The following is a 144,179-nucleotide window of genomic DNA, read 5'->3' on the forward strand; positions in this document are numbered from 1 at the left end:
TCTGTGTGAGGAACAATGACACACTGAAGATCTGTGTGGGGAACAATGACACACTGAAAATCTGTGTGAGGAACAATGACACGCTGAAGATCTGTGTGAGGAACAATGACACACTGAAGATCTGTGTGAGAACAATGACACACTGAAGATCTGTGTGAGAACAATGACACACTGAAGATCTGTGTGAGGAACAATGACACGCTGAAGATCTGTGTGAGAACAATGACACACTGAAGATCTGTGTGAGGAACATTGACACACTGAAGATCTGTGTGAAAACAATGACACACTGAAGATCTGTGTGAGGAACAATGACACGCTAAATATCTGTGTGGGGATCAATGACACACTGAAGATCTGTGTTAGGAACAATGACAGGCTGAAGATCTGTGTGAGGAACAATGACACGTTAAAGATCTGTGTGAGGAACAATGATACACTGAAGATCTGTGTGGGGAACAATAACACACTGAAAATCTGAGTGAGGAACAATGACACGCTGAAGATCTGTGTGAGGAACAATGACACACTGAAGATCTGTGTGAGGAACAATGACACACTGAAGATCTGTGTGAGGAACAATGACATGCTGAAGATCTGTGTGAGGAGCAATGATACGCTGAAGATCTGTGTGAGAACAATGACACACTGAAGATCTGTGTGAGGAACAATGACACGCTGAAGATCTGTGTGAGGAACAATGACACACTGAAGATCTGTGTGAGGAACAATGACACGATGAAGATCTGTGTGAAGAGCAATGACACGCTGAAGATCTGTGTGAGAACAATGACACACTGAAATTCTGTGTGAGGAACAATGACACGCTGAAGATCTGTGTGAGGAACAATGACACGCTGAAGATCTGTGTGAGGAACAATGACACGCTGAAGATCTGTGTGAGGAACAATGACACGCTAAATATCTGTGTGAGGAACAATGACACACTGAAGATCTGTGTGGGGAACAATGACACACTGAAAATCTGTGTGAGGAATAATGACACGCTGAAGATCTGTGTGAGGAACAATGACACGCTGAAGATCTGTGTGAGGAACAATGACACGCTGAAGATCTGTGTGAGGAACAATGACACACTGAAGATCTGTGTGAGGAACAATGACACGATGAAGATCTGTGTGAAGAGCAATGACACGCTGAAGATCTGTGTGAGAACAATGACACACTGAAATTCTGTGTGAGGAACAATGACACGCTGAAGATCTGTGTGAAGAACAATGACACGCTGAAGATCTGTGTGAGGAACAATGACACGCTGAAGATCTGTGTGAGGGACAATGACACGTTACAGATCTGTGTGAGGGACAATGACACACTGAAGATCTGTGTGGGGAACAATGACACACTGAAAATCTGTGTGAGGAACAATGACACGCTGAAGATCTGTGTGAGGAACAATGACACACTGAAGATCTGTGTGAGGAACAATGACACACTGAAGATCTGTGTGAGGAATAATGACACGATGAAGATCTGTGTGAGGAGCAATGACACGCTGAAGATCTGTGTGAGAACAATGACACACTGAAATTCTGTGTGAGGAACAATGACACGCTGAAGATCTGTGTGAGGAACAATGACACGCTGAAGATCTGTGTGAGGAACAATGACACGCTGAAGATCTGTGTGAGGAACAATGACACGTTGAAGATCTGTGTGATGAACAATGACACGCTGAAGATCTCTGTGAGGAACAATGACACACTGAAGATCTGTGTGAGAACAACGACACACTGAAGATCTGTGTGAGGAACAATGACAAGCTGAAGGTCTGTGTTAGAACAATGGCACAGTGAAGATCTGTGTGAGAACAATGACACACTGAAGATCTGTGTGAGGAACAATGACACGCTAAAGATCTGTGTGAGGAACAATGACACACTGAAGATCTGTGTGGGGAACAATGACACACTGAAAATCTGTGTGAGGAACAATGACACGCTAAAGATCTGTGTGAGGAACAATGACACGCTGAAGATCTGTGTTAGGAACAATGACAGGCTGAAGATCTGTGTGAGGACCAATGACACGTTAAAGATCTGTGTGAGGAACAATGATACACTGAAGATCTGTGTGGGGAACAATGACACACTGGAAATCTGTGTGAGGAACAATGACACGCTGAAGATCTGTGTGAGGAACAATGACACACTGAAGATCTGTGTGAGGAACAATGACACACTGAAGATCTGTGTGAGGAACAATGACACGCTGAAGATCTGTGTGAGGAGCAATGACACGCTGAAGATCTGTGTGAGGAACAATGACATGCTGAAGATCTGTGTGAGGAACAATGACACACTGAAGATCTGTGTGATGAACAATGACACGCTGAAGATCTGTGTGAGGAACAATGACACTGAAGATCTGTGTGAGGAATAATGACACGCTGAAGATCTGTGTGAGGAACAATGACACGCTGAAGATCTGTGTGAGGAACAATGACACGCTAAAGATCTGTGTGAGGAACAATGACACGCTGAAGATCTGTGTGAGGAACAATGACACGCTAAAGATCTGTGTGAGGAACAATGACACGCTGAAGATCTGTGTGATGAACAATGACACGCTGAAGATCTGTGTGAGGAACAATGACACTGAAGATCTGTGTGAGGAATAATGACACGCTGAAGATCTGTGTGAGGAACAATGACACGCTGAAGATCTGTGTGAGGAACAATGACACGCTAAAGATCTGTGTGAGGAACAATGACACGCTGAAGATCTGTGTGAGAAAAATGACACACTGAAGATCTGTGTGAGGAACAATTACACACTGAAGATCTCTGTGAGGAACAATGACACGCTAAAGATCTGTGTGAGGAACAATGACACACTGAAGATCTGTGTGAAAACAATGACACACTGAAGATCTGTGTGAGGAACAATGACAAACTGAAGATCTGTGTGAAAACAATGACACACTGAAGATCTGTGTGAGGAACAATGACACACTAAAGATCTGTGTGAGGAACAATGACACACTGAAGATCTGTGTGGGGAACAATGACACGCTGAAGATCTGTTTGAGGAACAATGACACGCTGAAGATCTGTGTGAGGAACAATGACACGCTGAAGTTCTGTGTGAGAAAAATGACACGCTGAATATCTGTGTGAGGAACAATGACACGCTGAAGATCTGTGTGAGAACAATGACACACTGAAATTCTGTGTGAGGAACAATGACACGCTGAAGATCTGTGTGAGGAACAATGACACGCTGAAGATCTGTGTGAGGAACAATGACACGCTGAAGATCTGTGTGAGGAACAATGACACGCTGAAGATCTGTGTGATGAACAATGACACGCTGAAGATCTGTGTGAGGAACAATGACACTGAAGATCTGTGTGAGGAATAATGACACGCTGAAGATCTGTGTGAGGAACAATGACAAACTGAAGATCTGTGTGAAAACAATTACACACTGAAGATCTGTGTGAGGAACAATGACACGCTAAAGATCTGTGTGAGGAACAATGACACACTGAAGATCTGTGTGGGGAACAATGACACGCTGAAGATCTGTTTGAGGAACAATGACACGCTGAAGATCTGTGTGAGGAACAATGACACGCTGAAGTTCTGTGTGAGGAACAATGACACACTGAAGATCTGTGTGAGGAACAATGACACGATGAAGATCTGTGTGAAGAGCAATGACACGCTGAAGATCTGTGTGAGAAAAATGACACACTGAAGATCTGTGTGAGGAACAATTACACACTGAAGATCTCTGTGAGGAACAATGACACGCTAAAGATCTGTGTGAGGAACAATGACACACTGAAGATCTGTGTGAAAACAATGACACACTGAAGATCTGTGTGAGGAACAATGACAAACTGAAGATCTGTGTGAAAACAATGACACACTGAAGATCTGTGTGAGGAACAATGACACGCTAAAGATCTGTGTGAGGAACAATGACACACTGAAGATCTGTGTGGGGAACAATGACACGCTGAAGATCTGTTTGAGGAACAATGACACGCTGAAGATCTGTGTGAGGAACAATGACACGCTGAAGTTCTGTGTGAGAAAAATGACACGCTGAATATCTGTGTGAGGAACAATGACACGCTGAAGATCTGTGTGAGGAACAATGACACACTGAAGATCTGTGTGGGGAACAATGACACACTGAAAATCTGTGTGAGGAACAATGACACGATGAAGATCTGTGTGAAGAGCAATGACACGCTGAAGATCTGTGTGAGAACAATGACACACTGAAATTCTGTGTGAGGAACAATGACACGCTGAAGATCTGTGTGAGGAACAATGACACGCTGAAGATCTGTGTGATGAACAATGACACGCTGAAGATCTGTGTGAGGAACAATGACACTGAAGATCTGTGTGAGGAATAATGACACGCTGAAGATCTGTGTGAGGAACAATGACAAACTGAAGATCTGTGTGAAAACAATTACACACTGAAGATCAGTGTGAGGAACAATGACACGCTAAAGATCTGTGTGAGGAACAATGACACACTGAAGATCTGTGTGGGGAACAATGACACGCTGAAGATCTGTTTGAGGAACAATGACACGCTGAAGATCTGTGTGAGGAACAATGACACGCTGAAGTTCTGTGTGAGAAAAATGACACACTGAAGATCTGTGTGAGGAACAATTACACACTGAAGATCTCTGTGAGGAACAATGACACGCTAAAGATCTGTGTGAGGAACAATGACACACTGAAGTTCTGTGTGAAAACAATGACACACTGAAGATCTGTGTGAGGAACAATGACAAACTGAAGATCTGTGTGAAAACAATGACACACTGAAGATCTGTGTGAGGAACAATGACACGCTAAAGATCTGTGTGAGGAACAATGACACACTGAAGATCTGTGTGGGGAACAATGACACGCTGAAGATCTGTTTGAGGAACAATGACACGCTGAAGATCTGTGTGAGGAACAATGACACGCTGAAGTTCTGTGTGAGAAAAATGACACGCTGAATATCTGTGTGAGGAACAATGACACGCTGAAGATCTGTGTGAGGAACAATGACACACTGAAGATCTGTGTGGGGAACAATGACACACTGAAAATCTGTGTGAGGAACAATGACACGATGAAGATCTGTGTGAAGAGCAATGACACGCTGAAGATCTGTGTGAGAACAATGACACACTGAAATTCTGTGTGAGGAACAATGACACGCTGAAGATCTGTGTGAGGAACAATGACACGCTGAAGATCTGTGTGATGAACAATGACACGCTGAAGATCTGTGTGAGGAACAATGACACTGAAGATCTGTGTGAGGAATAATGACACGCTGAAGATCTGTGTGAGGAACAATGACAAACTGAAGATCTGTGTGAAAACAATTACACACTGAAGATCTGTGTGAGGAACAATGACACGCTAAAGATCTGTGTGAGGAACAATGACACACTGAAGATCTGTGTGGGGAACAATGACACGCTGAAGATCTGTTTGAGGAACAATGACACGCTGAAGATCTGTGTGAGGAACAATGACACGCTGAAGTTCTGTGTGAGGAACAATGACACACTGAAGATCTGTGTGAGGAACAATGACACGATGAAGATCTGTGTGAAGAGCAATGACACGCTGAAGATCTGTGTGAGAACAATGACACACTGAAATTCTGTGTGAGGAACAATGACACGCTGAAGATCTGTGTGAAGAACAATGACACGCTGAAGATCTGTGTGAGGAACAATGACACGCTGAAGATCTGTGTGAGGAACAATGACACGCTAAATATCTGTGTGAGGAACAATGACACGCTGAAGATCTGTGTGAGGAACAATGACACGCTGAAGATCTGTGTTAGGAACAATGACACACTGAAGATCTGTGTTAGGAACAATGACAGGCTGAAGATCTGTGTGAGGAACAATGACACGTTACAGATTTGTGTGAGGGACAATGACACACTGAAGATCTGTGTGGGGAACAATGACACACTGAAGATCTGTGTGGGGAACAATGACACGCTGAAGATCTGTTTGAGGAACAATGACACGCTGAAGATCTGTGTGAGGAACAATGACACGCTAAAGATCTGTGTGAGGAACAATGACACGCTGAAGATTTGTGTGAGAAAAATGACACACTGAAGATCTGTGTGAGGAACAATTACACACTGAAGATCTCTGTGAGGAACAATGACACGCTAAAGATCTGTGTGAGGAACAATGACACACTGAAGATCTGTGTGAAAACAATGACACACTGAAGATCTGTGTGAGGAACAATGACAAACTGAAGATCTGTGTGAAAACAATTACACACTGAAGATCTGTGTGAGGAACAATGACACGCTAAAGATCTGTGTGAGGAACAATGACACACTGAAGATCTGTGTGGGGAACAATGACACGCTGAAGATCTGTTTGAGGAACAATGACACGCTGAAGATCTGTGTGAGGAACAATGACACGCTGAAGTTCTGTGTGAGAAAAATGACACGCTGAATATCTGTGTGAGGAACAATGACACGCTGAAGATCTGTGTGAGGAACAATGACACACTGAAGATCTGTGTGGGGAACAATGACACACTGAAAATCTGTGTGAGGAACAATGACACGATGAAGATCTGTGTGAAGAGCAATGACACGCTGAAGATCTGTGTGAGAACAATGACACACTGAAATTCTGTGTGAGGAACAATGACACGCTGAAGATCTGTGTGAGGAACAATGACACGCTGAAGATCTGTGTGAGGAACAATGACACGCTGAAGATCTGTGTGAGGAACAATGACACGCTGAAGATCTGTGTGAGGAACAATGACACTGAAGATCTGTGTGAGGAATAATGACACGCTGAAGATCTGTGTGAGGAACAATGACACGCTGAAGATCTGTGTGAGGAACAATGACACGCTAAAGATCTGTGTGAGGAACAATGACACGCTGAAGATCTGTGTGAGAAAAATGACACACTGAAGATCTGTGTGAGGAACAATGACACACTGAAGATCTGTGTGAGAAAAATGACACACTGAAAATCTGTGTGAGGAACAATGACACGATGAAGATCTGTGTGAAGAGCAATGACACGCTGAAGATCTGTGTGAGAACAATGACACACTGAAATTCTGTGTGAGGAACAATGACACGCTGAAGATCTGTGTGAGGAACAATGACACGCTGAAGATCTGTGTGAGGAACAATGACACGCTGAAGATCTGTGTGAGGAACAATGACACGCTGAAGATCTGTGTGATGAACAATGACACGCTGAAGATCTGTGTGAGGAACAATGACACTGAAGATCTGTGTGAGGAATAATGACACGCTGAAGATCTGTGTGAGGAACAATGACACGCTGAAGATCTGTTTGAGGAACAATGACACGCTAAAGATCTGTGTGAGGAACAATGACACGTTAAAGATCTGTGTGAGGAACAATGATACACTGAAGATCTGTGTGGGGAACAATGACACACTGAAAATCTGAGTGAGGAACAATGACACGCTGAAGATCTGTGTGAGGAACAATGACACACTGAAGATCTGTGTGAGGAACAATGACACACTGAAGATCTGTGTGAGGAACAATGACACGCTGAAGATCTGTGTGAGGAGCAATGATACGCTGAAGATCTGTGTGAGAACAATGACACACTGAAGATCTGTGTGAGGAACAATGACACGCTGAAGATCTGTGTGAGAACAATGACACACTGAAATTCTGTGTGAGGAACAATGACACGCTGAAGATCTGTGTGAGGAACAATGACATGCTGAAGATCTGTGTGAGGAACAATGACACGCTGAAGATCTGTGTGAGGAACAATGACACGCTAAATATCTGTGTGAGGAACAATGACACACTGAAGATCTGTGTGGGGAACAATGACACACTGAAAATCTGTGTGAGGAACAATGACATGCTGAAGATCTGTGTGAGGAACAATGACACGCTGAAGATCTGTGTGAGGAACAATGACACGCTAAATATCTGTGTGAGGAACAATGACACACTGAAGATCTGTGTGGGGAACAATGACACACTGAAAATCTGTGTGAGGAATAATGACACGCTGAAGATCTGTGTGAGGAACAATGACACGCTGAAGATCTGTGTGAGGAACAATGACACGCTGAAGATCTGTGTGAGGAACAATGACACACTGAAGATCTGTGTGAGGAACAATGACACGATGAAGATCTGTGTGAAGAGCAATGACACGCTGAAGATCTGTGTGAGAACAATGACACACTGAAATTCTGTGTGAGGAACAATGACACGCTGAAGATCTGTGTGAAGAACAATGACACGCTGAAGATCTGTGTGAGGAACAATGACACGCTGAAGATCTGTGTGAGGAACAATGACACGCTAAATATCTGTGTGAGGAACAATGACACACTGAAGATCTGTGTGGGGAACAATGACACACTGAAAATCTGTGTGTGGAATAATGACACGCTGAAGATCTGTGTGAGGAACAATGAAACACTGAAGATCTGTGTTAGGAACAATGACACGCTGAAGATCTGTGTTAGGAACAATGACAGGCTGAAGATCTGTGTGAGGAACAATGACACGTTACAGATCTGTGTGAGGGACAATGACACACTGAAGATCTGTGTGGGGAACAATGACACACTGAAAATCTGTGTGAGGAACAATGACACGCTGAAGATCTGTGTGAGGAACAATGACACACTGAAGATCTGTGTGAGGAACAATGACACACTGAAGATCTGTGTGAGGAATAATGACACGATGAAGATCTGTGTGAGGAGCAATGACACGCTGAAGATCTGTGTGAGAACAATGACACACTGAAATTCTGTGTGAGGAACAATGACACGCTGAAGATCTGTGTGAGGAACAATGACACGCTGAAGATCTGTGTGAGGAACAATGACACGCTGAAGATCTGTGTGAGGAACAATGACACGTTGAAGATCTGTGTGATGAACAATGACACGCTGAAGATCTCTGTGAGGAACAATGACACACTGAAGATCTGTGTGAGAACAACGACACACTGAAGATCTGTGTGAGGAACAATGACAAGCTGAAGGTCTGTGTGAGAACAATGGCACAGTGAAGATCTGTGTGAGGAACAATGACACACTGAAGATCTGTGTGAGGAACAATGACACGCTAAAGATCTGTGTGAGGAACAATGACACACTGAAGATCTGTGTGGGGAACAATGACACACTGAAAATCTGTGTGAGGAACAATGACACGCTAAAGATCTGTGTGAGGAACAATGACACGCTGAAGATCTGTGTTAGGAACAATGACAGGCTGAAGATCTGTGTGAGGACCAATGACACGTTAAAGATCTGTGTGAGGAACAATGATACACTGAAGATCTGTGTGGGGAACAATGACACACTGAAAATCTGTGTGAGGAACAATGACACGCTGAAGATCTGTGTGAGGAACAATGACACACTGAAGATCTGTGTGAGGAACAATGACACACTGAAGATCTGTGTGAGGAACAATGACACGCTGAAGATCTGTGTGAGGAGCAATGACACGCTGAAGATCTGTGTGAGAACAATGACACACTGAAGATCTGTGTGAGGAACAATGACATGCTGAAGATCTGTGTGAGGAACAATGACACACTGAAGATCTGTGTGATGAACAATGACACGCTGAAGATCTGTGTGAGGAACAATGACACTGAAGATCTGTGTGAGGAATAATGACACGCTGAAGATCTGTGTGAGGAACAATGACACGCTGAAGATCTGTGTGAGGAACAATGACACGCTAAAGATCTGTGTGAGGAACAATGACACGCTGAAGATCTGTGTGAGGAACAATGACATGCTGAAGATCTGTGTGAGGAACAATGACACACTGAAGATCTGTGTGATGAACAATGACACGCTGAAGATCTGTGTGAGGAACAATGACACTGAAGATCTGTGTGAGGAATAATGACACGCTGAAGATCTGTGTGAGGAACAATGACACGCTGAAGATCTGTGTGAGGAACAATGACACGCTAAAGATCTGTGTGAGGAACAATGACACGCTGAAGATCTGTGTGAGAAAAATGACACACTGAAGATCTGTGTGAGGAACAATTACACACTGAAGATCTCTGTGAGGAACAATGACACACTGAAGATCTGTGTGAAAACAATGACACACTGAAGATCTGTGTGAGGAACAATGACAAACTGAAGATCTGTGTGAAAACAATGACACACTGAAGATCTGTGTGAGGAACAATGACACGCTAAAGATCTGTGTGAGGAACAATGACACACTGAAGATCTGTGTGGGGAACAATGACACGCTGAAGATCTGTTTGAGGAACAATGACACGCTGAAGATCTGTGTGAGGAACAATGACACGCTGAAGTTCTGTGTGAGAAAAATGACACGCTGAATATCTGTGTGAGGAACAATGACACGCTGAAGATCTGTGTGAGGAACAATGACACGCTAAAGATCTGTGTGAGGAACAATGACACACTGAAGATCTGTGTGGGGAACAATGACACGCTGAAGATCTGTTTGAGGAACAATGACACGCTGAAGATCTGTGTGAGGCACAATGACACGCTGAAGTTCTGTGTGAGGAACAATGACACACTGAAGATCTGTGTGAGGAACAATGACACGATGAAGATCTGTGTGAAGAGCAATGACACGCTGAAGATCTGTGTGAGAACAATGACACACTGAAATTCTGTGTGAGGAACAATGACACGCTGAAGATCTGTGTGAAGAACAATGACACGCTGAAGATCTGTGTGAGGAACAATGACACGCTGAAGATCTGTGTGAGGAACAATGACACGCTAAATATCTGTGTGAGGAACAATGACACGCTGAAGATCTGTGTGAGGAACAATGACACGCTGAAGATCTGTGTTAGGAACAATGACACACTGAAGATCTGTGTTAGGAACAATGACACGCTGAAGATCTGTGTTAGGAACAATGACAGGCTGAAGATCTGTGTGAGGAACAATGACACGTTACAGATCTGTGTGAGGGACAATGACACACTGAAGATCTGTGTGGGGAACAATGACACACTGAAGATCTGTGTGGGGAACAATGACACGCTGAAGATCTGTTTGAGGAACAATGACACGCTGAAGATCTGTGTGAGGAACAATGACACGCTAAAGATCTGTGTGAGGAACAATGACACGCTGAAGATTTGTGTGAGAAAAATGACACACTGAAGATCTGTGTGAGGAACAATTACACACTGAAGATCTCTGTGAGGAACAATGACACGCTAAAGATCTGTGTGAGGAACAATGACACACTGAAGATCTGTGTGAAAACAATGACACACTGAAGATCTGTGTGAGGAACAATCACAAACTGAAGATCTGTGTGAAAACAATGACACACTGAAGATCTGTGTGATGAACAATGACACGCTGAAGATCTGTGTGAGGAACAATGACACTGAAGATCTGTGTGAGGAATAATGACACGCTGAAGATCTGTGTGAGGAACAATGACACGCTGAAGATCTGTGTGAGGAACAATGACACGCTAAAGATCTGTGTGAGGAACAATGACACGCTGAAGATCTGTGTGAGGAACAATGACACACTGAAGATCTGTGTGATGAACAATGACACGCTGAAGATCTGTGTGAGGAACAATGACACTGAAGATCTGTGTGAGGAATAATGACACGCTGAAGATCTGTGTGAGGAACAATGACACGCTGAAGATCTGTGTGAGGAACAATGACACGCTAAAGATCTGTGTGAGGAACAATGACACGCTGAAGATCTGTGTGAGAAAAATGACACACTGAAGATCTGTGTGAGGAACAATTACACACTGAAGATCTCTGTGAGGAACAATGACACACTGAAGATCTGTGTGAAAACAATGACACACTGAAGATCTGTGTGAGGAACAATGACAAACTGAAGATCTGTGTGAAAACAATGACACACTGAAGATCTGTGTGAGGAACAATGACACGCTAAAGATCTGTGTGAGGAACAATGACACACTGAAGATCTGTGTGGGGAACAATGACACGCTGAAGATCTGTTTGAGGAACAATGACACGCTGAAGATCTGTGTGAGGAACAATGACACGCTGAAGTTCTGTGTGAGAAAAATGACACGCTGAATATCTGTGTGAGGAACAATGACACGCTGAAGATCTGTGTGAGGAACAATGACACGCTAAAGATCTGTGTGAGGAACAATGACACACTGAAGATCTGTCTGGGGAACAATGACACGCTGAAGATCTGTTTGAGGAACAATGACACGCTGAAGATCTGTGTGAGGCACAATGACACGCTGAAGTTCTGTGTGAGGAACAATGACACACTGAAGATCTGTGTGAGGAACAATGACACGATGAAGATCTGTGTGAAGAGCAATGACACGCTGAAGATCTGTGTGAGAACAATGACACACTGAAATTCTGTGTGAGGAACAATGACACGCTGAAGATCTGTGTGAAGAACAATGACACGCTGAAGATCTGTGTGAGGAACAATGACACGCTGAAGATCTGTGTGAGGAACAATGACACGCTAAATATCTGTATGAGGAACAATGACACGCTGAAGATCTGTGTGAGGAACAATGACACGCTGAAGATCTGTGTTAGGAACAATGACACACTGAAGATCTGTGTTAGGAACAATGACACGCTGAAGATCTGTGTTAGGAACAATGACAGGCTGAAGATCTGTGTGAGGAACAATGACACGTTACAGATCTGTGTGAGGGACAATGACACACTGAAGATCTGTGTGGGGAACAATGACACACTGAAGATCTGTGTGGGGAACAATGACACGCTGAAGATCTGTTTGAGGAACAATGACACGCTGAAGATCTGTGTGAGGAACAATGACACGCTAAAGATCTGTGTGAGGAACAATGACACGCTGAAGATTTGTGTGAGAAAAATGACACACTGAAGATCTGTGTGAGGAACAATTACACACTGAAGATCTCTGTGAGGAACAATGACACGCTAAAGATCTGTGTGAGGAACAATGACACACTGAAGATCTGTGTGAAAACAATGACACACTGAAGATCTGTGTGAGGAACAATCACAAACTGAAGATCTGTGTGAAAACAATGACACACTGAAGTTCTGTGTGAGAAAAATGACACGCTGAATATCTGTGTGAGGAACAATGACACGCTGAAGATCTGTGTGAGGAACAATGACACACTGAAGATCTGTGTGGGGAACAATGACACACTGAAAATCTGTGTGAGGAACAATGACACGATGAAGATCTGTGTGAGGAACAATGACACACTGAAGATCTGTGTGGGGAACAATGACACACTGAAAATCTGTGTGAGGAACAATGACACGCTGAAGATCTGTGTGAGGAACAATGACACGCTGAAGATCTGTGTGAGGAACAATGACACGCTGAAGATCTGTGTGATGAACAATGACACGCTGAAGATCTGTGTGAGGAACAATGACACTGAAGATCTGTGTGAGGAATAATGACACGCTGAAGATCTGTGTGAGGAACAATGACACACTGAAGATCTGTGTGAGGAACAATGACACGCTAAAGATCTGTGTGAGGAACAATGACACACTGAAGATCTGTGTGGGGAACAATGACACGCTGAAGATCTGTTTGAGGAACAGTGACACGCTGAAGATCTGTGTGAGGAATAATGACACGCTGAAGTTCTGTGTGAGGAACAATGACACACTGAAGATCTGTGTGAGGAACAATGACACGATGAAGATCTGTGTGAAGAGCAATGACACGCTGAAGATCTGTGTGAGAACAATGACACACTGAAATTCTGTGTGAGGAACAATGACACGCTGAAGATCTGTGTGAAGAACAATGACACGCTGAAGATCTGTGTGAGGAACAATGACACGCTGAAGATCTGTGTGAGGAACAATGACACGCTAAATATCTGTGTGAGGAACAATGACACGCTGAAGATCTGTGTGAGGAACAATGACACGCTGAAGATCTGTGTTAGGAACAATGACACACTGAAGATCTGTGTTAGGAACAATGACACGCTGAAGATCTGTGTTAGGAACAATGACAGGCTGAAGATCTGTGTGAGGAACAATGACACGTTACAGATCTGTGTGAGGGACAATGACACACTGAAGATCTGTGTGGGGAATAATGAAACACTGAAGATCTGTGTGGGGAACAATGACACGCTGAAGATCTGTTTGAGGAACAATGACACGCTGAAGATCTGTGTGAGGAACAATGACACGCTGAAGATTTGTGTGAGAAAAATGACACACTGAAGATCTGTGTGAGGAACAATTACACACTGAAGATCTCTGTGAGGAACAATGACACGCTAAAGATCTGTGTGAGGAACAATGACACACTGAAGATCTGTGTGAAAACAATGACACACTGAAGATCTGTGTGAGGAACAATCACAAACTGAAGATCTGTGTGAAAACAATGACACACTGAAGATCTGTGTGAGGAACAATGACACGCTAAAGATCTGTGTGAGGAACAATGACACGCTGAAGATCTGTGTGGGGAACAATGACACGCTGAAGATCTGTTTGAGGAACAATGACACGCTGAAGATCTGTGTGAGGAACAATGACACGCTGAAGTTCTGTGTGAGAAAAATGACACGCTGAATATCTGTGTGAGGAACAATGACACGCTGAAGATCTGTGTGAGGAACAATGACACACTGAAGATCTGTGTGGGGAACAATGACACACTGAAAATCTGTGTGAGGAACAATGACACGATGAAGATCTGTGTGAAGAGCAATGACACGCTGAAGATCTGTGTGAGAACAATGACACACTGAAATTCTGTGTGAGGAACAATGACACGCTGAAGATCTGTGTGAGGAACAATGACACGCTGAAGATCTGTGTGAGGAACAATGACACGCTGAAGATCTGTGTGAGGAACAATGACACGCTGAAGATCTGTGTGATGAACAATGACACGCTGAAGATCTGTGTGAGGAACAATGACACTGAAGATCTGTTTTAGGAATAATGACACGCTGAAGATCTGTGTGAGGAACAATGACACACTGAAGATCTGTGTGAGGAACAATGACACGCTAAAGATCTGTGTGAGGAACAATGACACGCTGAAGATCTGTGTGAGAAAAATGACACGCTGAAGATCTGTGTGAGGAACAATGACACGCTGAAGATCTGTGTGAGAAAAATGACACACTGAAAATCTGTGTGAGGAACAATGACACGATGAAGATCTGTGTGAAGAGCAATGACATGCTGAAGATCTGTGTGAGAACAATGACACACTGAAATTCTGTGTGAGGAACAATGACACGCTGAAGATCTGTGTGAGGAACAATGACACGCTGAAGATCTGTGTGAGGAACAATGACACGCTGAAGATCTGTGTGAGGAACAATGACACGCTGAAGATCTGTGTGATGAAAAATGACACGCTGAAGATCTGTGTGAGGAACAATGACACTGAAGATCTGTGTGAGGAATAATGACACGCTGAAGATCTGTGTGAGGAACAATGACACGCTGAAGATCTGTTTGAGGAACAATGACACACTGAAATTCTGTGTGAGGAACAATGACACGCTGAAGATCTGTGTGAGGAACAATGACACGCTGAAGATCTGTGTGAGGAACAATGACACGCTGAAGATCTGTGTGAGGAACAATGACACGCTGAAGATCTGTGTGATGAACAATGACACGCTGAAGATCTGTGTGAGGAACAATGACACTGAAGATCTGTGTGAGGAATAATGACACGCTGAAGATCTGTGTGAGGAACAATGACACACTGAAGATCTGTGTGAGGAACAATGACACGCTAAAGATCTGTGTGAGGAACAATGACACGCTGAAGATCTGTGTGAGAAAAATGACACACTGAAGATCTGTGTGAGGAACAATGACACGCTGAAGATCTGTGTGAGAAAAATGACACACTGAAAATCTGTGTGAGGAACAATGACACGATGAAGATCTGTGTGAAGAGCAATGACACGCTGAAGATCTGTGTGAGAACAATGACACACTGAAATTCTGTGTGAGGAACAATGACACGCTGAAGATCTGTGTGAGGAACAATGACACGCTGAAGATCTGTGTGAGGAACAATGACACGCTGAAGATCTGTGTGAGGAACAATGACACGCTAAAGATCTGTGTGATGAACAATGACACGCTGAAGATCTGTGTGAGGAACAATGACACTGAAGATCTGTGTGAGGAATAATGACACGCTGAAGATCTGTGTGAGGAACAATGACACGCTGAAGATCTGTTTGAGGAACAATGACACGCTAAAGATCTGTGTGAGGAACAATGACACGCTGAAGATCTGTGTGAGAAAAATGACACACTGAAGATCTGTGTGAGGAACAATGACACACTGAAGATCTGTGTGAAAACAATGACACACTGAAGATCTGTGTGAGGAACAATGACACGCTAAAGATCTGTGTGAGGAACAATGACACACTGAAGATCTGTGTGGGGAACAATGACACGCTGAAGATCTGTTTGAGGAACAATGACACGCTGAAGTTCTGTGTGAGAAAAATGACACGCTGAAGATCTGTGTGAGAACAATGACACACTGAAATTCTGTGTGAGGAACAATGACACGATGAAGATCTGTGTGAAGAGCAATGAGACGCTGAAGATCTGTGTGAGAACAATGACACACTGAATATCTGTGTGAGGAACAATGACACGCTGAAGATCTGTGTGAGGAACAATGACACACTGAAGATCTGTGTGGGGAACAATGACACACTGAAAATCTGTGTGAGGAACAATGACACGATGAAGATCTGTGTGAAGAGCAATGACACGCTGAAGATCTGTGTGAGAACAATGACACACTTAAATTCTGTGTGAGGAACAATGACACGCTGAAGATCTGTGTGAGGAACAATGACACGCTGAAGATCTGTGTGAGGAACAATGACACGCTGAAGATCTGTGTGAGGAACAATGACACGCTGAAGATCTGTGTGATGAACAATGACACGCTGAAGATCTGTGTGAGGAACAATGACACTGAAGATCTCTGTGAGGAATAATGACACGCTGAAGATCTGTGTGAGGAACAATGACACGCTGAAGATCTGTGTGAGGAACAATGACACGCTAAAGATCTGTGTGAGGAACAATGACACGCTGAAGATCTGTGTGAGAAAAATGACAAACTGAAGATCTGTGTGAGGAACAATGACACACTGAAGATCTGTGTGAGAAAAATGACACACTGAAAATCTGTGTGAGGAACAATGACACGATGAAGATCTGTGTGAGGAACAATGACACGCTGAAGATCTGTGTGAGGAACAATGACACGCTGAAGATCTGTGTGAGGAACAATGACACGCTGAAGATCTGTGTGATGAACAATGACACGCTGAAGATCTGTGTGAGGAACAATGACACTGAAGATCTGTGTGAGGAATAATGACACGCTGAAGATCTGTGTGAGGAACAATGACACGCTGAAGATCCGTGTGAGGAACAATGACACGCTAAAGATCTGTGTGAGGAACAATGACACGCTGAAGATCTGTGTGAGAAAAATGACACACTGAAGATCTGTGTGAGGAACAATGACACACTGAAAATCTGTGTGAGGAATAATGACACGCTGAAGATCTGTGTGAGGAACAATGACACGCTGAAGATCTGTGTTAGGAACAATGACACACTGAAGATCTGTGTTAGGAACAATGACACGCTGAAGATCTGTGTTAGGAACAATGACAGGCTGAAGATCTGTGTGAGGAACAATGACACGTTACAGATCTGTGTGAGGGACAATGACACACTGAAGATCTGTGTGGGGAACAATGACACACTGAAAATCTGTGTGAGGAACAATGACACGCTGAAGATCTGTGTGAGGAACAATGACACACTGAAGATCTGTGTGAGGAACAATGACACACTGAAGATCTGTGTGAGGAATAATGACACGATGAAGATCTGTGTGAGGAGCAATGACACGCTGAAGATCTGTGTGAGAACAATGACACACTGAAATTCTGTGTGAGGAACAATGACACGCTGAAGATCTGTGTGAGGAAGAATGACACGCTGAAGATCTGTGTGAGGAACAATGACACGCTGAAGATCTGTGTGAGGAACAATGACACGTTGAAGATCTGTGTGATGAACAATGACACGCTGAAGATCTCTTTGAGGAACAATGACACACTGAAGATCTGTGTGAGAACAACGACACACTGAAGATCTGTGTGAGGAACAATGACAAGCTGAAGGTCTGTGTGAGAACAATGGCACAGTGAAGATCTGTGTGAGAACAATGACACACTGAAGATCTGTGTGAGGAACAATGACACGCTAAAGATCTGTGTGAGGAACAATGACAGGCTGAAGATCTGTGTGAGGACCAATGACACGTTAAAGATCTGTGTGAGGAACAATGATACTCTGAAGATCTGTGTGGGGAACAATGACACACTGAAAATCTGTGTGAGGAACAATGACACGCTGAAGATCTGTGTGAGGAACAATGACACACTGAAGATCTGTGTGAGGAACAATGACACACTGAAGATCTGTGTGAGGAACAATGACACGCTGAAGATCTGTGTGAGGAGCAATGACACGCTGAAGATCTGTGTGAGAACAATGACACACTGAAGATCTGTGTGAGGAACAATGACATGCTGAAGATCTGTGTGAGGAACAATGACAACTGAAGATCTGTGTGATGAACAATGACACGCTGAAGATCTGTGTGAGGAACAATGACACTGAAGATCTGTGTGAGGAATAATGACACGCTGAAGATCTGTGTGAGGAACAATGACACGCTAAAGATCTGTGTGAGGAACAATGACACGCTGAAGATCTGTGTGAGGAACAATGACATGCTGAAGATCTGTGTGAGGATCAATGACACACTGAAGATCTCTGTGATGAACAATGACACGCTGAAGATCTGTGTGAGGAACAATGACACTGAAGATCTGTGTGAGGAATAATGACACGCTGAAGATCTGTGTGAGGAACAATGACACGCTGAAGATCTGTGTGAGGAACAATGACACGCTAAAGATCTGTGTGAGGAACAATGACACGTTGAAGATCTGTGTGAGAAAAATGACACACTGAAGATCTCTGTGAGGAACAATGACACGCTAAAGATCTGTGTGAGGAACAATGACACACTGAAGATCTGTGTGAAAACAATGACACACTGAAGATCTGTGTGAGGAACAATGACAAACTGAAGATCTGAGTGAAAACAATGACACACTGAAGATCTGTGTGAGGAACAATGACACGCTAAAGATCTGTGTGAGGAACAATGACACACTGAAGATCTGTGTGGGGAACAATGACACGCTGAAGATCTGTTTGAGGAACAATGACACGCTGAAGATCTGTGTGAGGAACAATGACACGCTGAAGTTCTGTGTGAGAAAAATGACACGCTGAATATCTGTGTGAGGAACAATGACACGCTGAAGATCTGTGTGAGGAACAATGACACACTGAAGATCTGTGTGGGGAACAATGACACACTGAAAATCTGTGTGAGGAACAATGACACGATGAAGATCTGTGTGAAGAGCAATGACACGCTGAAGATCTGTGTGAGAACAATGACACACTGAAATTCTGTGTGAGGAACAATGACACGCTGAAGATCTGTGTGAGGAACAATGATACTCTGAAGATCTGTGTGGGGAACAATGACACACTGAAGATCTGTGTGAGGAACAATGACACGCTGAAGATCTGTGTGAGGAGCAATGACACGCTGAAGATCTGTGTGAGAACAATGACACACTGAAGATCTGTGTGAGGAACAATGACATGCTGAAGATCTGTGTGAGGAACAATGACAACTGAAGATCTGTGTGATGAACAATGACACGCTGAAGATCTGTGTGAGGAACAATGACACTGAAGATCTGTGTGAGGAATAATGACACGCTGAAGATCTGTGTGAGGAACAATGACACGCTGAAGATCTGTGTGAGGAACAATGACACGCTAAAGATCTGTGTGAGGAACAATGACACGCTGAAGATCTGTGTGAGGAACAATGACATGCTGAAGATCTGTGTGAGGAACAATGACACACTGAAGATCTGTGTGATGAACAATGACACGCTGAAGATCTGTGTGAGGAACAATGACACTGAAGATCTGTGTGAGGAATAATGACACGCTGAAGATCTGTGTGAGGAACAATGACACGCTGAAGATCTGTGTGAGGAACAATGACACGCTAAAGATCTGTGTGAGGAACAATGACACGTTGAAGATCTGTGTGAGAAAAATGACACACTGAAGATCTGTGTGAGGAACAATGACACGCTGAAGATCTGTGTGAGGAACAATGACACGCTAAAGATCTGTGTGAGAAACAATGACACGCTAAAGATCTGTGTGAGGAACAATGACACACTGAAGATCTGTGTGAAAACAATGACACACTGAAGATCTGTGTGAGGAACAATGACAAACTGAAGATCTGTGTGAAAACAATGACACACTAAAGATCTGTGTGAGGAACAATGACACGTTGAAGATCTGTGTGAGAAAAATGACACACTGAAGATCTGTGTGAGGAACAATGACACACTGAAGATCTGTGTGGGGAACAATGACACGCTGAAGATCTGTTTGAGGAACAATGACACGCTGAAGATCTGTGTGAGGAACAATGACACGCTGAAGTTCTGTGTGAGAAAAATGACACGCTGAATATCTGTGTGAGGAACAATGACACGCTGAAGATCTGTGTGAGGAACAATGACACACTGAAGATCTGTGTGGGGAACAATGACACACTGAAAATCTGTGTGAGGAACAATGACACGATGAAGATCTGTGTGAAGAGCAATGACACGCTGAAGATCTGTGTGAGAACAATGACACACTGAAATTCTGTGTGAGGAACAATGACACGCTGAAGATCTGTGTGAGGAACAATGACACGCTGAAGATCTGTGTGAAGAACAATGACACGCTGAAGATCTGTGTGAGGAACAATGACACGCTGAAGATCTGTGTGATGAACAATGACACGCTGAAGATCTGTGTGAGGAACAATGACACTGAAGATCTGTGTGAGGAATAATGACACGCTGAAGATCTGTGTGAGGAACAATGACAAACTGAAGATCTGTGTGAAAACAATTACACACTGAAGATCTGTGTGAGGAACAATGACACGCTAAAGATCTGTGTGAGGAACAATGACACACTGAAGATCTGTGTGGGGAACAATGACACGCTGAAGATCTGTTTGAGGAACAATGACACGCTGAAGATCTGTGTGAGGAACAATGACACGCTGAAGTTCTGTGTTAGGAACAATGACACACTGAAGATCTGTGTGAGGAACAATGACACGATGAAGATCTGTGTGAAGAGCAATGACACGCTGAAGATCTGTGTGAGAACAATGACACACTGAAATTCTGTGTGAGGAACAATGACACGCTGAAGATCTGTGTGAAGAACAATGACACGCTGAAGATCTGTGTGAGGAACAATGACACGCTGAAGATCTGTGTGAGGAACAATGACAAGCTAAATATCTGTGTGAGGAACAATGACACGCTGAAGATCTGTGTGAGGAACAATGACACGCTGAAGATCTGTGTTAGGAACAATGACACACTGAAGATCTGTGTTAGGAACAATGACACGCTGAAGATCTGTGTTAGGAACAATGACAGGCTGAAGATCTGTGTGAGGAACAATGACACGTTACAGATCTGTGTGAGGGACAATGACACACTGAAGATCTGTGTGGGGAACAATGACACACTGAAGATCTGTGTGGGGAACAATGACACGCTGAAGATCTGTTTGAGGAACAATGACACGCTGAAGATCTGTGTGAGGAACAATGACACGCTAAAGATCTGTGTGAGGAACAATGACACGCTGAAGATTTGTGTGAGAAAAATGACACACTGAAGATCTGTGTGAGGAACAATTACACACTGAAGATCTCTGTGAGGAACAATGACACGCTAAAGATCTGTGTGAGGAACAATGACACACTGAAGATCTGTGTGAAAACAATGACACACTGAAGATCTGTGTGAGGAACAATCACAAACTGAAGATCTGTGTGAAAACAATTACACACTGAAGATCTGTGTGAGGAACAATGACACGCTAAAGATCTGTGTGAGGAACAATGACACACTGAAGATCTGTGTGGGGAACAATGACACGCTGAAGATCTGTTTGAGGAACAATGACACGCTGAAGATCTGTGTGAGGAACAATGACACGCTGAAGTTCTGTGTGAGAAAAATGACACGCTGAATATCTGTGTGAGGAACAATGACACGCTGAAGATCTGTGTGAGGAACAATGACACACTGAAGATCTGTGTGGGGAACAATGACACACTGAAAATCTGTGTGAGGAACAATGACACGATGAAGATCTGTGTGAAGAGCAATGACACGCTGAAGATCTGTGTGAGAACAATGACACACTGAAATTCTGTGTGAGGAACAATGACACGCTGAAGATCTGTGTGAGGAACAATGACACGCTGAAGATCTGTGTGAGGAACAATGACACGCTGAAGATCTGTGTGAGGAACAATGACACGCTGAAGATCTGTGTGATGAACAATGACACGCTGAAGATCTGTGTGAGGAACAATGACACTGAAGATCTGTGTGAGGAATAATGACACGCTGAAGATCTGTGTGAGGAACAATGACACGCTGAAGATCTGTGTGAGGAACAATGACACGCTAAAGATCTGTGTGAGGAACAATGACACGCTGAAGATCTGTGTGAGAAAAATGACACACTGAAGATCTGTGTGAGGAACAATGACACACTGAAGATCTGTGTGAGAAAAATGACACACTGAAAATCTGTGTGAGGAACAATGACACGATGAAGATCTGTGTGAAGAGCAATGACACGCTGAAGATCTGTGTGAGAACAATGACACACTGAAATTCTGTGTGAGGAACAATGACACGCTGAAGATCTGTGTGAGGAACAATGACACGCTGAAGATCTGTGTGAGGAACAATGACACGCTGAAGATCTGTGTGAGGAACAATGACACGCTGAAGATCTGTGTGATGAACAATGACACGCTGAATATCTGTGTGAGGAACAATGACACTGAAGATCTGTGTGAGGAATAATGACACGCTGAAGATCTGTGTGAGGAACAATGACACGCTGAAGATCTGTTTGAGGAACAATGACACGCTAAAGATCTGTGTGAGGAACAATGACACGCTGAAGATCTGTGTGAGAAAAATGACACACTGAAGATCTGTGTGAGGAACAATGACACACTGAAGATCTGTGTGAAAACAATGACACACTGAAGATCTGTGTGAGGAACAATGACACGCTGAAGATCTGTGTGAGGAACAATGACACACTGAAGATCTGTGTGGGGAACAATGACACACTGAAAATCTGTGTGAGGAACAATGACACGATGAAGATCTGTGTGAAGAGCAATGACACGCTGAAGATCTGTGTGAGAACAATGACACACTGAAATTCTGTGTGAGGAACAATGACACGCTGAAGATCTGTGTGAGGAACAATGACACGCTGAAGATCTGTGTGAGGAACAATGACACGCTGAAGATCTGTGTGAGGAACAATGACACGCTGAAGATCTGTGTGATGAACAATGACACGCTGAAGATCTGTGTGAGGAACAATGACACTGAAGATCTGTGTGAGGAATAATGACACGCTGAAGATCTGTGTGAGGAACAATGACACGCTGAAGATCTGTGTGAGGAACAATGACACGCTAAAGATCTGTGTGAGGAACAATGACACGCTGAAGATCTGTGTGAGAAAAATGACACACTGAAGATCTGTGTGAGGAACAATGACACACTGAAGATCTGTGTGAGAAAAATGACACACTGAAAATCTGTGTGAGGAACAATGACACGATGAAGATCTGTGTGAAGAGCAATGACACGCTGAAGATCTGTGTGAGAACAATGACACACTGAAATTCTGTGTGAGGAACAATGACACGCTGAAGATCTGTGTGAGGAACAATGACACGCTGAAGATCTGTGTGAGGAACAATGACACGCTGAAGATCTGTGTGAGGAACAATGACACGCTGAAGATCTGTGTGATGAACAATGACACGCTGAATATCTGTGTGAGGAACAATGACACTGAAGATCTGTGTGAGGAATAATGACACGCTGAAGATCTGTGTGAGGAACAATGACACGCTGAAGATCTGTTTGAGGAACAATGACACGCTAAAGATCTGTGTGAGGAACAATGACACGCTGAAGATCTGTGTGAGAAAAATGACACACTGAAGATCTGTGTGAGGAACAATGACACACTGAAGATCTGTGTGAAAACAATGACACACTGAAGATCTGTGTGAGGAACAATGACACGCTAAAGATCTGTGTGAGGAACAATGACACACTGAAGATCTGTGTGAGGAACAATGACACGCTAAAGATCTGTGTGAGGAACAATGACACACTGAAGATCTGTGTGGGGAACAATGACACGCTGAAGATCTGTGTGAGAACAATGACACACTGAAATTCTGTGTGAGGAACAATGACACGATGAAGATCTGTGTGAAGAGCAATGAGACGCTGAAGATCTGTGTGAGAACAATGACACACTGAATATCTTTGTGAGGAACAATGACACGCTGAAGATCTGTGTGAGGAACAATGACACACTGAAGATCTGTGTGGGGAACAATGACACACTGAAAATCTGTGTGAGGAACAATGACACGATGAAGATCTGTGTGAAGAGCAATGACACGCTGAAGATCTGTGTGAGAACAATGACACACTGAAATTCTGTGTGAGGAACAATGACACGCTGAAGATCTGTGTGAGGAACAATGACACGCTGAAGATCTGTGTGAGAACAATGACACACTGAAATTCTGTGTGAGGAACAATGACACGCTGAAGATCTGTGTGAGGAACAATGACACGCTGAAGATCTGTGTGAGGAACAATGACACGCTGAAGATCTGTGTGAGGAACAATGACACGCTGAAGATCTGTGTGATGAACAATGACACGCTGAAGATCTGTGTGAGGAACAATGACACTGAAGATCTGTGTGAGGAATAATGACACGCTGAAGATCTGTGTGAGGAACAATGACACGCTGAAGATCTGTGTGAGGAACAATGACACGCTAAAGATCTGTGTGAGGAACAATGACACGCTGAAGATCTGTGTGAGAAAAATGACACACTGAAGATCTGTGTGAGGAACAATGACACACTGAAGATCTGTGTGAGAAAAATGACACACTGAAAATCTGTGTGAGGAACAATGACACGATGAAGATCTGTGTGAAGAGCAATGACACGCTGAAGATCTGTGTGAGAACAATGACACACTGAAATTCTGTGTGAGGAACAATGACACGCTGAAGATCTGTGTGAGGAACAATGACACGCTGAAGATCTGTGTGAGGAACAATGACACGCTGAAGATCTGTGTGAGGAACAATGACACGCTGAAGATCTGTGTGATGAACAATGACACGCTGAAGATCTGTGTGAGGAACAATGACACTGAAGATCTGTGTGAGGAATAATGACACGCTGAAGATCTGTGTGAGGAACAATGACACGCTGAAGATCTGTGTGAGGAACAATGACACGCTAAAGATCTGTGTGAGGAACAATGACACGCTGAAGATCTGTGTGAGAAAAATGACACTCTGAAGATCTGTGTGAGGAACAATGACACACTGAAGATCTGTGTGAAAACAATGACACACTGAAGATCTGTGTGAGGAACAATGACTCGCTAAAGATCTGTGTGAGGAACAATGACACACTGAAGATCTGTGTGGGGAACAATGACACGCTGAAGATCTGTTTGAGGAACAATTACACTCTGAAGATCTGTGTGAGGAACAATGACACGCTGAAGTTCTGTGTCAGAAAAATGACACGCTGAAGATCTGTGTGAGAACAATGACACACTGAAATTCTGTGTGAGGAACAATGACACGATGAAGATCTGTGTGAGGAACAATGACACGCTGAAGATCTGTGTGAGGAACAATGACACGCTGAAGATCTGTGTGAGGAACAATGACAAGCTGAAGATCTGTGTGAGGAACAATGACACGCTGAAGATCTGTGTGATGAACAATGACACGCTGAAGATCTGTGTGAGGAACAATGACACTGAAGATCTGTGTGAGGAATAATGACACGCTGAAGATCTGTGTGAGGAACAATGACACGCTGAAGATCTGTGTGAGGAACAATGACACGCTTAAGATCTGTGTGAGGAACAATGACACGCTGAAGATCTGTGTGAGAAAAATGACACACTGAAGATCTGTGTGAGGAACAATGACACACTGAAGATCTCTGTGAGGAACAATGACACGCTAAAGATCTGTGTGAGGAACAATGACACACTGAAGATCTGTGTGAAAACAATGACACACTGAAGATCTGTGTGAAAACAATGACACACTGAAGATCTGTGTGACAATGACACACTGAATATCTGTGTGAGGAACAATGACACGCTAAAGATCTGTGTGAGGAACAATGACACACTGAAGATCTGTGTGGGGAACAATGACACGCTGAAGATCTGTTTGAGGAACAATGACACGCTGAAGATCTGTGTGAGGAACAATGACACGCTAAAGATCTGTGTGAGGAACAATGACACGCTGAAGATCTGTGTGAGAAAAATGACACGCTAAAGATCTGTGTGAGGAACAATGACACGCTGAAGATCTGTGTGAGAAAAATGACACACTGAAGATCTGTGTGAGGAACAATTACACACTGAAGATCTCTGTGAGGAACAATGACACGCTAAAGATCTGTGTGAGGAACAATGACACACTGAAGATCTGTGTGAAAACAATGACACACTGAAGATCTGTGTGAGGAACAATGACAAACTGAAGATCTGTGTGAGAAACAATGACACACTGAAGATCTGTGTGAGGAACAATGACAAACTGAAGATCTGTGTGAGGAACAATGACACACTGAAGATCTGTGTGGGGAACAATGACACGCTGAAGATCTGTTTGAGGAACAATGACACGCTGAAGATCTGTGTGAGGAACAATGACACGCTGAAGATTTGTGTGAGAAAAATGACACACTGAAGATCTGTGTGAGGAACAATTACACACTGAAGATCTCTGTGAGGAACAATGACACGCTAAAGATCTGTGTGAGGAACAATGACACACTGAAGATCTGTGTGAGGAACAATGACACACTGAAGATCTGTGTGGGGAACAATGACACACTGAAAATCTGTGTGAGGAACAATGACACGATGAAGATCTGTGTGAAGAGCAATGACACGCTGAAGATCTGTATGAGAACAATGACACACTGAAATTCTGTGTGAGGAACAATGACACGCTGAAGATCTGTGTGAGGAACAATGACACGCTGAAGATCTGTGTGAGGAACAATGACACGCTGAAGATCTGTGTGAGGAACAATGACACACTGAAGATCTGTGTGGGGAACAATGACACACTGAAAATCTGTGTGAGGAACAATGACACGATGAAGATCTGTGTGAAGCGCAATGACACGCTGAAGATCTGTGTGAGGAACAATGACACGCTGAAGATCTGTGTGATGAACAATGACACGCTGAAGATCTGTGTGAGGAACAATGACACTGAAGATCTGTGTGAGGAATAATGACACGCTGAAGATCTGTGTGAGGAACAATGACACGCTGAAGATCTGTGTGAGGAACAATGACACGCTAAAGATCTGTGTGAGGAACAATGACACGCTGAAGATCTGTGTGAGAAAAATGACACACTGAAGATCTGTGTGAGGAACAATGACACACTGAAGATCTCTGTGAGGAACAATGACACGCTAAAGATCTGTGTGAGGAACAATGACACACTGAAGATCTGTGTGAAAACAATGACACACTGAAGATCTGTGTGAGGAACAATGACAAACTGAAGATCTGTGTGAAAACAATGACACACTGAAGATCTGTGTGAGGAACAATGACACGCTAAAGATCTGTGTGAGGAACAATGACACACTGAAGATCTGTGTGGGGAACAATGACACGCTGAAGATCTGTTTGAGGAACAATGACACGCTGAAGATCTGTGTGAGGAACAATGACACGCTAAAGATCTGTGTGAGGAACAATGACACGCTGAAGATCTGTGTGGGGAACAATGACACGCTGAAGATCTGTTTGAGGAACAATGACACGCTGAAGATCTGTGTGGGGAACAATGACACACTGAAGATCTGTGTGAGGAACAATGACACACTGAAGATCTGTGTTAGGAACAATGACAGGCTGAAGATCTGTGTGAGGAACAATGACACGTTAAAGATCTGTGTGAGGGACAATGACACACTGAAGATCTGTGTGGGGAACAATGACACACTGAAAATCTGTGTGAGGAACAATGACACGCTGAAGATCTGTGTGAGGAACAATGACACACTGAAGATCTGTGTGAGGAACAATGACACACTGAAGATCTGTGTGAGGAATAATGACACGATGAAGATCTGTGTGAGGAGCAATGACACACTGAAGATCTGTGTGAGAACAATGACACACTGAAATTCTGTGTGAGGAACAATGACACGCTGAAGATCTGTGTGAGGAACAATGACACGCTGAAGATCTGTGTGAGGAACAATGACACGCTGAAGATCTGTGTAAGGAACAATGACACGCTGAAGATCTGTGTGATGAACAATGACACGCTGAAGATCTCTGTGAGGAACAATGACAAACTGAAGATCTGTGTGAGAACAACGACACACTGAAGATCTGTGTGAGGAACAATGACAAGCTGAAGGTCTGTGTGAGAACAATGGCACACTGAAGATCTGTGTGAGAACAATGACACACTGAAGATCTGTGTGAGGAACAATGACACGCTAAAGATCTGTGTGAGGAACAATGACACACTGAAGATCTGTGTGGGGAACAATGACACACTGAAAATCTGTGTGAGGAACAATGACACGCTAAAGATCTCTGTGAGGAACAATGACACGCTGAAGATCTGTGTTAGGAACAATGACAGGCTGAAGATCTGTGTGAGGAACAATGACACGTTAAAGATCTGTGTGAGGAACAATGATACACTGAAGATCTGTGTGGGGAACAATGACACACTGAAAATCTGTGTGAGGAACAATGACACGCTGAAGATCTGTGTGAGGAACAATGACACACTGAAGATCTGTGTGAGGAACAATGACACACTGAAGATCTGTGTGAGGAGAAATGACACGCTGAAGATCTGTGTGAGAACAATGACACACTGAAGATCTGTGTGAGGAACAATGACACGCTGAAGATCTGTGTGAGGAACAATGACACACTGAAGATCTGTGTGATGAACAATGACACACTGAAGATCTGTGTGAGGAACAATGACACTGAGGATCTGTGTGAGGAATAATGACACGCTGAAGATCTGTGTGAGGAACAATGACACGCTGAAGATCTGTGTGAGGAACAATGACACGCTAAAGATCTGTGTGAGGAACAATGACACGCTGAAGATCTGTGTGAGAAAAATGACACACTGAAGATCTGTGTGAGGAACAATTACACACTGAAGATCTCTGTGAGGAACAATGACACGCTAAAGATCTGTGTGAGGAACAATGACACACTAAAGATCTATGTGAAAACAATGACACACTGAAGATCTGTGTGAGGAACAATGACAAACTGAAGATCTGTGTGGGGAACAATGACACGCTGAAGATCTGTTTGAGGAACAATGACACGCTAAAGATCTGTGTGAGGAACAATGACACGCTGAAGATCTGTGTGAGGAACAATGACACGCTAAAGATCTTTGTGAGGAACAATGACACGCTGAAGATCTGTGTGAGAAAAATGACACGCTAAAGATCTGTGTGAGGAACAATGACACGCTGAAGATCTGTGTGGGGAACAATGACACACTGAAAATCTGTGTGAGGAACAATGACACGCTGAAGATCTGTGTGGGGAACAATGACACACTGAAAATCTGTGTGAGGAACAATGACACGCTGAAGATCTGTGTGAGGAACAATGACACGCTGAAGATCTGTGTGAGGAACAATGACACGCTGAAGATCTGTGTGATGAACAATGACACGCTGAAGATCTGTGTGAGGAACAATGACACTGAAGATCTGTGTGAGGAATAATGACACGCTGAAGATCTGTGTGAGGAACAATGACAAACTGAAGATCTGTGTGAAAACAATTACACACTGAAGATCTGTGTGAGGAACAATGACACGCTAAAGATCTGTGTGAGGAACAATGACACACTGAAGATCTGTGTGGGGAACAATGACACGCTGAAGATCTGTTTGAGGAACAATGACACGCTGAAGATCTGTTTGAGGAACAATGACACGCTGAAGTTCTGTGTGAGGAACAATGACACACTGAAGATCTGTGTGAGGAACAATGACACGATGAAGATCTGTGTGAAGAGCAATGACACGCTGAAGATCTGTGTGAGAACAATGACACACTGAAATTCTGTGTGAGGAACAATGACACGCTGAAGATCTGTGTGAAGAACAATGACACGCTGAAGATCTGTGTGAGGAACAATGACACGCTGAAGATCTGTGTGAGGAACAATGACACGCTAAATATCTGTGTGAGGAACAATGACACGCTGAAGATCTGTGTGAGGAACAATGACACGCTGAAGATCTGTGTTAGGAACAATGACACACTGAAGATCTGTGTTAGGAACAATGACACGCTGAAGATCTGTGTTAGGAACAATGACAGGCTGAAGATCTGTGTGAGGAACAATGACACGTTACAGATCTGTGTGAGGGACAATGACACACTGAAGATCTGTGTGGGGAACAATGACACGCTGAAGATCTGTTTGAGGAACAATGACACGCTGAAGATCTGTGTGAGGAACAATGACACGCTAAAGATCTGTGTGAGGAACAATGACACGCTGAAGATTTGTGTGAGAAAAATGACACACTGAAGATCTGTGTGAGGAACAATTACACACTGAAGATCTCTGTGAGGAACAATGACACGCTAAAGATCTGTGTGAGGAACAATGACACACTGAAGATCTGTGTGAAAACAATGACACACTGAAGATATGTGTGAGGAACAATCACAAACTGAAGATCTGTGTGAAAACAATGACACACTGAAGATCTGTGTGAGGAACAATGACACGCTAAAGATCTGTGTGAGGAACAATGACACACTGAAGATCTGTGTGGGGAACAATGACACGCTGAAGATCTGTTTGAGGAACAATGACACACTGAAGATCTGTGTGAGGAACAATGACACGCTGAAGTTCTGTGTGAGAAAAATGACACGCTGAATATCTGTGTGAGGAACAATGACACGCTGAAGATCTGTGTGAGGAACAATGACACACTGAAGATCTGTGTGGGGAACAATGACACACTGAAAATCTGTGTGAGGAACAATGACACGATGAAGATCTGTGTGAAGAGCAATGACACGCTGAAGATCTGTGTGAGAACAATGACACACTGAAATTCAGTGTGAGGAACAATGACACGCTGAAGATCTGTGTGAGGAACAATGACACGCTGAAGATCTGTGTGAGGAACAATGACAAGCTGAAGATCTGTGTGAGGAACAATGACACGCTGAAGATCTGTGTGATGAACAATGACACGCTGAAGATCTGTGTGAGGAACAATGACACTGAAGATCTGTGTGAGGAATAATGACACGCTGAAGATCTGTGTGAGGAACAATGACACACTGAAGATCTGTGTGAGGAACAATGACACGCTAAAGATCTGTGTGAGGAACAATGACACGCTGAAGATCTGTGTGAAAACAATGACACACTGAAGATCTGTGTGACAATGACACACTGAATATCTGTGTGAGGAACAATGACACGCTAAAGATCTGTGTGAGGAACAATGACACACTGAAGATCTGTGTGGGGAACAATGACACGCTGAAGATCTGTTTGAGGAACAATGACACGCTGAAGATCTGTGTGAGGAACAATGACACGCTAAAGATCTGTGTGAGGAACAATGACACGCTGAAGATCTGTGTGAGAAAAATGACACGCTAAAGATCTGTGTGAGGAACAATGACACGCTGAAGATCTGTGTGAGAAAAATGACACACTGAAGATCTGTGTGAGGAACAATTACACACTGAAGATCTCTGTGAGGAACAATGACACGCTAAAGATCTGTGTGAGGAACAATGACACACTGAAGATCTGTGTGAAAACAATGACACACTGAAGATCTGTGTGAGGAACAATGACAAACTGAAGATCTGTGTGAGAAACAATGACACACTGAAGATCTGTGTGAGGAACAATGACAAACTGAAGATCTGTGTGAGGAACAATGACACACTGAAGATCTGTGTGGGGAACAATGACACGCTGAAGATCTGTTTGAGGAACAATGACACGCTGAAGATCTGTGTGAGGAACAATGACACGCTAAAGATCTGTGTGAGGAACAATGACACGCTGAAGATTTGTGTGAGAAAAATGACACACTGAAGATCTGTGTGAGGAACAATTACACACTGAAGATCTCTGTGAGGAACAATGACACGCTAAAGATCTGTGTGAGGAACAATGACACACTGAAGATCTGTGTGAGGAACAATGACACACTGAAGATCTGTGTGGGGAACAATGACACACTGAAAATCTGTGTGAGGAACAATGACACGATGAAGATCTGTGTGAAGAGCAATGACACGCTGAAGATCTGTGTGAGAACAATGACACACTGAAATTCTGTGTGAGGAACAATGACACGCTGAAGATCTGTGTGAGGAACAATGACACGCTGAAGATCTGTGTGAGGAACAATGACACGCTGAAGATCTGTGTGAGGAACAATGACACACTGAAGATCTGTGTGGGGAACAATGACACGCTGAAGATCTGTGTGAGGAACAATGACACTGAAGATCTGTGTGAGGAATAATGACACGCTGAAGATCTGTGTGAGGAACAATGACACGCTGAAGATCTGTGTGAGGAACAATGACACGCTAAAGATCTGTGTGAGGAACAATGACACGCTGAAGATCTGTGTGAGAAAAATGACACACTGAAGATCTGTGTGAGGAACAATGACACACTGAAGATCTCTGTTAGGAACAATGACACGCTAAAGATCTGTGTGAGGAACAATGACACACTGAAGATCTGTGTGAAAACAATGACACACTGAAGATCTGTGTGAGGAACAATGACAAACTGAAGATCTGTGTGAAAACAATGACACACTGAAGATCTGTGTGAGGAACAATGACACGCTAAAGATCTGTGTGAGGAACAATGACACACTGAAGATCTGTGTGGGGAACAATGACACGCTGAAGATCTGTTTGAGGAACAATGACACGCTGAAGATCTGTGTGAGGAACAATGACACGCTAAAGATCTGTGTGAGGAACAATGACACGCTGAAGATCTGTGTGGGGAACAATGACACGCTGAAGATCTGTTTGAGGAACAATGACACGCTGAAGATCTGTGTGGGGAACAATGACACACTGAAGATCTGTGTGAGGAACAATGACACGCTGAAGATCTGTGTTAGGAACAATGACAGGCTGAAGATCTGTGTGAGGAACAATGACACGTTAAAGATCTGTGTGAGGGACAATGACACACTGAAGATCTGTGTGGGGAACAATGACACACTGAAAATCTGTGTGAGGAACAATGACACGCTGAAGATCTGTGTGAGGAACAATGACACACTGAAGATCTGTGTGAGGAACAATGACACACTGAAGATCTGTGTGAGGAATAATGACACGATGAAGATCTGTGTGAGGAGCAATGACACACTGAAGATCTGTGTGAGAACAATGACACACTGAAATTCTGTGTGAGGAACAATGACACGCTGAAGATCTGTGTGAGGAACAATGACACGCTGAAGATCTGTGTGAGGAACAATGACACGCTGAAGATCTGTGTAAGGAACAATGACACGCTGAAGATCTGTGTGATGAACAATGACACGCTGAAGATCTCTGTGAGGAACAATGACAAACTGAAGATCTGTGTGAGAACAACGACACACTGAAGATCTGTGTGAGGAACAATGACAAGCTGAAGGTCTGTGTGAGAACAATGGCACACTGAAGATCTGTGTGAGAACAATGACACACTGAAGATCTGTGTGAGGAACAATGACACGCTAAAGATCTGTGTGAGGAACAATGACACACTGAAGATCTGTGTGGGGAACAATGACACACTGAAAATCTGTGTGAGGAACAATGACACGCTAAAGATCTGTGTGAGGAACAATGACACGCTGAAGATCTGTGTTAGGAACAATGACAGGCTGAAGATCTGTGTGAGGAACAATGACACGTTAAAGATCTGTGTGAGGAACAATGATACACTGAAGATCTGTGTGGGGAACAATGACACACTGAAAATCTGTATGAGGAACAATGACACGCTGAAGATCTGTGTGAGGAACAATGACACACTGAAGATCTGTGTGAGGAACAATGACACACTGAAGATCTGTGTGAGGAGAAATGACACGCTGAAGATCTGTGTGAGAACAATGACACACTGAAGATCTGTGTGAGGAACAATGACACGCTGAAGATCTGTGTGAGGAACAATGACACACTGAAGATCTGTGTGATGAACAATGACACACTGAAGATCTGTGTGAGGAACAATGACACTGAGGATCTGTGTGAGGAATAATGACACGCTGAAGATCTGTGTGAGGAACAATGACACGCTGAAGATCTGTGTGAGGAACAATGACACGCTAAAGATCTGTGTGAGGAACAATGACACGCTGAAGATCTGTGTGAGAAAAATGACACACTGAAGATCTGTGTGAGGAACAATTACACACTGAAGATCTCTGTGAGGAACAATGACACGCTAAAGATCTGTGTGAGGAACAATGACACACTAAAGATCTATGTGAAAACAATGACACACTGAAGATCTGTGTGAGGAACAATGACAAACTGAAGATCTGTGTGGGGAACAATGACACGCTGAAGATCTGTTTGAGGAACAATGACACGCTAAAGATCTGTGTGAGGAACAATGACACGCTGAAGATCTGTGTGAGGAACAATGACACGCTAAAGATCTTTGTGAGGAACAATGACACGCTGAAGATCTGTGTGAGAAAAATGACACGCTAAAGATCTGTGTGAGGAACAATGACACGCTGAAGATCTGTGTGGGGAACAATGACACACTGAAAATCTGTGTGAGGAACAATGACACGCTGAAGATCTGTGTGGGGAACAATGACACACTGAAAATCTGTGTGAGGAACAATGACACGCTGAAGATCTGTGTGAGGAACAATGACACGCTGAAGATCTGTGTGAGGAACAATGACACGCTGAAGATCTGTGTGATGAACAATGACACGCTGAAGATCTGTGTGAGGAACAATGACACTGAAGATCTGTGTGAGGAATAATGACACGCTGAAGATCTGTGTGAGGAACAATGACAAACTGAAGATCTGTGTGAAAACAATTACACACTGAAGATCTGTGTGAGGAACAATGACACGCTAAAGATCTGTGTGAGGAACAATGACACACTGAAGATCTGTGTGGGGAACAATGACACGCTGAAGATCTGTTTGAGGAACAATGACACGCTGAAGATCTGTGTGAGGAACAATGACACGCTGAAGTTCTGTGTGAGGAACAATGACACACTGAAGATCTGTGTGAGGAACAATGACACGATGAAGATCTGTGTGAAGAGCAATGACACGCTGAAGATCTGTGTGAGAACAATGACACACTGAAATTCTGTGTGAGGAACAATGACACGCTGAAGATCTGTGTGAAGAACAATGACACGCTGAAGATCTGTGTGAGGAACAATGACACGCTGAAGATCTGTGTGAGGAACAATGACACGCTAAATATCTGTGTGAGGAACAATGACACGCTGAAGATCTGTGTGAGGAACAATGACACGCTGAAGATCTGTGTTAGGAACAATGACACACTGAAGATCTGTGTTAGGAACAATGACACGCTGAAGATCTGTGTTAGGAACAATGACAGGCTGAAGATCTGTGTGAGGAACAATGACACGTTACAGATCTGTGTGAGGGACAATGACACACTGAAGATCTGTGTGGGGAACAATGACACGCTGAAGATCTGTTTGAGGAACAATGACACGCTGAAGATCTGTGTGAGGAACAATGACACGCTAAAGATCTGTGTGAGGAACAATGACACGCTGAAGATTTGTGTGAGAAAAATGACACACTGAAGATCTGTGTGAGGAACAATTACACACTGAAGATCTCTGTGAGGAACAATGACACGCTAAAGATCTGTGTGAGGAACAATGACACACTGAAGATCTGTGTGAAAACAATGACACACTGAAGATCTGTGTGAGGAACAATCACAAACTGAAGATCTGTGTGAAAACAATGACACACTGAAGATCTGTGTGAGGAACAATGACACGCTAAAGATCTGTGTGAGGAACAATGACACACTGAAGATCTGTGTGGGGAACAATGACACGCTGAAGATCTGTTTGAGGAACAATGACACACTGAAGATCTGTGTGAGGAACAATGACACGCTGAAGTTCTGTGTGAGAAAAATGACACGCTGAATATCTGTGTGAGGAACAATGACACGCTGAAGATCTGTGTGAGGAACAATGACACACTGAAGATCTGTGTGGGGAACAATGACACACTGAAAATCTGTGTGAGGAACAATGACACGATGAAGATCTGTGTGAAGAGCAATGACACGCTGAAGATCTGTGTGAGAACAATGACACACTGAAATTCAGTGTGAGGAACAATGACACGCTGAAGATCTGTGTGAGGAACAATGACACGCTGAAGATCTGTGTGAGGAACAATGACAAGCTGAAGATCTGTGTGAGGAACAATGACACGCTGAAGATCTGTGTGATGAACAATGACACGCTGAAGATCTGTGTGAGGAACAATGACACTGAAGATCTGTGTGAGGAACAATGACACGCTGAAGATCTGTGTGAGGAACAATGACACACTGAAGATCTGTGTGAGGAACAATGACACGCTAAAGATCTGTGTGAGGAACAATGACACGCTGAAGATCTGTGTGAGAAAAATGACACACTGAAGATCTGTGTGAGGAACAATGACACGCTGAAGATCTGTGTGAGAAAAATGACACGCTGAAGATCTGTGTGAAGAGCAATGACACGCTGAAGATCTGTGTGAGAACAATGACACACTGAAATTCTGTGTGAGGAACAATGACACGCTGAAGATCTGTGTGAGGAACAATGACACGCTGAAGATCTGTGTGAGGAACAATGACACGCTGAAGATCTGTGTGAGGAACAATGACACGCTGAAGATCTGTGTGATGAACAATGACACGCTGAAGATCTGTGTGAGGAACAATGACACTGAAGATCTGTGTGAGGAATAATGACACGCTGAAGATCTGTGTGAGGAACAATGACACGCTGAAGATCTGTTTGAGGAACAATGACACGCTAAAGATCTGTGTGAGGAACAATGACACGCTGAAGATCTGTGTGAGAAAAATGACACACTGAAGATCTGTGTGAGGAACAATGACACACTGAAGATCTGTGTGAAAACAATGACACACTGAAGATCTGTGTGAGGAACAATGACACGCTAAAGATCTGTGTGAGGAACAATGACACACTGAAGATCTGTGTGGGGAACAATGACACGCTGAAGATCTGTTTGAGGAACAATGACACGCTGAAGTTCTGTGTGAGAACAATGGCACACTGAAGATCTGTGTGAGAACAATGACACACTGAAGATCTGTGTGAGGAACAATGACACGCTAAAGATCTGTGTGAGGAACAATGACACACTGAAGATCTGTGTGGGGAACAATGACACACTGAAAATCTGTGTGAGGAACAATGACACGCTAAAGATCTGTGTGAGGAACAATGACACGCTGAAGATCTGTGTTAGGAACAATGACAGGCTGAAGATCTGTGTGAGGAACAATGACACGTTAAAGATCTGTGTGAGGAACAATGATACACTGAAGATCTGTGTGGGGAACAATGACACACTGAAAATCTGTGTGAGGAACAATGACACGCTGAAGATCTGTGTGAGGAACAATGACACACTGAAGATCTGTGTGAGGAACAATGACACACTGAAGATCTGTGTGAGGAGAAATGACACGCTGAAGATCTGTGTGAGAACAATGACACACTGAAGATCTGTGTGAGGAACAATGACACGCTGAAGATCTGTGTGAGGAACAATGACACACTGAAGATCTGTGTGATGAACAATGACACACTGAAGATCTGTGTGAGGAACAATGACACTGAGGATCTGTGTGAGGAATAATGACACGCTGAAGATCTGTGTGAGGAACAATGACACGCTGAAGATCTGTGTGAGGAACAATGACACGCTAAAGATCTGTGTGAGGAACAATGACACGCTGAAGATCTGTGTGAGAAAAATGACACACTGAAGATCTGTGTGAGGAACAATTACACACTGAAGATCTCTGTGAGGAACAATGACACGCTAAAGATCTGTGTGAGGAACAATGACACACTAAAGATCTATGTGAAAACAATGACACACTGAAGATCTGTGTGAGGAACAATGACAAACTGAAGATCTGTGTGGGGAACAATGACACGCTGAAGATCTGTTTGAGGAACAATGACACGCTAAAGATCTGTGTGAGGAACAATGACACGCTGAAGATCTGTGTGAGGAACAATGACACGCTAAAGATCTTTGTGAGGAACAATGACACGCTGAAGATCTGTGTGAGAAAAATGACACGCTAAAGATCTGTGTGAGGAACAATGACACGCTGAAGATCTGTGTGGGGAACAATGACACACTGAAAATCTGTGTGAGGAACAATGACACGCTGAAGATCTGTGTGGGGAACAATGACACACTGAAAATCTGTGTGAGGAACAATGACACGCTGAAGATCTGTGTGAGGAACAATGACACGCTGAAGATCTGTGTGAGGAACAATGACACGCTGAAGATCTGTGTGATGAACAATGACACGCTGAAGATCTGTGTGAGGAACAATGACACTGAAGATCTGTGTGAGGAATAATGACACGCTGAAGATCTGTGTGAGGAACAATGTCAAACTGAAGATCTGTGTGAAAACAATTACACACTGAAGATCTGTGTGAGGAACAATGACACGCTAAAGATCTGTGTGAGGAACAATGACACACTGAAGATCTGTGTGGGGAACAATGACACGCTGAAGATCTGTTTGAGGAACAATGACACGCTGAAGATCTGTGTGAGGAACAATGACACGCTGAAGTTCTGTGTGAGGAACAATGACACACTGAAGATCTGTGTGAGGAACAATGACACGATGAAGATCTGTGTGAAGAGCAATGACACGCTGAAGATCTGTGTGAGAACAATGACACACTGAAATTCTGTGTGAGGAACAATGACACGCTGAAGATCTGTGTGAAGAACAATGACACGCTGAAGATCTGTGTGAGGAACAATGACACGCTGAAGATCTGTGTGAGGAACAATGACACGCTAAATATCTGTGTGAGGAACAATGACACGCTGAAGATCTGTGTGAGGAACAATGACACGCTGAAGATCTGTGTTAGGAACAATGACACACTGAAGATCTGTGTTAGGAACAATGACACGCTGAAGATCTGTGTTAGGAACAATGACAGGCTGAAGATCTGTGTGAGGAACAATGACACGTTACAGATCTGTGTGAGGGACAATGACACACTGAAGATCTGTGTGGGGAACAATGACACGCTGAAGATCTGTTTGAGGAACAATGACACGCTGAAGATCTGTGTGAGGAACAATGACACGCTAAAGATCTGTGTGAGGAACAATGACACGCTGAAGATTTGTGTGAGAAAAATGACACACTGAAGATCTGTGTGAGGAACAATTACACACTGAAGATCTCTGTGAGGAACAATGACACGCTAAAGATCTGTGTGAGGAACAATGACACACTGAAGATCTGTGTGAAAACAATGACACACTGAAGATCTGTGTGAGGAACAATCACAAACTGAAGATCTGTGTGAAAACAATGACACACTGAAGATCTGTGTGAGGAACAATGACACGCTAAAGATCTGTGTGAGGAACAATGACACACTGAAGATCTGTGTGGGGAACAATGACACGCTGAAGATCTGTTTGAGGAACAATGACACACTGAAGATCTGTGTGAGGAACAATGACACGCTGAAGTTCTGTGTGAGAAAAATGACACGCTGAATATCTGTGTGAGGAACAATGACACGCTGAAGATCTGTGTGAGGAACAATGACACACTGAAGATCTGTGTGGGGAACAATGACACACTGAAAATCTGTGTGAGGAACAATGACACGATGAAGATCTGTGTGAAGAGCAATGACACGCTGAAGATCTGTGTGAGAACAATGACACACTGAAATTCAGTGTGAGGAACAATGACACGCTGAAGATCTGTGTGAGGAACAATGACACGCTGAAGATCTGTGTGAGGAACAATGACAAGCTGAAGATCTGTGTGAGGAACAATGACACGCTGAAGATCTGTGTGATGAACAATGACACGCTGAAGATCTGTGTGAGGAACAATGACACTGAAGATCTGTGTGAGGAATAATGACACGCTGAAGATCTGTGTGAGGAACAATGACACACTGAAGATCTGTGTGAGGAACAATGACACGCTAAAGATCTGTGTGAGGAACAATGACACGCTGAAGATCTGTGTGAGAAAAATGACACACTGAAGATCTGTGTGAGGAACAATGACACGCTGAAGATCTGTGTGAGAAAAATGACACGCTGAAGATCTGTGTGAAGAGCAATGACACGCTGAAGATCTGTGTGAGAACAATGACACACTGAAATTCTGTGTGAGGAACAATGACACGCTGAAGATCTGTGTGAGGAACAATGACACGCTGAAGATCTGTGTGAGGAACAATGACACGCTGAAGATCTGTGTGAGGAACAATGACACGCTGAAGATCTGTGTGATGAACAATGACACGCTGAAGATCTGTGTGAGGAACAATGACACTGAAGATCTGTGTGAGGAATAATGACACGCTGAAGATCTGTGTGAGGAACAATGACACGCTGAAGATCTGTTTGAGGAACAATGACACGCTAAAGATCTGTGTGAGGAACAATGACACGCTGAAGATCTGTGTGAGAAAAATGACACACTGAAGATCTGTGTGAGGAACAATGACACACTGAAGATCTGTGTGAAAACAATGACACACTGAAGATCTGTGTGAGGAACAATGACACGCTAAAGATCTGTGTGAGGAACAATGACACACTGAAGATCTGTGTGGGGAACAATGACACGCTGAAGATCTGTTTGAGGAACAATGACACGCTGAAGTTCTGTGTGAGAAAAATGACACGCTGAAGATCTGTGTGAGAACAATGACACAATGAAATTCTGTGTGAGGAACAATGACACGATGAAGATCTGTGTGAAGAGCAATGACACGCTGAAGATCTGTGTGAGAACAATGACACACTGAAATTCTGTGTGAGGAACAATGACACGCTGAAGATCTGTGTGAGGAACAATGACACGCTGAAGATCTGTGTGAGGAACAATGACACGCTGAAGATCTGTGTGAGGAACAATGACACGCTGAAGATCTGTGTGATGAACAATGACACGCTGAAGATCTGTGTGAGGAACAATGACACTGAAGATCTCTGTGAGGAATAATGACACGCTGAAGATCTGTGTGAGGAACAATGACACGCTGAAGATCTGTGTGAGGAACAATGACACGCTAAAGATCTGTGTGAGGAACAATGACACGCTGAAGATCTGTGTGAGAAAAATGACAAACTGAAGATCTGTGTGAGGAACCATGACACACTGAAGATCTGTGTGAGAAAAATGACACACTGAAAATCTGTGTGAGGAACAATGACACGATGAAGATCTGTGTGAAGAGCAATGACACGCTGAAGATCTGTGTGAGAACAATGACACACTGAAATTCTGTGTGAGGAACAATGACACGCTGAAGATCTGTGTGAGGAACAATGACACGCTGAAGATCTGTGTGAGGAACAATGACACGCTGAAGATCTGTGTGAGGAACAATGACACGCTGAAGATCTGTGTGATGAACAATGACACGCTGAAGATCTGTGTGAGGAACAATGACACTGAAGATCTGTGTGAGGAATAATGACACGCTGAAGATCTGTGTGAGGAACAATGACACGCTGAAGATCTGTGTGAGGAACAATGACACGCTAAAGATCTGTGTGAGGAACAATGACACGCTGAAGATCTGTGTGAGAAAAATGACACACTGAAGATCTGTGTGAGGAACAATGACACACTGAAAATCTGTGTGAGGAATAATGACACGCTGAAGATCTGTGTGAGGAACAATGACACGCTGAAGATCTGTGTTAGGAACAATGACACACTGAAGATCTGTGTTAGGAACAATGACTCGCTGAAGATCTGTGTTAGGAACAATGACAGGCTGAAGATCTGTGTGAGGAACAATGACACGTTACAGATCTGTGTGAGGGACAATGACACACTGAAGATCTGTGTGGGGAACAATGACACACTGAAAATCTGTGTGAGCAACAATGACACGCTGAAGATCTGTGTGAGGAACAATGACACGCTGAAGATCTGTGTGAGGAACAATGACACGCTAAAGATCTGTGTGAGGAACAATGACACGCTGAAGATCTGTGTGAGAAAAATGACACACTGAAGATCTGTGTGAGGAACAATGACACACTGAAGATCTGTGTGAGAAAAATGACACACTGAAAATCTGTGTGAGGAACAATGACACGATGAAGATCTGTGTGAAGAGCAATGACACGCTGAAGATCTGTGTGAGAACAATGACACACTGAAATTCTGTGTGAGGAACAATGACACGCTGAAGATCTGTGTGAGGAACAATGACACGCTGAAGATCTGTATGAGGAACAATGACACTGAAGATCTGTGTGAGGAATAATGACACGCTGAAGATCTGTGTGAGGAACAATGACACGCTGAAGATCTGTGTGAGGAACAATGACACACTGAAGATCTGTGTGAGGAACAATGACACTGAAGATCTGTGTGAGGAATAATGACACGCTGAAGATCTGTGTGAGGAACAATGACACGCTGAAGATCTGTGTGAGGAACAATGACACGCTAAAGATCTGTGTGAGGAACAATGACACGCTGAAGATCTGTGTGAGAAAAATGACACACTGAAGATCTGTGTGAGGAACAATGACACACTGAAGATCTGTGTGAAAACAATGACACACTGAAGATCTGTGTGAGGAACAATGACACGCTAAAGATCTGTGTGAGGAACAATGACACACTGAAGATCTGTGTGGGGAACAATGACACGCTGAAGATCTGTTTGAGGAACAATTACACACTGAAGATCTGTGTGAGGAACAATGACACGCTGAAGTTCTGTGTCAGAAAAATGACACGCTGAAGATCTGTGTGAGAACAATGACACACTGAAATTCTGTGTGAGGAACAATGACACGATGAAGATCTGTGTGAGGAACAATGACACGCTGAAGATCTGTGTGAGGAACAATGACAAGCTGAAGATCTGTGTGAGGAACAATGACACGCTGAAGATCTGTGTGATGAACAATGACACGCTGAAGATCTGTGTGAGGAACAATGACACTGAAGATCTGTGTGAGGAATAATGACACGCTGAAGATCTGTGTGAGGAACAATGACACGCTGAAGATCTGTGTGAGGAACAATGACACGCTTAAGATCTGTGTGAGGAACAATGACACGCTGAAGATCTGTGTGAGAAAAATGACACACTGAAGATCTGTGTGAGGAACAATGACACACTGAAGATCTCTGTGAGGAACAATGACACGCTAAAGATCTGTGTGAGGAACAATGACACACTGAAGATCTGTGTGAAAACAATGACACACTGAAGATCTGTGTGACAATGACACACTGAATATCTGTGTGAGGAACAATGACACGCTGAAGATCTGTGTGGGGAACAATGACACGCTGAAGATCTGTTTGAGGAACAATGACACGCTGAAGTTCTGTGTGAGGAACAATTACACACTGAAGATCTCTGTGAGGAACAATGACACGCTAAAGATCTGTGTGAGGAACAATGACACACTGAAGATCTGTGTGAAAACAATGACACACTGAAGATCTGTGTGAGGAACAATGACAAACTGAAGATCTGTGTGAGAAACAATGACACACTGAAGATCTGTGTGAGGAACAATGACAAACTGAAGATCTGTGTGAAAACAATGACACACTGAAGATCTGTGTGAGGAACAATGGCACGCTAAAGATCTGTGTGAGGAACAATGACACACTGAAGATCTGTGTGGGGAACAATGACACGCTGAATATCTGTTTGAGGAACAATGACACGCTGAAGATCTGTGTGAGGAACAATGACACGCTAAAGATCTGTGTGAGGAACAATGACACGCTGAAGATTTGTGTGAGAAAAATGACACACTGAAGATCTGTGTGAGGAACAATTACACACTGAAGATCTCTGTGAGGAACAATGACACGCTAAAGATCTGTGTGAGGAACAATGACACACTGAAGATCTGTGTGAGGAACAATGACACACTGAAGATCTGTGTGGGGAACAATGACACACTGAAAATCTGTGTGAGGAACAATGACACGATGAAGATCTGTGTGAAGAGCAATGACACGCTGAAGATCTGTGTGAGAACAATGACACACTGAAATTCTGTGTGAGGAACAATGACACGCTGAAGATCTGTGTGAGGAACAATGACACGCTGAAGATCTGTGTGAGGAACAATGACACGCTGAAGATCTGTGTGAGGAACTATGACACACTGAAGATCTGTGTGGGGAACAATGACACACTGAAAATCTGTGTGAGGAACAATGACACGATGAAGATCTGTGTGAAGCGCAATGACACGCTGAAGATCTGTGTGAGGAACAATGACACGCTGAAGATCTGTGTGATGAACAATGACACGCTGAAGATCTGTGTGAGGAACAATGACACTGAAGATCTGTGTGAGGAATAATGACACGCTGAAGATCTGTGTGAGGAACAATGACACGCTGAAGATCTGTGTGAGGAACAATGACACGCTAAAGATCTGTGTGAGGAACAATGACACGCTGAAGATCTGTGTGAGAAAAATGACACACTGAAGATCTGTGTGAGGAACAATTACACACTGAAGATCTCTGTGAGGAACAATGACACGCTAAAGATCTGTGTGAGGAACAATGACACAATGAAGATCTGTGTGAGGAACAATGACACACTGAAGATCTGTGTGGGGAACAATGACACACTGAAAATCTGTGTGAGGAACAATGACACGATGAAGATCTGTGTGAAGAGCAATGACACGCTGAAGATCTGTGTGAGAACAATGACACGCTGAAGATCTGTGTGAGGAACAATGACACGCTGAAGATCTGTGTGAGGAACAATGACACGCTGAAGATCTGTGTGAGGAACAATGACACACTGAAGATCTGTGTGGGGAACAATGACACACTGAAAATCTGTGTGAGGAACAATGACACGATGAAGATCTGTGTGAAGCGCAATGACACGCTGAAGATCTGTGTGAGGAACAATGACACGCTGAAGATCTGTGTGATGAACAATGACACGCTGAAGATCTGTGTGAGGAACAATGACACTGAAGATCTGTGTGAGGAATAATGACACGCTGAAGATCTGTGTGAGGAACAATGACACGCTGAAGATCTGTGTGAGGAACAATGACACGCTAAAGATCTGTGTGAGGAACAATGACACGCTGAAGATCTGTGTGAGAAAAATGACACACTGAAGATCTGTGTGAGAAACAATGACACGCTGAAGATCTGTGTGATGAACAATGACACGCTGAAGATCTGTGTGAGGAACAATGACACTGAAGATCTCTGTGAGGAATAATGACACGCTGAAGATCTGTGTGAGGAACAATGACACGCTGAAGATCTGTGTGAGGAACAATGACACGCTAAAGATCTGTGTGAGGAACAATGACACGCTGAAGATCTGTGTGAGAAAAATGACAAACTGAAGATCTGTGTGAGGAACAATGACACACTGAAGATCTGTGTGAGAAAAATGACACACTGAAAATCTGTGTGAGGAACAATGACACGATGAAGATCTGTGTGAAGAGCAATGACACGCTGAAGATCTGTGTGAGAACAATGACACACTGAAATTCTGTGTGAGGAACAATGACACGCTGAAGATCTGTGTGAGGAACAATGACACGCTGAAGATCTGTGTGAGGAACAATGACACGCTGAAGATCTGTGTGAGGAACAATGACACGCTGAAGATCTGTGTGATGAACAATGACACGGTAAAGATCTGTGTGAGGAACAATGACACGCTGAAGATCTGTGTGAGAAAAATGACAAACTGAAGATCTGTGTGAGGAACAATGACACACTGAAGATCTGTGTGAGAAAAATGACACACTGAAAATCTGTGTGAGGAACAATGACACGATGAAGATCTGTGTGAAGAGCAATGACACGCTGAAGATCTGTGTGAGAACAATGACACACTGAAATTCTGTGTGAGGAACAATGACACGCTGAAGATCTGTGTGAGGAACAATGACACGCTGAAGATCTGTGTGAGGAACAATGACACGCTGAAGATCTGTGTGAGGAACAATGACACGCTGAAGATCTGTGTGATGAACAATGACACGCTGAAGATCTGTGTGAGGAACAATGACACTGAAGATCTGTGTGAGGAATAATGACACGCTGAAGATCTGTGTGAGGAACAATGACACGCTGAAGATCTGTGTGAGGAACAATGACACGCTAAAGATCTGTGTGAGGAACAATGACACGCTGAAGATCTGTGTGAGAAAAATGACACACTGAAGATCTGTGTGAGGAACAATGACACACTGAAAATCTGTGTGAGGAATAATGACACGCTGAAGATCTGTGTGAGGAACAATGACACGCTGAAGATCTGTGTTAGGAACAATGACACACTGAAGATCTGTGTTAGGAACAATGACACGCTGAAGATCTGTGTTAGGAACAATGACAGGCTGAAGATCTGTGTGAGGAACAATGACACGTTACAGATCTGTGTGAGGGACAATGACACACTGAAGATCTGTGTGGGGAACAATGACACACTGAAAATCTGTGTGAGGAACAATGACACGCTGAAGATCTGTGTGAGGAACAATGACACGCTGAAGATCTGTGTGAGGAACAATGACACGCTGAAGATCTGTGTGAGGAACAATGACACACTGAAGATCTGTGTGAGGAACAATGACACTGAAGATCTGTGTGAGGAATAATGACACGCTGAAGATCTGTGTGAGGAACAATGACACGCTGAAGATCTGTGTGAGGAACAATGACACGCTTAAGATCTGTGTGAGGAACAATGACACGCTGAAGATCTGTGTGAGAAAAATGACACACTGAAGATCTGTGTGAGGAACAATGACACACTGAAGATCTCTGTGAGGAACAATGACACGCTAAAGATCTGTGTGAGGAACAATGACACACTGAAGATCTGTGTGAAAACAATGACACACTGAAGATCTGTGTGACAATGACACACTGAATATCTGTGTGAGGAACAATGATACGCTGAAGATCTGTGTGGGGAACAATGACACGCTGAAGATCTGTTTGAGGAACAATGACACGCTGAAGTTCTGTGTGAGGAACAATTACACACTGAAGATCTCTGTGAGGAACAATGACACGCTAAAGATCTGTGTGAGGAACAATGACACACTGAAGATCTGTGTGAAAACAATGACACACTGAAGATCTGTGTGAGGAACAATGACAAACTGAAGATCTGTGTGAGAAACAATGACACACTGAAGATCTGTGTGAGGAACAATGACAAACTGAAGATCTGTGTGAAAACAATGACACACTGAAGATCTGTGTGAGGAACAATGGCACGCTAAAGATCTGTGTGAGGAACAATGACACACTGAAGATCTGTGTGGGGAACAATGACACGCTGAATATCTGTTTGAGGAACAATGACACGCTGAAGATCTGTGTGAGGAACAATGACACGCTAAAGATCTGTGTGAGGAACAATGACACGCTGAAGATTTGTGTGAGAAAAATGACACACTGAAGATCTGTGTGAGGAACAATTACACACTGAAGATCTCTGTGAGGAACAATGACACGCTAAAGATCTGTGTGAGGAACAATGACACACTGAAGATCTGTGTGAGGAACAATGACACACTGAAGATCTGTGTGGGGAACAATGACACACTGAAAATCTGTGTGAGGAACAATGACACGATGAAGATCTGTGTGAAGAGCAATGACACGCTGAAGATCTGTGTGAGAACAATGACACACTGAAATTCTGTGTGAGGAACAATGACACGCTGAAGATCTGTGTGAGGAACAATGACACGCTGAAGATCTGTGTGAGGAACAATGACACGCTGAAGATCTGTGTGAGGAACAATGACACACTGAAGATCTGTGTGGGGAACAATGACACACTGAAAATCTGTGTGAGGAACAATGACACGATGAAGATCTGTGTGAAGCGCAATGACACGCTGAAGATCTGTGTGAGGAACAATGACACGCTGAAGATCTGTGTGATGAACAATGACACGCTGAAGATCTGTGTGAGGAACAATGACACTGAAGATCTGTGTGAGGAATAATGACACGCTGAAGATCTGTGTGAGGAACAATGACACGCTGAAGATCTGTGTGAGGAACAATGACACGCTAAAGATCTGTGTGAGGAACAATGACACGCTGAAGATCTGTGTGAGAAAAATGACACACTGAAGATCTGTGTGAGGAACAATTACACACTGAAGATCTCTGTGAGGAACAATGACACGCTAAAGATCTGTGTGAGGAACAATGACACACTGAAGATCTGTGTGAGGAACAATGACACACTGAAGATCTGTGTGGGGAACAATGACACACTGAAAATCTGTGTGAGGAACAATGACACGATGAAGATCTGTGTGAAGAGCAATGACACGCTGAAGATCTGTGTGAGAACAATGACACACTGAAATTCTGTGTGAGAAACAATGACACGCTGAAGATCTGTGTGAGGAACAATGACACGCTGAAGATCTGTGTGAGGAACAATGACACGCTGAAGATCTGTGTGAGGAACAATGACACACTGAAGATCTGTGTGGGGAACAATGACACACTGAAAATCTGTGTGAGGAACAATGACACGATGAAGATCTGTGTGAAGCGCAATGACACGCTGAAGATCTGTGTGAGGAACAATGACACGCTGAAGATCTGTGTGATGAACAATGACACGCTGAAGATCTGTGTGAGGAACAATGACACTGAAGATCTGTGTGAGGAATAATGACACGCTGAAGATCTGTGTGAGGAACAATGACACGCTGAAGATCTGTGTGAGGAACAATGACACGCTAAAGATCTGTGTGAGGAACAATGACACGCTGAAGATCTGTGTGAGAAAAATGACACACTGAAGATCTGTGTGAGAAACAATGACACGCTGAAGATCTGTGTGATGAACAATGACACGCTGAAGATCTGTGTGAGGAACAATGACACTGAAGATCTCTGTGAGGAATAATGACACGCTGAAGATCTGTGTGAGGAACAATGACACGCTGAAGATCTGTGTGAGGAACAATGACACGCTAAAGATCTGTGTGAGGAACAATGACACGCTGAAGATCTGTGTGAGAAAAATGACAAACTGAAGATCTGTGTGAGGAACAATGACACACTGAAGATCTGTGTGAGAAAAATGACACACTGAAAATCTGTGTGAGGAACAATGACACGATGAAGATCTGTGTGAAGAGCAATGACACGCTGAAGATCTGTGTGAGAACAATGACACACTGAAATTCTGTGTGAGGAACAATGACACGCTGAAGATCTGTGTGAGGAACAATGACACGCTGAAGATCTGTGTGAGGAACAATGACACGCTGAAGATCTGTGTGAGGAACAATGACACGCTGAAGATCTGTGTGATGAACAATGACACGGTAAAGATCTGTGTGAGGAACAATGACACGCTGAAGATCTGTGTGAGAAAAATGACAAACTGAAGATCTGTGTGAGGAACAATGACACACTGAAGATCTGTGTGAGAAAAATGACACACTGAAAATCTGTGTGAGGAACAATGACACGATGAAGATCTGTGTGAAGAGCAATGACACGCTGAAGATCTGTGTGAGAACAATGACACACTGAAATTCTGTGTGAGGAACAATGACACGCTGAAGATCTGTGTGAGGAACAATGACACGCTGAAGATCTGTGTGAGGAACAATGACACGCTGAAGATCTGTGTGAGGAACAATGACACGCTGAAGATCTGTGTGATGAACAATGACACGCTGAAGATCTGTGTGAGGAACAATGACACTGAAGATCTGTGTGAGGAATAATGACACGCTGAAGATCTGTGTGAGGAACAATGACACGCTGAAGATCTGTGTGAGGAACAATGACACGCTAAAGATCTGTGTGAGGAACAATGACACGCTGAAGATCTGTGTGAGAAAAATGACACACTGAAGATCTGTGTGAGGAACAATGACACACTGAAAATCTGTGTGAGGAATAATGACACGCTGAAGATCTGTGTGAGGAACAATGACACGCTGAAGATCTGTGTTAGGAACAATGACACACTGAAGATCTGTGTTAGGAACAATGACACGCTGAAGATCTGTGTTAGGAACAATGACAGGCTGAAGATCTGTGTGAGGAACAATGACACGTTACAGATCTGTGTGAGGGACAATGACACACTGAAGATCTGTGTGGGGAACAATGACACACTGAAAATCTGTGTGAGGAACAATGACACGCTGAAGATCTGTGTGAGGAACAATGACACGCTGAAGATCTGTGTGAGGAACAATGACACGCTAAAGATCTGTGTGAGGAACAATGACACGCTGAAGATCTGTGTGAGAAAAATGACACACTGAAGATCTGTGTGAGGAACAATGACACACTGAAGATCTGTGTGAGAAAAATGACACACTGAAATTCTGTGTGAGGAACAATGACACGCTGAAGATCTGTGTGATGAACAATGACACGCTGAAGATCTGTGTGAGGAACAATGACACTGAAGATCTGTGTGAGGAATAATGACACGCTGAAGATCTGTGTGAGGAACAATGACACGCTGAAGATCTGTGTGAGGAACAATGACACGCTAAAGATCTGTGTGAGGAACAATGACACGCTGAAGATCTGTGTGAGAAAAATGACACACTGAAGATCTGTGTGAGGAACAATGACACACTGAAGATCTGTGTGAAAACAATGACACACTGAAGATCTGTGTGAGGAACAATGACACGCTAAAGATCTGTGTGAGGAACAATGACACACTGAAGATCTGTGTGGGGAACAATGACACGCTGAAGATCTGTTTGAGGAACAATTACACACTGAAGATCTGTGTGAGGAACAATGACACGCTGAAGTTCTGTGTCAGAAAAATGACACGCTGAAGATCTGTGTGAGAACAATGACACACTGAAATTCTGTGTGAGGAACAATGACACGATGAAGATCTGTGTGAGGAACAATGACACGCTGAAGATCTGTGTGAGGAACAATGACAAGCTGAAGATCTGTGTGAGGAACAATGACACGCTGAAGATCTGTGTGATGAACAATGACACGCTGAAGATCTGTGTGAGGAACAATGACACGCTGAAGATCTGTGTGATGAACAATGACACGCTAAAGATCTGTGTGAGGAACAATGACACGCTGAAGATCTGTGTGAGAAAAATGACAAACTGAAGATCTGTGTGAGGAACAATGACACGCTGAAGATCTGTGTGAGGAACAATGACACGCTGAAGATCTGTGTGAGGAACAATGACACGCTGAAGATCTGTGTGATGAACAATGACACGCTAAAGATCTGTGTGAGGAACAATGACACGCTGAAGATCTGTGTGAGAAAAATGACAAACTGAAGATCTGTGTGAGGAACAATGACACACTGAAGATCTGTGTGAGAAAAATGACACACTGAAAATCTGTGTGAGGAACAATGACACGATGAAGATCTGTGTGAAGAGCAATGACACGCTGAAGATCTGTGTGAGAACAATGACACACTGAAATTCTGTGTGAGGAACAATGACACGCTGAAGATCTGTGTGAGGAACAATGACACGCTGAAGATCTGTGTGAGGAACAATGACACGCTGAAGATCTGTGTGAGGAACAATGACACGCTGAAGATCTGTGTGATGAACAATGACACGCTGAAGATCTGTGTGAGGAACAATGACACTGAAGATCTGTGTGAGGAATAATGACACGCTGAAGATCTGTGTGAGGAACAATGACACGCTGAAGATCTGTGTGAGGAACAATGACACGCTAAAGATCTGTGTGAGGAACAATGACACGCTGAAGATCTGTGTGAGAAAAATGACACACTGAAGATCTGTGTGAGGAACAATGACACACTGAAAATCTGTGTGAGGAGTAATGACACGCTGAAGATCTGTGTGAGGAACAATGACACGCTGAAGATCTGTGTTAGGAACAATGACACACTGAAGATCTGTGTTAGGAACAATGACACGCTGAAGATCTGTGTTAGGAACAATGACAGGCTGAAGATCTGTGTGAGGAACAATGACACGATGAAGATCTGTGTGAAGAGCAATGACACGCTGAAGATCTGTGTGAGAACAATGACACACTGAAATTCTGTGTGAGGAACAATGACACGCTGAAGATCTGTGTGAGGAACAATGACACGCTGAAGATCTGTGTGAGGAACAATGACACGCTGAAGATCTGTGTGATGAACAATGACACGCTGAAGATCTGTGTGAGGAACAATGACACTGAAGATCTGTGTGAGGAATAATGACACGCTGAAGATCTGTGTGAGGAACAATGACACGCTGAAGATCTGTGTGAGGAACAATGACACGCTAAAGATCTGTGTGAGGAACAATGACACGCTGAAGATCTGTGTGAGAAAAATGACACACTGAAGATCTGTGTGAGGAACAATGACACACTGAAGATCTGTGTGAAAACAATGACACACTGAAGATCTGTGTGAGGAACAATGACACGCTAAAGATCTGTGTGAGGAACAATGACACACTGAAGATCTGTGTGGGGAACAATGACACGCTGAAGATCTGTTTGAGGAACAATTACACACTGAAGATCTGTGTGAGGAACAATGACACGCTGAAGTTCTGTGTCAGAAAAATGACACGCTGAAGATCTGTGTGAGAACAATGACACACTGAAATTCTGTGTGAGGAACAATGACACGATGAAGATCTGTGTGAGGAACAATGACACGCTGAAGATCTGTGTGAGGAACAATGACAAGCTGAAGATCTGTGTGAGGAACAATGACACGCTGAAGATCTGTGTGATGAACAATGACACGCTGAAGATCTGTGTGAGGAACTATGACACTGAAGATCTGTGTGAGGAATAATGACACGCTGAAGATCTGTGTGAGGAACAATGACACGCTGAAGATCTGTGTGAGGAACAATGACACGCTTAAGATCTGTGTGAGGAACAATGACACGCTGAAGATCTGTGTGAGAAAAATGACACACTGAAGATCTGTGTGAGGAACAATGACACACTGAAGATCTCTGTGAGGAACAATGACACGCTAAAGATCTGTGTGAGGAACAATGACACACTGAAGATCTGTGTGAAAACAATGACACACTGAAGATCTGTGTGACAATGACACACTGAATATCTGTGTGAGGAACAATGACACGCTGAAGATCTGTGTGGGGAACAATGACACGCTGAAGATCTGTTTGAGGAACAATGACACGCTGAAGATCTGTGTGAGGAACAATTACACACTGAAGATCTCTGTGAGGAACAATGACACGCTAAAGATCTGTGTGAGGAACAATGACACACTGAAGATCTGTGTGAAAACAATGACACACTGAAGATCTGTGTGAGGAACAATGACAAACTGAAGATCTGTGTTAAAACAATGACACACTGAAGATCTGTGTGAGGAACAATGGCACGCTAAAGATCTGTGTGAGGAACAATGACACACTGAAGATCTGTGTAGGGAACAATGACACGCTGAATATCTGTTTGAGGAACAATGACACGCTGAAGATCTGTGTGAGGAACAATGACACGCTAAAGATCTGTGTGAGGAACAATGACACGCTGAAGATTTGTGTGAGAAAAATGACACACTGAAGATCTGTGTGAGGAACAATTACACACTGAAGATCTCTGTGAGGAACAATGACACGCTAAAGATCTGTGTGAGGAACAATGACACACTGAAGATCTGTGTGAGGAACAATGACACACTGAAGATCTGTGTGGGGAACAATGACACACTGAAAATCTGTGTGAGGAACAATGACACGATGAAGATCTGTGTGAAGAGCAATGACACGCTGAAGATCTGTGTGAGAACAATGACACACTGAAATTCTGTGTGAGGAACAATGACATGCTGAAGATCTGTGTGAGGAACAATGACACGCTGAAGATCTGTGTGAGGAACAATGACACGCTGAAGATCTGTGTGAGGAACAATGACACACTGAAGATCTGTGTGGGGAACAATGACACACTGAAAATCTGTGTGAGGAACAATGACACGATGAAGATCTGTGTGAAGCGCAATGACACGCTGAAGATCTGTGTGAGGAACAATGACACGCTGAAGATCTGTGTGATGAACAATGACACGCTGAAGATCTGTGTGAGGAACAATGAAACTGAAGATCTTTGTGAGGAATAATGACACGCTGAAGATCTGTTTGAGGAACAATGACACGCTGAAGATCTGTGTGAGGAACAATGACACGCTAAAGATCTGTGTGAGGAACAATGACACGCTGAAGATCTGTGTGAGAAAAATGACACACTGAAGATCTGTGTGAGGAACAATGACACACTGAAGATCTCTGTGAGGAACAATGACACGCTAAAGATCTGTGTGAGGAACAATGACACACTGAAGATCTGTGTGAAAACAATGACACACTGAAGATCTGTGTGAGGAACAATGACAAACTGAAGATCTGTGTGAAAACAATGACACACTGAAGATCTGTGTGAGGAACAATGACACGCTAAAGATCTGTGTGAGGAACAATGACACACTGAAGATCTGTGTGGGGAACAATGACACGCTGAAGATCTGTTTGAGGAACAATGACACGCTTAAGATCTGTGTGAGGAACAATGACACGCTAAAGATCTGTGTGAGGAACAATGACACACTGAAGATCTGTGTGGGGAACAATGACACGCTGAAGATCTGTTTGAGGAACAATGACACGCTGAAGATCTGTGTGGGGAACAATGATACACTGAAAATCTGTGTGAGGAATAATGACACGCTGAAGATCTGTGTGAGGAACAATGACACGCTGAAGATCTGTGTTAGGAACAATGACAGGCTGAAGATCTGTGTGAGGAACAATGACACGTTAAAGATCTGTGTGAGGGACAATGACACACTGAAGATCTGTGTGGGGAACAATGACACACTGAAAATCTGTGTGAGGAACAATGACACGCTGAAGATCTGTGTGAGGAACAATGACACACTGAAGATCTGTGTGAGGAACAATGACACACTGAAGATCTGTGTGAGGAATAATGACACGATGAAGATCTGTGTGAGGAGCAATGACACGCTGAAGATCTGTGTGAGAACAATGACACACTGAAATTCTGTGTGAGGAACAATGACACGCTGAAGATCTGTGTGAGGAACAATGACACGCTGAAGATCTGTGTGAGGAACAATGACACGCTGAAGATCTGTGTAAGGAACAATGACACGCTGAAGATCTGTGTGATGAACAATGACACGCTGAAGATCTCTGTGAGGAACAATGACAAACTGAAGATCTGTGTGATAACAACGACACACTGAAGATCTGTGTGAGGAACAATGACAAGCTGAAGGTCTGTGTGAGAACAATGGCACACTGAAGATCTGTGTGAGAACAATGACACACTGAAGATCTGTGTGAGGAACAATGACACGCTAAAGATCTGTGTGAGGAACAATGACACACTGAAGATCTGTGTGGGGAACAATGACACACTGAAAATCTGTGTGAGGAACAATGACACGCTAAAGATCTGTGTGAGGAACAATGACACGCTGAAGATCTGTGTTAGGAACAATGACAGGCTGAAGATCTGTGTGAGGAACAATGACACGTTAAAGATCTGTGTGAGGAACAATGATACACTGAAGATCTGTGTGGGGAACAATGACACACTGAAAATCTGTATGAGGAACAATGACACGCTGAAGATCTGTGTGAGGAACAATGACACATTGAAGATCTGTGTGAGGAACAATGACACACTGAAGATCTGTGTGAGGAACAATGACACGCTGAAGATCTGTGTGAGGAGCAATGACACGCTGAAGATCTGTGTGAGAACAATGACACACTGAAGATCTGTGTGAGGAACAATGACACGCTGAATATCTGTGTGAGGAACAATGACACACTGAAGATCTGTGTGATGAACAATGACACACTGAAGATCTGTGTGAGGAACAATGACACTGAGGATCTGTGTGAGGAATAATGACACGCTGAAGATCTGTGTGAAAACAATGACACACTGAAGATCTGTGTGAGGAACAATGACAAACTGAAGATCTGTGTGAGGAACAATGACACACTGAAAATCTGTGTGAGGAACAATGACAAACTGAAGATCTGTGTGAAAACAATGACACACTGAAGATCTGTGTGAGGAACAATGACACGCTGAAGATCTGTGTGAGGAACAATGACACACTGAAATTCTGTGTGAGGAACAATGACACACTGAAGATCTGTGTGAAAACAATGACACACTGAAGATCTGTGTGAGGAACAATGACAAACTGAAGATCTGTGTGAGGAACAATGACACACTGAAAATCTGTGTGAGGAACAATGACAAACTGAAGATCTGTGTGAAAACAATGACACACTGAAGATCTGTGTGAGGAACAATGACACGCTGAAGATCTGTGTGAGGAACAATGACACACTGAAATTCTGTGTGAGGAACAATGACACGCTGAAGATCTGTGTGAGGAACAATGACACGCTGAAGATCTGTGTGAGGAACAATGACACGCTGAAGATATGTGTGAGGAACAATGACACACTGAAGATCTGTGTGGGGAACAATGACACTTTGAAAATCTGTGTGAGGAACAATGACACGCTGAAGATCTGTGTGAGGAACAATGACACACTGAAGATCTGTGTGGGGAACAATGACACACTGAAAATCTGTGTGAGGAACAATGACACGATGAAGATCTGTGTGAGGAACAATGACACACTGAAGATCTGTGTGGGGAACAATGACACACTGAAAATCTGTGTGAGGAACAATGACACGCTGAAGATCTGTGTGAGGAACAATGACACGCTGAAGATCTGTGTGAGGAACAATGACACGCTGAAGATCTGTGTGATGAACAATGACACGCTGAAGATCTGTGTGAGGAACAATGACACTGAAGATCTGTGTGAGGAATAATGACACGCTGAAGATCTGTGTGAGGAACAATGACAAACTGAAGATCTGTGTGAAAACAATTACACACTGAAGATCTGTGTGAGGAACAATGACACGCTAAAGATCTGTGTGAGGAACAATGACACGCTAAATATCTGTGTTAGGAACAATGACACACTGAAGATCTGTGTTAGGAACAATGACACGCTGAAGATCTGTGTTAGGAACAATGACAGGCTGAAGATATGTGTGAGGAACAATGACACGTTACAGATCTGTGTGAGGGACAATGACACACTGAAGATCTGTGTGGGGAACAATGAAACACTGAAGATCTGTGTGGGGAACAATGACACGCTGAAGATCTGTTTGAGGAACAATGACACGCTGAAGATCTGTGTGAGGAGCAATGACACGCTGAAGATCTGTGTGAGAACAATGACACACTGAAGATCTGTGTGAGGAACAATGACACGCTGAAGATCTGTGTGAGGAACAATGACACACTGAAGATCTGTGTGATGAACAATGACACACTGAAGATCTGTGTGAGGAACAATGACACTGAGGATCTGTGTGAGGAATAATGACACGCTGAAGATCTGTGTGAAAACAATGACACACTGAAGATCTGTGTGAGGAACAATGACAAACTGAAGATCTGTGTGAGGAACAATGACACACTGAAAATCTGTGTGAGGAACAATGACACACTGAAGATCTGTGTGAAAACAATGACACACTGAAGATCTGTGTGAGGAACAATGACAAACTGAAGATCTGTGTGAGGAACAATGACACACTGAAAATCTGTGTGAGGAACAATGACAAACTGAAGATCTGTGTGAAAACAATGACACACTGAAGATCTGTGTGAGGAACAATGACACGCTGAAGATCTGTGTGAGGAACAATGACACACTGAAATTCTGTGTGAGGAACAATGACACGCTGAAGATCTGTGTGAGGAACAATGACACGCTGAAGATCTGTGTGAGGAACAATGACACGCTGAAGATATGTGTGAGGAACAATGACACACTGAAGATCTGTGTGGGGAACAATGACACATTGAAAATCTGTGTGAGGAACAATGACACGCTGAAGATCTGTGTGAGGAACAATGACACACTGAAGATCTGTGTGGGGAACAATGACACACTGAAAATCTGTGTGAGGAACAATGACACGATGAAGATCTGTGTGAGGAACAATGACACACTGAAGATCTGTGTGGGGAACAATGACACACTGAAAATCTGTGTGAGGAACAATGACACGCTGAAGATCTGTGTGAGGAACAATGACACGCTGAAGATCTGTGTGAGGAACAATGACACGCTGAAGATCTGTGTGATGAACAATGACACGCTGAAGATCTGTGTGAGGAACAATGACACTGAAGATCTGTGTGAGGAATAATGACACGCTGAAGATCTGTGTGAGGAACAATGACAAACTGAAGATCTGTGTGAAAACAATTACACACTGAAGATCTGTGTGAGGAACAATGACACGCTAAAGATCTGTGTGAGGAACAATGACACGCTGAAGATCTGTGTGAGGAACAATGACACGCTGAAGATCTGTTTGAGGAACAATGACACGCTGAAGATCTGTGTGAGGAACAATGACACGCTGAAGTTCTGTGTGAGGAACAATGACACACTGAAGATCTGTGTGAGGAACAATGACACGATGAAGATCTGTGTGAAGAACAATGACACGCTGAAGATCTGTGTGAGGAACAATGACACGCTGAAGATCTGTGTGAGGAACAATGACACGCTAAATATCTGTGTGAGGAACAATTACACGCTGAAGATCTGTGTGAGGAACAATGACACGCTGAAGATCTGTGTTAGGAACAATGACACACTGAAGATCTGTGTTAGGAACAATGACACGCTGAAGATCTGTGTGAGGAACAATGACACGTTACAGATCTGTGTGAGGGACAATGACACACTGAAGATCTGTGTGGGGAACAATGAAACACTGAAGATCTGTGTGGGGAACAATGACACGCTGAAGATCTGTTTGAGGAACAATGACACGCTGAAGATCTGTGTGAGGAACAATGACACGCTAAAGATCTGTGTGAGGAACAATGACACGCTGAAGATTTGTGTGAGAAAAATGACACACTGAAGATCTGTGTGAGGAACAATTACACACTGAAGATCTCTGTGAGGAACAATGACACGCTAAAGATCTGTGTGAGGAACAATGACACACTGAAGATCTGTGTGAAAACAATGACACACTGAAGATCTGTGTGAGGAACAATCACAAACTGAAGATCTGTGTGAAAACAATGACACACTGAAGATCTGTGTGAGGAACAATCACAAACTGAAGATCTGTGTGAAAACAATGACACACTGAAGATCTGTGTGAGGAACAATGACACTGAGGATCTGTGTGAGGAATAATGACACGCTGAAGATCTGTGTGAAAACAATGACACACTGAAGATCTGTGTGAGGAACAATGACAAACTGAAGATCTGTGTGAGGAACAATGACACACTGAAAATCTGTGTGAGGAACAATGACAAACTGAAGATCTGTGTGAAAACAATGACACACTGAAGATCTGTGTGAGGAACAATGACACGCTGAAGATCTGTGTGAGGAACAATGACACACTGAAATTCTGTGTGAGGAACAATGACACACTGAAGATCTGTGTGAAAACAATGACACACTGAAGATCTGTGTGAGGAACAATGACAAACTGAAGATCTGTGTGAGGAACAATGACACACTGAAAATCTGTGTGAGGAACAATGACAAACTGAAGATCTGTGTGAAAACAATGACACACTGAAGATCTGTGTGAGGAACAATGACACGCTGAAGATCTGTGTGAGGAACAATGACACACTGAAATTCTGTGTGAGGAACAATGACACGCTGAAGATCTGTGTGAGGAACAATGACACGCTGAAGATCTGTGTGAGGAACAATGACACGCTGAAGATATGTGTGAGGAACAATGACACACTGAAGATCTGTGTGGGGAACAATGACACACTGAAAATCTGTGTGAGGAACAATGACACGCTGAAGATCTGTGTGAGGAACAATGACACACTGAAGATCTGTGTGGGGAACAATGACACACTGAAAATCTGTGTGAGGAACAATGAAACGATGAAGATCTGTGTGAGGAACAATGACACACTGAAGATCTGTGTGGGGAACAATGACACACTGAAAATCTGTGTGAGGAACAATGACACGCTGAAGATCTGTGTGAGGAACAATGACACGCTGAAGATCTGTGTGAGGAACAATGACACGCTGAAGATCTGTGTGATGAACAATGACACGCTGAAGATCTGTGTGAGGAACAATGACACTGAAGATCTGTGTGAGGAATAATGACACGCTGAAGATCTGTGTGAGGAACAATGACAAACTGAAGATCTGTGTGAAAACAATTACACACTGAAGATCTGTGTGAGGAACAATGACACGCTAAAGATCTGTGTGAGGAACAATGACACACTGAAGATCTGTGTGGGGAACAATGACACGCTGAAGATCTGTTTGAGGAACAATGACACGCTGAAGATCTGTGTGAGGAACAATGACACGCTGAAGTTCTGTGTGAGGAACAATGACACACTGAAGATCTGTGTGAGGAACAATGACACGATGAAGATCTGTGTGAAGACCAATGACACGCTGAAGATCTGTGTGAGAACAATGACACACTGAAATTCTGTATGAGGAACAATGACACGCTGAAGATCTGTGTGAAGAACAATGACACGCTGAAGATCTGTGTGAGGAACAATGACACGCTGAAGATCTGTGTGAGGAACAATGACACGCTAAATATCTGTGTGAGGAACAATGACACGCTGAAGATCTGTGTGAGGAACAATGACACGCTTAAGATCTGTGTTAGGAAATATGACACACTGAAGATCTGTGTTAGGAACAATGACACGCTGAAGATCTGTGTTAGGAACAATGACAGGCTGAAGATCTGTGTGAGGAACAATGACACGTTACAGATCTGTGTGAGGGACAATGACACACTGAAGATCTGTGTGGGGAACAATGAAACACTGAAGATCTGTGTGGGGAACAATGACACGCTGAAGATCTGTTTGAGGAACAATGACACGCTGAAGATCTGTGTGAGGAACAATGACACGCTAAAGATCTGTGTGAGGAACAATGACACGCTGAAGATTTGTGTGAGAAAAATGACACACTGAAGATCTGTGTGAGGAACAATCACAAACTGAAGATCTGTGTGAAAACAATGACACACTGAAGATCTGTGTGAGGAACAATTACACACTGAAGATCTCTGTGAGGAACAATGACACGCTAAAGATCTGTGTGAGGAACAATGACACACTGAAGATCTGTGTGAAAACAATGACACACTGAAGATCTGTGTGAGGAACAATCACAAACTGAAGATCTGTGTGAAAACAATGACACACTGAAGATCTGTGTGAGGAACAATGACACGCTAAAGATCTGTGTGAGGAACAATGACACACTGAAGATCTGTGTGGGGAACAATGACACGCTGAAGATCTGTTTGAGGAACAATGACACGCTGAAGATCTGTGTGAGGAACAATGACACGCTGAAGTTCTGTGTGAGAAAAATGACACGCTGAATATCTGTGTGAGGAACAATGACACACTGAAGATCTGTGTGGGGAACAATGACACACTGAAGATCTGTGTGAGGAACAATGACACGCTGAAGATCTGTGTGAGGAACAATGACACACTGAAGATCTGTGTGGGGAACAATGACACACTGAAAATCTGTGTGAGGAACAATGACACGATGAAGATCTGTGTGAAGAGCAATGACACGCTGAAGATCTGTGTGAGAACAATGACACACTGAAATTCTGTGTGAGGAACAATGACACGCTGAAGATCTGTGTGAGGAACAATGACACGCTGAAGATCTGTGTGAGGAACAATGACACGCTGAAGATCTGTGTGAGGAACAATGACACGCTGAAGATCTGTGTGATGAACAATGACACGCTGAAGATCTGTGTGAGGAACAATGACACTGAAGATCTGTGTGAGGAATAATGACACGCTGAAGATCTGTGTGAGGAACAATGACACACTGAAGATCTGTGTGAGGAACAATGACACGCTAAAGATCTGTGTGAGGAACAATGACACCCTGAAGATCTGTGTGAGAAAAATGACACACTGAAGATCTGTGTGAGGAACAATGACACGCTGAAGATCTGTGTGGGGAACAATAACACACTGAAAATCTGTGTGAGGAACAATGACACGATGAAGATCTGTGTGAGGAACAATGACACACTGAAGATCTGTGTGGGGAACAATGACACACTGAAAATCTGTGTGAGGAACAATGACACGCTGAAGATCTGTGTGAGGAACAATGACACGCTGAAGATCTGTGTGAGGAACAATGACACGCTGAAGATCTGTGTGATGAACAATGACACGCTGAAGATCTGTGTGATGAACAATGACACTGAAGATCTGTGTGAGGAATAATGACACGCTGAAGATCTGTGTGAGGAACAATGACAAACTGAAGATCTGTGTGAAAACAATTACACACTGAAGATCTGTGTGAGGAACAATGACACGCTAAAGATCTGTGTGAGGAACAATGACACACTGAAGATCTGTGTGGGGAACAATGACACGCTGAAGATCTGTTTGAGGAACAATGACACGCTGAAGATCTGTGCGAGGAACAATGACACGCTGAAGTTCTGTGTGAGGAACAATGACACACTGAAGATCTGTGTGAGGAACAATGACACGATGAAGATCTGTGTGAAGAGCAATGACACGCTGAAGATCTGTGTGAGAACAATGACACACTGAAATTCTGTATGAGGAACAATGACACGCTGAAGATCTGTGTGAAGAACAATGACACGCTGAAGATCTGTGTGAGGAACAATGACACGCTGAAGATCTGTGTGAGGAACAATGACACGCTAAATATCTGTGTGAGGAACAATGACACGCTGAAGATCTGTGTGAGGAACAATGACACGCTGAAGATCTGTGTTAGGAACAATGACACACTGAAGATCTGTGTTAGGAACAATGACACGCTGAAGATCTGTGTTAGGAACAATGACAGGCTGAAGATCTGTGTGAGGAACAATGACACGTTACAGATCTGTGTGAGGGACAATGACACACTGAAGATCTGTGTGGGGAACAATGAAACACTGAAGATCTGTGTGGGGAACAATGACACGCTGAAGATCTGTTTGAGGAACAATGACACGCTGAAGATCTGTGTGAGGAACAATGACACGCTAAAGATCTGTGTGAGGAACAATGACACGCTGAAGATTTGTGTGAGAAAAATGACACACTGAAGATCTGTGTGAGGAACAATCACAAACTGAAGATCTGTGTGAAAACAATGACACACTGAAGATCTGTGTGAGGAACAATTACACACTGAAGATCTCTGTGAGGAACAATGACACGCTAAAGATCTGTGTGAGGAACAATGACACACTGAAGATCTGTGTGAAAACAATGACACACTGAAGATCTGTGTGAGGAACAATCACAAACTGAAGATCTGTGTGAAAACAATGACACACTGAAGATCTGTGTGAGGAACAATGACACGCTAAAGATCTGTGTGAGGAACAATGACACACTGAAGATCTGTGTGGGGAACAATGACACGCTGAAGATCTGTTTGAGGAACAATGACACGCTGAAGATCTGTGTGAGGAACAATGACACGCTGAAGTTCTGTGTGAGAAAAATGACACGCTGAATATCTGTGTGAGGAACAATGACACACTGAAGATCTGTGTGGGGAACAATGACACACTGAAGATCTGTGTGAGGAACAATGACACGCTGAAGATCTGTGTGAGGAACAATGACACACTGAAGATCTGTGTGGGGAACAATGACACACTGAAAATCTGTGTGAGGAACAATGACACGATGAAGATCTGTGTGAAGAGCAATGACACGCTGAAGATCTGTGTGAGAACAATGACACACTGAAATTCTGTGTGAGGAACAATGACACGCTGAAGATCTGTGTGAGGAACAATGACACGCTGAAGATCTGTGTGAGGAACAATGACACGCTGAAGATCTGTGTGAGGAACAATGACACGCTGAAGATCTGTGTGAGGAACAATGACACGCTGAAGATCTGTGTGATGAACAATGACACGCTGAAGATCTGTGTGAGGAACAATGACACTGAAGATCTGTGTGAGGAATAATGACACGCTGAAGATCTGTGTGAGGAACAATGACACACTGAAGATCTGTGTGAGGAACAATGACACGCTAAAGATCTGTGTGAGGAACAATGACACGCTGAAGATCTGTGTGAGAAAAATGACACACTGAAGATCTATGTGAGGAACAATGACACGCTGAAGATCTGTGTGAGAAAAATGAAACACTGAAAATCTGTGTGAGGAACAATGACACGATGAAGATCTGTGTGAAGAGCAATGACACGCTGAAGATCTGTGTGAGAACAATGACACACTGAAATTCTGTGTGAGGAACAATGACACGCTGAAGATCAGTGTGAGGAACAATGACACGCTGAAGATCTGTGTGAGGAACAATGACACGCTGAAGATCTGTGTGAGGAACAATGACACGCTGAAGATCTGTGTGAGGAACAATGACACGCTGAAGATCTGTGTGATGAACAATGACACGCTGAAGATCTGTGTGAGGAACAATGACACTGAAGATCTGTGTGAGGAATAATGACACGCTGAAGATCTGTGTGAGGAACAATGACACGCTGAAGATCTGTGTGAGGAACAATGACATGCTAAAGATCTGTGTGAGGAACAATGACACGCTGAAGATCTGTGTGAGAAAAATGACACACTGAAGATCTGTGTGAGGAACAATGACACACTGAAGATCTGTGTGAGAAAAATGACACACTGAAAATCTGTGTGAGGAACAATGACACGATGAAGATCTGTGTGAAGAGCAATGACACGCTGAAGATCTGTGTGAGAACAACGACACACTGAAATTCTGTGTGAGGAACAATGACACGCTGAAGATCTGTGTGAGGAACAATGACACGCTGAAGATCTGTGTGAGGAACAATGACACGCTGAAGATCTGTGTGAGGAACAATGACACGCTGAAGATCTGTGTGATGAACAATGACACGCTGAAGATCTGTGTGAGGAACAATGACACTGAAGATCTGTGTGAGGAATAATGACACGCTGAAGATCTGTGTGAGGAACAATGACACGCTGAAGATCTGTTTGAGGAACAATGACACGCTAAAGATCTGTGAGAGGAACAATGACACGCTGAAGATCTGTGTGAGAAAAATGACACACTGAAGATCTGTGTGAGGAACAATGACACACTGAAGATCTGTGTGAAAACAATGACACACTGAAGATCTGTGTGAGGAACAATGACACGTTAAAGATCTGTGTGGGGAACAATGACACACTGAAAATCTGTGTGAGGAACAATGACACGATGAAGATCTGTGTGAAGAGCAATGACACGCTGAAGATCTGTGTGAGAACAATGACACACTGAAATTCTGTGTGAGGAACAATGACACACTGAAGATCTGTGTGAGGAACAATGACACGCTGAAGATCTGTGTGAGGAACAATGACACGCTGAAGATCTGTGTGAGGAACAATGACACACTGAAGATCTGTGTGGGGAACAATGACACACTGAAGATCTGTGTGGGGAACAATGACACACTGAAAATCTGTGTGAGGAACAATGACACGATGAAGATCTGTGTGAAGCGCAATGACACGCTGAAGATCTGTGTGAGGAACAATGACACGCTGAAGATCTGTGTGATGAACAATGACACGCTGAAGATCTGTGTGAGGAACAATGACACTGAAGATCTGTGTGAGGAATAATGACACGCTGAAGATCTGTGTGAGGAACAATGACACGCTGAAGATCTGTGTGAGGAACAATGACACGCTAAAGATCTGTGTGAGGAACAATGACACGCTGAAGATCTGTGTGAGAAAAATGACACACTGAAGATCTGTGTGAGGAACAATGACACACTGAAGATCTCTGTGAGGAACAATGACACGCTAAAGATCTGTGTGAGGAACAATGACACACTGAAGATCTGTGTGAAAACAATGACACACTGAAGATCTGTGTGAGGAACAATGACAAACTGAAGATCTGTGTGAAAACAATGACACACTGAAGATCTGTGTGAGGAACAATGACACGCTAAAGATCTGTGTGAGGAACAATGACACACTGAAGATCTGTGTGGGGAACAATGACACGCTGAAGATCTGTTTGAGGAACAATGACACGCTGAAGATCTGTGTGAGGAACAATGACACGCTAAAGATCTGTGTGAGGAACAATGACACACTGAAGATCTGTGTGGGGAACAATGACACGCTGAAGATCTGTTTGAGGAACAATGACACGCTGAAGATCTGTGTGGGGAACAATGACACACTGAAAATCTGTGTGAGGAATAATGACACGCTGAAGATCTGTGTGAGGAACAATGACACGCTGAAGATCTGTGTTAGGAACAATGACAGGCTGAAGATCTGTGTGAGGAACAATGACACGTTAAAGATCTGTGTGAGGGACAATGACACACTGAAGATCAGTGTGGGGAACAATGACACACTGAAAATCTGTGTGAGGAACAATGACACGCTGAAGATCTGTGTGAGGAACAATGACACACTGAAGATCTGTGTGAGGAACAATGACACACTGAAGATCTGTGTGAGGAATAATGACACGATGAAGATCTGTGTGAGGAGCAATGACACGCTGAAGATCTGTGTGAGAACAATGACACACTGAAATTCTGTGTGAGGAACAATGACACGCTGAAGATCTGTGTGAGGAACAATGACACGCTGAAGATCTGTGTGAGGAACAATGACACGCTGAAGATCTCTGTGAGGAACAATGACAAACTGAAGATCTGTGTGAGAACAACGACACACTGAAGATCTGTGTGAGGAACAATGACAAGCTGAAGGTCTGTGTGAGAACAATGGCACACTGAAGATCTGTGTGAGAACAATGACACACTGAAGATCTGTGTGAGGAACAATGACACGCTAAAGATCTGTGTGAGGAACAATGACACACTGAAGATCTGTGTGGGGAACAATGACACACTGAAAATCTGTGTGAGGAACAATGACACGCTAAAGATCTGTGTGAGGAACAATGACACGCTGAAGATCTGTGTTAGGAACAATGACAGGCTGAAGATCTGTGTGAGGAACAATGACACGTTAAAGATCTGTGTGAGGAACAATGATACACTGAAGATCTGTGTGGGGAACAATGACACACTGAAAATCTGTGTGAGGAACAATGACACGCTGAAGATCTGTGTGAGGAACAATGACACACTGAAGATCTGTGTGAGGAACAATGACACGCTAAAGATCTGTGTGAGGAACAATGACACGCTGAAGATCTGTGTGAGGAAAATGACACACTGAAGATCTGTGTGAGGAACAATTACACACTGAAGATCTCTGTGAGGAACAATGACACGCTAAAGATCTGTGTGAGGAACAATGACACGCTGAAGTTCTGTGTGAGAAAAATGACACGCTGAATATCTGTGTGAGGAACAATGACACGCTGAAGATCTGTGTGAGGAACAATGACACACTGAAGATCTGTGTGGGGAACAATGACACACTGAAAATCTGTGTGAGGAACAATGACACGATGAAGATCTGTGTGAAGAACAATGACACGCTTAAGATCTGTGTGAGAACAATGACACACTGAAATTCTGTGTGAGGAACAATGACACGCTGAAGATCTGTGTGAGGAACAATGACACGCTGAAGATCTGTGTGAGGAACAATGACACGCTGAAGATCTGTGTGAGGAACAATGACACGCTGAAGATCTGTGTGATGAACAATGACACGCTGAAGATCTGTGTGAGGAACAATGACACTGAAGATCTGTGTGAGGAATAATGACACGCTGAAGATCTGTGTGAGGAACAATGACACGCTGAAGATCTGTGTGAGGAACAATGACACGCTAAAGATCTGTGTGAGGAACAATGACACGCTGAAGATCTGTGTGAGAAAAATGACACACTGAAGATCTGTGTGAGGAACAATGACACACTGAAGATCTCTGTGAGGAACAATGACACGCTAAAGATCTGTGTGAGGAACAATGACACACTGAAGATCTGTGTGAAAACAATGACAAACTGAAGATCTGTGTGAGGAACAATGACACACTGAAGATCTCTGTGAGGAACAATGACACACTGAAGATCTGTGTGAGGAACAATGACAAACTGAAGATCTGTGTGAAAACAATGACACACTGAAGATCTGTGTGAGGAACAATGACACGCTAAAGATCTGTGTGAGGAACAATGACACACTGAAGATCTGTGTGGGGAACAATGACACACTGAAAATCTGTGTGAGGAACAATGACACACTGAAGATCTGTGTGCGGAACAATGACACGCTGAAGATCTGTGTGAGGAACAATGACACGCTGAAGATCTGTGTGAGGAACAATGACATGCTGAAGATCTGTGTGAGGAACAATGACACGCTGAAGATCTGTGTGAGGAACAATGACACGCTTAAGATCTGTGTGAGGAACAATGACACGCTGAAAATTTGTGTGAGTTACAATGACACGCTGAAGATCTGTGTGAGGAACAATGACACGCTGAAGATCTGTGTGAGAACAATGACACACTGAAGATCTGTTTGAGAACAATGACACACTGAAGATCTGTGTGAGAACAATGACACACTGAAGATCTGTGTGAGGAAAAATGACACACTGAAGATCTGTGTGAAAACAATGACACGCTAAATATCTGTGTGGGGAACAATGACAAGCTGAAGGTCTGTGTGAGAACAATGGCACACTGAAGATCTGTGTGAGAACAATGACACACTGAAGATCTGTGTGAGGAACAATGACACGCTAAAGATCTGTGTGAGGAACAATGACACACTGAAGATCTGTGTGGGGAACAATGACACAATGAAAATCTGTGTGAGGAACAATGACACGCTAAAGATCTGTGTGAGGAACAATGACACGCTGAAGATCTGTGTTAGGAACAATGACAGGCTGAAGATCTGTGTGAGGAACAATGACACGTTAAAGATCTGTGTGAGGAACAATGATACACTGAAGATCTGTGTGGGGAACAATGACACACTGAAAATCTGTGTGAGGAACAATGACACGCTGAAGATCTGTGTGAGTAACAATGACACACTGAAGATCTGTGTGAGGAACAATGACACACTGAAGATCTGTGTGAGGAACAATGACACGCTGAAGATCTGTGTGAGGAGCAATGACACGCTGAAGATCTGTGTGAGAACAATGACACACTGAAGATCTGCGTGAGGAACAATGACACGCTGAAGATCTGTGTGAGGAACAATGACACACTGAAGATCTGTGTGATGAACAATGACACGCTGAAGATCTGTGTGAGGAACAATGACACGCTAAAGATCTGTGTGAGGAACAATGACACGCTGAAGATCTGTGTGAGAAAAATGACACACTGAAGATCTGTGTGAGGAACAATGACACACTGAAGATCTCTGTGAGGAACAATGACACGCTAAAGATCTGTGTGAGGAACAATGACACACTGAAGATCTGTGTGAAAACAATGACACACTGAAGATCTGTGTGAGGAACAATGACACACTGAAGATCTCTGTGAGGAACAATGACACACTGAAGATCTGTGTGAGGAACAATGACAAACTGAAGATCTGTGTGAAAACAATGACACACTGAAGATCTGTGTGAGGAACAATGACACGCTAAAGATCTGTGTGAGGAACAATGACACACTGAAGATCTGTGTGGGGAACAATGACAAACTGAAAATCTGTGTGAGGAACAATGACACACTGAAGATCTGTGTGCGGAACAATGACACGCTGAAGATCTGTGTGAGGAACAATGACACGCTGAAGATCTGTGTGAGGAACAATGACATGCTGAAGATCTGTGTGAGGAACAATGACACGCTGAAGATCTGTGTGAGGAACAATGACACGCTTAAGATCTGTGTGAGGAACAATGACACGCTGAAAATTTGTGTGAGTTACACTGACACGCTGAAGATCTGTGTGAGGAACAATGACACGCTGAAGATCTGTGTGAGAACAATGACACATTGAAGATCTGTTTGAGAACAATGACACACTGAAGATCTGTGTGAGAACAATGACACACTGAAGATCTGTGTGAGGAAAAATGACACACTGAAGATCTGTGTGAAAACAATGACACGCTAAATATCTGTGTGGGGAACAATGACAAGCTGAAGGTCTGTGTGAGAACAATGGCACACTGAAGATCTGTGTGAGAACAATGACACACTGAAGATCTGTGTGAGGAACAATGACACGCTAAAGATCTGTGTGAGGAACAATGACACACTGAAGATCTGTGTGGGGAACAATGACACAATGAAAATCTGTGTGAGGAACAATGACACGCTAGAGATCTGTGTGAGGAACAATGACACGCTGAAGATCTGTGTTAGGAACAATGACAGGCTGAAGATCTGTGTGAGGAACAATGACACGTTAAAGATCTGTGTGAGGAACAATGATACACTGAAGATCTGTGTGGGGAACAATGACACACTGAAAATCTGTGTGAGGAACAATGACACGCTGAAGATCTGTGTGAGTAACAATGACACACTGAAGATCTGTGTGAGGAACAATGACACACTGAAGATCTGTGTGAGGAACAATGACACGCTGAAGATCTGTGTGAGGAGCAATGACACGCTGAAGATCTGTGTGAGAACAATGACACACTGAAGATCTGCGTGAGGAACAATGACACGCTGAAGATCTGTGTGAGGAACAATGACACACTGAAGATCTGTGTGATGAACAATGACACGCTGAAGATCTGTGTGAGGAACAATGACACTGAAGATCTGTGTGAGGAATAATGACACGCTGAAGATCTGTGTGAGGAACAATGACACGCTGAAGATCTGTGTGAGGAACAATGACACGCTAAAGATCTGTGTGAGGAACAATGACACGCTGAAGATCTGTGTGAGAAAAATGACACACTGAAGATCTGTGTGAGGAACAATTACACACTGAAGATCTCTGTGAGGAACAATGACACGCTAAAGATCTGTGTGAGGAACAATGACACACTAAAGATCTGTGTGAAAACAATGACACACTGAAGATCTGTGTGAGGAACAATGACAAACTGAAGATCTCTTTGAAAACAATGACACACTGAAGATCTGTGTGAGGAACAATGACACGCTAAAGATCTGTGTGAGGAACAATGACACACTGAAGATCTGTGTGGGGAACAATGACATGCTGAAGATCTGTTTGAGGAACAATGACACGCTGAAGATCTGTGTGAGGAACAATGACACGCTGAAGTTCTGTGTGAGAAAAATGACACGCTGAATATCTGTGTGAGGAACAATGACACGCTGAAGATCTGTGTGAGGAACAATGACACACTGAAGATCTGTGTGGGGAACAATGACACACTGAAAATCTGTGTGAGGAACAATGACACGATGAAGATCTGTGTGAAGAGCAATGACACGCTGAAGATCTGTGTGAGAACAATGACACACTGAAATTCTGTGTGAGGAACAATGACACGCTGAAGATCTGTGTGAGGAACAATGACACGCTGAAGATCTGTGTGAGGAACAATGACACGCTGAAGATCTGTGTGAGGAACAATGACACGCTGAAGATCTGTGTGATGAACAATGACACGCTGAAGATCTGTGTGAGGAACAATGACACTGAAGATCTGTGTGAGGAATAATGACACGCTGAAGATCTGTGTGAGGAACAATGACACGCTGAAGATCTGTGTGAGGAACAATGACACGCTAAAGATCTGTGTGAGGAACAATGACACGCTGAAGATCTGTGTGAGAAAAATGACACACTGAAGATCTGTGTGAGGAACAATGACACACTGAAGATCTCTGTGAGGAACAATGACACGCTAAAGATCTGTGTGAGGAACAATGACACACTGAAGATCTGTGTGAGGAACAATGACACGCTAAAGATCTGTGTGAGGAACAATGACACACTGAAGATCTGTGTGGGGAACAATGACACACTGAAAATCTGTGTGAGGAACAATGACACACTGAAGATCTGTGTGCGGAACAATGACACGCTGAAGATCTGTGTGAGGAACAATGACACGCTGAAGATCTGTGTGAGGAACAATGACATGCTGAAGATCTGTGTGAGGAACAATGACACGCTGAAGATCTGTGTGAGGAACAATGACACGCTTAAGATCTGTGTGAGGAACAATGACACGATGAAAATTTGTGTGAGTTACAATGACACGCTGAAGATCTGTGTGAGGAACAATGACACGCTGAAGATCTGTGTGAGAACAATGACACACTGAAGATCTGTTTGAGAACAATGACACACTGAAGATCTGTGTGAGGAAAAATGACACACTGAAGATCTGTGTGAAAACAATGACACGCTAGATATCTGTGTGGGGAACAATGACACACTGAAAATCTGTGTGAGGAACAATGACACGCTGAAGATCTGTGTGAGTTACAATGACACGCTGAAAATCTGTGTGAGGAACAATGACACGCTAAAGATCTGTGTGAGAACAATGACACACTGAAGATCAGTGTGAGAACAATGACACACTGAAGATCTGTGTGAGGAACAATGACACGCTAAATATCTGTGTGGGGAACAATGACACACTGAAGATCTGTGTTAGGAACAATGACAGGCTGAAGATCTGTGTGAGGAACCATGACACGTTAAAGATCTGTGTGAGGAACAATGATACACTGAAGATCTGTGTGGGGAACAATGACACACTGAAAATCTGAGTGAGGAACAATGACACGCTGTAGATCTATGTGAGGAACAATGACACACTGAAGATCTGTGTGAGGAACAATGACACACTGAAGATCTGTGTGAGGAACAATGACACGCTGAAGATCTGTGTGAGGAGCAATGATACGCTGAAGATCTGTGTGAGAACAATGACACACTGAAGATCTGTGTGAGGAACAATGACACGCTGAAGATCTGTGTGAGGAACAATGACACACTGAAGATCTGTGTGAGGAACAATGACACGATGAAGATCTGTGTGAAGAGCAATGACACGCTGAAGATCTGTGTGAGAACAATGACACACTGAAATTCTGTGTGAGGAACAATGACACGCTGAAGATCTGTGTGAGGAACAATGACACGCTGAAGATCTGTGTGAGGAACAATGACACGCTGAAGATCTGTGTGAGGAACAATGACACGCTAAATATCTGTGTGAGGAACAATGACACACTGAAGATCTGTGTGGGGAACAATGACACACTGAAAATCTGTGTGAGGAATAATGACACGCTGAAGATCTGTGTGAGGAACAATGACACGCTGAAGATCTGTGTTAGGAACAATGACAGGCTGAAGATCTGTGTGAGGAACAATGACACGCTGAAGATCTGTGTGAGGAATAATGACACGATGAAGATCTGTGTGAGGAGCAATGACACGCTGAAGATCTGTGTGAGAACAATGACACACTGAAATTCTGTGTGAGGAACAATGACACGTTGAAGATCTGTGTGAGGAACAATGACACGCTGAAGATCTGTGTGAGGAACAATGACACGCTGAAGATCTGTGTTAGGAACAATGACAGGCTGAAGATCTGTGTGAGGAACAATGACACGTTAAAGATCTGTGTGAGGAACAATGATACACTGAAGATCTGTGTGGGGAACAATGACACACTGAAAATCTGTTTGAGGAACAATGACACGCTGAAGATCTGTTTGAGGAACAATGACACACTGAAGATCTGTGTGAGGAACAATGACACACTGAAGATCTGTGTGAGGAACAATGACACGCTGAAGATCTGTGTGAGGAGCAATGACACGCTGAAGATCCATGTGAGAACAATGACACACTGAAGATCTGTGTGAGGAACAATGACACGCTGAAGATCTGTGTGAGGAACAATGACACACTGAAGATCTGTGTGAGGAACAATGACACGATGAAGATCTGTGTGAAGAGCAATGACATGCTGAAGATCTGTGTGAGAACAATGACACACTGAAATTCTGTGTGAGGAACAATGACACGCTGAAGATCTGTGTGAGGAACAATGACACGCTGAAGATCTGTGTGAGGAACAATGACACGCTGAAGATCTGTGTGAAGAACAATGACACGCTGAAGATCTGTGTGATGAACAATGACACGCTGAAGATCTGTGTGAGGAACAATGACACTGAAGATCTGTGTGAGCAATAATGACACGCTGAAGATCTGTGTGAGGAACAATGACACGCTGAAGATCTGTGTGAGGAACAATGACACACTGAAGATCTGTGTGAGGAACAATGACACACTGAAGATCTGTGTGAGGAACAATGACAAACTGAAGATCTGTGTGAAAACAATGACACACTGAAGATCTGTGTGAGGAACAATGACACGCTAAAGATCTGTGTGAGGAACAATGACACACTGAAGATCTGTGTGAGGAACAATGACACGCTGAAGTTCTGTGTGAGAAAAATGACACGCTGAATATCTGTGTGAGGAACAATGACACGCTGAAGATCTGTGTGAGGAACAATGACACACTGAAGATCTGTGTGGGGAACAATGACACACTGAAAATCTGTGTGAGGAACAATGAGACGATGAAGATCTGTGTGAAGAGCAATGACACGCTGAAGATCTGTGTGAGAACAATGACACACTGAAATTCTGTGTGAGGAACAATGACACGCTGAAGATCTGTGTGAGGAACAATGACACGCTGAAGATCTGTGTGATGAACAATGACACGCTGAAGATCTATGTGAGGAACAATGACACTGAAGATCTGTGTGAGGAATAATGACACGCTGAAGATCTGTGTGAGGAACAATGACACGCTGAAGATCTGTGTGAGGAACAATGACACGCTTAAGATCTGTGTGAGGAACAATGACACGCTGAAGATCTGTGTGAGAAAAATGACACACTGAAGATCTGTGTGAGGAACAATGACACACTGAAGATCTCTGTGAGGAACAATGACACGCTAAAGATCTGTGTGAGGAACAATGACACACTGAAGATCTGTGTGAAAACAATGACACACTGAAGATCTGTGTGAGGAACAATGACACACTGAAGATCTGTGTGAAAACAATGACACACTGAAGATCTGTGTGAGGAACAATGACACGCTAAAGATCTGTGTGAGGAACAATGACACACTGAAGATCTGTGTGGGGAACAATGACACGCTGAAGATCTGTTTGAGGAACAATGACACGCTGAAGATCTGTGTGAGGAACAATGACACGCTAAAGATCTGTGTGAGGAACAATGACACGCTGAAGATCTGTGTGAGAAAAATGACACACTGAAGATCTGTGTGAGGAACAATGACAAACTGAAGATCTGTGTGAAAACAATGACACACTGAAGATCTGTTTGAGGAACAATTACACACTGAAGATCTCTGTGAGGAACAATGACACGCTAAAGATCTGTGTGAGGAACAATGACACACTGAAGATCTGTGTGAAAACAATGACACACTGAAGATCTGTGTGAGGAACAATGACAAACTGAAGATCTGTGTGAAAACAATGACACACTGAAGATCTGTGTGAGGAACAATGACACGCTAAAGATCTGTGTGAGGAACAATGACACACTGAAGATCTGTGTGAGGAACAATGACAAACTGAAGATCTGTGTGAAAACAATGACACACTGAAGATCTGTGTGAGGAACAATGACACGCTAAAGATCTGTGTGAGGAACAATGACACACTGAAGATCTGTGTGGGGAACAATGACACGCTGAAGATCTGTTTGAGGAACAATGACACGCTGAAGATCTGTGTGAGGAACAATGACACGCTAAAGATCTGTGTGAGGAACAATGACACGCTGTAGATCTGTGTGAGGAACAATGACACACTGAAGATCTGTGTGAGGAACAATGACACACTGAAGATCTGTGTGAGGAACAATGACACGCTGAAGATCTGTGTGAGGAGCAATGATACGCTGAAGATCTGTGTGAGAACAATGACACACTGAAGATCTGTGTGAGGAACAATGACACGCTGAAGATCTGTGTGAGGAACAATGACACACTGAAGATCTGTGTGAGGAACAATGACAAACTGAAGATCTGTGTGAAAACAATGACACACTGAAGATCTGTGTGAGGAACAATGACACGCTAAAGATCTGTGTGAGGAACAATGACACACTGAAGATCTGTGTGAGGAACAATGACAAACTGAAGATCTGTGTGAAAACAATGACACACTGAAGATCTGTGTGAGGAACAATGACACGCTAAAGATCTGTGTGAGGAACAATGACACACTGAAGATCTGTGTGGGGAACAATGACACGCTGAAGATCTGTTTGAGGAACAATGACACGCTGAAGATCTGTGTGAGGAACAATGACACGCTAAAGATCTGTGTGAGGAACAATGACACGCTGTAGATCTGTGTGAGGAACAATGACACACTGAAGATCTGTGTGAGGAACAATGACACACTGAAGATCTGTGTGAGGAACAATGACACGCTGAAGATCTGTGTGAGGAGCAATGATACGCTGAAGATCTGTGTGAGAACAATGACACACTGAAGATCTGTGTGAGGAACAATGACACGCTGAAGATCTTTGTGAGGAACAATGACACACTGAAGATCTGTGTGAGGAACAATGACACGATGAAGATCTGTGTGAAGAGCAATGACACGCTGAAGATCTGTGTGAGAACAATGACACACTGAAATTCTGTGTGAGGAACAATGACACGCTGAAGATCTGTGTGAGGAACAATGACACGCTGAAGATCTGTGTGAGGAACAATGACACGCTGAAGATCTGTGTGAGGAACAATGACACGCTAAATATCTGTGTGAGGAACAATGACACACTGAAGATCTGTGTGGGGAACAATGACACACTGAAAATCTGTGTGAGGAATAATGACACGCTGAAGATCTGTGTGAGGAACAATGACACTGAAGATCTGTGTGAGGAATAATGACACGCTGAAGATCTGTGTGAGGAACAATGACACGCTGAAGATCTGTGTGAGGAACAATGACACGCTTAAGATCTGTGTGAGGAACAATGACACGCTGAAGATCTGTGTGAGAAAAATGACACACTGAAGATCTGTGTGAGGAACAATGACACACTGAAGATCTCTGTGAGGAACAATGACACGCTAAAGATCTGTGTGAGGAACAATGACACACTGAAGATCTGTGTGAAAACAATGACACACTGAAGATCTGTGTGAGGAACAATGACACACTGAAGATCTGTGTGAAAACAATGACACACTGAAGATCTGTGTGAGGAACAATGACACGCTAAAGATCTGTGTGAGGAACAATGACACACTGAAGATCTGTGTGGGGAACAATGACACGCTGAAGATCTGTTTGAGGAACAATGACACGCTGAAGATCTGTGTGAGGAACAATGACACGCTAAAGATCTGTGTGAGGAACAATGACACGCTGTAGATCTGTGTGAGGAACAATGACACACTGAAGATCTGTGTGAGGAACAATGACACACTGAAGATCTGTGTGAGGAACAATGACACGCTGAAGATCTGTGTGAGGAGCAATGATACGCTGAAGATCTGTGTGAGAACAATGACACACTGAAGATCTGTGTGAGGAACAATGACACGCTGAAGATCTGTGTGAGGAACAATGACACACTGAAGATCTGTGTGAGGAACAATGACACGATGAAGATCTGTGTGAAGAGCAATGACACGCTGAAGATCTGTGTGAGAACAATGACACACTGAAATTCTGTGTGAGGAACAATGACACGCTGAAGATCTGTGTGAGGAACAATGACACGCTGAAGATCTGTGTGAGGAACAATGACACGCTGAAGATCTGTGTGAGGAACAATGACACGCTAAATATCTGTGTGAGGAACAATGACACACTGAAGATCTGTGTGGGGAACAATGACACACTGAAAATCTGTGTGAGGAATAATGACACGCTGAAGATCTGTGTGAGGAACAATGACACGCTGAAGATCTGTGTGAGGAACAATGACACGCTGAAGATCTGTGTGATGAACAATGACACGCTGAAGATCTATGTGAGGAACAATGACACTGAAGATCTGTGTGAGGAATAATGACACGCTGAAGATCTGTGTGAGGAACAATGACACGCTGAAGATCTGTGTGAGGAACAATGACACGCTTAAGATCTGTGTGAGGAACAATGACACGCTGAAGATCTGTGTGAGAAAAATGACACACTGAAGATCTGTGTGAGGAACAATGACACACTGAAGATCTCTGTGAGGAACAATGACACGCTAAAGATCTGTGTGAGGAACAATGACACACTGAAGATCTGTGTGAAAACAATGACACACTGAAGATCTGTGTGAGGAACAATGACACACTGAAGATCTGTGTGAAAACAATGACACACTGAAGATCTGTGTGAGGAACAATGACACGCTAAAGATCTGTGTGAGGAACAATGACACACTGAAGATCTGTGTGGGGAACAATGACACGCTGAAGATCTGTTTGAGGAACAATGACACGCTGAAGATCTGTGTGAGGAACAATGACACGCTAAAGATCTGTGTGAGGAACAATGACACGCTGAAGATCTGTGTGAGAAAAATGACACACTGAAGATCTGTGTGAGGAACAATGACAAACTGAAGATCTGTGTGAAAACAATGACACACTGAAGATCTGTTTGAGGAACAATTACACACTGAAGATCTCTGTGAGGAACAATGACACGCTAAAGATCTGTGTGAGGAACAATGACACACTGAAGATCTGTGTGAAAACAATGACACACTGAAGATCTGTGTGAGGAACAATGACAAACTGAAGATCTGTGTGAAAACAATGACACACTGAAGATCTGTGTGAGGAACAATGACACGCTAAAGATCTGTGTGAGGAACAATGACACACTGAAGATCTGTGTGAGGAACAATGACAAACTGAAGATCTGTGTGAAAACAATGACACACTGAAGATCTGTGTGAGGAACAATGACACGCTAAAGATCTGTGTGAGGAACAATGACACACTGAAGATCTGTGTGGGGAACAATGACACGCTGAAGATCTGTTTGAGGAACAATGACACGCTGAAGATCTGTGTGAGGAACAATGACACGCTAAAGATCTGTGTGAGGAACAATGACACGCTGTAGATCTGTGTGAGGAACAATGACACACTGAAGATCTGTGTGAGGAACAATGACACACTGAAGATCTGTGTGAGGAACAATGACACGCTGAAGATCTGTGTGAGGAGCAATGATACGCTGAAGATCTGTGTGAGAACAATGACACACTGAAGATCTGTGTGAGGAACAATGACACGCTGAAGATCTGTGTGAGGAACAATGACACACTGAAGATCTGTGTGAGGAACAATGACACGATGAAGATCTGTGTGAAGAGCAATGACACGCTGAAGATCTGTGTGAAAACAATGACACACTGAAATTCTGTGTGAGGAACAATGACACGCTGAAGATCTGTGTGAGGAACAATGACACGCTGAAGATCTGTGTGAGGAACAATGACACGCTGAAGATCTGTGTGAGGAACAATGACACGCTAAATATCTGTGTGAGGAACAATGACACACTGAAGATCTGTGTGGGGAACAATGACACACTGAAAATCTGTGTGAGGAATAATGACACGCTGAAGATCTGTGTGAGGAACAATGACACGCTGAAGATCTGTGTTAGGAACAATGACACGCTGAAGATCTGTGTGAGGAACAATGACACACTGAAGATCTGTGTGAGGAATAATGACACGATGAAGATCTGTGTGAGGAGCAATGACACGCTGAAGATCTGTGTGAGAACAATGACACACTGAAATTCTGTGTGAGGAACAATGACACGTTGAAGATCTGTGTGAGGAACAATGACTAGCTGAAGATCTGTGTGAGGAACAATGACACGCTGAAGATCTGTGTTAGGAACAATGACAGGCTGAAGATCTGTGTGAGGAACAATGACATGTTAAAGATCTGTGTGAGGAACAATGATACACTGAAGATCTGTGTGGGGAACAATGACACACTGAAAATCTGTTTGAGGAACAATGACACGCTGAAGATCTGTTTGAGGAACAATGACACACTGAAGATCTGTGTGAGGAACAATGACACACTGAAGATCTGTGTGAGGAACAATGACACGCTGAAGATCTGTGTGAGGAGCAATGACACGCTGAAGATCCATGTGAGAACAATGACACACTGAAGATCTGTGTGAGGAACAATGACACGCTGAAGATCTGTGTGAGGAACAATGACACACTGAAGATCTGTGTGAGGAACAATGACACGATGACGATCTGTGTGAAGAGCAATGACACGCTGAAGATCTGTGTGAGAACAATGACACACTGAAATTCTGTGTGAGGAACAATGACACGCTGAAGATCTGTGTGAGGAACAATGACACGCTGAAGATCTGTGTGAGGAACAATGACACGCTGAAGATCTGTGTGAAGAACAATGACACGCTGAAGATCTGTGTGATGAACAATGACACGCTGAAGATCTGTGTGAGGAACAATGACACTGAAGATCTGTGTGAGGAATAATGACACGCTGAAGATCTGTGTGAGGAACAATGACACGCTGAAGATCTGTGTGAGGAACAATGACACACTGAAGATCTGTGTGAAAACAATGACACACTGAAGATCTGTGTGAGGAACAATGACAAACTGAAGATCTGTGTGAAAACAATGACACACTGAAGATCTGTGTGAGGAACAATGACACGCTAAAGATCTGTGTGAGGAACAATGACACACTGAAGATCTGTGTGAGGAACAATGACACGCTGAAGTTCTGTGTGAGAAAAATGACACGCTGAATATCTGTGTGAGGAACAATGACACGCTGAAGATCTGTGTGAGGAACAATGACACACTGAAGATCTGTGTGGGGAACAATGACACACTGAAAATCTGTGTGAGGAACAATGAGACGATGAAGATCTGTGTGAAGAGCAATGACACGCTGAAGATCTGTGTGAGAACAATGACACACTGAAATTCTGTGTGAGGAACAATGACACGCTGAAGATCTGTGTGAGGAACAATGACACGCTGAAGATCTGTGTGATGAACAATGACACGCTGAAGATCTGTGTGAGGAACAATGACACGCTAAAGATCTGTGTGAGGAACAATGACACGCTGAAGATCTGTGTGAGAAAAATGACACACTGAAGATCTGTGTGAGGAACAATGACAAACTGAAGATCTGTGTGAAAACAATGACACACTGAAGATCTGTTTGAGGAACAATTACACACTGAAGATCTCTGTGAGGAACAATGACACGCTAAAGATCTGTGTGAGGAACAATGACACACTGAAGATCTGTGTGAAAACAATGACACACTGAAGATCTGTGTGAGGAACAATGACAAACTGAAGATCTGTGTGAAAACAATGACACACTGAAGATCTGTGTGAGGAACAATGACACGATAAAGATCTGTGTGAGGAACAATGACACACTGAAGATCTGTGTGAGGAACAATGACAAACTGAAGATCTGTGTGAAAACAATGACACACTGAAGATCTGTGTGAGGAACAATGACACGCTAAAGATCTGTGTGAGGAACAATGACACACTGAAGATCTGTGTGGGGAACAATGACACGCTGAAGATCTGTTTGAGGAACAATGACACGCTGAAGATCTGTGTGAGGAACAATGACACGCTAAAGATCTGTGTGAGGAACAATGACACGCTGTAGATCTGTGTGAGGAACAATGACACACTGAAGATCTGTGTGAGGAACAATGACACACTGAAGATCTGTGTGAGGAACAATGACACGCTGAAGATCTGTGTGAGGAGCAATGATACGCTGAAGATCTGTGTGAGAACAATGACACACTGAAGATCTGTGTGAGGAACAATGACACGCTGAAGATCTGTGTGAGGAACAATGACACACTAAAGATCTGTGTGAGGAACAATGACACGATGAAGATCTGTGTGAAGAGCAATGACACGCTGAAGATCTGTGTGAAAACAATGACACACTGAAATTCTGTGTGAGGAACAATGACACGCTGAAGATCTGTGTGAGGAACAATGACACGCTGAAGATCTGTGTGAGGAACAATGACACGCTGAAGATCTGTGTGAGGAACAATGACACGCTAAATATCTGTGTGAGGAACAATGACACACTGAAGATCTGTGTGGGGAACAATGACACACTGAAAATCTGTGTGAGGAATAATGACACGCTGAAGATCTGTGTGAGGAACAATGACACGCTGAAGATCTGTGTTAGGAACAATGACAGGCTGAAGATCTGTGTGAGGAACAATGACACACTGAAGATCTGTGTGAGGAATAATGACACGATGAAGATCTGTGTGAGGAGCAATGACACGCTGAAGATCTGTGTGAGAACAATGACACACTGAAATTCTGTGTGAGGAACAATGACACGTTGAAGATCTGTGTGAGGAACAATGACACGCTGAAGATCTGTGTGAGGAACAATGACACGCTGAAGATCTGTGTTAGGAACAATGACAGGCTGAAGATCTGTGTGAGGAACAATGACACGTTAAAGATCTGTGTGAGGAACAATGATACACTGAAGATCTGTGTGGGGAACAATGACACACTGAAAATCTGTTTGAGGAACAATGACACGCTGAAGATCTGTTTGAGGAACAATGACACACTGAAGATCTGTGTGAGGAACAATGACACACTGAAGATCTGTGTGAGGAACAATGACACGCTGAAGATCTGTGTGAGGAGCAATGACACGCTGAAGATCCATGTGAGAACAATGACACACTGAAGATCTGTGTGAGGAACAATGACACGCTGAAGATCTGTGTGAGGAACAATGACACACTGAAGATCTGTGTGAGGAACAATGACACGATGAAGATCTGTGTGAAGAGCAATGACACGCTGAAGATCTGTGTGAGAACAATGACACACTGAAATTCTGTGTGAGGAACAATGACACGCTGAAGATCTGTGTGAGGAACAATGACACGCTGAAGATCTGTGTGAGGAACAATGACACGCTGAAGATCTGTGTGAAGAACAATGACACGCTGAAGATCTGTGTGATGAACAATGACACGCTGAAGATCTGTGTGAGGAACAATGACACTGAAGATCTGTGTGAGGAATAATGACACGCTGAAGATCTGTGTGAGGAACAATGACACGCTGAAGATCTGTGTGAGGAACAATGACACACTGAAGATCTGTGTGAAAACAATGACACACTGAAGATCTGTGTGAGGAACAATGACAAACTGAAGATCTGTGTGAAAACAATGACACACTGAAGATCTGTGTGAGGAACAATGACACGCTAAAGATCTTTGTGAGGAACAATGACACACTGAAGATCTGTGTGAGAAACAATGACACGCTGAAGTTCTGTGTGAGAAAAATGACACGCTGAATATCTGTGTGAGGAACAATGACACGCTGAAGATCTGTGTGAGGAACAATGACACACTGAAGATCTGTGTGGGGAACAATGACACACTGAAAATCTGTGTGAGGAACAATGAGACAATGAAGATCTGTGTGAAGAGCAATGACACGCTGAAGATCTGTGTGAGAACAATGACACACTGAAATTCTGTGTGAGGAACAATGACACGCTGAAGATCTGTGTGAGGAACAATGACACGCTGAAGATCTGTGTGATGAACAATGACACGCTGAAGATCTGTGTGAGGAACAATGACACTGAAGATCTGTGTGAGGAACAATGACACGCTGAAGATCTGTGTGAGGAACAATGACACGCTGAAGATCTGTGCTAGGAACAATGACACGCTTAAGATCTGTGTGAGGAACAATGACACGCTGAAGATCTGTGTGAGAAAAATGACACACTGAAGATCTGTGTGAGGAACAATGACACACTGAAGATCTCTGTGAGGAACAATGACACGCTAAAGATCTGTGTGAGGAACAATGACACGCTGAAGATCTGTGTGAGGAACAATGACACACTGAAGATCTGTGTGAAAACAATGACACACTGAAGATCTGTGTGAGGAACAATGACAAACTGAAGATCTGTGTGAAAACAATGACACACTGAAGATCTGTGTGAGGAACAATGACACACTGAAGATCTGTGTGAGGAACAATGACACGCTGAAGATCTGTGTGAGGAGCAATGATACGCTGAAGATCTGTGTGAGAACAATGACACACTGAAGATCTGTGTGAGGAACAATGACACGCTGAAGATCTGTGTGAGGAACAATGACACACTGAAGATCTGTGTGAGGAACAATGACACGATGAAGATCTGTGTGAAGAGCAATGACACGCTGAAGATCTGTGTGAGAACAATGACACACTGAAATTCTGTGTGAGGAACAATGACACGCTGAAGATCTGTGTGAGGAACAATGACACGCTGAAGATCTGTGTGAGGAACAATGACACGCTGAAGATCTGTGTGAGGAACAATGACACGCTAAATATCTGTGTGAGGAACAATGACACACTGAAGATCTGTGTGGGGAACAATGACACACTGAAAATCTGTGTGAGGAATAATGACACGCTGAAGATCTGTGTGAGGAACAATGACACGCTGAAGATCTGTGTTAGGAACAATGACAGGCTGAAGATCTGTGTGAGGAACAATGACACACTGAAGATCTGTGTGAGGAATAATGACACGATGAAGATCTGTGTGAGGAGCAATGACACGCTGAAGATCTGTGTGAGAACAATGACACACTGAAATTCTGTGTGAGGAACAATGACACGTTGAAGATCTGTGTGAGGAACAATGACACGCTGAAGATCTGTGTGGGGAACAATGACACACTGAAAATCTGTGTGAGGAATAATGACACGCTGAAGATCTGTGTGAGGAACAATGACACGCTGAAGATCTGTGTTAGGAACAATGATACACTGAAGATCTGTGTGAGGAACAATGACACACTGAAGATCTGTGTGAGGAATAATGACACGATGAAGATCTGTGTGAGGAGCAATGACACGCTGAAGATCTGTGTGAGAACAATGACACACTGAAATTCTGTGTGAGGAACAATGACACGTTGAAGATCTGTGTGAGGAACAATGACACGCTGAAGATCTGTGTGAGGAACAATGACACGCTGAAGATCTGTGTTAGGAACAATGACAGGCTGAAGATCTGTGTGAGGAACAATGACACGTTAAAGATCTGTGTGAGGAACAATGATACACTGAAGATCTGTGTGGGGAACAATGACACACTGAAAATCTGTTTGAGGAACAATGACACGCTGAAGATCTGTTTGAGGAACAATGACACACTGAAGATCTGTGTGAGGAACAATGACACACTGAAGATCTGTGTGAGGAACAATGACACGCTGAAGATCTGTGTGAGGAGCAATGACACGCTGAAGATCCATGTGAGAACAATGACACACTGAAGATCTGTGTGAGGAACAATGACACGCTGAAGATCTGTGTGAGGAACAATGACACACTGAAGATCTGTGTGAGGAACAATGACACGATGAAGATCTGTGTGAAGAGCAATGACACGCTGAAGATCTGTGTGAGAACAATGACACACTGAAATTCTGTGTGAGGAACAATGACACGCTGAAGATCTGTGTGAGGAACAATGACACGCTGAAGATCTGTGTGAGGAACAATGACACGCTGAAGATCTGTGTGAAGAACAATGACACGCTGAAGATCTGTGTGATGAACAATGACACGCTGAAGATCTGTGTGAGGAACAATGACACTGAAGATCTGTGTGAGGAATAATGACACGCTGAAGATCTGTGTGAGGAACAATGACACGCTGAAGATCTGTGTGAGGAACAATGACACACTGAAGATCTGTGTGAAAACAATGACACACTGAAGATCTGTGTGAGGAACAATGACAAACTGAAGATCTGTGTGAAAACAATGACACACTGAAGATCTGTGTGAGGAACAATGACACGCTAAAGATCTGTGTGAGGAACAATGACACACTGAAGATCTGTGTGAGGAACAATGACACGCTGAAGTTCTGTGTGAGAAAAATGACACGCTGAATATCTGTGTGAGGAACAATGACACGCTGAAGATCTGTGTGAGGAACAATGACACACTGAAGATCTGTGTGGGGAACAATGACACACTGAAAATCTGTGTGAGGAACAATGAGACGATGAAGATCTGTGTGAAGAGCAATGACACGCTGAAGATCTGTGTGAGAACAATGACACACTGAAATTCTGTGTGAGGAACAATGACACGCTGAAGATCTGTGTGAGGAACAATGACACGCTGAAGATCTGTGTGATGAACAATGACACGCTGAAGATCTGTGTGAGGAACAATGACACTGAAGATCTGTGTGAGGAATAATGACACGCTGAAGATCTGTGTGAGGAACAATGACACACTGAAGATCTGTGTGAGGAACAATGACACGCTTAAGATCTGTGTGAGGAACAATGACACGCTGAAGATCTGTGTGAGAAAAATGACACACTGAAGATCTGTGTGAGGAACAATGACACACTGAAGATCTCTGTGAGGAACAATGACACGCTAAAGATCTGTGTGAGGAACAATGACACGCTGAAGATCTGTGTGAGGAACAATGACACACTGAAGATCTGTGTGAAAACAATGACACACTGAAGATCTGTGTGAGGAACAATGACAAACTGAAGATCTGTGTGAAAACAATGACACACTGAAGATCTGTGTGAGGAACAATGACACGCTAAAGATCTGTGTGAGGAACAATGACACACTGAAGATCTGTGTGAGGAACAATGACACGCTGAAGTTCTGTGTGAGAAAAATGACACGCTGAATATCTGTGTGAGGAACAATGACACGCTGAAGATCTGTGTGAGGAACAATGACACACTGAAGATCTGTGTGGGGAACAATGACACACTGCAAATCTGTGTGAGGAACAATGAGACGATGAAGATCTGTGTGAAGAGCAATGACACGCTGAAGATCTGTGTGAGAACAATGACACACTGAAATTCTGTGTGAGGAACAATGACACGCTGAAGATCTGTGTGAGGAACAATGACACGCTGAAGATCTGTGTGATGAACAATGACACGCTGAAGATCTATGTGAGGAACAATGACACTGAAGATCTGTGTGAGGAATAATGACACGCTGAAGATCTGTGTGAGGAACAATGACACGCTGAAGATCTGTGTGAGGAACAATGACACGCTTAAGATCTGTGTGAGGAACAATGACACGCTGAAGATCTGTGTGAGAAAAATGACACACTGAAGATCTGTGTGAGGAACAATGACACACTGAAGATCTCTGTGAGGAACAATGACACGCTAAAGATCTGTGTGAGGAACAATGACACACTGAAGATCTGTGTGAAAACAATGACACACTGAAGATCTGTGTGAGGAACAATGACACACTGAAGATCTGTGTGAAAACAATGACACACTGAAGATCTGTGTGAGGAACAATGACACGCTAAAGATCTGTGTGAGGAACAATGACACACTGAAGATCTGTGTGGGGAACAATGACACGCTGAAGATCTGTTTGAGGAACAATGACACGCTGAAGATCTGTGTGAGGAACAATGACACGCTAAAGATCTGTGTGAGGAACAATGACACGCTGAAGATCTGTGTGAGAAAAATGACACACTGAAGATCTGTGTGAGGAACAATAACAAACTGAAGATCTGTGTGAAAACAATGACTCACTGAAGATCTGTTTGAGGAACAATTACACACTGAAGATCTCTGTGAGGAACAATGACACGCTAAAGATCTGTGTGAGGAACAATGACACACTGAAGATCTGTGTGAAAACAATGACACACTGAAGATCTGTGTGAGGAACAATGACAAACTGAAGATCTGTGTGAAAACAATGACACACTGAAGATCTGTGTGAGGAACAATGACACGCTAAAGATCTGTGTGAGGAACAATGACACACTGAAGATCTGTGTGAGGAACAATGACAAACTGAAGATCTGTGTGAAAACAATGACACACTGAAGATCTGTGTGAGGAACAATGACACGCTAAAGATCTGTGTGAGGAACAATGACACACTGAAGATCTGTGTGGGGAACAATGACACGCTGAAGATCTGTTTGAGGAACAATGACACGCTGAAGATCTGTGTGAGGAACAATGACACGCTAAAGATCTGTGTGAGGAACAATGACACGCTGAAGATCTGTTTGAGAAAAATGACACTGAAGATCTGTGTGAGGAACAATTACACACTGAAGATCTCTGTGAGGAACAATGACACGCTAAAGATCTGTGTGAGGAACAATGACACACTGAAGATCTGTGTGAAAACAATGACACACTGAAGATCTGTGTGAGGAACAATGACAAACTGAAGATCTGTGTGAGGAACAATGACACACTGAAGATCTGTGTGAGGAACAATGACACGCTAAAGATCTGTGTGAGGAACAATGACACACTGAAGATCTGTGTGGGGAACAATGACACGCTGAAGATCTGTTTGAGGAACAATGACACGCTGAAGATCTGTGTGAGGAACAATGACACGCTGAAGTTCTGTGTGAGAAAAATGACACGCTGAAGATCTGTGTGAGGAACAATGACACGCTGAAGATCTGTGTGAGGAACAATGACACACTGAAGATCTGTGTGGGGAACAATGACACACTGAAAATCTGTGTGAGGAACAATGACACGATGAAGATCTGTGTGAAGAGCAATGACACGCTGAAGATCTGTGTGAGAACAATGACACGCTGAAGATCCTTGTGAGGAACAATGATACGCTGAAGATCTGTGTGAGGAACAATGACACGCTGAAGATCTGTGTGAGGAACAATGACACGCTGAAGATCTGTGTGATGAACAATGACACGCTGAAGATCTGTGTGAGGAACAATGACACTGAAGATCTGTGTGAGGAATAATGACACGCTGAAGATCTGTGTGAGGAACAATGACACGCTAAAGATCTGTGTGAGGAACAATGACACGCTGAAGATCTGTGTGAGAAAAATGACACACTGAAGATCTGTGTGAGGAACAATGACACACTGAAGATCTCTGTGAGGAACAATGACAGGCTAAAGATCTGTGTGAGGAACAATGACACACTGAAGATCTGTGTGAAAACAATGACACACTGAAGATCTGTGTGAGGAACAATGACAAACTGAAGATCTGTGTGAAAACAATGACACACTGAAGATCTGTGTGAGGAACAATGACACGCTAAAGATCTGTGTGAGGAACAATGACACACTGAAGATCTGTGTGGGGAACAATGACACGCTGAAGATCTGTTTGAGGAACAATGACACGCTGAAGATCTGTGTGAGGAACAATGACACGCTGAAGTTCTGTGTGAGAAAAATGACACGCTGAATATCTGTGTGAGGAACAATGACACGCTGAAGATCTGTGTGAGGAACAATGACACACTGAAGATCTGTGTGGGGAACAATGACACACTGAAGATCTGTGTGGGGAACAATGACACGCTGAAGATCTGTTTGAGGAACAATGACACGCTGAAGATCTGTGTGAGGAACAATGACACGCTGAAGTTCTGTGTGAGAAAAATGACACGCTGAAGATCTGTGTGAGGAACAATGACACGCTGAAGATCTGTGTGAGGAACAATGACACACTGAAGATCTGTGTGGGGAACAATGACACACTGAAAATCTGTGTGAGGAACAATGACACGATGAAGATCTGTGTGAAGAGCAATGACACGCTGAAGATCTGTGTGAGAACAATGACACGCTGAAGATCCTTGTGAGGAACAATGATACGCTGAAGATCTGTGTGAGGAACAATGACACGCTGAAGATCTGTGTGAGGAACAATGACACGCTGAAGATCTGTGTGATAAACAATGACACGCTGAAGATCTGTGTGAGGAACAATGACACTGAAGATCTGTGTGAGGAATAATGACACGCTGAAGATCTGTGTGAGGAACAATGACACGCTAAAGATCTGTGTGAGGAACAATGACACGCTGAAGATCTGTGTGAGAAAAATGACACACTGAAGATCTGTGTGAGGAACAATGACACACTGAAGATCTCTGTGAGGAACAATGACAGGCTAAAGATCTGTGTGAGGAACAATGACACACTGAAGATCTGTGTGAAAACAATGACACACTGAAGATCTGTGTGAGGAACAATGACAAACTGAAGATCTGTGTGAAAACAATGACACACTGAAGATCTGTGTGAGGAACAATGACACGCTAAAGATCTGTGTGAGGAACAATGACACACTGAAGATCTGTGTGGGGAACAATGACACGCTGAAGATCTGTTTGAGGAACAATGACACGCTGAAGATCTGTGTGAGGAACAATGACACGCTGAAGTTCTGTGTGAGAAAAATGACACGCTGAATATCTGTGTGAGGAACAATGACACGCTGAAGATCTGTGTGAGGAACAATGACACACTGAAGATCTGTGTGGGGAACAATGACACACTGAAAATCTGTGTGAGGAACAATGACACGATGAAGATCTGTGTGAAGAGCAATGACACGCTGAAGATCTGTGTGAGAACAATGACACACTGAAATTCTGTGTGAGGAACAATGACACGCTGAAGATCTGTGTGAGGAACAATGACACGCTGAAGATCTGTGTGAGGAACAATGACACGCTGAAGATCTGTGTGAGGAACAATGACACGCTGAAGATCTGTGTGATGAACAATGACACGCTGAAGATCTGTGTGAGGAACAATGACACTGAAGATCTGTGTGAGGAATAATGACACGCTGAAGATCTGTGTGAGGAACAATGACACGCTGAAGATCTGTGTGAGGAACAATGACACGCTAAAGATCTGTGTGAGGAACAATGACACGCTGAAGATATGTGTGAGAAAAATGACACACTGAAGATCTGTGTGAGGAACAATGACACACTGAAGATCTCTGTGAGGAACAATGACACGCTAAAGATCTGTGTGAGGAACAATGACACACTGAAGATCTGTGTGAAAACAATGACACACTGAAGATCTGTGTGAGGAACAATGACAAACTGAAGATCTGTGTGAAAACAATGACACACTGAAGATCTGTGTGAGGAACAATGACACGCTAAAGATCTGTGTGAGGAACAATGACACACTGAAGATCTGTGTGGGGAACAATGACACGCTGAAGATCTGTGTGAGGAACAATGACACGCTAACGATCTGTGTGAGGAACAATGACACACTGAAGATCTGTGTGGGGAACAATGACACGCTGAAGATCTGTTTGAGGAACAATGACACGCTGAAGATCTGTGTGGGGAACAATGACACACTGAAAATCTGTGTGAGGAATAATGACACGCTGAAGATCTGTGTGAGGAACAATGACACGCTGAAGATCTGTGTTAGGAACAATGACACACTGAAGATCTGTGTGAGGAATAATGACACGATGAAGATCTGTGTGAGGAGCAATGACACGCTGAAGATCTGTGTGAGAACAATGACACACTGAAATTCTCTGTGAGGAACAATGACACGCTGAAGATCTGTGTGAGGAACAATGACACGCTGAAGATCTGTGTGAGGAACAATGACACGCTGAAGATCTGTGTGAGGAACAATGACACGCTGAAGATCTGTGTGATGAACAATGACACGCTGAAGATCTCTGTGAGGAACAATGACACACTGAAGATCTGTCTGAGAACAACGACACACTGAAGATCTGTGTGAGGAACAATGACAAGCTGAAGGTCTGTGTGAGAACAATGGCACACTGAAGATCTGTGTGAGGAACAATGACACGCTAAAGATCTGTGTGAGGAACAATGACACACTGAAGATCTGTGTGGGGAACAATGACACGCTGAAGATCTGTTTGAGGAACAATGACACGCTGAAGATCTGTGTGAGGAACAATGACACGCTAAAGATCTGTGTGAGGATCAATGACACGCTGAAGATCTGTGTGAGAAAAATGACACTGAAGATCTGTGTGAGGAACAATTACACACTGAAGATCTCTGTGAGGAACAATGACACGCTAAAGATCTGTGTGAGGAACAATGACACACTGAAGATCTGTGTGAAAACAATGACACACTGAAGATCTGTGTGAGGAACAATGACAAACTGAAGATCTGTGTGAAAACAATGACACACTGAAGATCTGTGTGAGGAACAATGACACGCTAAAGATCTGTGTGAGGAACAATGACACACTGAAGATCTGTGTGGGGAACAATGACACGCTGAAGATCTGTTTGAGGAACAATGACACGCTGAAGATCTGTGTGAGGAACAATGACACGCTGAAGTTCTGTGTGAGAAAAATGACACGCTGAAGATCTGTGTGAGGAACAATGACACGCTGAAGATCTGTGTGAGGAACAATGACACACTGAAGATCTGTGTGGGGAACAATGACACACTGAAAATCTGTGTGAGGAACAATGACACGATGAAGATCTGTGTGAAGAGCAATGACACGCTGAAGATCTGTGTGAGAACAATGACACGCTGAAGATCCTTGTGAGGAACAATGATACGCTGAAGATCTGTGTGAGGAACAATGACACGCTGAAGATCTGTGTGAGGAACAATGACACGCTGAAGATCTGTGTGATGAACAATGACACGCTGAAGATCTGTGTGAGGAACAATGACACTGAAGATCTGTGTGAGGAATAATGACACGCTGAAGATCTGTGTGAGGAACAATGACACGCTAAAGATCTGTGTGAGGAACAATGACACGCTGAAGATCTGTGTGAGAAAAATGACACACTGAAGATCTGTGTGAGGAACAATGACACACTGAAGATCTCTGTGAGGAACAATGACAGGCTAAAGATCTGTGTGAGGAACAATGACACACTGAAGATCTGTGTGAAAACAATGACACACTGAAGATCTGTGTGAGGAACAATGACAAACTGAAGATCTGTGTGAAAACAATGACACACTGAAGATCTGTGTGAGGAACAATGACACGCTAAAGATCTGTGTGAGGAACAATGACACACTGAAGATCTGTGTGGGGAACAATGACACGCTGAAGATCTGTTTGAGGAACAATGACACGCTGAAGATCTGTGTGAGGAACAATGACACGCTGAAGTTCTGTGTGAGAAAAATGACACGCTGAATATCTGTGTGAGGAACAATGACACGCTGAAGATCTGTGTGAGGAACAATGACACACTGAAGATCTGTGTGGGGAACAATGACACACTGAAAATCTGTGTGAGGAACAATGACACGATGAAGATCTGTGTGAAGAGCAATGACACGCTGAAGATCTGTGTGAGAACAATGACACACTGAAATTCTGTGTGAGGAACAATGACACGCTGAAGATCTGTGTGAGGAACAATGACACGCTGAAGATCTGTGTGAGGAACAATGACACGCTGAAGATCTGTGTGAGGAACAATGACACGCTGAAGATCTGTGTGATGAACAATGACACGCTGAAGATCTGTGTGAGGAACAATGACACTGAAGATCTGTGTGAGGAATAATGACACGCTGAAGATCTGTGTGAGGAACAATGACACGCTGAAGATCTGTGTGAGGAACAATGACACGCTAAAGATCTGTGTGAGGAACAATGACACGCTGAAGATATGTGTGAGAAAAATGACACACTGAAGATCTGTGTGAGGAACAATGACACACTGAAGATCTCTGTGAGGAACAATGACACGCTAAAGATCTGTGTGAGGAACAATGACACACTGAAGATCTGTGTGAAAACAATGACACACTGAAGATCTGTGTGAGGAACAATGACAAACTGAAGATCTGTGTGAAAACAATGACACACTGAAGATCTGTGTGAGGAACAATGACACGCTAAAGATCTGTGTGAGGAACAATGACACACTGAAGATCTGTGTGGGGAACAATGACACGCTGAAGATCTGTTTGAGGAACAATGACACGCTGAAGATCTGTGTGAGGAACAATGACACGCTAACGATCTTTGTGAGGAACAATGACACACTGAAGATCTGTGTGGGGAACAATGACACGCTGAATATCTGTTTGAGGAACAATGACACGCTGAAGATCTGTGTGGGGAACAATGACACACTGAAAATCTGTGTGAGGAATAATGACACGCTGAAGATCTGTGTGAGGAACAATGACACGCTGAAGATCTGTGTTAGGAACAATGACACACTGAAGATCTGTGTGAGGAATAATGACACGATGAAGATCTGTGTGAGGAGCAATGACACGCTGAAGATCTGTGTGAGAACAATGACACACTGAAATTCTCTGTGAGGAACAATGACACGCTGAAGATCTGTGTGAGGAACAATGACACGCTGAAGATCTGTGTGAGGAACAATGACACGCTGAAGATCTGTGTGAGGAACAATGACACGCTGAAGATCTGTGTGATGAACAATGACACGCTGAAGATCTCTGTGAGGAACAATGACACACTGAAGATCTGTGTGAGAACAACGACACACTGAAGATCTGTGTGAGGAACAATGACAAGCTGAAGGTCTGTGTGAGAACAATGGCACACTGAAGATCTGTGTGAGAACAATGACACACTGAAGATCTGTGTGAGGAACAATGACACGCTAAAGATCTGTGTGAGGAACAATGACACACTGAAGATCTGTGTGGGGAACAATGACACACTGAAAATCTGTGTGAGGAACAATGACACGCTAAAGATCTGTGTGAGGAACAATGACACGCTGAAGATCTGTGTTAGGAACAATGACAGGCTGAAGATCTGTGTGAGGAACAATGACACGTTAAAGATCTGTGTGAGGAACAATGATACACTGAAGATCTGTGTGGGGAACAATGACACACTGAAAATCTGTGTGAGGAACAATGACACGCTGAAGATCTGTGTGAGGAACAATGACACACTGAAGATCTGTGTGAGGAACAATGACACACTGAAGATCTGTGTGAGGAGCAATGACACGCTGAAGATCTGTGTGAGAACAATGACACACTGAAGATCTGTGTGAGGAACAATGACACGCTGAAGATCTGTGTGAGGAACAATGACACGCTGAAGATCTGTGTGATGAACAATGACACGCTGAAGATCTGTGTGAGGAACAATGACACGCTGAAGATCTGTGTGAGGAACAATGACACGCTGAAGATCTGTGTGAGGAACAATGACACGCTGAAGATCTGTGTGAGGAACAATGACACGCTGAAGATCTGTGTGAGGAACAATGACACGCTGAAGATCTGTGTGATGAACAATGACACGCTGAAGATCTCTGTGAGGAACAATGACACACTGAAGATCTGTCTGAGAACAACGACACACTGAAGATCTGTGTGAGGAACAATGACAAGCTGAAGGTCTGTGTGAGAACAATGGCACACTGAAGATCTGTGTGAGAACAATGACACACTGAAGATCTGTGTGAGGAACAATGACACGCTAAAGATCTGTGTGAGGAACAATGACACGCTGAAGATCTGTGTTAGGAACAATGACAGGCTGAAGATCTGTGTGAGGAACAATGACACGCTGAAGATCTGTGTTAGGAACAATGACAGGCTGAAGATCTGTGTGAGGAACAATGACACGTTAAAGATCTGTGTGAGGAACAATGATACACTGAAGATCTGTGTGGGGAACAATGACACACTGAAAATCTGTGTGAGGACCAATGACACGCTGAAGATCTGTGTGAGGAACAATGACACACTGAAGATCTGTGTGAGGAACAATGACACACTGAAGATCTGTGTGAGGAGCAATGACACGCTGAAGATCTGTGTGAGAACAATGACACACTGAAGATCTGTGTGAGGAACAATGACACGCTGAAGATCTGTGTGAGGAACAATGACACACTGAAGATCTGTGTGAGGAACAATGACACACTGAAAATCTGTGTGAAAACAATGACACACTGAAGATCTGTGTGAGGAACAATGACAAACTGAAGATCTGTGTGAAAACAATGACACACTGAAGATCTGTGTGAGGAACAATGACACGCTAAAGATCTTTGTGAGGAACAATGACACACTGAAGATCTGTGTGGGGAACAATGACACGCTGAAGATCTGTTTGAGGAACAATGACACGCTGAAGATCTGTGTGAGGAACAATGACACGCTGAAGTTCTGTGTGAGAAAAATGACACGCTGAATATCTGTGTGAGGAACAATGACACGCTGAAGATCTGTGTGAGGAACAATGACACGCTAAAGATCTTTGTGAGGAACAATGACACACTGAAGATCTGTGTGGGGAACAATGACACGCTGAAGATCTGTTTGAGGAACAATGACACACTGAAGATCTGTGTGAGGAACAATGACACGCTGAAGTTCTGTGTGAGAAAAATGACACGCTGAATATCTGTGTGAGGAACAATGACACGCTGAAGATCTGTGTGAGGAACAATGACACACTGAAGATCTGTGTGGGGAACATTGACACACTGAAAATCTGTGTGAGGAACAATGACACGATGAAGATCTGTGTGAAGAGCAATGACACGCTGAAGATCTGTGTGAGAACAATGACACACTGAGATCCTGTGTGAGGAACAATGACACGCTGAAGATCTGTGTGAGGAACAATGACACGCTGAAGATCTGTGTGAGGAACAATGACACGCTGAAGATCTGTGTGAGGAACAATGACACGCTGAAGATCTGTGTGATGAACAATGACACGCTGAAGATCTGTGTGAGGAACAATGACACTGAAGATCTGTGTGAGGAATAATGACACGCTGAAGATCTGTGTGAGGAACAATGACACGCTGAAGATCTGTGTGAGGAACAATGACACGCTAAAGATCTGTGTGAGGAACAATGACACGCTGAAGATCTGTGTGAGAAAAATGACACACTGAAGATCTGTGTGAGGAACAATGACACACTGAAGATCTCTGTGAGGAACAATGACACGCTAAAGATCTGTGTGAGGAACAATGACACACTGAAGATCTGTGTGAAAACAATGACACACTGAAGATCTGTGTGAGGAACAATGACAAACTGAAGATCTGTGTGAAAACAATGACACACTGAAGATCTGTGTGAGGAACAATGACACGCTAAAGATCTGTGTGAGGAACAATGACACACTGAAGATCTGTGTGGGGAACAATGACACGCTGAAGATCTGTTTGAGGAACAATGACACGCTGAAGATCTGTGTGAGGAACAATGACAAACTGAAGATCTGTGTGAAAACAATGACACACTGAAGATCTGTGTGAGGAACAATGACACGCTAAAGATCTTTGTGAGGAACAATGACACACTGAAGATCTGTGTGGGGAACAATGACACGCTGAAGATCTGTTTGAGGAACAATGACACGCTGAAGATCTGTGTGAGGAACAATGACACGCTGAAGTTCTGTGTGAGAAAAATGACACGCTGAATATCTGTGTGAGGAACAATGACACGCTGAAGATCTGTGTGAGGAACAATGACACACTGAAGATCTGTGTGGGGAACATTGACACACTGAAAATCTGTGTGAGGAACAATGACACGATGAAGATCTGTGTGAAGAGCAATGACACGCTGAAGATCTGTGTGAGAACAATGACACACTGAGATTCTGTGTGAGGAACAATGACACGCTGAAGATCTGTGTGAGGAACAATGACACGCTGAAGATCTGTGTGAGGAACAATGACACGCTGAAGATCTGTGTGAGGAACAATGACACGCTGAAGATCTGTGTGATGAACAATGACACGCTGAAGATCTGTGTGAGGAACAATGACACTGAAGATCTGTGTGATGAATAATGACACGCTGAAGATCTGTGTGAGGAACAATGACACGCTGAAGATCTGTGTGAGGAACAATGACACGCTAAAGATCTGTGTGAGGAACAATGACACGCTGAAGATCTGTGTGAGAAAAATGACACACTGAAGATCTGTGTGAGGAACAATGACACACTGAAGATCTCTGTGAGGAACAATGACACGCTAAAGATCTGTGTGAGGAACAATGACACACTGAAGATCTGTGTGAAAACAATGACACACTGAAGATCTGTGTGAGGAACAATGACAAACTGAAGATCTGTGTGAAAACAATGACACACTGAAGATCTGTGTGAGGAACAATGACACGCTAAAGATCTGTGTGAGGAACAATGACACACTGAAGATCTGTGTGGGGAACAATGACACGCTGAAGATCTGTTTGAGGAACAATGACACGCTGAAGATCTGTGTGAGGAACAATGACACGCTAAAGATCTGTGTGAGGAACAATGACACACTGAAGATCTGTGTGGGGAACAATGACACGCTGAAGATCTGTTTGAGGAACAATGACACGCTGAAGATCTGTGTGGGGAACAATGACACACTGAAAATCTGTGTGAGGAATAATGACACGCTGAAGATCTGTGTGAGGAACAATGACACGCTGAAGATCTGTGTTAGGAACAATGACAGGCTGAAGATCTGTGTGAGGAACAATGACACGTTAAAGATCTGTGTGAGGGACAATGACACACTGAAGATCTGTGTGGGGAACAATGACACACTGAAAATCTGTGTGAGGAACAATGACACGCTGAAGATCTGTGTGAGGAACAATGACACACTGAAGATCTGTGTGAGGAACAATGACACACTGAAGATCTGTGTGAGGAATAATGACACGATGAAGATCTGTGTGAGGAGCAATGACACGCTGAAGATCTGTGTGAGAACAATGACACACTGAAATTCTGTGTGAGGAACAATGACACGCTGAAGATCTGTGTGAGGAACAATGACACGCTGAAGATCTGTGTGAGGAACAATGACACGCTGAAGATCTGTGTGAGGAACAATGACACGCTGAAGATCTGTGTGATGAACAATGACACGCTGAAGATCTCTGTGAGGAACAATGACACACTGAAGATCTGTGTGAGAACAACGACACACTGAAGATCTGTGTGAGGAACAATGACAAGCTGAAGGTCTGTGTGAGAACAATGGCACACTGAAGATCTGTGTGAGAACAATGACACACTGAAGATCTGTGTGAGGAACAATGACACGCTAAAGATCTGTGTGAGGAACAATGACACGCTGAAGATCTGTGTTAGGAACAATGACAGGCTGAAGATCTGTGTGAGGAACAATGACACGTTAAAGATCTGTGTGAGGAACAATGATACACAGAAGATCTGTGTGGGGAACAATGACACACTGAAAATCTTAGTGAGGAACAATGACACGCTGAAGATCTGTGTGAGGAACAATGACACACTGAAGATCTGTGTGAGGAACAATGACAAACTGAAGATCTGTGTGAGGAACAATGACACGCTGAAGATCTGTGTGAGGAGCAATGACACGCTGAAGATCTGTGTGAGAACAATGACACACTGAAGATCTGTGTGAGAAACAATGACACACTGAAGATCTGTGTGAGGAACAATGACACACTGAAGATCTGTGTGATGAACAATGACACGCTGAAGATCTGTGTGAGGAACAATGACATTGAAGATCTGTGTGAGGAATAATGACACGCTGAAGATCTGTGTGAGGAACAATGACACGCTGAAGATCTGTGTGAGGAACAATGACACGCTAAAGATCTGTGTGAGGAACAATGACACGCTGAAGATCTGTGTGAGAAAAATGACACACTGAAGATCTGTGTGAGGAACAATTACACACTGAAGATCTCTGTGAGGAACAATGACACGCTAAAGATCTGTGTGAGGAACAATGACACACTGAAGATCTGTGTGAAAACAATGACATTCTGAAGATCTGTGTGAGGAACAATGACAAACTGAAGATCTGTGTGAAAACAATGACACACTGAAGATCTGTGTGAGGAACAATGACACACTGAAGATCTGTGTGGGGAACAATGACACGCTGAAGATCTGTTTGAGGAACAATGACACGCTGAAGATCTGTGTGGGGAACAATGACACGCTGAAGATCTGTTTGAGGAACAATGACACGCTGAAGATCTGTGTGAGGAACAATGACACGCTGAAGTTCTGTGTGAGAAAAATGACACGCTGAATATCTGTGTGAGGAACAATGACACGCTGAAGATCTGTGTGAAAACAATGACACACTGAAGATCTGTGTGAGGAACAATGACACACTGAAGATCTGTGTGGGGAACAATGACACGCTGAAGATCTGTTTGAGGAACAATGAGACGCTGAAGATCTGTGTGGGGAACAATGACACGCTGAAGATCTGTTTGAGGAAAAATGACACGCTGAAGATCTGTGTGAGGAACAATGACACGCTGAAGTTCTGTGTGAGAAAAATGACACGCTGAATATCTGTGTGAGGAACAATGACACGCTGAAGATCTGTGTGAGGAACAATGACACACTGAAGATCTGTGTGGGGAACAATGACACACTGAAAATCTGTGTGAGGAACAATGACACGATGAAGATCTGTGTGAAGAGCAATGACACGCTGAAGATCTGTGTGAGAACAATGACACACTGAAATTCTGTGTGAGGAACAATGACACGCTGAAGATCTGTGTGAGAACAATGACACACTGAAGATCTGTGTGAGGAACAATGACACGCTGAAGATCTGTGTGAGAACAATGACACACTGAAGATCTGTGTGAGGAACAATGACACACTGAAGATCTGTGTGAAAACAATGACACACTGAAGATCTGTGTGAGGAACAATGACACGCTAAATATCTGTGTGGGGAACAATGACACACTGAAGATCTGTGTTAGGAACAATGACAGGCTGAAGATCTGTGTGAGGAACAATGACACGTTAAAGATCTGTGTGAGGAACAATGATACACTGAAGGTCTGTGTGGGGAACAATGACACACTGAAAATCTGAGTGAGGAACAATGACACGCTGAAGATCTGTGTGAGGAACAATGACACACTGAAGATCTGTGTGAGGAACAATGACACACTGAAGATCTGTGTGAGGAACAATGACACGCTGAAGATCTGTGTGAGGAGCAATGATACGCTGAAGATCTGTGTGAGAACAATGACACACTGAAGATCTGTGTGAGGAACAATGACACGCTGAAGATCTGTGTGCGGAACAATGACACGCTGAAGATCTGTGTGAGGAACAATGACACGCTGAAGATCTGTGTGAGGAACAATGACATGCTGAAGATCTGTGTGAGGAACAATGACACGCTGAAGATCTGTGTGAGGAACAATGACACGCTTAAGATCTGTGTGAGGAACAATGACACGCTGAAAATTTGTGTGAGTTACAATGACACGCTGAAGATCTGTGTGAGGAACAATGACACGCTGAAGATCTGTGTGAGAACAATGACACACTGAAGATCTGTTTGAGAGCAATGACACACTGAAGATCTGTGTGAGAACAATGACACACTGACGATCTGTGTGAGGAAAAATGACACACTGAAGATCTGTGTGAAAACAATGACACGCTAAATATCTGTGTGGGTAACAATGACACACTGAAAATCTGTGTGAGGAACAATGACACGCTGAAGATCTGTGTGAGTTACAATGACACGCTGAAAATCTGTGTGAGGAACAATGACACGCTGAAGATCTGTGTGAGGAATAATGACACACTGAAGATCTGTGTGAGAACAATGACACACTGAAGATCTGTGTGAGAACAATGACACACTGAAGATCTGTGTGAGGAACAATGACACGCTGAAGATCTGTGTGAGAACAATGACACACTGAAGATCTGTGTGAGGAACAATGACACACTGAAGCTCTGTGTGAAAACAATGACACACTGAAGATCTGTGTGAGGAACAATGACACGCTAAATATCTGTGTGGGGAACAATGACACACTGAAGATCTGTGTTAGGAACAATGACAGGCTGAAGATCTGTGTGAGGAACAATGACACGTTAAAGATCTGTGTGAGGAACAATGATACACTGAAGATCTGTGTGGGGAACAATGACACACTGAAAATCTGAGTGAGGAACAATGACACGCTGAAGATCTGTGTGAGGAACAATGACACACTGAAGATCTGTGTGAGGAACAATGACACACTGAAGATCTGTGTGAGGAACAATGACACGCTGAAGATCTGTGTGAGGAGCAATGATACGCTGAAGATCTGTGTGAGAACAATGACACACTGAAGATCTGTGTGAGGAACAATGACACGCTGAAGATCTGTGTGCGGAACAATGACACGCTGAAGATCTGTGTGCGGAACAATGACACACTGAAGATCTGTGTGAGAACAATGACACACTGAAGATCTGTGTGAGAACAATGACACACTGAAGATCTGTGTGAGGAAAAATGACACACTGAATATCTGTGTGAAAACAATGACACGCTAAATATCTGTGTGGGGAACAATGACACACTGAAAATCTGTGTGAGGAACAATGACACGCTGAATATCTGTGTGAGTTACAATGACACGCTGAAAATCTGTGTGAGGAACAATGACACGCTGAAGATCTGTGTGAGGAATAATGACACACTGAAGATCTGTGTGAGAACAATGACACACTGAAGATCTGTGTGAGAACAATGACACACTGAAGATCTGTGTGAGGAACAATGACACGCTGAAGATCTGTGTGAGAACAATGACACACTGAAGATCTGTGTGAGGAACAATGACACACTGAAGATCTGTGTGAAAACAATGACACACTGAAGATCTGTGTGAGGAACAATGACACGCTAAATATCTGTGTGGGGAACAATGACACACTGAAGATCTGTGTTAGGAACAATGACAGGCTGAAGATCTGTGTGAGGAACAATGACACGTTAAAGATCTGTGTGAGGAACAATGATACACTGAAGATCTGTGTGGGGAACAATGACACACTGAAAATCTGAGTGAGGAACAATGACACGCTGAAGATCTGTGTGAGGAACAATGACACGCTAAATATCTGTGTGGGGAACAATGACAAACTGAAGATCTGTGTTAGGAACAATGACAGGCTGAAGATCTGTGTGAGGAACAATGACACGTTAAAGATCTGTGTGAGGAACAATGATACACTGAAGATCTGTGTGGGGAACAATGACACACTGAAAATCTGAGTGAGGAACAATGACACGCTGAAGATCTGTGTGAGGAACAATGACACACTGAAGATCTGTGTGAGGAACAATGACACACTGAAGATCTGTGTGAGGAACAATGACACGCTGAAGATCTGTGTGAGGAGCAATGATACGCTGAAGATCTGTGTGAGAACAATGACACACTGAAGATCTGTGTGAGGAACAATGACACGCTGAAGATCTGTGTGCGGAACAATGACACGCTGAAGATCTGTGTGCGGAACAATGACACACTGAAGATCTGTGTGAGAACAATGACACACTGAAGATCTGTGTGAGAACAATGACACACTGAAGATCTGTGTGAGGAAAAATGACACACTGAATATCTGTGTGAAAACAATGACACGCTAAATATCTGTGTGGGGAACAATGACACACTGAAAATCTGTGTGAGGAACAATGACACGCTGAAGATCTGTGTGAGTTACAATGACACGCTGAAAATCTGTGTGAGGAACAATGACACGCTGAAGATCTGTGTGAGGAATAATGACACACTGAAGATCTGTGTGAGAACAATGACACACTGAAGATCTGTGTGAGAACAATGACACACTGAAGATCTGTGTGAGGAACAATGACACGCTGAAGATCTGTGTGAGAACAATGACACACTGAAGATCTGTGTGAGGAACAATGACACACTGAAGATCTGTGTGAAAACAATAACACACTGAAGATCTGTGTGAGGAACAATGACACGCTAAATATCTGTGTGGGGAACAATGACACACTGAAGATCTGTGTTAGGAACAATGACAGGCTGAAGATCTGTGTGAGGAACAATGACACGTTAAAGATCTGTGTGAGGAACAATGATACACTGAAGATCTGTGTGGGGAACAATGACACACTGAAAATCTGAGTGAGGAACAATGACACGCTGAAGATCTGTGTGAGGAACAATGACACACTGAAGATATGTGTGAGGAACAATGACACACTGAAGATCTGTGTGAGGAACAATGACACGCTGAAGATCTGTGTGAGGAGCAATGATACGCTGAAGATCTGTGTGAGAACAATGACACACTGAAGATATGTGTGAGGAACAATGACACGCTGAAGATCTGTGTGCGGAACAATGACACGCTGAAGATCTGTGTGAGTTACAATGACACGCTGAAGATCTGTGTGAGGAACAATGACACGCTGAAGATCTGTGTGAGAACAATGACACACTGAAGATCTGTTTGAGAGCAATGACACACTGAAGATCTGTGTGAGAACAATGACACACTGAAGATCTGTGTGAGGAAAAATGACACACTGAAGATCTGTGTGAAAACAATGACACGCTAAATATCTGTGTGGGTAACAATGACACACTGAAAATCTGTGTGAGGAACAATGACACGCTGAAGATCTGTGTGAGTTACAATAACACGCTGAAAATCTGTGTGAGGAACAATGACACGCTGAAGATCTGTGTGAGGAATAATGACACACTGAAGATCTGTGTGAGAACAATGACACACTGAAGATCTGTGTGAGAACAATGACACACTGAAGATCTGTGTGAGGAACAATGACACGCTGAAGATCTGTGTGAGAACAATGACACACTGAAGATCTGTGTGAGGAACAATGACACGCAAAATATCTGTGTGGGGAACAATGACACACTGAAGATCTGTGTTAGGAACAATGACAGGCTGAAGATCTGTGTGAGGAACAATGACACGTTAAAGATCTGTGTGAGGAACAATGATACACTGAAGATCTGTGTGGGGAACAATGACACTCTGAAAATCTGAGTGAGGAACAATGACACGCTGAAGATCTGTGTGAGGAACAATGACACACTGAAGATCTGTGTGAGGAACAATGACACACTGAAGATCTGTGTGAGGAACAATGACACGCTGAAGATCTGTGTGAGGAGCAATGATACGCTGAAGATCTGTGTGAGAACAATGACACACTGAAGATCTGTGTGAGGAACAATGAAACGCTGAAGATCTGTGTGCGGAACAATGACACGCTGAAGATCTGTGTGAGGAACAATGACACGGTGAAGATCTGTGTGAGGAACAATGACATGCTGAAGATCTGTGTGAGGAACAATGACACGCTGAAGATCTGTGTGAGGAACAATGACACGCTTGAGATCTGTGTGAGGAACAATGACACGCTGAAAATTTGTGTGAGTTACAATGACACGCTGAAGATCTGTGTGAGGAACAATGACACGCTGAAGATCTGTGTGAGAACAATGACACACTGAAGATCTGTTTGAGAGCAATGACACACTGAAGATCTGTGTGAGAACAATGACACACTGAAGATCTGTGTGAGGAAAAATGACACACTGAAGATCTGTGTGAAAACAATGACACGCTAAATATCTGTGTGGGTAACAATGACACACTGAAAATCTGTGTGAGGAACAATGACACGCTGAAGATCTGTGTGAGTTACAATGACACGCTGAAAATCTGTGTGAGGAACAATGACACGCTGAAGATCTGTGTGAGGAATAATGACACACTGAAGATCTGTGTGAGAACAATGACACACTGAAGATCTGTGTGAGAACAATGACACACTGAAGATCTGTGTGAGGAACAATGACACGCTGAAGATCTGTGTGAGAACAATGACACACTGAAGATCTGTGTGAGGAACAATGACACACTGAAGCTCTGTGTGAAAACAATGACACACTGAAGATCTGTGTGAGGAACAATGACACGCTAAATATCTGTGTGGGGAACAATGACACACTGAAGATCTGTGTTAGGAACAATGACAGGCTGAAGATCTGTGTGAGGAACAATGACACGTTAAAGATCTGTGTGAGGAACAATGATACACTGAAGATCTGTGTGGGGAACAATGACACACTGAAAATCTGAGTGAGGAACAATGACACGCTGAAGATCTGTGTGAGGAACAATGACACACTGAAGATCTGTGTGAGGAACAATGACACACTGAAGATCTGTGTGAGGAACAATGACACGCTGAAGATCTGTGTGAGGAGCAATGATACGCTGAAGATCTGTGTGAGAACAATGACACACTGAAGATCTGTGTGAGGAACAATGACACGCTGAAGATCTGTGTGCGGAACAATGACACGCTGAAGATCTGTGTGAGGAACAATGACACGCTGAAGATCTGTGTGAGGAACAATGACATGCTGAAGATCTGTGTGAGGAACAATGACACGCTGAAGATCTGTGTGAGGAACAATGACACGCTTAAGATCTGTGTGAGGAACAATGACACGCTGAAAATTTGTGTGAGTTACAATGACACGCTGAAGATCTGTGTGAGGAACAATGACACGCTGAAGATCTGTGTGAGAACAATGACACGCTGAAGATCTGTGTGAGGAACAATGACATGCTGAAGATCTGTGTGAGGAACAATGACACGCTGAAGATCTGTGTGAGGAACAATGACACGCTTAAGATCTGTGTGAGGAACAATGACACGCTGAAAATTTGTGTGAGTTACAATGACACGCTGAAGATCTGTGTGAGGAACAATGACACGCTGAAGATCTGTGTGAGAACAATGACACACTGAAGATCTGTGTGAGGAACAATGACACACTGAAGATCTGTGTGAAAACAATAACACACTGAAGATCTGTGTGAGGAACAATGACACGCTAAATATCTGTGTGGGGAACAATGACACACTGAAGATCTGTGTTAGGAACAATGACAGGCTGAAGATCTGTGTGAGGAACAATGACACGTTAAAGATCTGTGTGAGGAACAATGACACACTGAAGATCTGTGTGAGGAACAATGACACACTGAAGATCTGTGTGAGGAACAATGACACGCTGAAGATCTGTGTGAGTTACAATGACACGCTGAAGATCTGTGTGAGGAACAATGACACGCTGAAGATCTGTGTGAGAACAATGACACACTGAAGATCTGTTTGAGAGCAATGACACACTGAAGATCTGTGTGAGAACAATGACACACTGAAGATCTGTGTGAGGAAAAATGACACACTGAAGATCTGTGTGAAAACAATGACACGCTAAATATCTGTGTGGGTAACAATGACACACTGAAAATCTGTGTGAGGAACAATGACACGCTGAAGATCTGTGTGAGTTACAATAACACGCTGAAAATCTGTGTGAGGAACAATGACACGCTGAAGATCTGTGTGAGGAATAATGACACACTGAAGATCTGTGTGAGAACAATGACACACTGAAGATCTCTGTGAGAACAATGACACACTGAAGATCTGTGTGAGGAACAATGACACGCTGAAGATCTGTGTGAGAACAATGACACACTGAAGATCTGTGTGAGGAACAATGACACGCAAAATATCTGTGTGGGGAACAATGACACACTGAAGATCTGTGTTAGGAACAATGACAGGCTGAAGATCTGTGTGAGGAACAATGACACGCTGAAGATCTGTGTGAGGAACAATGACACACTGAAGATCTGTGTGAGGAACAATGACACACTGAAGATCTGTGTGAGGAACAATGACACGCTGAAGATCTGTGTGAGGAGCAATGATACGCTGAAGATCTGTGTGAGAACAATGACACACTGAAGATCTGTGTGAGGAACAATGACACGCTGAAGATCTGTGTGCGGAACAATGACACGCTGAAGATCTGTGTGAGGAACAATGACACGCTGAAGATCTGTGTGAGGAACAATGACATGCTGAAGATCTGTGTGAGGAACAATGACACGCTGAAGATCTGTGTGAGGAACAATGACACGCTTGAGATCTGTGTGAGGAACAATGACACGCTGAAAATTTGTGTGAGTTACAATGACACGCTGAAGATCTGTGTGAGGAACAATGACACGCTGAAGATCTGTGTGAGAACAATGACACACTGAAGATCTGTTTGAGAGCAATGACACACTGAAGATCTGTGTGAGAACAATGACACACTGAAGATCTGTGTGAGGAAAAATGACACACTGAAGATCTGTGTGAAAACAATGACACGCTAAATATCTGTGTGGGTAACAATGACACACTGAAAATCTGTGTGAGGAACAATGACACGCTGAAGATCTGTGTGAGTTACAATGACACGCTGAAAATCTGTGTGAGGAACAATGACACGCTGAAGATCTGTGTGAGGAATAATGACACACTGAAGATCTGTGTGAGAACAATGACACACTGAAGATCTGTGTGAGAACAATGACACACTGAAGATCTGTGTGAGGAACAATGACACGCTGAAGATCTGTGTGAGAAAAATGACACACTGAAGATCTGTGTGAGGAACAATGACACACTGAAGCTCTGTGTGAAAACAATGACACACTGAAGATCTGTGTGAGGAACAATGACACGCTAAATATCTGTGTGGGGAACAATGACACACTGAAGATCTGTGTTAGGAACAATGACAGGCTGAAGATCTGTGTGAGGAACAATGACACGTTAAAGATCTGTGTGAGGAACAATGATACACTGAAGATCTGTGTGGGGAACAATGACACACTGAAAATCTGAGTGAGGAACAATGACACGCTGAAGATCTGTGTGAGGAACAATGACACACTGAAGATCTGTGTGAGGAACAATGACACACTGAAGATCTGTGTGAGGAACAATGACACGCTGAAGATCTGTGTGAGGAGCAATGATACGCTGAATATCTGTGTGAGAACAATGACACACTGAAGATCTGTGTGAGGAACAATGACACGCTGAAGATCTGTGTGCGGAACAATGACACGCTGAAGATCTGTGTGAGGAACAATGACACGCTGAAGATCTGTGTGAGGAACAATGACATGCTGAAGATCTGTGTGAGGAACAATGACACGCTGAAGATCTGTGTGAGGAACAATGACACGCTTAATATCTGTGTGAGGAACAATGACACGCTGAAAATTTGTGTGAGTTACAATGACACGCTGAAGATCTGTGTGAGGAACAATGACACGCTGAAGATCTGTGTGAGAACAATGACACGCTGAAGATCTGTGTGAGGAACAATGACATGCTGAAGATCTGTGTGAGGAACAATGACACGCTGAAGATCTGTGTGAGGAACAATGACACGCTTAAGATCTGTGTGAGGAACAATGACACGCTGAAAATTTGTGTGAGTTACAATGACACGCTGAAGATCTGTGTGAGGAACAATGACACGCTGAAGATCTGTGTGAGAACAATGACACACTGAAGATCTGTTTGAGAGCAATGACACACTGAAGATCTGTGTGAGAACAATGACACACTGAAGATCTGTGTGAGGAAAAATTACACACTGAAGATCTGTGTGAAAACAATGACACGCTAAATATCTGTGTGGGTAACAATGACACACTGAAAATCTGTGTGAGGAACAATGACACGCTGAAGATCTGTGTGAGTTACAATGACACGCTGAAAATCTGTGTGAGGAATAATGACACACTGAAGATCTGCGTGAGAACAATGACACACTGAAGATCTGTGTGAGAACAATGACACACTGAAGATATGTGTGAGGAACAATGACACGCTGAAGATCTGTGTGAGAACAATGACACACTGAAGATCTGTGTGAGGAACAATGACACACTGAAGCTCTGTGTGAAAACAATGACACACTGAAGATCTGTGTGAGGAACAATGACACGCTAAATATCTGTGTGGGGAACAATGACACACTGAAGATCTGTGTTAGGAACAATGACAGGCTGAAGATCTGTGTGAGGAACAATGACACGTTAAAGATCTGTGTGAGGAACAATGATACACTGAAGATCTGTGTGGGGAACAATGACACACTGAAAATCTGAGTGAGGAACAATGACACGCTGAAGATCTGTGTGAGGAACAATGACACACTGAAGATCTGTGTGAGGAACAATGACACACTGAAGATATGTGTGAGGAACAATGACACGCTGAAGATCTGTGTGAGGAGCAATGATACGCTGAAGATCTGTGTGAGAACAATGACACACTGAAGATCTGTGTGAGGAACAATGACACGCTGAAGATCTGTGTGAGGAACAATGACACACTGAAGATCTGTGTGAGGAACAATGACACGATGAAGATCTGTGTGAAGAGCAATGACACGCTGAAGATCTGTGTGAGAACAATGACACACTGAAATTCTGTGTGATGAACATTGACACGCTGAAGATCTGTGTGAGGAACAATGACACGCTGAAGATCTGTGTGAGGAACAATGACACGCTGAAGATCTGTGTGAGGAACAATGACACGCTGAAGATCTCTGTGAGGAACAATGACACACTGAAGATCTGTGTGAGAACAACGACACACTGAAGATCTGTGTGAGGAACAATGACAAGCTGAAGGTCTGTGTGAGAACAATGGCACACTGAAGATCTGTGTGAGAACAATGACACACTGAAGATCTGTGTGAGGAACAATGACACGCTAAAGATCTGTGTGAGGAACAATGACACGCTGAAGATCTGTGTTAGGAACAATGACAGGCTGAAGATCTGTCTGAGGAACAATGACACGTTAAAGATCTGTGTGAGGAACAATGATACACAGAAGATCTGTGTGGGGAACAATGACACACTGAAAATCTGTGTGAGGAACAATGACACGCTGAAGATCTGTGTGAGGAACAATGACACACTGAAGATCTGTGTGAGGAACAATGACACACTGAAGATCTGTGTGAGGAACAATGACACGCTGAAGATCTGTGTGAGGAGCAATGACACGCTGAAGATCTGTGTGAGAACAATGACACACTGAAGATCTGTGTGAGGAACAATGACACACTGAAGATCTGTGTGAGGAACAATGACACACTGAAGATCTGTGTGATGAACAATGACACGCTGAAGATCTGTGTGAGGAACAATGACATTGAAGATCTGTGTGAGGAATAATGACACGCTGAAGATCTGTGTGAGGAACAATGACACGCTGAAGATCTGTGTGAGGAACAATGACACGCTAAAGATCTGTGTGAGGAACAATGACACACTGAAGATCTGTGTGAGGAACAATGACACGCTGAAGATCTGTGTGAGGAACAATTACACACTGAAGATCTCTGTGAGGAACAATGACACACTGAAGATCTGTGTGAGGAACAATGACACGCTGAAGATCTGTGTGAGGAACAATGACATTGAAGATCTGTGTGAGGAATAATGACACGCTGAAGATCTGTGTGAGGAACAATGACACGCTGAAGATCTGTGTGAGGAACAATGACACGCTAAAGATCTGTGTGAGGAACAATGACACACTGAAGATCTGTGTGAGGAACAATGACACGCTGAAGATCTGTGTGAGGAACAATTAAACACTGAAGATCTCTGTGAGGAACAATGACACACTGAAGATCTGTGTGAGGAACAATGACACGCTGAAGATCTGTGTGAGGAACAATGACATTGAAGATCTGTGTGAGGAATAATGACACGCTGAAGATCTGTGTGAGGAACAATGACACGCTGAAGATCTGTGTGAGGAACAATGACACGCTGAAGATCTGTGTGAGAACAATGACACACTGAAGATCTGTGTGAGGAACAATTACACACTGAAGATCTCTGTGAGGAACAATGACACACTGAAGATCTGTGTGATGAACAATGACACGCTGAAGATCTGTGTGAGGAACAATGACATTGAAGATCTGTGTGAGGAATAATGACACGCTGAAGATCTGTGTGAGGAACAATGACACGCTGAAGATCTGTGTGAGGAACAATGACACGCTAAAGATCTGTGTGAGGAACAATGACACACTGAAGATCTGTGTGAGGAACAATGACACGCTGAAGATCTGTGTGAGGAACAATGACACACTGAAGATCTGTGTGAGGAACAATGACACACTGAAGATCTGTGTGAGGAACAATGACACGCTGAAGATCTGTGTGAGGAGCAATGATACGCTGAAGATCTGTGTGAGAACAATGACACACTGAAGATCTGTGTGAGGAACAATGACACGCTGAAGATCTGTGTGAGGAACAATGACACACTGAAGATCTGTGTGAGGAACAATGACACGATGAAGATCTGTGTGAAGAGCAATGACACGCTGAAGATCTGTGTGAGAACAATGACAGGCTGAAGATCTGTGTGAGGAACAATGACACGTTAAAGATCTGTGTGAGGAACAATGATACACTGAAGATCTGTGTGGGGAACAATGACACACTGAAAATCTGAGTGAGGAACAATGACACGCTGAAGATCTGTGTGAGGAACAATGACACACTGAAGATCTGTGTGAGGAACAATGACACACTGAAGATCTGTGTGAGGAACAATGACACGCTGAAGATCTGTGTGAGGAGCAATGATACGCTGAAGATCTGTGTGAGAACAATGACACACTGAAGATCTGTGTGAGGAACAATGACACGCTGAAGATCTGTGTGAGGAACAATGACACACTGAAGATCTGTGTGAGGAACAATGACACGATGAAGATCTGTGTGAAGAGCAATGACACGCTGAAGATCTGTGTGAGAACAATGACACACTGAAATTCTGTGTGATGAACAATGACACGCTGAAGATCTGTGTGAGGAACAATGACACGCTGAAGATCTGTGTGAGGAACAATGACACGCTGAAGATCTCTGTGAGGAACAATGACACACTGAAGATCTGTGTGAGAACAACGACACACTGAAGATCTGTGTGAGGAACAATGACAAGCTGAAGGTCTGTGTGAGAACAATGGCACACTGAAGATCTGTGTGAGAACAATGACACACTGAAGATCTGTGTGAGGAACAATGACACGCTAAAGATCTGTGTGAGGAACAATGACACGCTGAAGATCTGTGTTAGGAACAATGACAGGCTGAAGATCTGTGTGAGGAACAATGACACGTTAAAGATCTGTGTGAGGAACAATGATACACAGAAGATCTGTGTGGGGAACAATGACACACTGAAAATCTGTGTGAGGAACAATGACACGCTGAAGATCTGTGTGAGGAACAATGACACACTGAAGATCTGTGTGAGGAACAATGACACGCTGAAGATCTGTGTGAGGAGCAATGACACGCTGAAGATCTGTGTGAGAACAATGACACACTGAAGATCTGTGTGAGGAACAATGACACACTGAAGATCTGTGTGAGGAACAATGACACACTGAAGATCTGTGTGATGAACAATGACACGCTGAAGATCTGTGTGAGGAACAATGACATTGAAGATCTGTGTGAGGAATAATGACACGCTGAAGATCTGTGTGAGGAACAATGACACGCTGAAGATCTGTGTGAGGAACAATGACACGCTAAAGATCTGTGTGAGGAACAATGACACACTGAAGATCTGTGTGAGGAACAATGACACGCTGAAGATCTGTGTGAGGAACAATTACACACTGAAGATCTCTGTGAGGAACAATGACACACTGAAGATCTGTGTGAGGAACAATGACACGCTGAAGATCTGTGTGAGGAACAATGACATTGAAGATCTGTGTGAGGAATAATGACACGCTGAAGATCTGTGTGAGGAACAATGACACGCTGAAGATCTGTGTGAGGAACAATGACACGCTAAAGATCTGTGTGAGGAATAATGACACACTGAAGATCTGTGTGAGGAACAATGACACGCTGAAGATCTGTGTGAGGAACAATTAAACACTGAAGATCTCTGTGAGGAACAATGACACACTGAAGATCTGTGTGAGGAACAATGACACGCTGAAGATCTGTGTGAGGAACAATGACATTGAAGATCTGTGTGAGGAATAATGACACGCTGAAGATCTGTGTGAGGAACAATGACACGCTGAAGATCTGTGTGAGGAACAATGACACGCTGAAGATCTGTATGAGAACAATGACACACTGAAGATCTGTGTGAGGAACAATTACACACTGAAGATCTCTGTGAGGAACAATGACACACTGAAGATCTGTGTGATGAACAATGACACGCTGAAGATCTGTGTGAGGAACAATGACATTGAAGATCTGTGTGAGGAATAATGACACGCTGAAGATCTGTGTGAGGAACAATGACACGCTGAAGATCTGTGTGAGGAACAATGACACGCTAAAGATCTGTGTGAGGAACAATGACACACTGAAGATCTGTGTGAGGAACAATGACACGCTGAAGATCTGTGTGAGGAACAATGACACACTGAAGATCTGTGTGAGGAACAATGACACACTGAAGATCTGTGTGAGGAACAATGACACGCTGAAGATCTGTGTGAGGAGCAATGATACGCTGAAGATCTGTGTGAGAACAATGACACACTGAAGATCTGTGTGAGGAACAATGACACGCTGAAGATCTGTGTGAGGAACAATGACACACTGAAGATCTGTGTGAGGAACAATGACACGATGAAGATCTGTGTGAAGAGCAATGACACGCTGAAGATCTGTGTGAGGACAATGACACACTGAAATTCTGTGTGATGAACAATGACACGCTGAAGATCTGTGTGAGGAACAATGACACGCTGAAGATCTGTGTGAGGAACAATGACACGCTGAAGATCTGTGTGAGGAACAATGACACGCTGAAGATCTCTGTGAGGAACAATGACACACTGAAGATCTGTGTGAGAACAACGACACACTGAAGATCTATGTGAGGAACAATGACAAGCTGAAGGTCTGTGTGAGAACAATGGCACACTGAAGATCTGTGTGAGAACAATGACACACTGAAGATCTGTGTGAGGAACAATGACACGCTAAAGATCTGTGTGAGGAACAATGACACGCTGAAGATCTGTGTTAGGAACAATGACAGGCTGAAGATCTGTGTGAGGAACAATGACACGTTAAAGATCTGTGTGAGGAACAATGATACACAGAAGATCTGTGTGGGGAACAATGACACACTGAAAATCTGTGTGAGGAACAATGACACGCTGAAGATCTGTGTGAGGAACAATGACACACTGAAGATCTGTGTGAGGAACAATGACACACTGAAGATCTGTGTGAGGAACAATGACACGCTGAAGATCTGTGTGAGGAGCAATGACACGCTGAAGATCTGTGTGAGAACAATGACACGCTGAAGATCTGTGTGAGGAACAATGACACACTGAAGATCTGTGTGAGGAACAATGACACACTGAAGATCTGTGTGATGAACAATGACACGCTGAAGATCTGTGTGAGGAACAATGACATTGAAGATCTGTGTGAGGAATAATGACACGCTGAAGATCTGTGTGAGGAACAATGACACGCTGAAGATCTGTGTGAGGAACAATGACACGCTAAAGATCTGTGTGAGGAACAATGACACGCTGAAGATCTGTGTGAGAAAAATGACACACTGAAGATCTGTGTGAGGAACAATTACACACTGAAGATCTCTGTGAGGAACAATGACACGCTAAAGATCTGTGTGAGGAACAATGACACACTGAAGATCTGTGTGAAAACAATGACACACTGAAGATCTGTGTGAGGAACAATGACAAACTGAAGATCTGTGTGAAAACAATGACACACTGAAGATCTGTGTGAGGAACAATGACACACTGAAGATCTGTGTGGGGAACAATGACATGCTGAAGATCTGTTTGAGGAACAATGACACGCTGAAGATCTGTGTGGGGAACAATGACACGCTGAAGATCTGTTTGAGGAACAATGACACGCTGAAGATCTGTGTGAGGAACAATGACACGCTGAAGTTCTGTGTGAGAAAAATGACACGCTGAATATCTGTGTGAGGAACAATGACACGCTGAAGATCTGTGTGAAAACAATGACACACTGAAGATCTGTGTGGGGAACAATGACACGCTGAAGATCTGTGTGAGGAACAATGACACGCTGAAGATCTGTTTGAGGAACAATGACACGCTGAAGATCTGTGTGAGGAACAATGACACGCTGAAGTTATGTGTGAGAAAAATGACACGCTGAATATCTGTGTGAGGAACAATTACACGCTGAAGATCTGTGTGAGGAACAATGACACACTGAAGATCTGTGTGGGGAACAATGACACACTGAAAATCTGTGTGAGGAACAATGACACGATGAAGATCTGTGTGAAGCGCAATGACACGCTGAAGATCTGTGTGAGAACAATGACACACTGAAATTCTGTGTGAGGAACAATGACACGCTGAAGATCTGTGTGAGGAACAATGACACGCTGAAGATCTGTGTGAGGAACAATGACACGCTGAAGATCTGTGTGAGGAACAATGACACGCTGAAGATCTGTGTGATGAACAATGACACGCTGAAGATCTGTGTGAGGAACAATGACACTGAAGATCTGTGTGAGGAAGAATGACACGCTGAAGATCTGTGTGAGGAACAATGACACGCTGAAGATCTGTGTGAGGAACAATGACACGCTAAAGATCTGTGTGAGGAACAATGACACGCTGAAGATCTGTGTGAGAAAAATGACACGCTGAAGATCTGTGTGAGGAACAATGACACGCTGAAGATCTCTGTGAGGAACAATGACACGCTAAAGATCTGTGTGAGGAACAATGACACACTGAAGATCTGTGTGAAAACAATGACACACTGAAGATCTGTGTGAGGAACAATGACAAACTGAAGATCTGTGTGAAAACAATGACACACTGAAGATCTGTGTGAGGAACAATGACACACTAAAGATCTGTGTGAGGAACAATGACACACTGAAGATCTGTGTGAGGAACAATGACACGCTGAAGATCTGTGTGGGGAACAATGACACGCTGAAGATCTGTTTGAGGAACAATGACACGCTGAAGATCTGTGTGAGGAACAATGACACGCTAAAGATCTGTGTGAGGAACAATGACACACTGAAGATCTGTGTGGGGAACAATGACACGCTGAAGATCTGTTTGAGGACCAATGACACGCTGAAGATCTGTTTGGGGAACAATGACACACTGAAAATCTGTGTGAGGAATAATGACACGCTGAAGATCTGTGTGAGGAACAATGACACGCTGAAGATCTGTGTTAGGAACAATGACAGGCTGAAGATCTGTGTGAGGAACAATGACACACTGAAGATCTGTGTGAGGAACAATGACACACTGAAGATCTGTGTGAGGAATAATGACACGATGAAGATCTGTGTGAGGAGCAATGACACGCTGAAGATCTGTGTGAGAACAATGACACACTGAAATTCTGTGTGAGGAACAATGACACGCTGAAGATCTGTGTGAGGAACAATGACACGCTGAAGATCTGTGTGAGGAACAATGACACGCTGAAGATCTGTGTGAGGAACAATGACACGCTGAAGATCTGTGTGATGAACAATGACACGCTGAAGATCTCTGTGAGGAACAATGACACACTGAAGATCTGTGTGAGAACAACGACACACTGAAGATCTGTGTGAGGAACAATGACAAGCTGAAGGTCTGTGTGAGAACAATGGCACACTGAAGATCTGTGTGAGAACAATGACACACTGAAGATCTGTGTGAGGAACAATGACACGCTAAAGATCTGTGTGAGGAACAATGACACACTGAAGATCTGTGTGGGGAACAATGACACACTGAAAATCTGTGTGAGCAACAATGACACGCTAAAGATCTGTGTGAGGAACAATGACACGCTGAAGATCTGTGTTAGGAACAATGACAGGCTGAAGATCTGTGTGAGGAACAATGACACGTTAAAGATCTGAGTGAGGAACAATGATACACTGAAGATCTGTGTGGGGAACAATGACACACTGAAAATCTGTGTGAGGAACAATGACACGCTGAAGATCTGTGTGAGGAACAATGACACACTGAAGATCTGTGTGAGGAACAATGACACACTGAAGATCTGTGTGAGGAACAATGACACGCTGAAGATCTGTGTGAGGAGCAATGACACGCTGAAGATCTGTGTGAGAACAATGACACACTGAAGATCTGTGTGAGGAACAATGACACGCTGAAGATCTGTGTGAGGAACAATGACACACTGAAGATCTGTGTGATGAACAATGACACGCTGAAGATCTGTGTGAGGAACAATGACACTGAAGATCTGTGTGAGGAATAATGACACGCTGAAGATCTGTGTGAGGAACAATGACACGCTGAAGATCTGTGTGAGGAACAATGACACGCTAAAGATCTGTGTGAGGAACAATGACACGCTGAAGATCTGTGTGAGAAAAATGACACACTGAAGATCTGTGTGAGGAACAATTACACACTGAAGATCTCTGTGAGGAACAATGACACGCTAAAGATCTGTGTGAGGAACAATGACACACTAAAGATCTGTGTGAAAACAATGACACACTGAAGATCTGTGTGAGGAACAATGACAAACTGAAGATCTGTGTGAAAACAATGACACACTGAAGATCTGTGTGAGGAACAATGACACGCTGAAGATCTGTGTGAGGAACAATGACACGCTGAAGATCTGTGTGATGAACAATGACACGCTGAAGATCTGTGTGAGGAACAATGACACTGAAGATCTGTGTGAGGAATAATGACACGCTGAAGATCTGTGTGAGGAACAATGACACGCTGAAGATCTGTGTGAGGAACAATGACACGCTAAAGATCTGTGTGAGGAACAATGACACGCTGAAGATCTGTGTGAGAAAAATGACACACTGAAGATCTGTGTGAGGAACAATGACACGCTGAAGATCTCTGTGAGGAACAATGACACGCTAAAGATCTGTGTGAGGAACAATGACACACTGAAGATCTGTGTGAAAACAATGACACACTGAAGATCTGTGTGAGGAACAATGACAAACTGAAGATCTGTGTGAAAACAATGACACACTGAAGATCTGTGTGAGGAACAATGACACGCTAAAGATCTGTGTGAGGAACAATGACACACTGAAGATCTGTGTGGGGAACAATGACACGCTGAAGATCTGTTTGAGGAACAATGACACGCTGAAGATCTGTGTGAGGAACAATGACACGCTAAAGATCTGTGTGAGGAACAATGACACACTGAAGATCTGTGTGGGGAACAATGACACGCTGAAGATCTGTTTGAGGAACAATGACACGCTGAAGATCTGTTTGGGGAACAATGACACACTGAAAATCTGTGTGAGGAATAATGACACGCTGAAGATCTGTGTGAGGAACAATGACACGCTGAAGATCTGTGTTAGGAACAATGACAGGCTGAAGATCTGTGTGAGGAACAATGACACACTGAAGATCTGTGTGAGGAACAATGACACACTGAAGATCTGTGTGAGGAATAATGACACGATGAAGATCTGTGTGAGGAGCAATGACACGCTGAAGATCTGTGTGAGAACAATGACACACTGAAATTCTGTGTGAGGAACAATGACACGCTGAAGATCTGTGTGAGGAACAATGACACGCTGAAGATCTGTGTGAGGAACAATGACACGCTGAAGATCTGTGTGAGGAACAATGACACGCTGAAGATCTGTGTGATGAACAATGACACGCTGAAGATCTCTGTGAGGAACAATGACACACTGAAGATCTGTGTGAGAACAACGACACACTGAAGATCTGTGTGAGGAACAATGACAAGCTGAAGGTCTGTGTGAGAACAATGGCACACTGAAGATCTGTGTGAGAACAATGACACACTGAAGATCTGTGTGAGGAACAATGACACGCTAAAGATCTGTGTGAGGAACAATGACACACTGAAGATCTGTGTGGGGAACAATGACACACTGAAAATCTGTGTGAGCAACAATGACACGCTAAAGATCTGTGTGAGGAACAATGACACGCTGAAGATCTGTGTTAGGAACAATGACAGGCTGAAGATCTGTGTGAGGAACAATGACACGTTAAAGATCTGAGTGAGGAACAATGATACACTGAAGATCTGTGTGGGGAACAATGACACACTGAAAATCTGTGTGAGGAACAATGACACGCTGAAGATCTGTGTGAGGAACAATGACACACTGAAGATCTGTGTGAGGAACAATGACACACTGAAGATCTGTGTGAGGAACAATGACACGCTGAAGATCTGTGTGAGGAGCAATGACACGCTGAAGATCTGTGTGAGAACAATGACACACTGAAGATCTGTGTGAGGAACAATGACACGCTGAAGATCTGTGTGAGGAACAATGACACACTGAAGATCTGTGTGATGAACAATGACACGCTGAAGATCTGTGTGAGGAACAATGACACTGAAGATCTGTGTGAGGAATAATGACACGCTGAAGATCTGTGTGAGGAACAATGACACGCTGAAGATCTGTGTGAGGAACAATGACACGCTAAAGATCTGTGTGAGGAACAATGACACGCTGAACATCTGTGTGAGAAAAATGACACACTGAAGATCTGTGTGAGGAACAATTACACACTGAAGATCTCTGTGAGGAACAATGACACGCTAAAGATCTGTGTGAGGAACAATGACACACTAAAGATCTGTGTGAAAACAATGACACACTGAAGATCTGTGTGAGGAACAATGACAAACTGAAGATCTGTGTGAAAACAATGACACACTGAAGATCTGTGTGAGGAACAATGACACGCTAAAGATCTGTGTGAGGAACAATGACACACTGAAGATCTGTGTGGGGAACAATGACACGCTGAAGATCTGTTTGAGGAACAATGACACGCTGAAGATCTGTGTGAGGAACAATGACACGCTGAAGTTCTGTGTGAGAAAAATGACACGCTGAATATCTTTGTGAGGAACAATGACACGCTGAAGATCTGTGTGAGGAACAATGACACACTGAAGATCTGTGTGGGGAACAATGACACACTGAAAATCTGTGTGAGGAACAATGACACGATGAAGATCTGTGTGAAGAGCAATGACACGCTGAAGATCTGTGTGAGAACAATGACACACTGAAATTCTGTGTGAGGAACATTGACACGCTGAAGATCTGTGTGAGGAACAATGACACGCTGAAGATCTGTGTGAGGAACAATGACACGCTGAAGATCTGTGTGAGGAACAATGACACGCTGAAGATCTGTTTGATGAACAATGACACGCTGAAGATCTGTGTGAGGAACAATGACACTGAAGATCTGTGTGAGGAATAATGACACGCTGAAGATCTGTGTGAGGAACAATGACACGCTGAAGATCTGTGTGAGGAACAATGACACGCTAAAGATCTGTGTGAGGAACAATGACACGCTGAAGATCTGTGTGAGAAAAATGACACACTGAAGATCTGTGTGAGGAACAATGACACACTGAAGATCTCTGTGAGGAACAATGACACGCTAAAGATCTGTGTGAGGAACAATGACACACTGAAGATCTGTGTGAAAACAATGACACACTGAAGATCTGTGTGAGGAACAATGACAAACTGAAGATCTGTGTGAAAACAATGACACACTGAAGATCTGTGTGAGGAACAATGACAAGCTGAAGGTCTGTGTGAGAACAATGGCACACTGAAGATCTGTGTGAGAACAATGACACACTGAAGATCTGTGTGAGGAACAATGACACGCTAAAGATCTGTGTGAGGAACAATGACACACTGAAGATCTGTGTGGGGAACAATGACACACTGAAAATCTGTGTGAGGAACAATGACACGCTAAAGATCTGTGTGAGGAACAATGACACGCTGAAGATCTGTGTTAGGAACAATGACAGGCTGAACATCTGTGTGAGGAACAATGACACGTTAAAGATCTGTGTGAGGAACAATGATACACTGAAGATCTGTGTGGGGAACAATGACACACTGAAAATCTGTGTGAGGAACAATGACACGCTGAAGATCTGTGTGAGGAACAATGACACACTGAAGATCTGTGTGAGGAACAATGACACGCTGAAGATCTGTGTGAGGAACAATGACACACTGAAGATCTGTGTGATGAACAATGACACGCTGAAGATCTGTGTGAGGAACAATGACACTGAAGATCTGTGTGAGGAATAATGACACGCTGAAGATCTGTGTGAGGAACAATGACACGCTAAAGATCTGTGTGAGGAACAATGACACGCTGAAGATCTGTGTGAGAAAAATGACACGCTGAAGATCTGTGTGAGGAACAATTACACACTGAAGATCTCTGTGAGGAACAATGACACGCTAAAGATCTGTGTGAGGAACAATGACACACTAAAGATCTGTGTGAAAACAATGACACACTGAAGATCTGTGTGAGGAACAATGACAAACTGAAGATCTGTGTGAAAACAATGACACACTGAAGATCTGTGTGAGGAACAATGACACGCTAAAGATCTGTGTGAGGAACAATGACACACTGAAGATCTGTGTGGAGAACAATGACACGCTGAAGATCTGTTTGAGGAACAATGACACGCTGAAGATCTGTGTGAGGAACAATGACACGCTGAAGTTCTGTGTGAGAAAAATGACACGCTGAATATCTGTGTGAGGAACAATGACACGCTGAAGATCTGTGTGAGGAACAATGACACACTGAAGATCTGTGTGAGGAACAATGACACGATGAAGATCTGTGTGAAGAGCAATGACACGCTGAAGATCTGTGTGAGAACAATGACACACTGAAATTCTGTGTGAGGAACAATGACACGCTGAAGATCTGTGTGAGGAACAATGACAGGCTGAACATCTGTGTGAGGAACAATGACACGTTAAAGATCTGTGTGAGGAACAATGATACACTGAAGATCTGTGTGGGGAACAATGACACACTGAAAATCTGTGTGAGGAACAATGACACGCTGAAGATCTGTGTGAGGAACAATGACACACTGAAGATCTGTGTGAGGAACAATGACACGCTGAAGATCTGTGTGAGGAACAATGACACACTGAAGATCTGTGTGATGAACAATGACACGCTGAAGATCTGTGTGAGGAACAATGACACTGAAGATCTGTATGAGGAATAATGACACGCTGAAGATCTGTGTGAGGAACAATGACACGCTAAAGATCTGTGTGAGGAACAATGACACGCTGAAGATCTGTGTGAGAAAAATGACACGCTGAAGATCTGTGTGAGGAACAATTACACACTGAAGATCTCTGTGAGGAACAATGACACGCTAAAGATCTGTGTGAGGAACAATGACACACTAAAGATCTGTGTGAAAACAATGACACACTGAAGATCTGTGTGAGGAACAATGACAAACTGAAGATCTGTGTGAAAACAATGACACACTGAAGATCTGTGTGAGGAACAATGACACGCTAAAGATCTGTGTGAGGAACAATGACACACTGAAGATCTGTGTGGAGAACAATGACACGCTGAAGATCTGTTTGAGGAACAATGACACGCTGAAGATCTGTGTGAGGAACAATGACACGCTGAAGTTCTGTGTGAGAAAAATGACACGCTGAATATCTGTGTGAGGAACAATGACACGCTGAAGATCTGTGTGAGGAACAATGACACACTGAAGATCTGTGTGAGGAACAATGACACGATGAAGATCTGTGTGAAGAGCAATGACACGCTGAAGATCTGTGTGAGAACAATGACACACTGAAATTCTGTGTGAGGAACAATGACACGCTGAAGATCTGTGTGAGGAACAATGACACGCTAAAGATCTGTGTGAGGAACAATGACACGCTGAAGATCTGTGTGAGGAACAATGACACGCTGAAGATCTGTGTGATGAACAATGACACGCTGAAGATCTGTGTGAGGAACAATGACACTGAAGATCTGTGTGAGGAATAATGACACGCTGAAGATCTGTGTGATGAACAATGACACGCTGAAGATCTGTGTGAGGAACAATGACACTGAAGATCTGTGTGAGGAATAATGACACGCTGAAGATCTGTGTGAGGAACAATGACACGCTGAAGATCTGTGTGAGGAACAATGACACACTGAAGATCTCTGTGAGGAACAATGACACGCTAAAGATCTGTGTGAGGAACAATGACACACTGAAGATCTGTGTGGGGAACAATGACACACTGAAAATCTGTGTGAGGAACAATGACACGCTAAAGATCTGTGTGAGGAACAATGACACGCTGAAGATCTGTGTTAGGAACAATGACAGGCTGAACATCTGTGTGAGGAACAATGACACGTTAAAGATCTGTGTGAGGAACAATGATACACTGAAGATCTGTGTGGGGAACAATGACACACTGAAAATCTGTGTGAGGAACAATGACACGCTGAAGATCTGTGTGAGGAACAATGACACACTGAAGATCTGTGTGAGGAACAATGACACACTGAAGATCTGTGTGAGGAACAATGACACGCTGAAGATCTGTGTGAGGAGCAATGACACGCTGAAGATCTGTGTGAGAACAATGACACACTGAAGATCTGTGTGAGGAACAATTACACACTGAAGATCTCTGTGAGGAACAATGACACGCTAAAGATCTGTGTGAGGAACAATGACACACTAAAGATCTGTGTGAAAACAATGACACACTGAAGATCTGTGTGAGGAACAATGACAAACTGAAGATCTGTGTGAAAACAATGACACACTGAAGATCTGTGTGAGGAACAATGACACGCTAAAGATCTGTGTGAGGAACAATGACACACTGAAGATCTGTGTGGGGAACAATGACACGCTGAAGATCTGTTTGAGGAACAATGACACGCTGAAGATCTGTGTGAGGAACAATGACACGCTGAAGTTCTGTGTGAGAAAAATGACACGCTGAATATCTGTGTGAGGAACAATGACACGCTGAAGATCTGTGTGAGGAACAATGACACACTGAAGATCTGTGTGGGGAACAATGACACACTGAAAATCTGTGTGAGGAACAATGACACGATGAAGATCTGTGTGAAGAGCAATGACACGCTGAAGATCTGTGTGAGAACAATGACACACTGAAATTCTGTGTGAGGAACAATGACACGCTGAAGATCTGTGTGAGGAACAATGACACGCTGAAGATCTGTGTGAGGAACAATGACACGCTGAAGATCTGTGTGAGGAACAATGACACGCTGAAGATCTGTGTGATGAACAATGACACGCTGAAGATCTGTGTGAGGAACAATGACACTGAAGATCTGTGTGAGGAATAATGACACGCTGAAGATCTGTGTGAGGAACAATGACACGCTGAAGATCTGTGTGAGGAACAATGACACGCTAAAGATCTGTGTGAGGAACAATGACACGCTGAAGATCTGTGTGAGAAAAATGACACACTGAAGATCTGTGTGAGGAACAATGACACACTGAAGATCTCTGTGAGGAACAATGACACGCTAAAGATCTGTGTGAGGAACAATGACACACTGAAGATCTGTGTGAAAACAATGACACACTGAAGATCTGTGTGAGGAACAATGACAAACTGAAGATCTGTGTGAAAACAATGACACACTGAAGATCTGTGTGAGGAACAATGACAAGCTGAAGGTCTGTGTGAGAACAATGGCACACTGAAGATCTGTGTGAGAACAATGACACACTGAAGATCTGTGTGAGGAACAATGACACGCTAAAGATCTGTGTGAGGAACAATGACACACTGAAGATCTGTGTGGGGAACAATGACACACTGAAAATCTGTGTGAGGAACAATGACACGCTAAAGATCTGTGTGAGGAACAATGACACGCTGAAGATCTGTGTTAGGAACAATGACAGGCTGAACATCTGTGTGAGGAACAATGACACGTTAAAGATCTGTGTGAGGAACAATGATACACTGAAGATCTGTGTGGGGAACAATGACACACTGAAAATCTGTGTGAGGAACAATGACACGCTGAAGATCTGTGTGAGGAACAATGACACACTGAAGATCTGTGTGAGGAACAATGACACACTGAAGATCTGTGTGAGGAACAATGACACGCTGAAGATCTGTGTGAGGAGCAATGACACGCTGAAGATCTGTGTGAGAACAATGACACACTGAAGATCTGTGTGAGGAACAATGACACGCTGAAGATCTGTGTGAGGAACAATGACACACTAAAGATCTGTGTGATGAACAATGACACGCTGAAGATCTGTGTGAGGAACAATGACACTGAAGATCTGTGTGAGGAATAATGACACGCTGAAGATCTGTGTGAGGAACAATGACACGCTGAAGATCTGTGTGAGGAACAATGACAAACTGAAGATCTGTGTGAAAACAATGACACACTGAAGATCTGTGTGAGGAACAATGACACGCTAAAGATCTGTGTGAGGAACAATGACACACTGAAGATCTGTGTGGAGAACAATGACACGCTGAAGATCTGTTTGAGGAACAATGACACGCTGAAGATCTGTGTGAGGAACAATGACACGCTGAAGTTCTGTGTGAGAAAAATGACACGCTGAATATCTGTGTGAGGAACAATGACACGCTGAAGATCTGTGTGAGGAACAATGACACACTGAAGATCTGTGTGGGGAACAATGACACACTGAAAATCTGTGTGAGGAACAATGACACGATGAAGATCTGTGTGAAGAGCAATGACACGCTGAAGATCTGTGTGAGAACAATGACACACTGAAATTCTGTGTGAGGAACAATGACACGCTGAAGATCTGTGTGAGGAACAATGACACGCTAAAGATCTGTGTGAGGAACAATGACACGCTGAAGATCTGTGTGAGGAACAATGACACGCTGAAGATCTGTGTGATGAACAATGACACGCTGAAGATCTGTGTGAGGAACAATGACACTGAAGATCTGTGTGAGGAATAATGACACGCTGAAGATCTGTGTGATGAACAATGACACGCTGAAGATCTGTGTGAGGAACAATGACACTGAAGATCTGTGTGAGGAATAATGACACGCTGAAGATCTGTGTGAGGAACAATGACACGCTGAAGATCTGTGTGAGGAACAATGACACGCTAAAGATCTGTGTGAGGAACAATGACACGCTGAAGATCTGTGTGAGAAAAATGACACGCTGAAGATCTGTGTGAGGAACAATTACACACTGAAGATATCTGTGAGGAACAATGACACGCTAAAGATCTGTGTGAGGAACAATGACACACTAAAGATCTGTGTGAAAACAATGACACACTGAAGATCTGTGTGAGGAACAATGACAAACTGAAGATCTGTGTGAAAACAATGACACACTGAAGATCTGTGTGAGGAACAATGACACGCTAAAGATCTGTGTGAGGAACAATGACACACTGAAGATCTGTGTGAGGAACAATGACACGCTGAAAATTTGTGTGAGTTACAATGACACGCTGAAGATCTGTGTGAGGAACAATGACACGCTGAAGATCTGTGTGAGAACAATGACACACTGAAGATCTGTTTGAGAACAATGACACACTGAAGATCTGTGTGAGAACAATGACACACTGAAGATCTGTGTGAGGAAAAATGACACACTGAAGATCTGTGTGAAAACAATGACACGCTAAATATCTGTGTGGGGAACAATGACACACTGAAAATCTGTGTGAGGAACAATGACACGCTGAAGATCTGTGTGAGTTACAATGACACGCTGAAAATCTGTGTGAGGAACAATGACACGCTGAAGATCTGTGTGAGGAATAATGACACACTGAAGATCTGTGTGAGAACAATGACACACTGAAGATCAGTGTGAGAACAATGACACACTGAAGATCTGTGTGAGGAACAATGACACGCTAAATATCTGTGTGGGGAACAATGACACACTGAAGATCTGTGTTAGGAACAATGACAGGCTGAAGATCTGTGTGAGGAACAATGATACACTGAAGATCTGTGTGGGGAACAATGACACACTGAAAATCTGAGTGAGGAACAATGACACGCTGAAGATCTGTGTGAGGAACAATGACACACTGAAGATCTGTGTGAGGAACAATGACACACTGAAGATCTGTGTGAGGAACAATGACACGCTGAAGATCTGTGTGAGGAGCAATGATACGCTGAAGATCTGTGTGAGGAACAATGACACACTGAAGATCTGTGTGAGGAACAATGACACGATGAAGATCTGTGTGAAGAGCAATGACACGCTGAAGATCTGTGTGAGAACAATGACACACTGAAATTCTGTGTGAGGAACAATGACACGCTGAAGATCTGTGTGAGAACAATGACACACTGAAGATCTGTGTGAGGAACAATGACACGCTGAAGATCTGTGTGAGGAACAATGACACGCTAAATATCTGTGTGAGGAACAATGACACACTGAATATCTGTGTGGGGAACAATGACACACTGGAAATCTGTGTGAGGAATAATGACACGCTGAAGATCTGTGTGAGGAACAATGACACGCTGAAGATCTGTGTTAGGAACAATGACACGCTGAAGATCTGTGTGAGGAACAATGACACGCTGAAGATCTGTGTGAGGAACAATGACACGCTGAAGATCTGTGTGAGGAACAATGACACGCTGAAGATCTGTGTGATGAACAATGACACGCTGAAGATCTGTGTGAGGAACAATGACACACTGAAGATCTGTGTGAGGAACAATGACACGCTAAAGATCTGTGTGAGGAACAATGACACACTGAAGATCTGTGTGGGGAACAATGGCACACTGAAGATCTGTGTGAGAACAATGACACACTGAAGATCTGTGTGAGGAACAATGACACGCTAAAGATCTGTGTGAGGAACAATGACACACTGAAGATCTGTGTGGGGAACAATGACACACTGAAGATCTGTGTGAGGAATAATGACACGCTGAAGATCTGTGTGAGGAGCAATGACACGCTGAAGATCTGTGTGAGAACAATGACACACTGAAATTATGTGTGAGGAACAATGACACGCTGAAGATCTGTGTGAGGAACAATGACACGCTGAAGATCTGTGTGAGGAACAATGACACGCTGAAGATCTGTGTGAGGAACAATGACACGCTGAAGATCTGTGTGATGAACAATGACACGCTGAAGATCTGTGTGAGGAACAATGACACACTGAATATCTGTGTGAGAACAACGACACACTGAAGATCTGTGTGAGGAACAATGACAAGCTGAAGGTCTGTGTGAGAACAATGGCACACTGAAGATCTGTGTGAGAACAATGACACACTGAAGATCTGTGTGAGGAACAATGACACGCTAAAGATCTGTGTGAGGAACAATGACACACTGAAGATCTGTGTGGGGAACAATGACACACTGAAAATCTGTGTGAGGAACAATGACACGCTAAAGATCTGTGTGAGGAACAATGACACGCTGAAGATCTGTGTTAGGAACAATGACAGGCTGAAGATCTGTGTGAGGAACAATGACACGTTAAAGATCTTTGTGAGGAACAATTATACACTGAAGATCTGTGTGGGGAACAATGACACACTGAAAATCTGTTTGAGGAACAATGACACGCTGAAGATCTGTGTGAGGAACAATGACACACTGAAGATCTGTGTGAGGAACAATGACACACTGAAGATCTGTGTGAGAACAATGACACACTGAAATTCTGTGTGAGGAACAATGACACGCTGAAGATCTGTGTGAGGAACAATGACACGCTGAAGATCTGTGTGAGGAACAATGACACGCTAAAGATCTGTGTGAGGAACAATGACACGCTGAAGATCTGTGTGAGGAACAATGACACACTGAATATCTGTGTGAGAACAACGACACACTGAAGATCTTTGTGAGGAACAATGACAAGCTGAAGGTCTGTGTGAGAACAATGGCACACTGAAGATCTGTGTGAGAACAATGACACACTGAAGATCTGTGTGAGGAACAATGACACGCTAAAGATCTGTGTGAGGAACAATGACACACTGAAGATCTGTGTGGGGAACAATGGCACACTGAAGATCTGTGTGAGAACAATGACACACTGAAGATCTGTGTGAGGAACAATGACACGCTAAAGATCTGTGTGAGGAACAATGACACACTGAAGATCTGTGTGGGGAACAATGACACACTGAAGATCTGTGTGAGGAACAATGACACGCTGAAGATCTGTGTGAGGAGCAATGACACGCTGAAGATCTGTGTGAGAACAATGACACACTGAAATTCTGTGTGAGGAACAATGACACGCTGAAGATCTGTGTGAGGAACAATGACACGCTGAAGATCTGTGTGAGGAACAATGACACGCTGAAGATCTGTGTGAGGAACAATGACACGCTGAAGATCTGTGTGATGAACAATGACACGCTGAAGATCTGTGTGAGGAACAATGACACACTGAATATCTGTGTGAGAACAACGACACACTGAAGATCTGTGTGAGGAACAATGACAAGCTGAAGGTCTGTGTGAGAACAATGGCACACTGAAGATCTGTGTGAGAACAATGACACACTGAAGATCTGTGTGAGGAACAATGACACGCTAAAGATCTGTGTGAGGAACAATGACACACTGAAGATCTGTGTGGGGAACAATGACACACTGAAAATCTGTGTGCGGAACAATGACACGCTAAAGATCTGTGTGAGGAACAATGACACGCTGAAGATCTGTGTTAGGAACAATGACAGGCTGAAGATCTGTGTGAGGAACAATGACACGTTAAAGATCTTTGTGAGGAACAATTATACACTGAAGATCTGTGTGGGGAACAATGACACACTGAAAATCTGTTTGAGGAACAATGACACGCTGAAGATCTGTGTGAGGAACAATGACACACTGAAGATCTGTGTGAGGAACAATGACACACTGAAGATCTGTGTGAGGAACAATGACACGCTGAAGATCTGTGTGAGGAGCAATGACACGCTGAAGATCCATGTGAGAACAATGACACACTGAAGATCTGTGTGAGGAACAATGACACGCTGAAGATCTGTGTGAGGAACAATGACACACTGAAGATCTGTGTGAGGAACAATGACACGATGAAGATCTGTGTGAAGAGCAATGACACGCTGAAGATCTGTGTGAGAACAATGACACACTGAAATTCTGTGTGAGGAACAATGACACGCTGAAGATCTGTGTGAGGAACAATGACACGCTGAAGATCTGTGTGAGGAATAATGACACGCTGAAGATCTGTGTGAGGAACAATGACACGCTGAAGATCTGTGTGAGGAACAATGACACACTGAAGATCTGTGTGAAAACAATGACACACTGAAGATCTGTATGAGGAACAATGACAAACTGAAGATCTTTGTGAAAACAATGACACACTGAAGATCTGTGTGAGGAACAATGACACGCTAAAGATCTGTGTGAGGAACAATGACACACTGAAGATCTGTGTGGGGAACAATGACACGCTGAAGATCTGTTTAAGGAACAATGACACGCTGAAGATCTGTGTGAGGAACAATGACACGCTGAAGTTCTGTGTGAGAAAAATGACACGCTGAATATCTGTGTGAGGAACAATGACACGCTGAAGATCTGTGTGAGGAACAATGACACACTGAAGATCTGTGTGGGGAACAATGACACACTGAAAATCTGTGTGAGGAACAATGACACGATGAAGATCTGTGTGAAGAGCAATGACACGCTGAAGATCTGTGTGAGAACAATGACACACTGAAGATCTGTTTGAGAACAATGACACACTGAAGATCTGTGTGAGAACAATGACACACTGAAGATCTGTGTGAGAACAATGACACACTGAAGATCTGTGTGAGGAAAAATGACACACTGAAGATCTGTGTGAAAACAATGACACGCTAAATATCTGTGTGGGGAACAATGACACACTGAAAATCTGTGTGAGGAACAATGACACGCTGAAGATCTGTGTGAGTTACAATGACACGCTGAAAATCTGTGTGAGGAACAATGACACGCTGAAGATCTGTGTGAGGAATAATGACACACTGAAGATCTGTGTGAGAACAATGACACACTGAAGATCTGTGTGAGAACAATGACACACTGAAGATCTGTGTGAGGAACAATGACACGCTGAAGATCTGTGTGAGAACAATGACACACTGAAGATCTGTGTGAGGAACAATGACACACTGAAGATCTGTGTGAAAACAATGACACACTGAAGATCTGTGTGAGGAACAATGACACGCTAAATATCTGTGTGGGGAACAATGACACACTGAAGATCTGTGTTAGGAACAATGACAGGCTGAAGATCTGTGTGAGGAACAATGACTCGTTAAAGATCTGTGTGAGGAACAATGATACACTGAAGATCTGTGTGGGGAACAATGACACACTGAAAATCTGAGTGAGGAACAATGACACGCTGAAGATCTGTGTGAGGAACAATGACACACTGAAGATCTGTGTGAGGAACAATGACACACTGAAGATCTGTGTGAGGAACAATGACACGCTGAAGATCTGTGTGAGGAGCAATGATACGCTGAAGATCTGTTTCAGAACAATGACACGCTGAAGATCTGTGTGAGGAACAATGACACGCTGAAGATCTGTGTGCGGAACAATGACACGCTGAAGATCTGAAGGGAGGAACAATGACACGCTGAAGATCTGTGTGAGGAACAATGACACACTGAAGATCTGTGTGAGGAACAATGACACGCTGAAGGTCTGTGTGAGAACAATGGCACACTGAAGATCTGTGTGAGAACAATGACACACTGAAGATCTGTGTGAGGAACAATGACACGCTAAAGATCTGTGTGAGGAACAATGACACACTGAAGATCTGTGTGGGGAACAATGACACACTGAAAATCTGTGTGCGGAACAATGACACGCTAAAGATCTGTGTGAGGAACAATGACACGCTGAAGATCTGTGTTAGGAACAATGACAGGCTGAAGATCTGTGTGAGGAACAATGACACGTTAAAGATCTTTGTGAGGAACAATTATACACTGAAGATCTGTGTGGGGAACAATGACACACTGAAAATCTGTTTGAGGAACAATGACACGCTGAAGATCTGTGTGAGGAACAATGACACACTGAAGATCTGTGTGAGGAACAATGACACACTGAAGATCTGTGTGAGGAACAATGACACGCTGAAGATCTGTGTGAGGAGCAATGACACGCTGAAGATCCATGTGAGAACAATGACACACTGAAGATCTGTGTGAGGAACAATGACACGCTGAAGATCTGTGTGAGGAACAATGACACACTGAAGATCTGTGTGAGGAACAATGACACGATGAAGATCTGTGTGAAGAGCAATGACACGCTGAAGATCTGTGTGAGAACAATGACACACTGAAATTCTGTGTGAGGAACAATGACACGCTGAAGATCTGTGTGAGGAACAATGACACGCTGAAGATCTGTGTGAGGAATAATGACACGCTGAAGATCTGTGTGAGGAACAATGACACGCTGAAGATCTGTGTGAGGAACAATGACACACTGAAGATCTGTGTGAAAACAATGACACACTGAAGATCTGTATGAGGAACAATGACAAACTGAAGATCTTTGTGAAAACAATGACACACTGAAGATCTGTGTGAGGAACAATGACACGCTAAAGATCTGTGTGAGGAACAATGACACACTGAAGATCTGTGTGGGGAACAATGACACGCTGAAGATCTGTTTAAGGAACAATGACACGCTGAAGATCTGTGTGAGGAACAATGACACGCTGAAGTTCTGTGTGAGAAAAATGACACGCTGAATATCTGTGTGAGGAACAATGACACGCTGAAGATCTGTGTGAGGAACAATGACACACTGAAGATCTGTGTGGGGAACAATGACACACTGAAAATCTGTGTGAGGAACAATGACACGATGAAGATCTGTGTGAAGAGCAATGACACGCTGAAGATCTGTGTGAGAACAATGACACACTGAAGATCTGTTTGAGAACAATGACACACTGAAGATCTGTGTGAGAACAATGACACACTGAAGATCTGTGTGAGAACAATGACACACTGAAGATCTGTGTGAGGAAAAATGACACACTGAAGATCTGTGTGAAAACAATGACACGCTAAATATCTGTGTGGGGAACAATGACACACTGAAAATCTGTGTGAGGAACAATGACACGCTGAAGATCTGTGTGAGTTACAATGACACGCTGAAAATCTGTGTGAGGAACAATGACACGCTGAAGATCTGTGTGAGGAATAATGACACACTGAAGATCTGTGTGAGAACAATGACACACTGAAGATCTGTGTGAGAACAATGACACACTGAAGATCTGTGTGAGGAACAATGACACGCTGAAGATCTGTGTGAGAACAATGACACACTGAAGATCTGTGTGAGGAACAATGACACACTGAAGATCTGTGTGAAAACAATGACACACTGAAGATCTGTGTGAGGAACAATGACACGCTAAATATCTGTGTGGGGAACAATGACACACTGAAGATCTGTGTTAGGAACAATGACAGGCTGAAGATCTGTGTGAGGAACAATGACTCGTTAAAGATCTGTGTGAGGAACAATGATACACTGAAGATCTGTGTGGGGAACAATGACACACTGAAAATCTGAGTGAGGAACAATGACACGCTGAAGATCTGTGTGAGGAACAATGACACACTGAAGATCTGTGTGAGGAACAATGACACACTGAAGATCTGTGTGAGGAACAATGACACGCTGAAGATCTGTGTGAGGAGCAATGATACGCTGAAGATCTGTTTCAGAACAATGACACGCTGAAGATCTGTGTGAGGAACAATGACACGCTGAAGATCTGTGTGCGGAACAATGACACGCTGAAGATCTGAAGGGAGGAACAATGACACGCTGAAGATCTGTGTGAGGAACAATGACACACTGAAGATCTGTGTGAGGAACAATGACACGCTGAAGATCTGTGTGAGGAACAATGACACGCTTAAGATCTGTGTGAGAACAATGACACACTGAAGATCTGTTTGAGAACAATGACACACTGAAGATCTGTGTGAGAACAATGACACACTGAAGATCTGTGTGAGGAAAAATGACACACTGAAGATCTGTGTGAAAACAATGACACGCTAAATATCTGTGTGGGGAACAATGACACACTGAAAATCTGTGTGAGGAACAATGACACGCTGAAGATCTGTGTGAGTTACAATGACACGCTGAAAATCTGTGTGAGGAACAATGACACGCTGAAGATCTGTGTGAGGAATAATGACACACTGAAGATCTGTGTGAGAACAATGACACACTGAAGATCTGTGTGAGAACAATGACACACTGAAGATCTGTGTGAGGAACAATGACACGCTGAAGATCTGTGTGAGAACAATGACACACTGAAGATCTGTGTGAGGAACAATGACACACTGAAGATCTGTGTGAAAACAATGACACACTGAAGATCTGTGTGAGGAACAATGACACGCTAAATATCTGTGTGGGGAACAATGACACACTGAAGATCTGTGTTAGGAACAATGACAGGCTGAAGATCTGTGTGAGGAACAATGACACGTTAAAGATCTGTGTGAGGAACAATGATACACTGAAGATCTGTGTGGGGAACAATGACACACTGAAAATCTGAGTGAGGAACAATGACAGGCTGAAGATCTGTGTGAGGAACAATGACACACTGAAGATCTGTGTGAGGAACAATGACACACTGAAGATCTGTGTGAGGAACAATGACACGCTGAAGATCTGTGTGAGGAGCAATGATACGCTGAAGATCTGTGTGAGAACAATGACACACTGAAGATCTGTGTGAGGAACAATGACACGATGAAGATCTGTGTGAAGAGCAATGACACGCTGAAGATCTGTGTGAGAACAATGACACACTGAAATTCTGTGTGATGAACAATGACACGCTGAAGATCCGTGTGAGGAACAATGACACGCTGAAGATCTGTGTGAGGAACAATGACACGCTGAAGATCTGTGTGAGGAACAATGACACGCTAAATATCTGTGTGAGGAACAATGACACACTGAAGATCTGTGTGAGAACAATGACACACTGAAATTCTGTGTGAGAAAAATGACACGCTGAAGATCTGTGTGAGGAACAATGACACGCTGAAGTTCTGTGTGAGAAAAATGACACGCTGAATATCTGTGTGAGGAACAATGACACGCTGAAGATCTGTGTGAGGAACAATGACACACTGAAGATCTGTGTGGGGAACAATTACACACTGAAAATCTGTGTGAGGAACAATGACACGATGAAGATCTGTGTGAAGCGCAATGACACGCTGAAGATCTGTGTGAGAACAATGACACACTGAAATTCTGTGTGAGGAACAATGACACGCTGAAGATCTGTGTGAGGAACAATGACACGCTGAAGATCTGTGTGAGGAACAATGACACGCTGAAGATCTGTGTGAGGAACAATGACACGCTGAAGATCTGTGTGATGAACAATGACACGCTGAAGATCTGTGTGAGGAACAATGACACTGAAGATCTGTGTGAGGAATAATGACACGCTGAAGATCTGTGTGAGGAACAATGACACGCTGAAGATCTGTGTGAGGAACAATGACACGCTAAAGATCTGTGTGAGGAACAATGACACGCTGAAGATCTGTGTGAGAAAAATGACACACTGAAGATCTGTGTGAGGAACAATGACACACTGAAGATCTCTGTGAGGAACAATGACACGCTAAAGATCTGTGTGAGGAACAATGACACACTGAAGATCTGTGTGAAAACAATGACACACTGAAGATCTGTGTGAGGAACAATGACAAACTGAAGATCTGTGTGAAAACAATGACACACTGAAGATCTGTGTGAGGAACAATGACACGCTAAAGATCTGTGTGAGGAACAATGACACACTGAAGATCTGTGTGGGGAACAATGACACGCTAAAGATCTGTGTGAGGAACAATGACACACTGAAGTTCTGTGTGGGGAACAATGACACGCTGAAGATCTGTGTGAGGAACAATGACACACTGAAGATCTGTGTGGGGAACAATGACACGCTGAAGATCTGTTTGAGGAACAATGACACGCTGAAGATCTGTGTGAGGAACAATGACACGCTGAAGTTCTGTGTGAGAAAAATGACACGCTGAATATCTGTGTGAGGAACAATGACACGCTGAAGATCTGTGTGAGGAACAATGACACACTGAAGATCTGTGTGGGGAACAATTACACACTGAAAATCTGTGTGAGGAACAATGACACGATGAAGATCTGTGTGAAACGCAATGACACGCTGAAGATCTGTGTGAGAACAATGACACACTGAAATTCTGTGTGAGGAACAATGACACGCTGAAGATCTGTGTGAGGAACAATGACACGCTGAAGATCTGTGTGAGGAACAATGACACGCTGAAGATCTGTTTGAGGAACAATGACACGCTGAAGATCTGTGTGATGAACAATGACACGCTGAAGATCTGTGTGAGGAACAATGACACTGAAGATCTGTGTGAGGAATAATGACACGCTGAAGATCTGTGTGAGGAACAATGACACGCTGAAGTTCTGTGTGAGAAAAATGACACGCTGAATATCTGTGTGAGGAACAATGACACGCTGAAGATCTGTGTGAGGAACAATGACACGCTGAAGATCTGTGTGAGGAACAATGACACGCTGAAGATCTGTGTGATGAACAATGACACGCTGAAGATCTGTGTGAGGAACAATGACACGCTGAAGATCTGTGTGATGAACAATGACACGCTGAAGATCTGTGTGAGGAACAATGACACTGAAGATCTGTGTGAGGAATAATGACACGCTGAAGATCTGTGTGAGGAACAATGACACGCTGAAGATCTGTGTGAGGAACAATGACACGCTAAAGATCTGTGTGAGGAACAATGACACGCTGAAGATCTGTGTGAGGAACAATGACACGCTGAAGATCTGTGTGAGGAACAATGACACGCTGAAGATCTGTGTGAGGAACAATGACACGCTGAAGATCTGTGTGAGGAACAATGACACGCTGAAGATCTGTGTGAGGAACAATGACACGCTAAATATCTGTGTGAGGAACAATGACACACTGAAGATCTGTGTGAGAACAATGACACACTGAAATTCTGTGTGAGGAACAATGACACGCTGAAGATCTGTGTGAGGAACAATGACACGCTGAAGTTCTGTGTGAGAAAAATGACACGCTGAATATCTGTGTGAGGAACAATGACACGCTGAAGATCTGTGTGAGGAACAATGACACACTGAAGATCTGTGTGGGGAACAATTACACACTGAAAATCTGTGTGAGGAACAATGACACGATGAAGATCTGTGTGAAGCGCAATGACACGCTGAAGATCTGTGTGAGAACAATGACACACTGAAATTCTGTGTGAGGAACAATGACACGCTGAAGATCTGTGTGAGGAACAATGACACGCTGAAGATCTGTGTGAGGAACAATGACACGCTGAAGATCTGTGTGAGGAACAATGACACGCTGAAGATCTGTGTGATGAACAATGACACGCTGAAGATCTGTGTGAGGAACAATGACACTGAAGATCTGTGTGAGGAATAATGACACGCTGAAGATCTGTGTGAGGAACAATGACACGCTGAAGATCTGTGTGAGGAACAATGACACGCTAAAGATCTGTGTGAGGAACAATGACACGCTGAAGATCTGTGTGAGAAAAATGACACACTGAAGATCTGTGTGAGGAACAATGACACACTGAAGATCTCTGTGAGGAACAATGACACGCTAAAGATCTGTGTGAGGAACAATGACACACTGAAGATCTGTGTGAAAACAATGACACACTGAAGATCTGTGTGAGGAACAATGACAAACTGAAGATCTGTGTGAAAACAATGACACACTGAAGATCTGTGTGAGGAACAATGACACGCTAAAGATCTGTGTGAGGAACAATGACACACTGAAGATCTGTGTGGGGAACAATGACACGCTAAATATCTGTGTGAGGAACAATGACACACTGAAGTTCTGTGTGGGGAACAATGACACGCTGAAGATCTGTGTGAGGAACAATGACACACTGAAGATCTGTGTGGGGAACAATGACACGCTGAAGATCTGTTTGAGGAACAATGACACGCTGAAGATCTGTGTGAGGAACAATGACACGCTGAAGTTCTGTGTGAGAAAAATGACACGCTGAATATCTGTGTGAGGAACAATGACACGCTGAAGATCTGTGTGAGGAACAATGACACACTGAAGATCTGTGTGGGGAACAATTACACACTGAAAATCTGTGTGAGGAACAATGACACGATGAAGATCTGTGTGAAACGCAATGACACGCTGAAGATCTGTGTGAGAACAATGACACACTGAAATTCTGTGTGAGGAACAATGACACGCTGAAGATCTGTGTGAGGAACAATGACACGCTGAAGATCTGTGTGAGGAACAATGACACGCTGAAGATCTGTTTGAGGAACAATGACACGCTGAAGATCTGTGTGATGAACAATGACACGCTGAAGATCTGTGTGAGGAACAATGACACTGAAGATCTGTGTGAGGAATAATGACACGCTGAAGATCTGTGTGAGGAACAATGACACGCTGAAGATCTGTGTGAGGAACAATGACACGCTAAAGATCTGTGTGAGGAACAATGACACGCTGAAGATCTGTGTGAGGAACAATGACACGCTGAAGATCTGTGTGAGGAACAATGACACGCTGAAGATCTGTGTGAGGAACAATGACACGCTGAAGATCTGTGTGATGAACAATGACACGCTGAAGATCTGTGTGAGGAACAATGACACTGAAGATCTGTGTGAGGAATAATGACACGCTGAAGATCTGTGTGAGGAACAATGACACGCTGAAGATCTGTGTGAGGAACAATGACACGCTAAAGATCTGTGTGAGGAACAATGACACGCTGAAGATCTGTGTGAGAAAAATGACACACTGAAGATCTGTGTGAGGAACAATGACACACTGAAGATCTCTGTGAGGAACAATGACACGCTAAAGATCTGTGTGAGGAACAATGACACACTGAAGATCTGTGTGAAAACAATGACACACTGAAGATCTGTGTGAGGAACAATGACAAACTGAAGATCTGTGTGAAAACAATGACACACTGAAGATCTGTGTGAGGAACAATGACACGCTAAAGATCTGTGTGAGGAACAATGACACACTGAAGATCTGTGTGGGGAACAATGACACGCTAAAGATCTGTGTGAGGAACAATGACACACTGAAGATCTGTGTGGGGAACAATGACACGCTGAAGATCTGTGTGAGGAACAATGACACACTGAAGATCTGTGTGGGGAACAATGACACGCTGAAGATCTGTTTGAGGAACAATGACACGCTGAAGATCTGTGTGAGGAACAATGACACGCTGAAGTTCTGTGTGAGAAAAATGACACGCTGAATATCTGTGTGAGGAACAATGACACGCTGAAGATCTGTGTGAAGCGCAATGACACGCTGAAGATCTGTGTGAGAACAATGACACGCTGAAATTCTGTGTGAGGAACAATGACACGCTGAAGATCTGTGTGAGGAACAATGACACGCTGAAGATCTGTGTGAGGAACAATGACACGCTGAAGATCTGTGTGAGGAACAATGACACGCTGAAGATCTGTGTGATGAACAATGACACGCTGAAGATCTGTGTGAGGAACAATGACACTGAAGATCTGTGTGAGGAATAATGACACGCTGAAGATCTGTGTGAGGAACAATGACACGCTGAAGATCTGTGTGAGGAACAATGACACGCTAAAGATCTGTGTGAGGAACAATGACACGCTGAAGATCTGTGTGAGAAAAATGACACACTGAAGATCTGTGTGAGGAACAATGACACACTGAAGATCTCTGTGAGGAACAATGACACGCTAAAGATCTGTGTGAGGAACAATGACACACTGAAGATCTGTGTGAAAACAATGACACACTGAAGATCTGTGTGAGGAACAATGACAAACTGAAGATCTGTGTGAAAACAATGACACACTGAAGATCTGTGTGAGGAACAATGACACGCTAAAGATCTGTGTGAGGAACAATGACACACTGAAGATCTGTGTGGGGAACAATGACACGCTGAAGATCTGTTTGAGGAACAATGACACGCTGAAGATCTGTGTGAGGAACAATGACACGCTAAAGATCTGTGTGAGGAACAATGACACACTGAAGATCTGTGTGGGGAACAATGACACGCTGAAGATCTGTTTGAGGAACAATGACACGCTGAAGATCTGTGTGGGGAACAATGACACACTGAAAATCTGTGTGAGGAATAATGACACGCTGAAGATCTGTGTGAGGAACAATGAAACGCTGAAGATCTGTGTTAGGAACAATGACAGGCTGAAGATCTGTGTGAGGAACAATGACACACTGAAGATCTGTGTGAGGAACAATGACACACTGAAGATCTGTGTGAGGAATAATGACACGATGAAGATCTGTGTGAGGAGCAATGACACGCTGAAGATCTGTGTGAGAACAATGACACACTGAAATTCTGTGTGAGGAACAATGACACGCTGAAGATCTGTGTGAGGAACAATGACACGCTGAAGATCTCTGTGAGGAACAATGACACACTGAAGATCTGTGTGAGAACAACGACACACTGAAGATCTGTGTGAGGAACAATGACACGCTAAAGATCTGTGTGGGGAACAATGACACACTGAAAATCTGTGTGAGGAACAATGACACGCTAAAGATCTGTGTGAGGAACAATGACACGCTGAAGATCTGTGTTAGGAACAATGACAGGCTGAAGATCTGTGTGAGGAACAATGACACGTTAAAGATCTGTGTGAGGAACAATGATACACTGAAGATCTGTGTGGGGAACAATGACACACTGAAAATCTGTGTGAGGAACAATGACACGCTGAAGATCTGTGTGAGGAACAATGACACACTGAAGATCTGTGTGAGGAACAATGACACACTGAAGATCTGTGTGAGGAACAATGACACGCTGAAGATCTGTGTGAGGAGCAATGACACGCTGAAGATCTGTGTGAGAACAATGACACACTGAAGATCTGTGTGAGGAACAATGACACGCTGAAGATCTGTGTGAGGAACAATGACACACTGAAGATCTGTGTGAGGAACAATGACACGCTAAAGATCTGTGTGAGGAACAATGACACACTGAAGATCTGTGTGGGGAACAATGACACACTGAAAATCTGTGTGAGGAACAATGACACGCTAAAGATCTGTGTGAGGAACAATGACACGCTGAAGATCTGTGTTAGGAACAATGACAGGCTGAAGATCTGTGTGAGGAACAATGACACGTTAAAGATCTGTGTGAGGAACAATGATACACTGAAGATCTGTGTGGGGAACAATGACACACTGAAAATCTGTGTGAGGAACAATGACACGCTGAAGATCTGTGTGAGGAACAATGACACACTGAAGATCTGTGTGAGGAACAATGACACACTGAAGATCTGTGTGAGGAACAATGACACGCTGAAGATCTGTGTGAGGAGCAATGACACGCTGAAGATCTGTGTGAGAACAATGACACACTGAAGATCTGTGTGAGGAACAATGACACGCTGAAGATCTGTGTGAGGAACAATGACACACTGAAGATCTGTGTGATGAACAATGACACGCTGAAGATCTGTGTGAGGAACAATGACACTGAAGATCTGTGTGAGGAATAATGACACGCTGAAGATCTGTGTGAGGAAAAATGACACGCTGAAGATCTGTGTGAGGAACAATGACACGCTAAAGATCTGTGTGAGGAACAATGACACGCTGAAGATCTGTGTGAGAAAAATGACACACTGAAGATCTGTGTGAGGAACAATTACACACTGAAGATCTGTGTGAAAACAATGACACACTGAAGATCTGTGTGAGGAACAATGACACGCTAAAGATCTGTGTGAGGAACAATGACACACTGAAGATCTGTGTGGGGAACAATGACACGCTGAAGATCTGTTTGAGGAACAATGACACGCTGAAGATCTGTGTGAGGAACAATGACACGCTGAAGTTCTGTGTGAGGAACAATGACACACTGAAGATCTGTGTGGGGAACAATGACACACTGAAAATCTGTGTGAGGAACAATGACACGATGAAGATCTGTGTGAAGAGCAATGACACGCTGAAGATCTGTGTGAGAACAATGACACACTGAAATTCTGTGTGAGGAACAATGACACGCTGAAGATCTGTGTGAGGAACAATGACACGCTGAAGATCTGTGTGAGGAACAATGACACGCTGAAGATCTGTGTGAGGAACAATGACACGCTGAAGATCTGTGTGATGAACAATGACACGCTGAAGATCTGTGTGAGGAACAATGACACTGAAGATCTGTGTGAGGAATAATGACACGCTGAAGATCTGTGTGAGGAACAATGACACGCTGAAGATCTGTGTGAGGAACAATGACACGCTAAAGATCTGTGTGAGGAACAATGACACGCTGAAGATCTGTGTGAGAAAAATGACACACTGAA

The sequence above is a fragment of the Eucyclogobius newberryi genome, unplaced genomic scaffold, assembly GCF_026437365.1.
Source record: "Eucyclogobius newberryi isolate DKJ021-1_F unplaced genomic scaffold, fEucNew1.0.hap1 SCAF_3, whole genome shotgun sequence".
Taxonomy (NCBI): domain Eukaryota; kingdom Metazoa; phylum Chordata; class Actinopteri; order Gobiiformes; family Gobiidae; genus Eucyclogobius; species Eucyclogobius newberryi.